This window comes from Vitis riparia, chromosome 14 (genome assembly GCF_004353265.1).
Source record: "Vitis riparia cultivar Riparia Gloire de Montpellier isolate 1030 chromosome 14, EGFV_Vit.rip_1.0, whole genome shotgun sequence".
In the NCBI taxonomy this organism is placed as follows: Eukaryota; Viridiplantae; Streptophyta; class Magnoliopsida; order Vitales; family Vitaceae; genus Vitis; species Vitis riparia.
This window is the reverse complement of record NC_048444.1, coordinates 8,576,356-8,720,534: the sequence shown is the minus strand read 5'-3', so window position 1 is coordinate 8,720,534 and position 144,179 is coordinate 8,576,356. Positions and strand designations below refer to the sequence as shown.

General features: G+C 33.2%; 5 protein-coding genes across 9 annotated transcripts; 3 read left to right on the top strand and 2 right to left on the bottom strand.

The window, feature by feature from the left end:
• The first annotated feature begins 37,052 nt into the window (after positions 1-37,052).
• Positions 37,053-38,491, top strand: LOC117931088 (transcription factor CYCLOIDEA-like). The gene is made up of 2 exons (XM_034851950.1): positions 37,053-38,361; positions 38,435-38,491. Exons 1-2 carry the CDS (start codon positions 37,251-37,253, stop codon positions 38,488-38,490), a joined length of 1,167 nt encoding a protein of 388 aa, XP_034707841.1. The 5' UTR covers positions 37,053-37,250; the 3' UTR covers position 38,491.
• Positions 38,492-71,084: 32,593 nt separating this feature from the next.
• Positions 71,085-77,307, top strand: LOC117929593 (cyclin-B1-2-like). Its single transcript, XM_034849919.1, has 4 exons — positions 71,085-71,264; positions 71,499-71,599; positions 76,042-76,139; positions 76,978-77,307. The coding sequence occupies exons 1-4, from the start codon at positions 71,139-71,141 to the stop codon at positions 77,076-77,078; spliced, it is 426 nt and encodes a 141-aa protein (XP_034705810.1). The 5' UTR covers positions 71,085-71,138; the 3' UTR covers positions 77,079-77,307.
• A 1,943-nt stretch (positions 77,308-79,250) lies between these two features.
• On the top strand, positions 79,251-89,718 carry LOC117929592 (translation initiation factor eIF-2B subunit delta). 2 transcript variants are annotated; one of them, XM_034849918.1, is made up of 8 exons: positions 79,251-79,978; positions 82,755-82,889; positions 85,846-86,210; positions 86,552-87,296; positions 87,397-87,493; positions 87,587-87,641; positions 88,867-88,929; positions 89,315-89,718. In XM_034849918.1, exons 1-7 carry the CDS (start codon positions 79,486-79,488, stop codon positions 88,891-88,893), a joined length of 1,917 nt encoding a protein of 638 aa, XP_034705809.1. In that variant the 5' UTR covers positions 79,251-79,485; the 3' UTR covers positions 88,894-88,929; positions 89,315-89,718. The 2 variants fall into 2 exon arrangements, with proteins under 2 accessions (XP_034705809.1, XP_034705808.1); XM_034849917.1 differs by lacking the exon at positions 88,867-88,929 and having other exon boundaries at positions 79,257-79,978.
• Positions 89,719-104,466: 14,748 nt separating this feature from the next.
• LOC117929523 (probable transmembrane ascorbate ferrireductase 2) lies at positions 104,467-115,953 on the bottom strand. The gene is made up of 4 exons (XM_034849829.1): positions 115,614-115,953; positions 107,048-107,096; positions 105,138-105,337; positions 104,467-105,041 (listed from the first exon to the last, which is right to left on the bottom strand). The coding sequence occupies exons 1-4, from the start codon at positions 115,854-115,856 to the stop codon at positions 104,736-104,738; spliced, it is 798 nt and encodes a 265-aa protein (XP_034705720.1). The 5' UTR covers positions 115,857-115,953; the 3' UTR covers positions 104,467-104,735.
• Positions 115,954-128,875: 12,922 nt separating this feature from the next.
• LOC117930979 lies at positions 128,876-142,099 on the bottom strand. Of its 4 annotated transcripts, XR_004653959.1 has the most exons (14): positions 141,620-142,097; positions 141,221-141,318; positions 141,033-141,119; positions 139,806-139,968; positions 139,094-139,669; positions 135,059-135,201; positions 134,768-134,965; positions 134,544-134,634; positions 134,262-134,430; positions 132,698-132,808; positions 132,516-132,609; positions 130,735-130,849; positions 130,133-130,301; positions 129,648-129,727 (listed from the first exon to the last, which is right to left on the bottom strand). XR_004653959.1 is itself a non-coding variant. In XM_034851808.1 (13 exons), exons 1-13 carry the CDS (start codon positions 141,830-141,832, stop codon positions 129,563-129,565), a joined length of 2,223 nt encoding a protein of 740 aa, XP_034707699.1. In that variant the 5' UTR covers positions 141,833-142,097; the 3' UTR covers positions 128,876-129,562. The 4 variants fall into 4 exon arrangements, 3 of the variants coding, with proteins under 3 accessions (XP_034707699.1, XP_034707700.1, XP_034707701.1); XM_034851808.1 differs by lacking the exon at positions 130,133-130,301 and having other exon boundaries at positions 128,876-129,727; XM_034851809.1 differs by lacking the exon at positions 129,648-129,727 and having other exon boundaries at positions 130,128-130,301.
• Between the last annotated feature and the right edge of the window lie 2,080 nt (positions 142,100-144,179).

Sequence of the window (144,179 nt, the reverse complement as noted above, 5' to 3'; positions counted from 1 at the left end):
ATATTTGAGCTTGTAGATCCAACGGCAGCCAACAATGTGAGCAGAGGAAGGTGGAGGAACTAAACTCCAAGTGTTGTTGCGAAGAAGAGCTTGATATTCACGGTTCATGGCCTGAACCCAAGAGTCATTTTTAAAGGCCTGACTGTAAGTGCGAGGTTCTGTTGTGTGCTGCACAATAAAGCTTTGTTTCTTATGAATGCCAAATTTTGCTCAGGTCACCATGGGGTGAGTGTTGAGAGGTACAGGAGGTGGTGAAGGGGCAGCTGGAGAGGAAGTGGCAAAGGGGACCGGAATTAGTGGAGGGATATAATCGGAAGTGATGATAGGGGAGGACACAGCTGGTGATGAAAGAGCAGACAAGCTGGGTGAATTGATTAAGGCATGTGTTGAAGAAGAGAGGTGTGAAGGGGGTGAAGGTGGAGGAGATGAAGACTGAAATGGAAAAGAGGATTCATGGAAGATCACATTTCTGGAAATGTAGATACGATTAGTGGAGACATCAAGACATAAGTAACCTTTATGAGCTGGTGCATATCCAAGAAAGACACAAGCAGTTGAGCGATAGCAGAGTTTATGTTGTGTATAAGGATGTAAGGATGGGAAGCACAGGCAACCGAAGACTCGGAGATGATGATAGTTGGGAAGTTTATGAAAAAGGGCTTGAATGGGAGACTGAAAATGGAGAAGTTTGGCTGGTAGAAGATTAATAAGATACATTGCTGTTTGAAAAGCATATGTCCAATATTTGGAGGGTAAGAAACTTTGAGCCATAAGAGCGAGACCGGTTTCAACAAGATGGCGAATTTTCCTCTCTGCTCTTCCATTTTGCTGGGGTGTATGAGGACATGAAAACTGATGGAGAATACCATGAGCTTCAAGGTAAGGTTTGAAGGCCAAGAATTCTCCACCATTGTCAGATTGAATGCATTTGATGGTGGTATGTAACTGGTTTTCTACCATCTTGCGGAAGGTAATAAAAGAGTGGAGAGCCTAGTCCTTGGTGGAAAGGAAATAAATCCAGGTATGCCTGGAATAGTCATCAATGAAAATAAGAAAGTAGCGGGCTCTTGTTATAGAGATAGAAGGAGCAGTCCCCACAAGTCAGTGTGAATGAGGGTTAAGGGATGAGAGGCATGAGAAAACGACAAAGAATATGGTAAGGAATGAGACTTAGCCAATGGACAAATGATACATGGAGCAATTTTATTAATCTGTAACGTAACAGAAGGATTACAAGAGGCTAAAGCCTTAGAAAGAATAAGAGCTGCTGGGTGTCTAAGACGGGAATGCCAAATTGCACCATCAGAAAAGGAGTTTGTGGTCACAAACGCACGAAGAGGAGATGAGGAGGAGAACTCATACAGACCGTCCCTAAGCCAGCCCTTGAGAAGAATCTTCTTGGTGACCTGATCCTTGACAAAGAAATAAGAGGAATGAAACTAAAAGAAAACAACATTATCCGTGCAGAATTTGGAGACACTGATGAGATTGGTGGAAAGATGAGGTACATGAAGAACTTGATTTAAGGAAAAGGTCTTGGAAGGAAAGAAAAAGGACTTGGTACCTGTGTGAAGAATGGGTAACGAATTGCCATCACCAATTGTGACTTAATCAGTACCTGAATATGGCTGAACACAAGAGAGAGTTTGAGCAGAATGACTAAGGTGGTGAGTTGCACCAGTGTCAAAGAACCAAGAATCTTGATGATCTGGTGCGGCAGCAAGCATGGCATGAGAAAAAGAAGCCTGTGCAGGTGGAACACCATTGTTGCCTTGATAGTTGATGTCAAAACGGTGATAGCATTTGATAACCGTATGACCGAACTTGCCACACAATTGGCATTGAGGACGTGTAGATAGATGATGTGGTTTGTTATGAGCAGAGGGTATTGGGTGATGGTTTCTTGGTTGCTGAGGGTGGAATCTTGTTGGAGGTCTGTTAGAAGAAGATGAGACTTGGTGCTGAGGTCTTGACGGATGATGATAATGATAGGGTTGATGAGGTCCGGATGGAACAGAAGCCATATGGGCAGAGACAAAAGGAAGATCTGTAGGGGACGAAAGCTGGAGATGTAATATTTTCTCATGGGTAAGAAGAATGCTGTGGACGAAATGGAGAGAGAGGTCATCTTTGCGAGCGGTCAAGGAGGCTACAATAGAATTGTAGTCAGGACCTAGGCCTCCAAGAAGTTGAAGAATGTGATCTCTGTCATTAACTGGTTCCCCCACAATAGCAAGATTATCAAAAATGGTCTTCATCTTGAGAATGTAATCTAGCATAGAATCACCACCCTTCTTTGTGGTTTGAAATTCAAGGCGAAGCTGCATAATTCGAGCCTTGGACGAAGCAGAAAAAATCTTGTGTAAAGCCATCCAAGCTTCATGGGAAGTCTGAAACCCAACAATTTGACCCATAATATCTGGGTTTAAGGTAGAATACATCCAACTAAGAACCATGCGATCAAAACAGCGCCATTGCACAAAATCAGGATTGAGATCCCTAGTAGGTAACTCCTTGGGAGGGCAAGATTTAGTGCCTTCGATATACTCTTCAAAGCCATTAGCATAAACTACATTTTCCATCTGAGTTTTCCAGAGAATGTAATTGTTACGGTCAAGTTTGATGGGGAGGGCATGGTTGAGGGAGAGCAAAGAGGCTGAGTTGTGGGTTGAAGGAGAAGTTAACTGGTGTTCAGAAAACTGAGTGGATGACAACATCTCTGTAAAAAAAATCAAGAAGACAAGGGTGGCTCTGATACCATGACAGCTGAGCTTATGCAGCTGAGAAGAAAATATACAGAAGAGAAAAAGGAGAGCTGATTCTCATCATATCAAGATTACATTGGCACAAGTATTTATAGGCTAAGTAAGGTGGTTAGTTAAGGTGGGTTTGGAGAGGTTACACGGTTGCTCAGTTATAACTGTATGAGAGGCAGTTAGGGTAGAATCTGTTTGGTTATCAGATACTTCAAGCTATTATAGTTTTTTTTTTTTTTTTCTTTTTTTAAGTTTTTATTTTATTTTATTAATATCTTTACATAGTACAATTAGTTAAGGGAGGTGGGGTTAATATACATTGAACTTGTCTCGAACAAAATAAAAGAAAAGAGGGGTCATTTTGGCTATGTGACACCTATCATCTCTGAAAGCTTCATCATCATTGACTAATGTGAGAGTTACTATTTTGGAACACTATAAAAATGTTCCATTTCTTACCAAACAAAAGAAGGGAAGATCTTTCTTGCTTGTCTGGTTTCTCTCTTTGATTCCACTATCACTCTGCTCCATTTCTCATCTCTCGCTGTGCTCCACTCTCTCTCCCCATATTGTTGAAATCTCATTATCTCATGTGGTTGGCATCTTATAGATAAAAGCCCTACACAAACAAAATGAAAATGAATAACAAGCTTGGCTATGTAGCTATTTTATATCATATGGTAAGGATCGTCTCTAATGATCTTTTGTTAAAGTGTTTTTCTTCCGCAGAAAAGATAATAGTAAATGAACAGTACACAACTCATACATGCTTTACATATAAGTCACACAAAAGAAGGAAGAGGTTATACAAATCCAACTCATTACATACATAATCTCATATTAATTAGTTAATGCATTATTAATTACTTACTAAATTACCAAAAGAAAATTTTACATTCCCTCTTTAGCCAACTACCCACGTATACAAATGTTGGAAACAAACTTTGTAATTATAATGTGCTTCATCCTTTTATATACTCTATGATTGTGCTCTTTCTAAATAGTTGAAATTAATAATAATTATACTAATAAATCATCCTCCAAACCTTTTTATGCTCCATGTTAATAAGACTATTATGCTAATTAAGAGACGGTTTGGTAGTAATAGTAGGAAACACTTTTAACTTTAAAAATATATATTTTTTTAAAAAAAATTAGGTATTTGGTAAAATTCAGAAAACACTTTTAAAAATCTAAAATTACTAATAGAGTTAAAAAATCATTTATAGTGTTTTATAGAGAAACATGTCCTAAAAATATTTTTAGAAAAACCTTTTTTCATAAAAAAAAACACTTCAAATAGAAATACTATCAAACACAATCTAAGTAAACCATGTATAATCCAATGGAAAAGAACCCATGGTATATTAAACAAAGTGAAAAGCTAAGGAATATTAACGCAATGTGTAAGTATGTACTCTATTGACTTAGAATCTTGTTTGTAAAGACAATATTGATTTAGAATATGTTTAGTGATGATTTTATAAAGTGTTTTTAATTTTTTTAATATTTGAAAATAGTTTTTCTAATGCTTGAAATTTTTTGTTTTTGAAGTATTAGAAAGACTAAAAAACTTATCACAATTACTGTCAAACACACTCTTACCATAAAACTAGTCTCTCTTTATAAGTTCTGATCATTTTCTTCTGGATCACTTCCCACGCCAAATAAAGAAACAAATCTTAAATGATGCCTTTGAACTCTAAATTTTTTAGCTGGAAAAGGGGATGGTTCATACCAGGCTTCTAATAAGAGTAAATTGAGAAAAGATTCTGTTTGAAGTTGTCCACCTTCTAATTATCAAAAAATAAATTATTTAAAAGGATTCAACCCAAAGTGCCTCCTAGTCCAAGAAATTTTTTCTATGTAAAATTGATTTTCATGATTATTAAAAAGTATCTTAAATTCCTTTTGATAAAGAATACTCTATGGAATATTTTTGTGTTAATATGTCCTTATAAATAATAGATTTGCTTGTAGTATAAGCAAAGATGTTGGAAAATTTTCTACTAGTATTCAGAAATATTTCTATTAATATGCAAGGTCATGAGTAAAACTTTTAAGATTGAGAAGAGCTAAAAACTAAGAAATATATGAGATGAGTAGAAGTGAGGATACCCAATGAGGTGAGGATACCCAATGGAGCGTAACTAAAGGTTCATATAGAGATAAGAAGGGGTAGAAAATTTTGTTATGAGATAGGTAGAGATGAGAAGGGTGAGAGATACTAATGAAGCATAATCAAGGGTTCATATAGAGATAAGAGGAAGGGAAGCAAAGAGAAAATTGATATATTATTGTTCGTTTGGCATTCTCTGTCTCTAATCCCAAGATACAATTATATTCACTATTTATAAATTTAAGGGGTTGTTATTCACAACATCCCTTTTTTTAAATATAACACTTTTTTATCACATTTTTTTTTTCACATATACTATTTTTAATAAAGAACTCTCTCTAACTTCCTCTCAATATATTAAACCTAAATTCTAGTTGATTAAGGTTGCGAATCATATACAAAATACAATCTGATGACAATTTTCAAGTAAGATTTATAACTTTCATTTTTTTAAAAAAAGAAATACATATATTAAAAAAATCAAATTTTTTACTTATAATAATTATAAAAATCAAAATTTTTTATTGTTTATAATAGTTACTAAATTACTTTTCATTTATAATAGTTAGAAAATTCTTCATGACATAAATTTTTGCTTATAATAATTATAAAATTCTAATTCTTTTATTTGTTTATAATATTTACTAAATTACTAATTTTTTGTAAGAAAACATTATAGTAGGCACATAAATTTTTAATTTAAACAATTTTTTTTTTTGCCAATTTTCACCAATTTTATTAATTTCAATGTTTTAATTTTTTAAATGCTTTAACTTTGTCATGTACGTTATCATATAATTTGTGTAATGTTATTGTCTTCATGATATAAATAAAATCATTTTACATAATATATTTTTGGTGAAAAAATCATTTTATAATTTATTATTTAAAGAAATTATTTTGTTTTAATATATAAGAAGAATATGAAAAACAATTGAGTGTTAAAAAATAAAAGAAATGAAAAGAAAAAAAAAAAAGTTTACATGGGGTGAGGGGTTGGGTGGGTAGAGATGAAAATGAAGATAAAATAAAAGAAAAAGAATACTAAAATATGGGGTGGGGGTTGGGAAATATATATATATATATATAAAGGTGCAATCGGGACGTGAGGTTGGGGAGAGGAGATAGAGGGGGAAAGAATAAGACAGAGTAGTTTAAGAATGTAAAATATTGCATTAGTAAAAATAATGTTGCGAATAACAATAGGGTAAACTTAAAGTGATTTATGGTATTCATTATTTTTTTTAAAACTTTAATAATTTTAAATATTAGTTATCACAATATATCAAATTAATAACCAAAATGCCGATAATAATGAAAAAGAAGTTTCAAATTTTACAAATAAAATAAAATAAAATTAAAGTATAAGGAACATTTAAAGGAAATTTTCAAAAGATTTAGAAAAATAGCAAATAAAAAAACTCTTTAGATATATATGTTTGACAACCACAATATTTTTTTTCTATTTTCTATTCTTTAAAAACAGAAAATATTATATTTTTAAATAACATCGGTCTTCTGAGAACTATTCTAAAAAATAATTATACAAATATATAGAAGGATAAAAATAAAAAATTAAATATAAAAATGATTTTTAAAATATATTGAAAAGAAGGTATTTTCAAATAACATTTTTAATTGTTTTTAGTTTTTTTTTCTGATAACTATCTTAAAAAATAATTATATAAATGTGAAAAATGATTAAAAATAAAATATTACATATAAAAGTTATTTTTAAAATATGTTTGAAAATATAGAAAACATGTTAAGAACATTTTAAATTTCTAAACAAATTTTTAATTCACAAAACATCATAAAATAATTTTTAAAAATTATTTTAAACTATCATTTTCAAATATACTCCTCAAAAGGGTCTTTGTAGCAACTATATATTTTTAAGAACGGTTTTTTATTTTTTTCAACAAAAAAATAGAAAATTATGTTTGATAATCAGAAAATTGTTTTATATTTTCTATTATTAAAAATAGAAAATATTGTATTTTCAGATAACATCTTGTAGTTGTTTTCACTTGTCTAGAGCTATTTAAAAAAATAATTATACAAGTATATAGAATGATAAAAATAAAAAATAAAACATTAAATATAAAAATGATTTTTAAAATATATTTAAAAATATTAAAAACAAGTTGAAACCATTCCAAGTTTTCAAATAATCTTTTATTTTACAAAATATTAGACAATATTTTTCAAAAACAGTGTTCAAAACTATTTTTCAAAATTATTTTTAAAACAGTTACCAAAAGAATACCCTAAATTTCTTTTAAAACCCTGAAACACATTATCATTAAATGATTGTTGAGAAATTGTAAGAACTTCAAGATTCAAAAGAAAAGCTTCAAATGTTGTCATGGATCATGATTAATATTATGTTCAAACTTGATTGTAATGTTTTGGTCATTGAAGAGTCTAAGGATTTAAATTTTATGATCGATGATCAAAATATGAGATTATTGCAAAGTCCATGAAAAGAGATCAAAAGGGGAAAACCAAGAAAAATTAGAACAAGTATTTCAAACATAATTTATATGAGAAGAAAATAAAGAAAACTTGGTAAAAAAAAAAAAGGTGTCAAAATAGTCATAGGCATGGTCATCAAAAAATGAATTCAAAATTCAAAATTCAAAATCCTCAGGAGGACATGAAAGAGAATACAACTCAAGATAAAACAAAAGAAAAAGGTGTGATAAATATTAAGTTAAAAAATTTAGTCACATGCATATGAATGTTGAAGAACTACTATATGAAAGGGAAAGCCAATCATGAATTGAAAAAATAAAATAAAAAAAACAAAAAGAATTTGCTTTATTATTGATATATAAAAAAGAAAGTAAAGAGAAAAACACACAATCCTGATACCAGCATAAGCAACCATGTTTGTAGATTCAAAAATATGTTTGTGGAGTTTAATGAATTGGAAAGTGATTGTATTACTTTTAGAGGTGCATCCAAAATTTCAATAAAAAGGTTGGGATAAAATCTCCATTTGCTTAAAAAAAATGGAAAAGATTGATTTTATTTCAAATGTTTACCATGTGCTTAACATGAAAATAACATATTAACTTGGAGATAATTAGACAGAATTAATTATTGTGTGCATGAACTGTTGTATGTCCTAGGTGCAAATGGTATCAGAGCCATTTTCTGCTTGAGAACCGAGTGGTGTTACAAGTTGGAATAGTAATTAATCGCAGATTTCGTCCTGACTTAGTTCGGGTTGAATTTCCCGTGAACGGTTGGTCAGCCCGTGATAAGCGGTGTTTAAGGGCAGAAGGAGCGTAAGTCCCATGTTGATCCGCTTGTGGTGGTCTCTGTTCAGGAAATTATCTGAATTGATTAAGGATAAAATTGTGATTATTTTCTATGACAATGAGTAATATTATTAGGGAATTAAGTAGAAATAGTTCTTCCAGATCTCTTAGGTCCCATGATAGTTCTGCATCTGCATTAAATAATTCTGCATATGATTTAGAAAGATCTTCATATAAGATAATCAGCTTTACTGCATTATCAGCTGCATCATTAGCTGCATCATCACCTGCTGCATCATAATCTGCATCATTCTATAGTCATCACATAGAACTTAATATTTCAAAATTAGATGAAGAAATGAGTCAAATAGAAAATCAACTAAAAAATATGTCAAACTTTGTTCCAGAAATTCCCCTTTTTAAAGAAGAGTCTGAGTCAATTATTTTCTCTCATGAAAAACCTCATTCAAACATAAATATCATTAGAAAAAGAAACATTAAGAGAAATCCTTTTGTTCCTAAAGTAGAATTGATCAAAGCAAATTATTTTTCTCCTGAAAATACTACAAAAAGAAATTATTTTCAACAACTACCTCCTCAAGTTAGAAATGCTTTAAGAAAACAATATGAAAAATATATGCAACAAGTTAGGATTACTATTCCTTTTTTCCTTTGGTTTTTCAAATATAGGAAACCCCTTAAAAGAATTGCAACATTAACTTCAAGAAAAACAATAGAAAATTTTCCACATAATAAAAAACTGTTCGAAAAACAAAACTCAAATCAAGAAGAGTCAAGTAAATAATCAAAAGAAGAATCAAGTGAAACAAAATTTAATCAAATTTTGTTTTCTTCTGCCCCGGGAGAGGTGGAGGAAGCAAAGATAGAAGAAAAAACAATAAAAGAAATTAATGAAATACAAAAAATAGAAAATAAAGAAAAAACAAAAACAATAAATGTAATATCTTCAAAAGTAGATAAACAAATATTTTTTGATGTAGTAGATAAAATTCAAGATGAAGAAACACAAAGAAATTATTTAAAAATTTTGAAAAATTTAATTCTCAATGAAGATTCAAATAAAATTCAAATTAAACCTACACAATATTCAATGGATGAAATCTATAATAGATTCAAAAAGACTCAAAGGCCAATAACCATTAAAGACTTGGAAGAAGAAATAAAAGAAATAAAAATTCATATAAATCAATTAAAATTAGAAAATGAACAAATAAAAATAGAAAACGAAATAATAAAACAAGAAAATGAACAAATTAGAAATGTAATACAATATAAACAAGATTTTGCTGAAACCTCTGATAATCAAGAACCAGGAATAATTATATCTAATAAACAAACTCCTATAGAATCATTTATAAATACAATAACAAAAATAGATTTTCAAAGATGGTATACAAATATAAAACTCATAGTAGAAGATTTTGAAATGGAAATAGTAACATTAATAGACTCAAGAGCTGATATGAATTGTATTCAAGAATGATTAATTTCTGTTAAATATTATGAACAAACCGGACAAGAACTTTTTGCTGCAAATAAAGAAAAATTAGAAATAGAATTTAAACTTTAAAATGTTCATATATGTCAAGATAATTATTGCTTTAGAACTCAATTTATATTAGTACAAAATATGAACGAACCTTTAATCTTAGGAACTCCTTTTATTACATTAATTTACCATTTTCAAGTAAATGATGAAGGTCTCAAAACTACAATATTAGGAAATACCATATTCTTCCCTTTTATATATCCCTTAACTAAAAAAGAAATACATCAAGTCCAAAGTGATTCAATAAATAAAAGAATAAATTTAATTTAAAGAAAACAAGCTCATATAAATTACCTATATAAAGAAATTCAATATAAAAAGATAGAAGAACAACTTGTAGAAGAAAAGGTTCAAAAGAGAATAAAAGAGATTCAAGATCTTTTTCAAAAAGAAATTTGTTCTGATATTCCAAATGCTTTTTGGTCTAGAAAGAAACATGAGATAAGTCTGCCTTACGTTCAAAACTTTGATGAATCTAAAATTCCTACTAAGGCTAGACCTATTCAAATGAATGAAAAACTTTTAGAATATTGTAAACAAGAAATTGATTCATTATTAAAGAAGAAATTAATCAGACCCTCAAAATCTCCTTGGAGTTGTACCGCTTTTTATGTACAAAATGCTGCTGAAATAGAAAAAGGAGCACCAAGATTAGTCATTAATTATAAACCTTTAAATAAAGTATTACAATGGATAAGATACCCCATTCCTAATAAGCAAGATTTACTCAAAATATTACATAGTTCTGTAATTTATTCAAAATTTGATATGAAATCTGGATTTTGGCAAGTTCAAATTAAAGATGAAGATAGGTACAAAACTGTTTTTACTGTCCCTTTTGGTCATTATGAATGGAATGTCATGCCTTTTGGTCTCAAAAATGCCCCTTCTGAATTTCAAAATATTATGAATGATATTTTCAATCCTCATTTTCGATTCATAATTGTATACATTGATGATGTTTTAGTATTTTCTGATTCATTAGAAAAACATTTTGTTCATCTAAAAAAGTTTTTCAATGTCATTAAAGCAAATGGAATGACTTGTTCTGCTCCAAAAATGAAATTATTTCAAACAAAAATTAGATTTTTAGGACATGAAATTTTTCAAGGAAAAACAAAACCGATTCAAAGGTCAATAGAATTTGCTGACAAATTTCCTGATGAAATAAAAGATAAAAAACAATTGCAAAGATTTCTAGGATGTTTAAATTATGTTTCTGATTACTTCAAAGATTTGAGAATTATTTGTGAACCCTTATACAAAAGACTTAGAAAAAATGCACCTACTTGGACTGAGCAGCATACTACTTTGGTTAAAGAAATTAAACAAAGAGTCAAACGTTTACCATGCATCAGCATCCCTCATCCAAATGCATTGCTCATTGTAGAATCAGATGCATCTAATTTAGGTTATGGAGGCATACTAAAACAAGAATATAACAATCAAGTGCATATAGTTAGATATCATTCAGGGATCTGGTTGGGCGCTCAAATAAATTATTCAACTGTCAAAAAGGAAGTTTTATCAATAGTTTTATGTATTTCAAAATATCAAAGTGATTTGATAAACAAAAAATTTCTTTTGAAAATTGATTGCAAAGCTGCAAAAGATATTTTACAAAAAGATGTTAAAAATTTGGTTTCAAAACAAATTTTTGCAAGATGGCAAGCTTTACTTTCAAATTTTGATTTTGAAATCGAATTTATCAAAGGAGAGTTGAATTCCCTTCCTGACTTCCTTACTCGGGAGTTTTTGCAGGGTAAGGATCCTTCTCCATCCTAATGGGTACTCCCGTTAGGCCTCAACTCCCTTCATCATCCAAGAAAACCAAAGCTTCATATGCTATGATTTCAAACTTTTCAAATGTTCGTCCTACTTTTCCATTACAAACATCAAATTCCTTTCAAGTTTTGATTCCAGATTTTCCTCATCTTCAACCTTCAAAAAGTTTTATTCAAGCTTCTAAATCTACCCCTAAAAATATTGTTGTTCAGAGACAATCTAGCCCCAACACCATTTCAACATTACCTTCTCCTTCTCAGTCTCATTCTCATTCATTTTCTTATAGTCAATATGTCAAAAAACCCAAAACCTTAGAAATTGCTTTCATTGAGCCAGAGTTCAATTATGAAGAGATTCCTAAAATTCATCCTTACATATTTCCCCAAGGAGTCAACTTCAATTCAAATGATCCTTTGAAAACTCGTCAATTCTATGAGTTCATCTTGGTGGACACCGATTCAGTTGAAATTACTCATAACACTGACAAAAACAATCCTCAGAGGATTGCTTTTTCCAAATGTCAAATTCTCAGAGTCATGACCATTGCTGATTGGAATCAAAAGCCCTTCACCTGCAAGGCCTTTAGCCAACCTTTTCATCCCATGAGCTACAACTACATAGATTATATGGATGCTTGGTATAATATGTTTTATTTACAGAGCTACCAGCATTCTTGGTTCATCCAATTTTCAAGAAATTGCAATACCCGATTTCCTGCTTGGTTTCAAAAATGGTGGACTTTCTTTGGTCTACTTGACTCCTTATTTCCTCTTGAAATTCAAGAAAAATTCAACTTCTACAAGAGCAAGACTTCATCTCAGGCTATCACGCAGCCCAAACTCCTGACTTTCTGTTCGAGACTAAGGATTCCATGGATTCTCTCATGGAATATTATCAAGAAGTAAGAGCAACCTCCTCCATTTCCATTATCGCTTTCAAGAGAATTTAACATCAAATGGTGGGACAAATTCAATCATGATTTTGTATGTCAACAGAAGGTTTTGCAATTAATTACATCAAGGCCAGGATCATCAAATTCAAAAGATTCAACTACTTCTCAAGGACCGACTCAAGAAGAATTCCTAACCTTGAAAAGCAAATGTCAAGCTTCATTAGCAGCCGCTACTGATTTAGAGCAATATCGTCAAGGACTTATTCAAACCCTCAAGCAGTTTGGAGATCATGAAAATGAAGAAACTGAAGATGCAGTTTTATCAGATGACTCATACGTGGACCCTGAGTTTATCCTTTACGGAGGACCTATGGGTCAATCCAGATAAAAGATTTCAAGAATCTTTTGTACATCTGTATCTTTGTAAATTTGCTCCCTTGTGATTATCCAGTATAAAAAAAAAAGAAAAAAAAAAGAAGCAAAGTATGTAAAGTCTGAAGGTGTGAAAAGTTTGTAAAAAAAAAAAAAAATCTACATCAAAAGTTATGAATAGTAGTGAATAGTAGAATTTGTCTACTTTCTACTACTTTGCAAGCAACGTGGAGAATGGGAAAGCAAAGAGAAATTTTCTTTTTTCAAGTCTCTGACAAAGAAAAGAAAAAATATTCTCCCTCTGCAGACTTCTTTTCCCCAGTTGTCTCTACACGTGATGAATTTCAACAAGATTCAATAGAATTTCAAGTTCGGAGCCTCGCCTATAAATAAAGCTTCAAAGTTCTTCTTCAAGTAGAGTTCGGAAAAGGTTAGAGAGTTCGGCAAGGGTTCTAGAGTTCTGAAAGAGTTAGTCAAGAACAGAAAAAACATTAGAGAGTTCAAAAATTTTGAGAGTTCAAAAATTTTCTCTTGTAATTTTCTTCTTTGAGTTAGAGTCATCCCTCTGCTGTTAACAACCTGTACTCATCAACTCTCTGTATTAAGGTATATTTTCAATAAACAAAATTTTCAGATTCAAATATTTGTGTTATTATGCTTGAATTTCTGCAATAAATTAGACAGCATTAAACATTAAATATTTCTGTTTTTATGCTTGAAGATAATTAGACAGAATTAATTATTGTGTGCATGAACTGTTGTTATTGAATATTTAAAATAATATTGTAAAATACCTAAAATTTGATGTCAAGGATTCTTCTTGGATTTAATACTTAAGGTTTGAACATCTTAATTTTGAATAATTGAAACTATTAAGTAAGAAGAAAAAAAAAAGTTGAATAGATCACCATCTATAGATAAAAATGATTAATTATGTGAAAAATATTTACTTGGAAACATGCTTCAAAAAACTTTTCAAAATAAGCAACTACAAGTTGAAAGAACCCCTAAAATCATTCATGCATATATATATATGAACTAATTTATCTAAACTTTTTAGTAAGAATAAAATTTTTTACTCTTTATTATTTTAGTAAAAAAAATTATGAAGTATTTAATGATTTTAAGAAATTTATAATATTTATTGAAAAAAGGCAATGAAATATGATAAAAGAGGTGAATCTACATCAAAAGAATTTGAATAATGCTACAAAAATTATGGGATTCATTAACCTTTAATGATTTCATATCTTTCATAGCAAAATAGAGTTTTTGAGAGAAAAAATAGAAAATTCTTGACATTACCCAAGCTTAAAGAATTTTGGGTTGAAGTCGTTGATTATGTGATTTTTCAAACTATTCTCTTAATCAAAGCATATAGAATAAAACATCAAAATAAACTTAGAAAGGAAGAAATTCAAGTATTTCATGCACATTTGAAAATATTTGGAACCATTGCATATGTTCATACATTGGATTAAAAGTGACCAAAACTAGATAAAAAAGGTTAAAAATATATTTTCATATATAGGCTATGATTCAAGCTCGAAAGATTATAAGTTACATAGTCCAAATAATGAAAATATTATTATTAGTAGAGATGTTAACGAAAGAGAAACATCATATTATAGTGCTTAAGAAGGCAACTAGATGGGTTTCCTCTCTTCAAAGAAGAAAAACAAACAAACAAAAAGACTTGTAAAATATCACTACTCCACGTTATTCTCTCCATCCATTCATGAAGTTCTAATAATATTATATATCTTCCTTGGGAATCTTGGGCAAAAGAGCCCCACATTTTGAGAATCCTAAGAGTTAGATGAAGTAATAGAAAAAAAAAATGTAGCAATTTTTTGTCTTCTTGTGAGTTATGATTCAAAAAGTTTTAAGGAAGATTCTCTTTTTTTTTATATATATATATATATATTTATTTTATAAGAAAATTGTAATTATATAATTATCTTTTATGACTAATTATCTTTTTGTACGTTATCACATAAATTTAATATATATATCATACGGTCTTCTTGAAATTAAAGATTTATTTTTATATAAAAAAAATATTTCCTGCCACACTTGCTTTTGATTGGAGCCAGATACAACTCACTTGAAATACGGTGGTTACTCAGGGGGTCCTTTGTCCGTAGTTGTGACTTCACACACTGACCTCATCGTTTGTCCTTCTTGTCACCTATCATTGCCACATTACATTTTCTTTTTGATGTGAAAAATAAAGGCCCCCTGCGGAACTGTTTCAGCTCGTCCATGTCTCGTTGAAGTTATTAGTGTCGACAATCAAAACCCACTGTTTATGGGACGTAGTTTCAAAGTTCTACAGTGGCTCCAACAGTTACATTAGTCAAATCAACAAGACAACTGCATGGAGGATATAGAAACTTTTTACTTTATATGTCAAAAGGCAAATTTCATAAATAAACTTCTTAAAAATTAATGCGCTAGCAATTAGGGTTTATTTCCTTGTTACACTTATCCTGTGAGAATGCAGTCCTGCAGCCCAAAACGGAACGACTTGATGAAGTGTAAGCATCCTCCTATTGAGCGGGCCCTTCTTCTGTCTCAAGTTCGCTTCCATCACATGTGTTGGCTTCGAGGCATTCTCCACAGTAGTTTATCTATTGCATTAACAGGTATCTAATTAATGTTATCGATATCAGACTATTATTTTTCAACCACGTGACTATCATTTAAATTTTCACAATTTCTTTTGAGTAGAGTTACAATCACCAATTCTATTGATAAAAAAATAATTAGAGATCCTATTTAATTCTTTTATATTCAAACTTTCAAATTCTCTTCCAACAACACTTGTAGATAAACTTTTCTTATTTTATCAACTTTTTTATTTGTGTTTTATAATATTGCTCAAGTTTCCTTAACAATGGTTGGATTTTAAATTTTCTCAAATGTGTCTTGATCAATCATCATTAGACAAATAAGAGTAAAAGTTTTCTTGTCTTTCTTCTTCTTATATTTTAAAAAAAATCATTGTGATTTTGGGATACATTATTCTATTTTGTGATTTCTTGTAACTATTCTCTATACTCTCATGTTTCTTATGAACCAATCAAAATATTGATTTTAATATTCTAATTGTCATATTTTTCTTTATTGAATTGAGGGATTTGAAATGGATACATCCCACTTGCCTTTGTATTTTTATTTTTTATGATTCTCATATCAATTTGTTAGGGTAATAAGACTAAAAACACACAAATAATTATATAAAGAGCAATGACTAACTAAAAAAAATAATAAAAAAATTAACATATTATTTCCATCCTTTTTTCAACTATCACCCTAATTCATTATCTTTAAATAGTCATATTTAAAAAAATAAAAAAATCCTTAATAATAAAAAATATAGAAAACTTATAGGATTTAATTACTTAAATATGAAAACTAAATCGACTATTTGAACTAAAAATATTCTAATTGACTTTTAGAGATCAAATTAAGCTAATTTTTGGAAGCTTATCAAATTCAAGTTTACTTTCCAAAATTTTTTATGTAATAAGTAGTATTACCATAAATTTATGTAGGTATTTGAAAAATAGTCATTTCTAGAAACAAAAATATTTTGAAAATTGGGGAAATACACCATTTATTATGTACCAAAGAAATAGAAAGATCTTGAAAATAGGTTAACGACAAAGATCCACTTTAATTTAGCAAACTTTGTTGTAACTTTTCTTAATCCCAAAAATTATACCAAAGCCACTTGTGAAAGTTTGTTCTCAATGCATGAAACTACTTGGAAGGGAGGTGAACAAGTAGTCCAAAGAACTTGGTCCAATCATACACACTCTTCTAAAACTTTAACAACCACAATTATTACTTATCTTGCCTATCTTAAAACTAAGTTGCATACTTTCCTTACCATGCTTCTCTTTCTTCAATCTTCAACTCTGTCCTAAAGCTAATAAATCCCATTGGAAATACATAGTATAAGATCAATGCTTTTTTGAACAAAACTATCAATTTCATCTAGTTATATTTGCATACTAACAATTTGAATACTTATACCCAACAAAGATCTTGAAAGGAAAGGAAACTCAAATTTTAGAAAGCTTCAACATTACAACCTTCTTTTAAAATATAATTTACAATTTTGTAAAGTAAGATTTACTAGGGAAACTTGCAAGCATCATGTTGTTTTAAAGAGTACTTTCATTAAGGCTCCTTGAAGTTACAAAGCCTTGTAATTGATCTTTGAAATTGTATTTCTTTAAGTAACACAAAGGAAGATAATTTTCCCTAAAATTTGTAGAGTTTACAAACATAAAATTGCATGAAAAATGAAAGACATCAATAAATAGTAAATACCTTTCACCACATTTCTTTTTAACTATTTAGTTGCATTCTTTTATTTAACACAGTTCCTAATGAGCTCCTGCACTAACCTAACATCTTTGTATGTTTAATGTTTTGTATAGTGTTAATAGAAATTTTATAAGATATTTTGTAGCCATGTTGCTTTGGGAGTGATGTTTAAGGTTGAAAGACTTAGGTGTCAAATCTATAGATAGCCACCAGCCTGCTAAGCACGACAAATTGGCTAACCCATTAAGTTGCATACCAAGTAAGCACTCCGCCTAAGGTGGAGATGACCACTTCCTACTTTGCTATTCTTTATAGAACACCCCATATTCAAGGTTTTAGTCATAATTTAACTTTCAAGAAGTTGGATGTCATACATACGGAACACATTATTGGTATAGAGGGTGAATAGGGAGGTTACATGGTGAATTAGATTTCAATAAGAAAGTAGTTTTCTTTTTTAATTTTTGTTTAAAACTTTGCTTGAGATAAAATAGGCTAAAATCCCCTATAATTTTTAGAAAACTTGCTTTAAAATTTAATGGAAATTAAAGTGTTTAGGGAGCTCAAGATTTGGGGTCTAATTGTTATGATAGAACCCTTAAAAGCATAACCTGATGTAATAATAAATTATTTCATTAATATTTATATTATAAGTTTGGTTTCACTTTACTATACTGGCTATGCATTACTATTGATTTCAACATTCAAACTTGTATCTCTTGCATTGTACATGATTTGGATGCATTGTACAAAAGATTCAATTCATGTGTTCCTTGCAAGTTGATGAGTAGTTCATAATTAGTTCATAATATTAAACGATCCATTTGAGGTAATAGTGCACTACTTTCTATTTAGAGGAATGATTTGTCTTGGTTATTGGGATAAGTCTCTCAGGTAAGTACACTGATGTATATGGCCACACATTGGATATAACCTATAGTGAATCATGATATTGGCTATTAGATAATAGTGATTTCACTAAGCTATTATGTTGTATGAATTTTTAACCTTGAGAGAATATTGAGTTGATGCTAAAGTCTTCAGTGACTTTGACCTATAGGTGTGACCTTAAAGTAGTCATATATTTCCTATAGACTTGAACTATATGTATTCTCAAGATAAGCACCATGATATCTCATGGGTTTATGAGAATGACTCATTTTAAGTGATCCTAAGGACTTGTGATCATGAAGTAGTAGTGAATTACTTTCTAATTGAAAAGATGACTTGTCTTGGTCATTAGCATGAGTTTTTTATGGTGAGTACACTAGTATATATGATTACATATTGAAGAAGACCTATAGTGAATCATGATATTGACTATCAAGTAATAATGATTTCACCAAGGTACTATGTTGTATAAACTCTTAACCTTGAGAGAATATTGTGCTAAAACTAAGGTCTTGAATGGCTTTGACCTATGGGTAAGACCCTAAGGTAGTCATATGTTTTTTATGGAATTGAATTACATGTAAAATAGGCACCATGATATTTCATGTGTTTAAGATAGTATGTCCTCTTGGATGATCCTAAAGACTTGTGATCATGAAATTTGTGGTTGTACTTCAATGGAATTTGACATATGTTCTTTATGATCTATAATATATTATTTGATCACATAATAGGAGAATCTAAGACTCAAGAATTGTAAAGGTAATCTTGAGAGTTTAATGACTTTTATCCTATTAGATTATATGCACTAGTTCATAGGGTGCCTTCATGCAATGGTTAATAGGTCACAGACTTGGATATTATAAGAAAGCTAGTATTTTCCTATGAATCCTGGTAGTCCTCACTCGAGCACACACTCTTTGGTGATATATTATTATGAGGATTTATAGGTTTTATTCATATATGTGCATAAAGGTGTTTTGATAAATACAATATTGCACATAAGTTTATGGATTATCTTTTAAGATTGAGCTAACTAATTAATTAGGGTTTAATGAGGCTAATTAATTAATTAGAATCCAATGATCTAAATTAGGTTATCCAATCTCAAGATAAACTTAAGTTATTTATGCCCACAAGGAAATCTATTTAAACCTTATTAAGGTTTAGGGTTAGGTACTCTAATTTTCACTATTATCATCTAAAGAGAAAAACCCCTCTATTTCTCAAGGGAGAGATTCACTCTTCTCTATTGCCAAGGTCCAAAAGAGAGAGCTATTTGGTAGAAGATACCTAGGACTTTGAGGCCATTCATCATCTAAGGTATGACATCCAAATATGAGGTATGACTTCTCCTTTGTTTATCACCCTAGAATAAATGTTTTAATAGTTTTTGCTACATCTAGTATCTAGAGTTTCATGCACTCATTATAGATCCAAGGCTTGGATTGGATTTATTAGGGTATTCTAACAATTGGTATTAGAGCCCTAAGCTAGGTATAACATGATTATATCCATTTTAGGGATTGTTCACATTTTTTTTTGTAACATTTTTATTTTTCTCATGACCTAAGAGATGAATGCATTTTTTTTTTTTTGAATATTTGATTACTTTAGATTGGATGTAAGCTTTGTTCTAGGAGCATAAGAAATTTGATCTTAGATAAGATTTTTTTTTTTTTTTTAAAAAAAAGTTTTATTATTATTATTCTATGGTTGCATTAGATCAAATCCTATTTTAGGATCCTTATCAAGGTAAGGATCAATATTCAGAGATTCTAGAAGGCTTTCAAGTATAAAATGACAGGTTTTTTCCTGACTAAATTTGATCAAATCAATGGTGGCACACGAGTTACAACAACCATGCTTGAATACCATCTTCAAGTGCTCAAGCAATTCTTAAGGATAATCAAGCGACTTGTAGTCAACAGGTCACAATAGCATGGGTTTCAATCAAGGTTTGTATGATTTAAGCGCATTTTCGGGTTTATCTTTGGGCTTCTTGTTGGTAGTATATTGGATGAGGATTTTTAGCAAATTTTAGGTGTTTGATTTCAAAAGGAATCTACAAAAAACATTTTTCACAAGTAGAGCCAATTTTATATTATTTCAACATTTGTTTTATTTCCTTATATTTGCTTGTTTATATATGGATGAAAATATAAATGCATGTTAATAAAATGGAAAATTTTGGTTATCCTCATGGATAATAATATTTCATGAAATTACTTTCTAAATAAATATATTTATTAAAGTTAGAAGATGCATGAAATAAGGAAAGTTTTTTTTTTCCTCACTATCATTTACATAGGGTACTATAGTGCAATTGATTCTCTATAGTGGGATGTTAAATCAACTTCAGAATTGGATTTTAAGGGAGCCAATATTATCTTATGGTCCCAATGATCCTCACTCGAGCTTATATACCTTATTAACACGATTTATAAGGGTTAGATTGGTTTGGTTCACTTTTGTGCATGAAGGTGTTTTGGTAATTACGCATGGTTACACAAGGGTTAGTGAACACTATTTCTGGATTACACTAATTGATTACTTAAATAGCCTTATTAGATTAATTAATCAATTAAGACCCATTTTGGGTTAAATTGAGTGATCCAAACCCATATCGGCTTCATTGGCTTAAGCTTAGATAGGGAACCTTATAAATACCTCCTTAGGGGTTGGGGTTTCAAGTTAGTTGTCTTCCACTATCTAAAAAGAAGTGAAAGCCCTAACCTCTACTCTTTTAAACCTTCCCACCATTTGAGTGATAAAAGATAAGGAAAAGTCATTAAACAAAAGATCTTGGGAGTTCGAGACATTCAGAGACTTCAAGTTTTATCTTTATTGAAAGGAATTGATTTGGGAATGTCTAAATCAAAGGTAAGCACATTAATCTTAATATCTAGATCCTAGAATAGTTTTTAAGTGCATGTTTCCATTGTGCTTAGGATTTAGAAAAGCCTAGGAAAATTCACATGCACCTAACCTGATCTTCAAATAGGGAACAAAATGATCCAAGATTTCCTACAAAAAAAATCTAGGATAAGCATATTATTGGAATTAAGGTTCTTAACAACCACAAGAATAAGAGGATTGTGCCATCTCAAGTCACCTACATTGATGATATTTTGGTCAAGTATGTGATGCAAGACTTTAAGAAAGACTTGTTATCTTTTAAACATGGAGTTCTTATTTCTTTGGATTAGTGTCCTAAGGTATACTTGAGAAAAAAAAAGCACATGAAGGCAATATCTTATTCCTCTATAGTGGGTAGGGTTATGTATGAGATGTTATGTACTAAACTAGATATCTGCTTTATTGTAAAGATGATAAGTAGATACCAATCCAATCCAAGACCGAAACATTGGATAATAGTTAAACATATACTCAAATATCTTAGAAAAACCAGGAATTATATGCTTGTGTACCATAGTGATGAGTTGGTACTCATCAAGTATATAGATTCAAACTTTTAGCTTAATAAGGATTCTCATAGGTTTACGTTTGGCTTTATGTTCACTCTAGGTGGTGTAATTGTTAGTTGGAGAAATGTGAAACAATCTTACATTACTAACTTCACTACTAAAACTAAGTTTGTTGCAAATTTTGAAGCTACCAAGGAAACCATTTAGATCAAAAAGTTCCTCATGAGACTTAGGGTAGTTCCTTTTACTGTACTATGCTCATAGTATTTTGTGATAATAGTGGGGTAATGGCATAGTTTAAAGAACAAAAGAACCACAAGAAGGGTAAACACATAGAAAGAAAATACCATCTTATTCATGAGATAGTAAAGAGAGGCAATGTTGTTGTGGAGAAGATACCTTGTATGAAGAACCTACAAAATCATTTCATCAAAACCTTATCGAGCAAAGTCTTTAATAGTCATAAGAAGAGTATAGGTGTTAGATATATGCCAAGCATGCTTTGAGTGCTAGTAGGAGATTGTTAAGATAAAGGCCTTAAAAGCATGACATGTAACAATCAATGATTTCACTAATATTTATATTATGATTTTTATTTTACTTTACTATCCCAATTATGCATTATTATTGATATGAGTATTCAAGCATGTATCTCTTACATTATATATGACCTAAGTGCATTAGGAGTTTCATAGAAGATCTAAGTTATGGATTCCTTACAAGTTAATGAGTTGTTTATAGCTAATTTAGAAACTTAAGTTATCTATTTAAGGATGTAATGCATTACCTCCTAATTATAGGGATGAATTGTCTTGGTCATTGAGATGAGTTTTTTCATGGGTGAATGCACTAGTGTACAATATTACACATTAGATAAGATCTATGGTGAATCATGATATTGGCTATTAGGTAATCATGATTTCACTAAGCTACTATGTTGTATGGAACCTTAATTTTTATATAACATTGAACTAATGTTGAGATCTTTAGTGATTTTGACTTGTGGGTGAAACCCTAAGGTGATTATATATTTCTTATGGATTAGGTCACAATTGATTAAGGCAGATGGCATAGGCATTCTCAAGATAGGTACTATGACATCTCGTAGGTGATCTTAAGGGCTTATGATCATGAAATCTACAACTAAAGTAATTCCTTTAACAAAATTTAACATGCTCTTTGTAGTTGATTACATAATAGGAGGATCTAAGACTCAAGGATTGTAGAGAAAATCTTGAGAGGGTTGATAATTTCTATCCTATTAGATTACAAACATTGGTTCATGGAGATACTTCATGCAATGGTTAGTAGTTCACGAATTCAAGTTTTATATCTTAATCTAATATAAGGATACTAGACTGCAATTGACTCTCTATAATGAAATTTTAAGTTAACTTTAGAATTGGATTATAAGAAAGTCAATATTTTCCTATTGGTCCTAGAGGTCCTGCTCGAGCTCATGCTCTTTGATGGCATGCTATCATGAAGGATTTGTGGATTTTATCCATATGCATACATAAGAGTTTATAAATTGTCTTTCTAGATTAGGATAATTAATTAATTAGGGCCCAATAAGACAAATTAATTAATTATGATCCAATAAGCTAAATTAGGTGACCTAAGCCTAAGATGAACTAAAGTCATTTGTACCCGCAAGGAAGTCTATATAAACCCTCTTAAGGTTTAAGACTAGGTATTTTATTTCTCTCTCTCCATCCCTTAAGAGAGAACTCTACCTTTCTCCATTGCCAAGATTTATGAGACAGAACAATTAGATGGATGATTCCTAAGTCTTTAAAACTATTCTTCATCATATGAAAAGGATTTGGCAATGATGAGAACTCAAATATAACATTAGGATGATTTTAAAAAGCTTATTTTAGTGTATTTAAGGCACTCATAATTAGCTTGGTTTTTCAGATTGTTGTTAATGCCTTAGAAAATTCATTTCGATGTGTTTTGTGAGATTTTTGTAAAATTAAGGCTTCTTTGGTGCATTTCCAACACTTCATGAAGAATAGAGTACCTACGTAAGGGGACATTATCACTAATAGCACATTACATTCTGAGCATGGCTCCTAATAGTGCACTAGTAGAGCCCACTATAGATAACGCACCCTAGGAGCACTAATCCAAATTACACACTTAGAGAAACACATGTGAAATAACACACTTTTAAGTGGTGGTTTCGATTGCACACTCAGGGATTTGATCTACATTTCATACTTTAGATAGCATATTGAAGAGGTTTCACTTAGATTGCACACTTCTTAAATGTACTCAGATGAGTAGTAAACTTCCCTTAAGCACTTCAACAATTGCACACTATGTAAGTATGCTAAGAAGGAAGTACACTACACTACCCCATCTTGCACAAGTTCTCACAAAGCTCGCCTCAACAACCATAAGTGTCAGTTTTGTGACAAAAGACCAAGGGTGTAAGTTGCATAAACCCATTTATGGATTAAATCATAGAACAAGTGTTTTGATCAGATTATCAAGACTCTTGATTTTGATCAAAATAAATATGAGCCTTGTGTGTACAAGAAGACATAGGAAAACATGGTGATGTTTTAATCTTGTATGACATTCTACTCATTAGGAAATATATAGGGTTATTATTGTTGGGAACCTCAGATTACTTCACTCTCATGCCTTAGATGTCATAGGGTGCATGCATTTATCCTTAGGCATCTCTAAATCTATCACAACATAATTAAATGACAATAAAAACCATTATTAACTATAGATCTAGGGATATAGTACTCATACATGTGATCTAGATGTTCCCAAAGAAAAATTCATCTGATGAATATGAAGCCTAAAGAGTCTAGAGGTCTTATACATCCAAGATCTTCTGCTTGATGATTCGAACCATAATCTTAGCACTTCAAAATGTGAGCTTTAGAAGAGAGAAATCCTAAGTTTTCTCTCTTTAGAAGTGGAAGACGACTCTTACACCAAAAAAATGATGAAAACCCTAACCCGTAAAAGGTATTATAAGGTTCCCCTACTGGACTTAAATGACTTGAGTGCATCAAGGCTTGAGTCACTTAATCTAGCCCAAAATAGGTCCCAATTGATTAATTAGACACGCAGTGTCATTTAATTAGTCAATTAACCCAATCCAAAGAACTTGTTCACTATCCCCTATGCAACCTTGTGTACTTACCAAAATGCCCTTATGCAAAAAAATGAACTAAAAGCTAATCCAACCCTCATAAACCATGTCATCATGGTATATGAGCTAAAAGCAAGGACTATTAGGACTAATAGGAGTACTAGGACCCTTAAAATCCAATTTTAAAGTTGATTCAATATTCTACTAAAGAAAATCAATTGTACTCTAATATCCTATGTAAATAACATCGAGACAAAGCTTGAGTTCATAACTTACTATCTACTACACTCAAACTCCTTATGAACTAGTGTATATAATCTAACAAGTTAGTGTCATCACCTATTAAGATTAACTCTCCAATCCTTGAGTTATAGATCTTACTTATTATGTGATCAATTGATATATACTAGCTCCAAGGAGTATATATCAAATTTTACTAAAGGAATTATTGTGACTATAAATTTCATGATCGCATATCCTTTAGATCAACCAAGATGACACATTGTTTCAACTTCATAAGATATCATGATATCTCTATTGAGAACATCTGTTGTTATCATTCTTTATCAATAGTGATCCAATGTATAGGGATATATGACCACTTTAGGATATCACTCATAGGTCAAATCCTCATGTTGATTTCAATACAGACTCAATATCCTCCCAAGGTTAAGAATCCATACAGTATAGTAGCTTGGTGAATCATGACAATTGATAACCTTAAGTCATGATTCATTATAGGTCCTGTTTATTATGCATCACATTCACTAGTGCACTCACCATGGGAAACTCATCCTAACATTCAAGACAAATCATTCGTCTGATTAGGAGGTAATACACTATAGTGTCTACTAGATTGCCTAAATCCATGAACTGATTATGGAAAACTTATCTACTCACAAGGAACTCATGATTTGTATCATTTGTGCAACTTCTAATACACTCAAGTCATGCACAATATAAGAGATATGAGTTGAATGCTTAAATCAATTTCAATGCATAAAAGAGATAACAAGGGGATAGTCAAGTCTAACTTTGTTATATCATGTCTTACTTTTAAGGGTCTAATCCCAATAAACTCCTAATAGCCCCAAAAGTAAACTAGGCATTATAAAAAGAATCTGTTCCATAGTCACATCCCATCTTTGTACTATTTCACCAAGTTTAGTAGTACTTCTTCTCTATGTGTTTTTTCTGCTAGTGGTACTTTAGTTCTTTAGACTATGTCATTACTCTGTTGTTATCACATTACAACATCTTGGACGATACAACTAAGGGAATTACCCTAAATCCAAAAGGCTTCCTTTGTTGTTTCAGAGGCAATAAAAACCACGCAGACTATACACATACTTCAAGGTGGACCTATAAGAGTTTTCATCAAACTGAAAGTCTAATTCCCAGCACCCAAGGAGTACCAATTCAATGCAAAAACTCACAAGCATACAATATTTCATTCTCCAAGGACACTTAAGTATATATTTGACATCCACCTAAGACTTTAATCATGGATTAGACTGATATCTACTCATTATTCCGCAACAAAGAAAATATCTAGTCTAGCACATAGTATCGCTTACTTTAAACTGCTCACTACAGAGGCATAGGATACCACCTTAATGTGATCCCTCTTATCAAATGTTCAAGTACATTTATCCCGAGAAAGACAACTTTAAACCCAAAGGGTAGCAAACCCTTCTTGAAGTTCTACATCATGCACTTGACCAAATGCTTATCAATGTAGGTGATTTAATGCAATTTTCCTATTTTTATTGTCTCGAAAGGCCTTAAACCCAAGAAAATATTTCACCCCTTCTAGAATTTCATCTAGAACTAAGTAAACAAACAAATCTTGATTGATGAGAATATCCCTGCATCATTCAAAATGACTAGATTGTCATCTACCTACAAGATCTAAGAGCACTACCATGCTTCTTTGTGCCTTCTTATGCACACAAGGCTCTTTGTTATGAAAATGTTTGGTTGTTGCATCTCATAAATGAGATGCACCACAATGGATAAGAGTATTATGATGGATTTAAGTATGACCACTATGGAAAAGGTTTTCTATAATTAAAACAAAGTTTTAAACTATAACCTTTAGCTACAGATTGGCCACATAAAACTCAAGTTTTCCATTAATTCATTTGTTCATCTTATAGGCCAACTTATACCTATGGGTTTTATTCTTGCAGGTGCTTCTATAGGAACATAAACTATGTTAGAATAAAAGGATTCTAATTATCCTTTCATAACTCTTTACTAAGAATGAGCACAAAAAATGCTTACTACTTCATCATAATTCATTGGATATAAACTTCTCACTATGATAAGTATTGGTGTACTATAAATCATAAAAATGATGTCTTTAACCCTCTAAATCCATAGCATCTTGTACAAAAGTGGGACTATCTTCTAATGTATGCTCTAATCTATACCGCTCTTTGTTTTATTCCTTATCATATAATCTTCATTAGAAATCTTATATTCATGCCAACAAATATCTTCTGATGATCCTAACTATAAAGGTAATAACCCAAAAATCCTTTTAAATGTCCTATTAATTTATATAGTTTTTAAAGTAAAGAAGGTATAACACAATCGTTAAGACATATCTCCAAAAGAATATGTGAAGTTGAAAAATGATAAAATACTTTATACTACTTGAAAAACTACCGAAAGTCCAATAGAGAACACCTAGAGAGAGGGTGAATGGGTGATTTAAAATTTTAAATAAAGATTTTTGTGTTATATTCAATTTTTCTTATCCCAAGATATTACAAGGATATTCAAGATATCTAAAAAGGAGTTCACCCCAAACCTTTATTGATAAAAACTTGATTCTTATGTTTAATAGATACCCTATGATTTGTTAGGGATATGTAACTATAATATTTGAAATATATATTGAGATATGTTAGGGATAATAATAATCACCAAAATAACTACCCTAACAAACTCAATAACAATCTCAACAAATTAAATAAAATATATCATGACGAGAGTTATGAAAACAATAATAATTATAGGTATAACCAACCCAACAACCTCAATAACCAACTAACCAATCAATCATAAGGTTATCAATATCATCAATCAAAATATAAGTAGTAGTAAAAATATATGCAATGAGGCACAAGATTTTTACGTGGAAAACCCCCACAAACTATGGAGATAAAAAAAAAAAAAAAACCTTGAGGTCTAAGGCCTACCAATTTAAATCCATTATTTGAAATCAAGTTACACAAATTTAACTGGTCGTTTTACCCTAAAGACTTACTTTCTAGCACCTACAATTTGATTCATATCCCAATACAACAACTCTCTATTGCTTCTTAGTAGATCCTTCGGCCACTTTGAAAGAATTAAGGTCTTCAACCCATGATTCAAATATTCAAATCATTGAATGAGAGATCAGGAATGATGTGACAATTAGGCTTTCTCTCAAGGAATCCCTCTCTTAAGAATGAGAGGTCTCTCAAACAATATATCTCCAATCTCCCAAAATCTCTATGATCTCTAACCCTTAAGGGGTTATTAGAGAGGTATTTATAGGAAAAACCCCAAAGAGACTCGGTATGTTAAGTTTCCAAAATAGAGTGTGAGTGAAATTCATCTAAAATCTATTTCTAAACTCAGTAGGACTATCATGACCACTTGAATAGACTTGTATTGCTTGAGCAGCCACTTGAGAGATCTGCTTGAGTGGTTCACTTGAACGAGCTGACCATCCCTTAATTTTTTTGAAAAATCATTTTAGAACATTTTAAGTATAAAATGATATTGAAATTTTTTATACCTCAAAGAAACCTAATATGCCACAAGCCAAATTTTTTAGACATACCTGTGACTTCTCGATTATACAAATAATAACCTTTAATCTTCAATGGAGAGCAATTCACTATCTAAAAAGACTTATATGGTCGAACATAAAAATAAACAAAATTGTCAATATATAAACAAGACTCAATATCCTAACAGAAGTGATGAGAAACCAATCATCGATCTCACTATGTCTATCCAAGTTTAATATCTTCTTTCCACTTCTCCATTTTGCAATGGAGTCCTTGGTGCACATAACAAGGATATAATCTCGTGCTCCAATGGAAAGAATCAAACTTACTAAACATACATCCATGATCTAATCGAAGGAACTTGGTATGTATACCTAATAAGATATTTAATCCCACCTTAAATTCAAAGAATTTATCCGAGGCATCAAATTTCTTATACACATATCCAAACCTAGTGTGATCATCACTAAAAGTGATGAAATACTCATACCCTTCCCATGAATGGATACTAAAAGTTCTATACATGTTAGTATGCATTAACTCCAAATATTCCTTGGTTTTAGGTCCTCTTAGTCATTTTACCATCTATATAGGATTCGTAGGCTAGAAGATCCTCTAGAATCAAAGAGTTCAAACTTGACCTGTCTTTGGATCTTATTTAGATTAAGAGGACCTAGGTCTAGATACTAAATATTTAATTCGTGTTAGGTTCAATCCTAAGATCTAGCTATTCTCATCACTTGGCAAAAGGATAATGGAATACATATATAATAAATAAATGAATATTAAAAGATAAAAGATAGAGCCCCACATAAAACAAGATTTGTTAATAAAAGATTTTCTATTTTTCCTTTTTTTATTTTTTAGGAATTTGAAGTTGATATGTTATCATCCTCCTCCCTCCAACTGGTGTAAAGAATTTTGTGCATACCTAGCTTATAGTCAAATGTAAGGAATAGGTCCCTAGGACCCTTGGTAAAAACACTTATAATTTATAATATAGATGGAAAGAAGAAAGTGAATAAGGCTGTAATAGCAACTTTTTTTTTGAATAAAATGATAATCGAGTACTCTATGTTTAAAGAGACTATGGAAGACAATGTTTACAATCATATGTAAAGAGACCAACACTTAATTCATTCCCCTTATTGGGTATTCGACGAGGTTAATTTAAACTTAATAGAAGTTGCATCTTCTAATGGTACTGCTTCGACAACATTGAAAGGAGCTGCATGAGTTGATAGCTTATTGCTATGCATGGGAGCACAAGACATAAAATGAGAAGGTGGGATAGGTGTAATTCATAGAGACTATTGCGACAATTATTAAGAGACCGTCGTCTATTATTGGATGACGTAGCATCAATGGGAAGTCGTTCAAATGTAGCCTTGTTAGATTTGTTAGACCAGGTGTTAGGATCAAGAAAAGAAACTATTTCAGGAATTACCTACAAACCACTACTATTACCGAATGGGTTAGTATAAGCACTCTCATGACGAGAGATATGTTTGGAAGAAGACAGTGATACCCTTTGTTAATAGGACTATATGCAATAAAAACACAAGGATATGTTTTCTTTGAAAATTTGTTTTTCCTATGTTCACGCAAACAAGGAAAACAACGACACTCAGAGCTTCTCAGCTTTTATACTCGGGATCTCTTTTGTAAAGCTTGTGAAATGGGGTTTCCATTTTCAATGTAGAGGAGGGCAACTGACTTATGAGACATGTGGCTATCAGAAAGGCATCAACCCACATATTCCATGACATTTTGTAGAGGAGAATCCTCAAGATAGAGTTCTACGCCCAAGGCAAGATTTGTTAACAGAAAGGCTTTCTTCGACTATTCTAACTTCTCCCTCTCTGTTCTCATGCTTCAAGCATCACACGAGGATCCAAGAAGTCTCCTTGTTTGCTAAAATGTTGCTACAATATCACAAACTAAAAGAAAACATTAAAAGGTCGGGCATTTGCAGGGTACCATAAAATTGGGTAATTAGAGAGTGTGTCTTATGTCAACATTTCCCCGAGTAAGTGATTTCTGCTCTAATTTTCAAACAATATTTGGCATCAATCAATGGCGCCTCACACTGGGCAGCCCAGACCATTTTCCACGCACAAATGAAAATGATTGCCCACCCCTATCCGCCTCTGTGTTGGGCACCCTCTTGCTGGGAGGCTCAAGTCAAGCCTTAAAGAGGCAATTAGTCACCCTCTTGTCTGCCAACATGCCAAGAGCACCACCAAGCCTTGCATTGCCATAGCCACTCATCTTTGACGCTTAGCAGTTGGGCACCCGTCTTGGGCAGCCAATATTTGCGCCACTTTATCATGCCGTCATTGGATGAATTTTGGAGCATTGGAGAGCAATTTTCTAGTGCAGCGATTGTGGAATAATAAAGCCTTTTTCCCAATCGCAAGAGGAACGCTTCTTCTTTTAGCTTAGGAAATTGGGTACTGTTTGCAATGTTATTTAGAGCAGTCTTAAGGTAGATCATATTTTGGGTATTTAAGAACTCTATGTGGGAAGCTGATTTTTAAGTAGACTATTTGTTAAGTATTTACTTTTTTTCTTCATGCATTTCCATTTTATTTCTCTTCAATTTTTGTGGGCAAGGGGAAGAACCTTTTTTGAGGTAACTCCTGTGGCAATGGATACAATTATTTTTAGCTTCATATTTAATGCTCCACAAGAAGTAGTTATGGACCCTATGGTTAGATGTTTTTGAGTATATAGTTATTATTAAGACTTAGTTGTTGCTTATGTGGAATTAAGGGCACTTGAGTGACCCTTTTGACCTTTAATCTCTTTTATTTGAGTGGCTAATGTTGAGATATTAACTAGTGTATTCAGGTATGGTCTCCCATAATCTCACTTCTACTTAAGCTAGGAGTAGGTAAAACTACTCTCAAAAGCTCCTGTATCTTCCACCCATTGTTCCTCTAATGATGGGTCTTGGGTATGTAGTTGTGATGTCGAAAGTCGCACTAGGGGCTCCAAAATTGGAAGTTATCACCTTGACCCTTCTAAGCCGTTGCACTTAATTAGGTTTTAAGTAAAAACTCAACCTCCATCTTGGGACAGCCTCCTACCAAAAACAATTTGAGGTCTACCATCATCTCCAATATCCATTTCCAAAACCCCTCCCATAGTCAATGATGATTTGAGAGCAATTATATATATGCTGCACATGATAATAATAGAGACTAACACAACTATGCATATACACTCTATTCCCAAAATGAAGTTAAGTCAATAAATAAGCAGATTAGATGTATTGAAAATCTCAGATTAGTTTTAAAAGGTCCTGTTTCTCCCATTATCATCTAATACATGTGCTCTTGAATGTCTCTTCATAGCTCACTTTTATAGTGCAACGAACACCCAAATCAACAGCAATGTGCATGAATCTAATAAAGTGACATGGTGAGCACCATGGCATCATGTCATTGGCATTTTGAAATTTAGGAGAAAAATCATTGAGATTTGATCATCTAGGTACCTCAAAAAGGTGTAACTCGATGAAAGTTGTTCTAAAAATGAGTGGCTTTAATTGCGTTTAATTAGAATTTAGTGCTTATAGTTATTGATCTACTCTAACAATTTTTTAAATTTGCCTAACAAGTCGACACCTGCAATATAGAATGAATGAGGAAAAGGCATCGATTATGTTTTATTTTCTTATTGATTTTCTCTTGAACCCTCGTTTCCTATAAACTCTTAATGAGTGTTTGGTAAACCAACTTAATAATTTAAAGTGACTTAATAACTTAATTTAAATTATTAAATATATTTGATAAAATAACTTAATAATATGACTTAAAGTAAAATAACAACATTAAATAGTAAGTAAAAATAAATTTATTCTTAAGTTCATATTTTCATTGCCCTTTTACTCATATTTGCTCTAATCACCTTCACAATCTTCTTTCCTATTATACAACTTCTATTGGTACTCAACCTTTTTTGCTCTAACGATTATTTATAAATATAAATATGTCAATTTAATGATTTAGAATAAGACTTATATTAATTTTATCAAATAATTTTAATACTTAAAATAAGAATTAAATAATAAATTTTAAGTTAATAATATAATAACTTAATAATAATTAAACTTAAAAAGATATCTTAATTATTACGTTTTATCAAACACTCCTTTAGAGTAATAATAGTATGCATGGCTTCAATTTTTATTTGAGTGTGTTTTGCAACCTAAAATGATCACCAAAATTTAAAAATAATGATTATAGTAAGGCCATTTCTTGTCTCCATTTCAAGACATTAATTTTGGAGCTGGTGGATATGTGAAGTATATTTTGGCACGATGGTGCATGATATGCCACAAGCTGAGTATTTAAAAATAATATTAGAAAACAACAGCAACGACCTTTTTCGTAATATATAGCCTTTGATTAGGATATATGAGGCTTCCTTCCTTACCCAGTGTCAAATCTACAAGCCTGTTGCAGGACAGGATCATGGTGGTGTATTTTCAAGAACAGTTTCCGACCTGTAGTTCGATTACGATCGTGATGAGGGTTTTTGAATGAAATGCACACACGCACACGCGCGCCAATCATTCATACAATATTGTTCCTTCGGTCCCCAATTGATACCGTACCATGCATCAAAGAAACAATCCAAAGAAGAGAAAATTTATCTGCTGTATTCAACGATGCCACCAAAGAAAACAATGTGAAGAGAAAAAAGTTAAAGATGATGAAAAGGACTATGTGCTTGGTTCTTTGTGACCCCCAAAGTATTGCAGACCTCTCATCCAATAAATATCTAAGCCTACACATACAACTAACAGGCAAGGCAAATCATTATACCATATTTTACCACCAAATAAAACAAATTAATGGGAAGAAAAAACCATAATTAAAAAGACTCCATGTTCGTTTAGCCTTCTTGAAGAGAAACATTGAATGACCCATCAGCTTTTGTAATCTAAAAATGACTTCTTCCCTGCAACAAATTAGTGTAGCTGTTTCTTACTCTGCAAAAACTAGCAAAAATTTTTAGTTCCTTACCCAAATCATCTGCAATTCACCTGGCATACATAGGCAAAAGGTAGGTTGTTGTCAAATAGAATGGAAATTGTATAAGGTTTGTGTTCCTATCATGCTTTGGATTGTGCAACCAAACATATATAAATCAGATTGCATGACAGCAATCCCACTGATTAAATAGTGATACATACACAAAATAGTTATAGCCAATCAAAATAACTTGCTTCTGCTTAAGGAGGGTGAAGCAGGTATATCATGATAACCAAGTCAGCTCTCCAATTGAGTTGAATATTTACCGGTTCTGAAAGTTTTATATATATTGGCGTCAGAAATCACATTAAGAAGTTACTCAGAAAGCACAAAGAGAATTATTCTGTGCCCTAATTATGTTTATTTCAAGTAATGTAGCGCTGCATCCCAGACCTCTCATTAGGTTAATCCACACAGAGGATTGCTATTTCCTACAGTGATGTTTATTTGCAGAAAAGCAGACTATCATTAAAGTACCTGTGCCCTAATTAAGTTTACTTCAAGTGAAGCAGTGCTGTATCCCAGACCTCTCATTAGATTAATCCACCCAGAGGATTGCTATTTCTTCCAGTGATGTTTATTTGCAGAAAAACAGACTATTATTATAGTACCCGTGCCCTAATTAAGTTTATTTGAAGTGAAGCAGTGCCGTATCCAAGACCTGTCATTAGGTTAATCCACCCAGAGGATTGCTATTTCTTACAGTGATGTTTATTTGCAGAAAAACAGACTATTATTACTGTACCCGTGCCCTAATTAAGTTTATTTGAAGTGAAGCAGTGCTGTATCCAAGACCTGTCATTAGGTTAATCCACCCAGAGGATTGCTGCTTTCTACAGTGATATCTATTTGCAGAGAAAAACAGACTATTTTAACTCATTACATCAACTTTTGCTGATGTTTTCCAGGACAATGTAAATAATACGGCATTGTCGTAAATGAATCTCTTCAAAATGGTAAGAGGATGGTGAAAAAGCGAAAATGAATCTGCTTCTGTAATTTCCTCTGATGGAAGGAAAACTCAGATACTAATTACAAAAAAGACAGTTAAGGAATAATTTTGACATTGTGGGCAGTTCTCCAAATCCAAATTAATGTCTTCTTCCTCAATAATGCAACAGCAATTTTATTTATGATCTGTTTCTTACATTTTGCTTCTTCTTGTCTCCATTAGGTCAACATATCATTTTAGCTCAAATCACTCATCATATCATTGAAGCTCAAAGCAAATATTCTCATAAATTCTTGTTCCTTCTCAGTTATCATATATGTATGGGTAACTGACTGTGAGCATGCATGTAGGCATTTAATTCAGACATCACCCTTTAATAAATTCCCTTATCACAGACCATGTGCAGTGTCGGAAGCTGCTAAGTGAATCTTGAGTGATTGCAAATAGTCCTACCCTAATGCTCTACCAAATGACGACACTGGCCAAGAAAGTACCAACAGTCCAACGCATAGGTCTATTTTCATTCCATATTTGCATTCATCATTAATTAGAATTGTTAGTTGTGACAAAAATGGAGTAAATAGGCCTAATTCTCCATCAAATAATTCTACTGTCTGTTTTTTTTTACTCCAAACATCCTCAAATTCTAATAATCACTTACCATGTAGATGATGCAGTGCCCACTGATTGCAGTCTCATATATGTATGACTTCGATTGTTACAGGATTTTACAGATGATATGACCATGGCAATTACAAGCCACTCTTTTTACTTAAGAAAATGGAAGCAATATTGTTTTATGCGCAATGTCCTCACTTTCACCCACCATGTGCTATCTTCACCTTTCTGCAGTTACCCATAGACATCCTGTCCTTTGAAAACAACATCAGAACCACCCACTGCTATTAATGTCATGGACTCCTTGTAGCTATGCTCCATCAAGGAAAGAGGAAGATAGGAAGCACATGTACTACCTGAAAGGATATATAATGCAAGAAGAGGGCTTCTCTAGAATTATTAGTGGGGGCGAAATAAGGATGGATGAATGGAAACATAAATCTAGGTTACAGAAGTATAGAATTAGCATATAACATGTGGTCAGTATTACGCTGACATGGTTGGTGGGGAAACCTAGGGTTTGGGAGATGAGCTCTTGAATGGCAGAGAGATACCACTATACCAGTACAAGCAACAACAGTAGCTCGGATAATTAAGAGTGACCTTGCTGCTGTGTTGAGTATTGGAATAAAAAAACCTAGAAATCCAAACCCTAATCAGAACCAAGTGTTTATAGGGATTCGACTAGAGATGTACTTTCAAGAACTGAAATAAAATAAAAAGAATCTAGACACAATTTAAGACCTAAGTCACCCTAAACAACCAAAAATAAAATAGAAGAACAAAAATGAAAGTTCTTAAAAATAATTGGACCTCCTCCTTCAGCATTTGAATCAAACCAGAGGGATGCATTGATGAAACCAAACATCTACAATAAGGAACTGAAATCAAAAGAGACCTTATAAAGGTGCCATGGCTTCACCATGGGTTTTGAGGAGGCAAATGTTTAAAGAAAGCATTGTAGAATGATCCCAGACTACAAACAGAAGAAAACTGAGATGCATTTCAATGGGCTAACAAGGAGATGGGCCTTCTCTTTTTACTGTACTCCTTGAATTGAGAGAGAGAGAGAGAGAGAGGAGAGAGAGAGGAGAGAGGTTTTAAGTGAAAGTGACGGCCAGAGATGGGTGTTCTTTTAAGTGAAAGCGACGGCACTGATAAGTTCAGTCAAGGAGGTGTGGAAGAAAGGGTTGATCACCAATTTACATGGTGTTACGGGCGGCCCAAGCAGTAAGAATTGTGTCCTTTTTAGACAGGAGAACGTGTAGCCTCTACAATATCTGTGTCTACGTGCACGGACAAGAGACACCACATAAAGGCCACGGCCTTTAGAAACCCTAAACGTTCTTTATTTGTTCTCATCCTAGACGTAGAAATATTAATTGAAAATATTGGAAATGAAAACCCTAGATGTACCCGTTTATCATTCTTCAGAATTCTTCGATTCAAATGAAGGGTGAGCCTAAGCTTAGCTCATTGCATTCCCCTTTCTTGGAAAAAGCTACATAAGTATGTCATATCATGTATAAGTGACCTAGACCGGTCAAATACATTTATTTAAAAAATATTAAATATAAATATAAATATGCCAAAATAAAATCTTAGATAAAAAATACAATTTTAAACTAATTTAAAAAATAAATAAATAAAAGACTACTTTAAATGATGGTTTGGCAATATGCCAATAAGCTACGTTTTATTTGGCAAAAATTCCTCAGATCCACAAACAAATAACGGGCCTAAAAGTGATAGGGTTACATCAATCCCTGTCGAGAGGCTTTTGTCATCACTCTCTATTTGCTGCCCTAAAATTTAGTGGCATAAACTATTTATTTCATTGAATTAGGTCATGCACCCAGTACCCACTTCCATTCCCTCTCCTGTGCACGACTGTAGTTAACGTCTCTCTCTCTCTCTCTCTCTCTCTCTCTCTGTATTTTTTTTTTTTAAGCTAAATTTAACCTAAAGAAGGGGTTAGAATTCGCAGGAAAACCAAGGCTTTTTGTCTTCACTTAACAGTGAGGTTTCCTAGTCAAATTCTTCTCACACTCTCTCTATATATCCGAGTACATGGGTGTCCTTCTCAAGGCGCCCACCCCACTCTCTCTCTCTCTCTCCCTCCTTCCCACTCTCTGTCTCTCTGAGTACATGGATGTCTTTCTCAAAGCTAATCCTTCCTTAGCTGAGTGGTGAATCTGAAAAAGATGGAATAGCTCTATCAAGAGCCGGTACCCAGTAGTTGTCTTTGGAGACATTATCAGATTAAGCTGAGGTGTCTCCGGTGCAATTGTTAGCCACAAATGTTCTCTTCCAGCAACAGTGGCAACCCATTTCAACATCTTCCCTCTCTCTTCCACCAATCTCCTCCCTTCGTTGGCCATGAAAGCGATGACATTTTTCTTCACCACCATAACGATTTGCTTGTGGGTCACTTCCCTCCAGCAAACGCTTCTTTGGCCGAAGCAGTAATTAACATGGCTGTTTCAAACAATCCTATAATGACAAACCAGGATGTTGGTAGAATAAACCAAGACTATTATGGTCCTTCGAATTTTCTCCCTGGTAAGAGAGCTGTCAAGAAAGATCGGCACAGTAAGATTACCACCGCAAAAGGCCCAAGAGAAAGAAGAGTGAGATTGTCCATCAAAATTGCGCGCAAGTTCTTTGATCTCCAAGACATGCTAGGTTTCGACAAAGCAAGTAGAACCCTAGAATGGCTGCTCATGAAGTCCAAAACCGCCATTAAGGAAGTAGTACGGATGAAGCATAGCTGCAACGAAGAAGCCAAGAGTTTGTCTTCCGCTTCTGAATGCGAAGTAGTGTCCGAGATGAACGACGCCGCTGAGAGTGGAGATCCACAGGAAATACTGTTCAGGAGGAAGTCACCAGGATGGGTTTCCAAAGAGAAAAAGATGAAAGAATCAAACAAAGCTGCATTTCATCTTCTTGCAAGGGAGTCAAGGGCAAAGGCCAGAGCAAGGGCAAGGGAAAGGACAAGAGAAAAAATGTGCACCAGAAGGCTTGATGAGCTGAAAAAATTTCCTGATGCTAACCACCCTATCTTAAGCCAATTAAGGTCTTCCAGTCAATTTCAAACTCATGAGAAATTGGGTTCCCATACCCACAACATGGCATCCTCCTTGAAGCTGGTTGGTCAAGTGGAAGAATCAAGCTCTCGCCCGCTAGCTAATCACACCCAAAGAGAAGACATCATTGAGGAATCCATTGTCATCAAAAGGAAGCTGAAGCCGTCTCCAATATTTGCTTGTCCGCAAAACCTCCTATTTTCTAAAGATTTAAGCCTCGGAAACAGCAACAGCTATTTTCCCCACCCACCTCAAAATTGGGACATTAATACTCCCAGCGCACGCTCTAGCTTTTGTGCTATGACCAACATGAATCTATCAACAGGTATTCCCTGAGAACAAAACCTAGCTCATTTTTCTGTATTCTGTTTTGATATAATTTCACCCTCAATTTGCAGAATTCCAAGTGTTTGGCAAACCCTGGGAGGCTTACAACAATCTCAGTCTCCGGTAAAGAAAACCAAAAAACCAAAAAAAAAAAAAAAAATTGTTGTAAGAGCGTTAATGATGCAAGCTATTGTTCTCACTGTGTTTTCTATTTCAAGTTAATATATCACAAGGTACTGATGCATGCTTGAAGGTTTATACTCAACTTTAAAGCACTCACCAACTGCTTTATAGTTGTAACTATAATGAATATGTTTTTGTCTACTATTTCCTTTTGTTTCCTCTTCATCTTTCTTTCCTTTTGCTATTATTCTTATTTCTGTTGAAGAAGATAAATACTTCAATTAATCATGAGCAAATTGAATGTCCAGAGTTGGCAGAGGGATTTATATAATAAGCCACTCATAAGCATCAATGCATCATATTGGTTTCTAAAATTCTCTTTCTGAAAAATTAAATTGCACCAAACTAATGAACATTAATTCCCTTACATTTTTTATGGCATGCCTACATTTCTTTCTTTCAATATATTTACCAAAACCAGAAGCTTTTTCCTTCCATTACTCATCTTTGTCCAGAAATTCCCAATTATGAAATATCCGGCCATGCATGGAAAATATCTGTTACTTTTCAACTGTGGACTCCCTAGAGATATGAAGCTATACATTTAAGTTTCTTCAGATGATTAATTTCATAGCAAAGCCTATGATCAAAATGAATATATAAAGTTGAGAAAATTTTTACTTCCCCTGTCAACCTGTCATAAGTAGAAATATTAACTGAAAGAGAAAAAATCATTAGTGAACCGACATAAAAGCAGGGTAATTCTCAAGGAATCATTTCTCTTTTTGTGATCCGACAGGAACAGGAAATTTAAAACAAGTTGAAAGGATTTTCTTGGTTTTTGGTGAAGAAATATGTTGTTGAGATGTCTCATGAATGATTGTGCTTGTATAGGGTGCAATGACAAGGAGTAAAAAATGAGTACTGTAGGTCTACAACTGATCAGAATATCCTACTTCTAAAGTCTCAAGTAATCAAGAAACAACTGATCGGAATATCCTACTTCTAGAGTCTCAAGTAATCAAGAAATCTAAGATAGCTAGAAATGATATCCAGGATATATAGAGAAAGATTATTGGTAAAACACATCATGAGAATAGTAGAGAACTCAACAAAGTGTCTTTACACACCAATATTTCAGTTACAATTAAAATAAAGGCCAGATACAATAGACGGTTGGAGAGACTTTTCCTTTGCTTTCTCATTGCTATCAAATTGTAGGATCCATTTCTATTCCTTGCTGAAAGCTGTTAATATTTCACTTTTGAGTAGACTTAATTATTTCAAAGACAGTTTAAGCATGAATTGACCTTATCAAATCCTACTGATTTGTTGTCTGCAGTTTTTGTAATAAATGATGAAATTATATATTCTTTTAAGTTCAATCCTTGGCCATGCCTGTTGAGATATTTTGATATGATCTACATGGATGAACATGTATTTGACTCTTTTTTTTTAAAAAGTAAAAGCAATTGTATTAAGAAAGCTTGAAGTACACCTGAAAGTATACACGAAGTATACAAGGCAACAAGGCCAAAGGGAGAAGAAAAAAGCAATAAAATCCCTTACTTACAACCCAACCAATCAATGAAATCGAAAATGGACCATGAAGTACAATCTACATGCAGCCTAACCCAATATGAAAACATGTACAAAAAAAACCGTAAAATAGCTTGATCCACTAATTCAGTATCTTCGATTTGACCGTAAAATAACCCAACCCGAAAACATGTACACTTTGACTCTTATCTAGAGAATTCATGTTAGCTAGGCAGTACTCTTGTTTTAGTCTTACATGCTAAATAAATCAGCAGTTATATACACTATTTCAAAGAGTCAATTCATGTATTTGACTCTTGTTTTAGAGAATTCATGTTATATACACTACTTATCTGTAATAACACATGAAAGTTTAATTAACCATATATAGTAGTTAATCATGCATGAAGAGGCCCAAAAAAAAAAAAAAAAAATCATTTTCTCTTAGAAAAGTAGACTCGAAAGTGTTGTATGCTTGAAGTCATTCATGACCCCCAAAACAGATGCTTTTCTGTATCCATATATGCAAGAATAGTATGACGAGCTGGAATTCTCATTTACCTTGTTGTTTTCTGGCATTGCAATCAGACAAAATTCCTTCTTTGTTTTTTTTTCTTGTTGTTGTTTTCTGATATTGCAGTCAGAAAAAATCCTTCTTTTCTTTCCTTTTCTTCTTCTTTTTTGGGTTGTTGAACTACTTCCTAGATCGATGTATTTCTGTCTCCCTGCAATAACACACTTTCTTGATGAGAAAATTCCAGTCTAAAAAGCCAGTTAGAGAAGTACTTTAAGGAGCAATGCAACAACATTAGTCTTTCTTAGATACAAAGTATATGTGTAGACAGATGAATGAACATGCCCATGTCCATATAAATAATTTTTTCATTACAAGAACTGCAACATGTGTGGTATATATATTTGCTTCATTTGTGGAAAGTTATACGGCAAAGGAAACAATGGTTGAAGAAAATATTGCTTCTGAATTTGAATATATAATATTTTCCACTATAGAAGCTGGATTCTGATACTTTCATGTTAGTTCTTAAACGCTCTACAGAGACTTGTTTTAGGAGTTCATATATGGTTGTATAGTTCCATTGTGGAGTTAGCAAATAAGAATTTCTTACTTTATTTTGATATTTTGCTATTTCAGGTTTAACATGCCTTGAATTTTTTATGTCATCTTAGATAACTATTTTACTGATCAAGTATAAATTTTCTTGTATTTTCCTTCTGGATTAAAGTTTTTCCTTGATGGAGGAAGATGGTGTGTTTCTTCCTCCCGTTTCAGTCTGTCATTTTCTTTTAGGTCACCCTAAATTAAAGCAAAAATCTGAGAACTTACTAGGCTAGTTGGATCTCAAGTAGTGAATGTTGAGAGGGATATGGGGATGATATATCAGTGCCACTGAGATTTCTAGTAAATAAAGAAATTTCCTTTCGAATATAATCATATATGCGGTAAAATGCTTAGAAAGGAAGGAAATTAACAGGATCATGCCAATAGGCGAAGGACCTCCATTGAGTTTTCCCGGTTTTATTGGACAAATATATAGATTTAAATGACAAGGTCAAGCTTAGTTTTCTTCTGGTCTTCTAGATAATCAAGAAATCATGGAGGCTAACTAGAATAAAAATATTAAAAACAAAATTCCAAATTATGTAGGGAGATTTAAAAATTGACAGCCAAACCAATAGCAATTCATCAGTAATATTACTGTGATTTGTCAATCCTTCCATCAGGTGCATATTCTCCCAGCTGAACAGGCCTTTAGGATATTTAGACTGGTCATATGTCACCATTAATCCCATTGAATAATGAAATCAAACGTGGCATTTCTGAGTCATGTCAATATGAAATTAATTATTAGTCACCATAATAGTAAAATAACATCATTAAGTTGGAGGTAGTGTCCTCAGTCTCCCCTGCGCAGAATAGATTCATAAAATAGTATAGAAGTTCATCTGGATCCTTTGATTAGGGCAAGGTCGACTAGGGTAGCTAGCAGAAAGATTTAAAGCTGAAGACAGAATAGAAGTTTAAGACACTTGATCCCTGTATAACTAATAGGAAGGACTAGGATATTAGTATTAAAATAGAAGTTTAAGACACTCAGAATCATCGAATGGAAGAACTCAAAAATAATAAGCAAACATAAAAAAAAATAAAAACAACTCTTCCATTTCAAAACAATAAAGCTGTGACTCGGGAGTGCAAGTCCACTAAAATACCAACTAAGCCACTACATTTCGTAGCTCTCAAATTTCCTTATATTCTCATTTTTTTTCCTCCAAACAATACCATCCCTAGAAATGGGCTTTATAAGATTTTGTCATCTCATACGAGCACTTTTTGAAATGGAAGAAATGGCTTGATGAACCATTTCTTGTCGCCACAGACTGGTCCGATTCACTTATTATAGAGTGAGTTAGTACACACCTGAGGCAACCCAAAATACTGAATATGATAGTCTAGTGCTAGTCAATTTAGATTTGATCAGATTCTCATATATAAGATTGAAATTAAAAATGCAGTCGACAGGACCACTCATATATTATCTATTCTAATTCAAGAAAAAATGGGTGGTCACAAACTGACTCCAAGTCAAGTCAATTTACACTGTTAGTAATTGGAAATAAATACATTTTAAATGAGAGTATCAGATACTTTGAAGAATTATATAGTATTTGCATTAAAGTGAAGGAGTGTTCTGTAGATTCTACTGACAACCCTCACCCAGTATCCGAGATCTCAGAGAGTGTGGGATATAAAGTGGGCGACTTGGTTGGTATGGTCCTAACTGGCGAAGTCTTCTTCTTCTTTTTTTTTTTTTTAAAGACATATAGACATTAATTTATATTTTATTAATATAAAGGATCTCATTAGATCAAAGAGACCTCTAATAAATTAATAATCTTATCCATTGACCACTGGGTTAGAAAAACTTTTGGCAATGATAATTGTTCATTGTATTGTGTTATGGCCTAATCCCATATATAGGAATAGAATGGTGTCCAGATCTTGTTGTTGTGGAAGTATTTGAATTGAAGCATCTTCTTCATCTATCATACTTTCATCTATTCTATTCATTTGTCAGTCATTATTTGTTTCATCGACATTTGTTAGATGAATTGATGTAATCTCAAATTCCACCTGTTCTAAATTACTAATGATCTTCTCTTGAGACCAATTCTTTTAACATGTTTTAATAGTATAGATTCATCAAAAGTAGTCTTATCCATTCTCAGAATTATTTTCTTCGAATGTGGACACCAAAGACGATATCCCTTCACACTTAAATGTGGACACCATAAATAATGCTCTCTTGGCTCTCAAATCTAATTTGGATTCCTTCACATGAAAAAGGCAATGGAATAAAAAATGTGTGAGGAATCATAATCATTTGCGAGTTTTCTAGACCATACTTAAATAAAACTTTTTCCTTAATTGCAGTCAATGGTATATAATTGATGAGATAACATGCATAAACGAACTTCCTCAACCCTACTTTGTTTAGTCCCTAAACAACCAAATGGATATAATCTAAGATAGTCTAGTGGATTGATGTCTCAAATTTCACTCTTGTTTGCTCGTCAAAAACACAAAGCTCTTAAAATCCTAGTTTGTAACCCTTCAATAATTCTTCACCAAATTATAAAGCCTTTTTACCAGCATGTCCCAAACACATATGTCATAGCCTTGTAGTTTCTAATTCTTTATCATTGTCATTAATTTTAGCAATTAATCTAACAATTGTACTCCCCTTGAAAGTAGTACAAATTATTCTTACTTGTTCCTTTCATCATCACCACTAGTGCACGTAACTTTCAAAAACCCATCTTTCATAGTAATAAAGAACCTAATGGATTATAGTATTCCTAATGAAATGAGACATTTCTTCAAACTTGGGATGTATCAAACATCAACAAAGTAGTACAAATTATTCTTACTTGTTCCTTTCATCATCACCACTAGTGCACGTAACTTTCAAAAACCCATCTTTCATAGTAATAAAGAACCTAATGGATTATAGTATTCCTAATGAAATGAGACATTTCTTCAAACTTGGGATGTATCAAACATCAACCAAAGTGTTAATTGATCCATCATAAGTCTTCAACAACTAGATTGTACCCATTCCCGTTGTCCTACAAGTATTATAATTGTCCATGAAAACAACTCCATTAATGCTCATGCTAACATATTCTTTTTAACCTTTTAGCCCATCGTGCATTTAGAGCTTGGCAAAGCAATATGCACAAATCAAAAGTTACCATCCCCTTACCATCAAGTAAAATGTTGGTGAGGTGTTCATATTCATTAGGAAGAAAATTCAACAACATTAAAGTTTTACTCTAATTGTCAATATTCTTATCTAAATTCAACAAATTTGTTGTGATTTTGTTAAATTCAACAAGTTTTACTCTATGAATGCCTATGTGATCATTCATAGGCATGTTTAACTGATAGTATAAGAAAAAGAGTTTTTTCCTAAATAGAGTCAATTTTTCAAATTCTTTGTCATATACTTGTCCTCCAATGTCTTCTATAAGATTTTTGCCGATATCTCTTTCATAACAGTATATGTCTAAGATTTGATAAGATATAAAAATAGATCTACATGTTTGACAATTGTTCCTTGCACATTCTTTATTTCATGTCTTCAGGTTTTTCTTCAAGAGCAATATGCAAATCCTATTAATACAAGATCTCTAATACCTCATATTGTCACATCTCAAAATTGTTAGTCCCATCAAATTTCTCTACCTTAAATTTTGCATTGGTAAACATAGTTTTAATTAACAAAGCCTCAACCTTTTTCTTTTAGTTAGCCAAATACAAATTGCCTTAGATAGAACCAACCTTAGTAAAACCAAGCTCAAATACAAATTGTTATGTTATGGCCTAATCCCATAGGATTAAAATAGCACCAAATATTGATACCTCTAATTGATGTTCTAAGGCCTGGTCCCATATGACTAGAATGACACCAAATATATGTAATAGAATAAAAAATAAAGTAGCCCAAAATGTATTTTTTTAAAAAAGCAAGAATAGTAAAGATAAAAAAAAATAGGACATAATATTTACAAGATTTAGTTAGAATGTATTACCTAAATTCTCATGTGATGACAATCAACCCATTAATCTTTCAAATAAAAAATATATAAAATTGGAAGAATATCAAACTATGAGGCTCTCACTTGATAAAGAGCTTTCTACACAAATATTAGCGACAGCCACTAAGATTGACTCTCTACAAGTTAAAGTGATTGATAGAGTTGGTTGAACAACTACAATAGGAGATATTTGTCTCTATCATCAACACCGAGTTTAATCCCAAATGTACTTCCATGTATGGGAGGATAGTCATTGAGCTAGAATAGTCACCGAGTTTCCATTTTGCCTCTAGTGTAGTATTTGTCCCATTCTCCTTTGTCATTTCTACAACAAAAAGAGTGATGTGGACTGATTTTGGGTTATCCATTCATTACTTTTCTTTCTTTTCCTTTTTCCTTTTTTTTTTTTTTTTTTTTTTTTTTTAACTTGGTTATGAGTTCTAGACTTGGTACAAGTGATTTTTCATGTACTCTTTCACACATTTTGCTCCTCGCAAGTAGTGTTATTGATTGTGTGAGGTTTTCATGCTAGTAGTAATATGGAATTTAGAGATTTAAACATTTACATTACCTATTCAAACCACCCCTATCCCCCTTAAGTAGTTTCACAAATTAAGAATAACAAACTTTCATATGAAATTAAGAGCCCTTCCATGATAAACTATCAAAAAAAGACTGTCCTACAAAATGAAGTAACTTCATCTCTTACAACAAATAAGACCTTTTTTCACAAGCATTATCATAGTAAAAAGTTGGACCTGGATATTATTCTAATTTAAAGAAGAAAATACTCAAAATTTTAAGAAAAAAAATTAAAAGAAAAATGAGATTCAAAGTAAATAAAATCTTTAGAAAAAATTATTTCTTACATAAAATAGAATATAAGAAAATTATCTATATCAAGAATGGAAACAAATTTAATTTTTTTTTTAAGTTTTCTCGTTTGATTTTCTTTTATTTCTCATTATAATATTTTAATTAATAAACAAAACTCTTTAGATTTAATATAACACCCATGCTTCGAATTTTATAAGTCTTTATCTGATATTCATAAACTCCATTCATCTCTTTAAAATTTAATTATTAAATTTGTAAGGAAAAAAAAAAGATCAAATACTTGATTTTATTCATTAGTTTTTCATCAACATTAAATTCTTTTTGAACTTTAAATGAAAAAGGCTATGTTTTATTTATTTATTTTTTATTTATATCTAATTATTACTTTATATATAATATATTTATGAATGATTAAATATTAATTAACAATTTTTTTAATTATGCTTTAATTTATTATACTTTTTTCTCACAAATATGTTTGTTCCTAGTAGGATGTTATTTTTTGTGATAACATATAATTTAATTAAAATGTAATCTTTAGCCACAACTAAGAGGTTTAAAAAAAACATCTGCTTATACCTCTTGTCACATATTTCATGAAAAAATGAAGCAAAAATTAAAATTTTTAAGTTTTTCTTAGTACAATTTAAAAAAAAAAAAATTAAAAACAATAGCCTACATTGAATCAGTAAAATACCTACTTTAAAATTTTATCAAATTTTTTTATTAAATTTATGAAATATCATACCTTCAACGTTAAAGTATTTTAATCTAATGAATAAAAACATATTTTTATATTGAATTGAGACATTTATATATATATATTGTATTGAAATAACCAAACAAATACTTTCTTTTGTTTTTACAACAAATGTAAAATTTATTATATCAATATTTTTTTTATCATAAACAGATTTTGGTATAGGATTGTGGACTTGTATTTTGCTTAATGTGTTCTACTCGATGGCACGACTCGCTTTTCGTTTATTTGTGAAAAATCTTGATTTTTAGAAAAAAAAATTGAAGTTGCCACTTATTTTTGTTTTATTTTTTTAAGAGAAAACAAAATAAGAAAGAAAATTCTAAATATGACTCCTTATTTGGAAAAAACGGTCTGTGAAAAACCAAACCTAAGTTTGGGGATTGGGTTACTTATTGGGAAGGTACGATAAAAATTGTAACACCCCTCTAAGCCCCTAAAAATGAATCTTTACTAAATAAGGTGAAGCAAACATATCAATTAACTAAGAAATTAATGGATACCAAAAATATTATACATCAAAAGCAAGTTATGATAACAAATAAATAAACAAAGTAAGAGTGAGAGCGTACCTTAGCAGTGGGTAATAAAACCCTATCATAAAATAGAGTTAGTGCACAATGATAAGTGTAAAATATCTTACACAAAACCAATCAAAATCAAACAATATCAATCATGCAATTCAATTAAATTATTTTCAAAAGAAATGTTATGAATGTCGAGCCTTCCAAAACCCAATTTATTTTGCATGAATTAATCCCACAAATTCCAAGGATATTATTTATGGCAATAATATGTTAGTTTTGTGGCAAATAAACTAGTTTATAATTTTTACAATAAGTAAATTTGCAACTAAAATATAATTAGCTACTACTTTATAATATTTGACAATATGTTGAACATTGTGTTGGAAACCTTTTGTCACAAAAAATATGTTCATTATAAAAAAAGTAATTTGATCACTACATAACCATGACAAACAACAAAAATTTGTGGGGAAAGGTAATGACGGACAATATTTGAATTTTTCTGACAAAGAATAAAAATTAAAAAAAATCTTTTGTTACAAATAGTGTCAATAACAAAAAGTTAGAGAGACAAACACAATATTTTGCATCACAACAATTCTCACCATATTATTAGCATGAATAAAAAAGGATGTTGTGTCGTTTAAAAATACATTTTACCATGAAATTTAATTTATAGAAAAAAAAAATGAAATTTATTGTAATTTATTTAAGAAAGATGTTTCTAGTGGTAACAAGGTGATTCATTATGCATCATATCTTATATGTCAAAATTGTATTGGGTTAAGTTTCAGTGTTGATCGAGAAGTAAACCTACATACATATATAACTACAATCATATGTCTATTGCCTATCAGATGTTGCAAATGTAAAACAACGGCCTCATGCAAAGATATGATGCTTACAAAAAAAACTACGCTACATAGCTTAATATGGCTTCTCATTAAGCAAACCAATCTTCACATGATAAATCTAAAATTCTTAAAAATTATATATTTATCTTCCAAGTAATGTAAGTCGTTTTTATGAAATTTCATCATAATTTGTGATTATCTATACGACAAGTAACATACTTATATGATAAGTAACAAGTATAAATACATTAAAAAGTATTTAATATTAATGAAGTATAAAAATTTTAAGATTATGATAAATAAGGTACCCATCGAATATCGTATCTTGGTAGAATTTACGTCATTGAATGAGAATGCATATATCGAAACCAAGATACAAAAAAGATTGGATTAAAAGTACGTACATGACACAAATCTATGGTCATATTTTCAATACTTATTGATTCAGTAGTGTAGTGTGACACTAGAGTTTAGCATGCATTTACCACTTTTATACGAGAATGCCGCAAAAAAACATATATGTATATACATGTAGAGTAAAACTGTGAAGTGATGGAAAGATAGCCCATAGATGGTAGAAAGGTGGCAGAAAAGTTAGTGTTGCTTTGTTGGTAAGTTTGATGCGTGGAGAAGTGTATTAGAACATACTCATGATATAAAAACATATTTATGATTCAAAAATTTTGGAAGAGACTTAAAAGGGTAGTGAATGAAAAAGAGAAAAATGCGATTTGATTTAGGTTTCGAATAAAATCTATGAAGCAATAAGGAATAATAATTGGGATTTCATCAGTTGAAGGATGATTTATTCTCTGCACACAGAGGAAACAAAAGGCTAGTGTGATAAAGCAAAGAGAGAGCTAAGAATGTCAGGTATTTTAGGCCCTGACAACTTCCATTACTCTATATTTAGGGTTGGGTCGTCACATCTGTTCAAAATTATTAATTACTGACAAAGGACAAGTCACATCTTCCTCAACATTCAAGACTTTTAGTCACACTCTCCATACCCATACATATATTTGGAAATTATAGGTTTGATATATTAATGGTCACAAGGGCCCTTTAAATCCGGACTGAATTAAAAAAATGTCCATATATATTATGAATTCTAAATGCAGTCTACGTTTGGAAGCTAATTAATTGTTCAAATTGTTACTATCCAATTACTTAAATTTAATTGAATTAAATTGAATTTAGCATGCTAAATTTAACCACCTTTGAGATTTTAATCAAATAAAAAATCACACTTCTAAAGCATACCATATAATGGCCATAAGCCACAACATTTAATCGAAAATTAAGCAATATCAAACTCAAAAATTTTGAACCAAAACTAACAATGAAATAAAATATTTGATATCTTCTTAGAGATTTTTTAACTATTATTTGTATGGGCTAATTTTGTAATGAATGTATAAATTTAAGAATTCATTTATAGTAATTTTAAGACGCGTTTTTAATATTTCTAATATTTAAAAATTTAATCTTTTAAATATTAAAAATATTAAAAATATTTTTAAAAATTACCGTTAAAAACACTTTAATTTTTATTTATTTTATTTTTATATATATCTCTTCTACCATTTATAGTATGTTTCTGTTTCATATATATAATTAAGATAAATTGAAAAAATAAATAAATAAAGGTTTCCAAGGATATTAGGCAGCTTAGTTTACTCTATCCAAGAGCCATCATGATCACAAGAATAGTATACATAGAGAATCTTAATTAAAAAAAAAAAGACATTAAGGCTTGATAAATAGTAAGGCCATCGTATTCGTACCAGACGTGTACCGGATTCTATCATCATCTCTGTGAGGTACAACTAAGCTGCATAAAAATAGGAGACTTGGGTTAGATCATAAACAAGAGACAAAAATAATGATTATGCACAGTATTCCATTCACATTAAGGCACGATAAAGATGAAAAGGCCCAAATGTCAGAAACCAAAAGCCTTGATTACTTTTTAGAACTAACGAAAGGTCAAAACTTACAAAAAAAAAGAAAAAAAAAAAAAAGGTGGGGGTTGTGGGGTGGGGAAATGATGAAGTGGATCGAGGCAGGAAACCTTTACATGGATATGCGAATCAAATGGCAAGAATCTGGAAAGTGAGCACCACATGGCCTGTACCAATGCTATTCCATAAGACCTATAAACTATAGTCTATTTTCCCAAACCAAAAAATGTTGACTCTCGATGCATTTGACCCGCTTCCCATGCATTCAAAGTGATTAAGATAATATATAGGGCTACTCAATTACCTGTACTATGTAAGTCAGAGAAAGGCTCTCGTCATGCCTATGTATTATATTAATATAAGGGAAGATTGTGTCTGTCGTTTACCAATTTTGCTTGGCAGAACCTTTGATATGACTGCAACATCCAGCTAGGGAGTGCTCTTGCTGGTCAATTATGTTGGGTTGAAGTAATAAGAACTGAGGTTTTCCGATCAGTGGAACGGCTCTATTGAAAAGAATGCTATTCATCCATGTTTTTCCAGGTCTTTTTTTCAATACATTCAGGCATAGGATGTGATCCTATGCCTTTTTTCACTAAGATAAAGGGTCAATGATCAGCTGAAAGCTTCTGGCCCAAGACCCAGATGGCCTTTGAACTGTATCAAGTGTTCATACTAATTATATTCATAATATTTGCTTTAGAATTTAAATAGTACTGATAAAGTTGAAGAACTCAAACAAAACCTTCCAAAGTGGAAGCCCATTTGAGGGTGAAAAACACCCTCATGTTGCTCATAATACAAACTTGGTGTCAACTTTCATTATGATGGAGCTGTCTAGACATATAACAATCAGTATGTATAAGAAGCATGTGCGGAAGTACAGTTTTCTTCTCATCTGGAATTCAAAATGGAGGTCCCTATAAGGAAATGAAACCATCTTAATTCATGAAAAAGAAGGAACAAGCATAAAAATAGTGAAGGATAAGCAAAAGATTTTGACTAGGAAGATGGTGTTTGCCTCGTTTGGAAACCTAGAAAAACAATGGAAAAGAAGGAAAATGAATAAATAAATAAACTGAGATTACATTCTTTTGGCTTCTGTATATATATTCCCACTCTTTTGGTTGGCTTAAAAAATAGAAAAGCCTAGTAGTACTCCATCCCTTCTCAACTTCACCGAACTCGACTGGGTCCAACTTTTTCAAAAGCCGATGGAAAATCTAAAGCCTACCAGCTTTTCTTTCCTTTAACCTTTCCTTTCCCTTCTTTTTCCACCATTTTCTCAGAAACCAAACTCGACAAGTACATGCCAATGAATTCTAAGAGGTTATCGTTTGTTTCATGTAATACCATGTAGTGACATAGAACTGAATCTTCAAACCAAAGGCAATTACACCAACATCAACACAAGACAATCAAGAAAAAAAGGAAAAAGTAGAACCCTACAGTACTGAGAAGAAAAGAACTAAGACCATGAAGGTGATGACAACCCTTTTAGAGAAATTAAAGAGAGAAGCTCATGGATAACACACCTTCATCTTGAATAGCAACTGAAAAAATTGAAGGAATGAACCACGTACAGGAGTTGCAACGGGGTTAGTTAAATGAGCAGAAGTGAAAGCGACTGGTGCGGGTATGGTATGGTGTTGCAGTTGTAGGGTGGTGGGTAGTACACTAGTGTGCTGGTACGGAGGTCAAATTACTGGGTGTTTTGTGATTCCATATCCATTTTTAAATTCCTGCCCACAAGGACTATCTTTCTGAGAACATAATTGCTAATACAGACCTATAAAGAATATCTTGGATGGGTAGCCATGGTTTCAGAGTACTTTTTTACCCTTTTTGCACCTTTTTTTAATTGCCTGATCATGACACCTTTCATTTCGATCATCAATTCTCGAGTGATTGAATATGTATCTTCCCACAGAGGGCAGTCTCTCGTGGCTCAATACTTGCTTGTATCATATATTTTTGGTACTAGGCTGAGTGATTAACAACGTTGAATATGTATCTTCCCACAGAGGGCAGTCTCTCGTGGCTCAATACTTGCTTGCATCATATATTTTTGGTACTAGGCTGAATGATTCACAGTTTGTTAATTAGTGCGTACGTAAATTGATTTTACAACTAGGTCTAATTTGGTTGATTCGAGAGATTCAGAAATATCAAAATGTTTAAATACTTAGAATATAAATTTAAAATGTTTAAGGTTTAGATCATCACATAGATTATATAAACAAATTTAAGATGGGTCAAATGGAGGGTTTTTCAGCTTTATTTTTAGTTATTTTATTTACTCGGTTGCCTGGTTGGGCTTAAAGCAATCAAAAGGTTAATAAAATAAATTTTAAAAAATATATGCTTTTATTGTAGAATAAGGAAATTAGAAACATAAGAAATAGGAATGAAAATATAAAATTGAATATTATTTCATTAACATATCTCATTTGAGTTTTAAAAAAAAATACTTATATTAATATGGATAATCATTCACAAATTCAAATTTCACGTCTCCTTTTGTTTGAAAGTAAGAAAGAATGTGTTTCATTACAATATTACTATGAAAAATCTAGTAGAAAAAACTTTAGTGGAGAAAAAAGAGTATAATATTTTTTAAATAAGTGACCATTGAAAATATTTAATTAAAAACCTTATAAGTAAAATACAATAATTTTTTACAATATATTCATATCAATATTTTTTTCATCATGTAGACATAATTATATAGTTTTTTTTCAACACTTCAATGGATAGATCTCTCAATCTCTACATTCCAATATTATATCATAATGTTTCCAAGGTAATTGATGGAAACATTTTTATAAATAGATATGCTAGATCATCATACAATCAAATTTATTGAATATCAATTTCATTGTTATCTTAAAGTTCATGAGTATAAAAGAACTTGAGGGAGATATATTTAGTTTTATTACCTTTTATAAATCCTCTTTTAACTTATAAAATACAAGTAGCATTATCTTTATATAACTTGTCTATATTATTTTTGATGGAGAATAGTTTACATGATTCTCAAATATGTTGAATTATTTGACCTTATTCATATACATTCATGACTTGCATCACAAATTGTGAATATTTTTTAATGATTTGAAGAGGTGGTTACCATTGTTTGTTTCACTCAACTTCATGATATTGAAGCACTACCATAGGTAAATACATACCTTATTTGAGATTAAGCTTTATTGGGGGGTGGGGGTATTAAAACTTACATCAGTTGACGAAGATGTGATAGTTAATCTCAATATGTTTAGTTCTTTCATAAAAGACAAAGATGTAAGCAATCTAAATAGAATTCTTGTTGTCACAATACATCGAAGTGGAATAAGAAAGAGAAACACTCATATCAACAAGTAACCAACATAACCAAACTATCTCACTAGTGGTAGACGTCATAGTACCATACTCAACTTCTATGGAAGATCAAGAAACAATAATTTGTTTCTTGTTTTTCCAAGAAATAAGATAATCTCCCTAAAATATATAAAATCCAATGGTAAACTTGCAATCTTCCGATCACTGACCTAGCTAGTCAGCATCAGAATAGGCAAGCTGCTTTAAAGAAAGAGAGAATGAAAATAAAAAACTCTTAAATATAGTAATCTTGAGATACTGTAAAATACAAAGAAAAGCAGCCCAAATGAACTATAATAAGAAAAACAACAAACTAACTAACAATGTGAATAATATAAGCAATGTTCGAACATGTAATAGTGAGATAAACCAAGCTACCAATAATAGTACGATATAAAATAGGGTCTAGCAAGGGGTTACCATTAGAAGAAGAATAGAGAACATTAGCCTCAAGAGAAGTATCAACAATATTAGTATTAGTAAGGTGAGTTCAATCGAGAATATCAACTGTGTACTTAAACTATGAGAGTAGATAACCTTTTAGAGAGAAGGTCACCTTAATACCCAACAAGTATCGTAAAACACCTAAATTTTTCATTTCAAAATGGAAAGTCAAATCATATTTCAACACTGCAATCCCATCAACATCATCATCATCATCTATAATAATAATATCATTAATATATAAATAAAAAAGAATAAGACTAGTAAAGGCACACTTTAGAAAAAGTGCAGGATCATGACAACTAGGATGAAAGTCAAGAGAATTAAGCACATCAGAGAACTTCACAAACTAAGCACGAAGTGCTTGTTAGAGATTGTATAAAGCTTTCTTAAGCCTACAAACTTCTCTAGGGCAAGAAGGAAAATGTCGGGATATATCGACGATATATCGCCAATATATCGTGTATCGGGAGGGGTCGACATGATATTTCATGAAGAAAAATCAGAGAGGAGATATTTCCGTAAATATCGCCAAAATATCGGCGATATATCGGTTCGAAGAGATATATCGGAGATATTTTGAAAAAATCGCCTCTGGTGACAAAATATCGGTGATATATCGGCGATATATCGGAGATATATCGGAAATATATCGCTGATTTTTTGGTGATATTTCCCCTCCTTCATGCAACGTGATCTGACGGCTCAGATCACATCCGTGTTGATCCGACGGCCTAGATGTGATTCCAATGGTAATATGGCAATCCAACAGCCAGATTGCTCCCAGTTTTTTATCCAACGGCCAAAATTGATTTTCAATGGTAAATTAATGTTCCAACGGCTATTTTGGCCCAAATTTCTTCTATAAATAGACCAAATTTCATCTATTTCATCCATTTTTTCTTTCATTCTTCATTTGCTCTCTCATTACTCCAATTTTTATTAAGGTTGCTCAATTATTTAATCATTTTAAGGTATATTTAATTTAAATTGTAATTAATTTTGTTTGCAATTGTAATTAGCTCATGTATTTTCAATTAATTAGTATGTTTGCAATATGGATGATTTAATGCTATTTTTACATTCAATTGTAATTAATTTTTATATTTTTATTGAATTAACTTAGGTTAATTTGATTATTTAATTATAAATTGATATGTTTATTTTAGATGATTATTTGTGATTTATTTTCACATTTAGAATTAAATTAAACTAGTTAACTTAGCTAAATTATTTAATTAATTTAATTAACATGCTAAATTATTTAATTAATTTAATTAACATGAACTAGTATATTTTGAATATGAAATATGTTTATTTAATGAATTTAATGTGTACAAATTATTGATATTTAATGAAATAAAATATTTTATGTAACTTTATAACGAGAACAATTACAAAATTAACATTTTTTTATAGATCGACATGATATAATTATATCTAATATCGCAAATTATATCATATATATATATATATATCAAAATTTTCAATAAAACAACTTTAAAATGTCCATTATACTTCTAATTATATTATTATGAGATTTTCCTTGCATTTCTATGAGTTTTTAATAATTTTAAGTCTACCGATATTTTTTTCCAAAGTATCCGTCGATATATCTCCGATATATCCAATATATCCATAAAATCGAAGCACCGATATATCCGTGATTACCAATATTTTCATCCTTGCTCTAGGGTTATGAAAAACACCAAAGGAAAGGATCATATAGACCTCTTCTTGAAAATCACCAATCAAGAAGACATTTTTAACACCCAACTAAGATATATGCCACTAATGAACATAAGCAACTACAATAAGAGTACGAAAGGTAGTCATCTTTATTTGTAACAAGAGCAAAAGTCTTCTCATAATCCATACCATACTGTTGAGAAAACCCCTTAGTAACCAATCGGGTCGTATATTGCTCAATCAATTCATCAAACTTAGTTTTGATTTTATAGACTCGTCGAGAATCAATGACACTCTTACCAAGTGGTAAAGGTACCAAATCCCAAGTATTAGTTTTATGTAAAGTAGAAAGTTCATCAAACATAGCCTGTATCCAAAGTGGATTAAAAACTACTTCTCTATATGATAGAGGCTTAAAAAGGTTATGAATAGAAACTAAAAATGATGTAAAAGAATTTAAATAAGAGAACTAAACAAAATTTGGGAATTGAATAGACTTACAAAGATGCTAAGGAGAATATAGGGGAAAAGGATCTATAGTCTCAAAATCTACTAAAGTAGTCGTAAGAAGAGAAAAATGAGCATGATAATCAAAAACTAAAGTACCGATCTCTGTAGAAAAACTATATGTATCCTCTAAGAAAGAATCAATGCGAACAAATTCTTAATTAGTGGTCTTATGAGACTCAACAAGAATAAAAAAGAAAGGTATATGCTCAAGGAAGAAAACATGATGAGAAACATATAATTTATGGCTAATCGGATCAAAGCAATGATATCTCTTTGACCTTCACCATATCCTAGAAAAACACAAATGACAAAGTGAACATTTTACTTGCTATGCTCTGTATGAGGACGAAAAACAAAACAAGTACAATCAAAGACTCTTAAGGAAGAATAATCAAAAGCATAGTTATACAACTTTTCAAACGATAACAAATTAGAGGTATGAAATGAAAGGATTTTATTAATTAAGTGAATTGCAATAAGAACTGCTTCCCCCCAAAATTTTGTAAGAACAACTGTAAATAATAAAAGAGAGTGAGCAGTTTCAACAATGTGCTTACATTTCCTTTCAGCAACACCATTTTGTTTTATACAACGTTTCAAACGATGACAAACAAAAGGTGTGGGATGAAGGGATTTTATTAATTAAGTGAATTTCAATAAGAACTACTTATCCCCAAAATTCAATAAGAATAAACATAAGTAATAAAAGAGAACAAACGGTTTCAACAATATGCCTATATTTCCTTTCAAAAATGCCATTTTGCTTTAAAGTGTCAGTACAAGACATGTGATGAATAATTCCATGTGAAACAAGTAATTCACGAAATGCATTGGAAGTATATTCCCCACCTAAATCACACCTAAGCACTTGATAACAACTGAATGTTAAGTTTTGGTATAGGCTTGAAATGCATTATAAATATTCAAAAAAATCAAAACGATGTTTCATAAGATAAACCTAACAATAACAAGTATAATCATCAATGAAGGAAACATTATATCAAAATCCTCATTTTGTAGAAAGTAAAGAAGGTACCCACACATTAAAATGAACCAAATCAAATGGAATGGAAGAAAATGAAACAATTCTATTAAAATGTAAGGTAGAAAGTTTTGTCAATTTACAACTACTGCAATCAAAACATCTTATGTTTGCAAATTTCCTAATGCTCCTGTACAAACTAAATATTTTAAACAAGAAAGTTGAAGTGTGTATTAAACGAGAATGCCATAAATAAAAACTAGATGAAGAAGGATTCAAATGAAAAGAAGATAAATCAAGATTGAAAGCTACAATTGTTGGTACTTTTAACTTGTCCAAAATATATAATCCCCTTCACCTACGACCTATCCCAATTAGCTTATGGAATTGAGGATCCTGCACAAAACAAGAAGTAAAAGATAAAAAAATTGAGTAACCAGAGTCACATAATTGACCAACAAAAACAAGATTCAATGTATGATTGGGAAAATGATAAACATGAGGAAGAGACAAATGAGGGGTAATAATAGAACCAATACCAACAAAGGGTAAAGAAGTGTCATTGACAATCATGATAGACATAGAAAATGTACAAAATAAAGAAGCAAAAGATAAGGAATTAGAGGATATATAGTGAGAAGCTTCGGAGTCCAAGACTCATATAGAGGAAGACATACCTGAAAAACTAGTAGCTGACAAACCTGAAGAGGTAAACATAGCATGTGATTGTGTGGCAAGAAACTTCTAGAACTATTTAGTTTGGGAAGCGACTGTGGGATTAGAGGATAATGTGGGTCCAAATTCAAACAGGTCAAATAGAGAACAACTGCAGTAGTATTAGATTGTGGAGATTTGTAAAAACATTGTTAGCCCATATTAAACTGATTCTTGTGAGACTATTGGCAATGTTGGTTTTGCATTATTCTAGAAGGGATCATTAGACATTAAGCCTTCTAATGACCCTTCTGCTTATAGTAGCTACATTCATCCACAATAACCCTTTAATAAGGCTTATTCCAATTGTTGAAAGGTGGACTAGAATGTGGCTTGGAAGGGACTACCAAAACAAATGTAGAAAGTGTAGAGACAATACATTTTCTTGCTTGAGACTTATGACATATTTCTTCAGCCAATAGTTCACTAACTATTGAATCAACAAAAGGAAGTGGGTTGTGATGCAAAATAATCCCACATAATGCTTCTAAATCACTACGAATGGTTATAAAAAATTGAACTAGATGTTATTCCTCTCTACGAGCAATATAAGGTGCAAAGGCTCGAAGCTCTACTGATTTTGTGAAAGCCAACTAGTCCCAAAAATTAGTCATAATAGAATAAAAATCTTGAATACTCATGTATTTCTATTTAAGGGCTCATATCAGTCTTTATCTAGTACTATTTGGCAAAATTATATTGTGTATACAATATTTCCAAATGGTCCTAGATATCCATAGCAATTTCATACTTTGCTAACTGTATACCTATCAAATTATCAACAAAGTTATTGATCTAAGTGATAATTTTTTAATTGCTTATTTCCCAAATATCTAACTGTTTTGCATATTTTTCATCATTTTCATTCATAAGTTTGCATAGAGTGCCAATAATATAACCCCAAATCTTTTTACCCTTTAGAAATTTTTTCATCATATAACTCCAATATGAATGCTTTTTTCCATCCAATCTCACACTAATAGATTGAAGGAAATCATCTCGTTCACTAGCTATGATGAATAAACAAAAAATAAAATAAAGTAGATATGAATTGGGAAAAAAACGAATACAAAATCAAATACTAGGATCAAACATGAAAAGAACGATGTGATTACCCACTATGATATCTCATGATTAAATACAACAAAAAAAAAAAAAGAATTTCATTAACGAAAAAAAAATGTATGAGATTAAACTTTCTTCCATGAGATCACAAATCAAAGGTCTCATTAAAGATCAATTTTGCTATGATACCATGATGAACACTCTTCTAAAAAAATACAACACCATTAGAGTTTAAATAAACCTAATAAAAGGAAATAAAAACTAACTTACCCTTTTTTCTAAAAAGAAATAGAATAATTCTAATATAATAAGTAAACAAAACTAAATAAATAAATAACTCTAACATCTACAACAATCAAAGCATCCGCATATGCTACAATTATTGCAAATCTAGTTTTTGATTTCATGGATATATAAGGTTATTTACATAACCTTGTTTTAGTAGGTATTTGCTAAGGTGTTATACCACAAGTGTTTAGATTGTTTTAATCTATATGAGGATTATTGTAGCTTGATTAAGTACATACTACGAGGGTTTGTACTATTTGTTTTAAGCAATTTAAATTTTCAGGGACTTTCATGCATATATTATAATCTATAGATCCATATAAATATGTCATAACAACATTTATGAGACGCATATCTAATCCTTTTAAGACTAACAAATTAATTGAAATATGAAATAGGATTACGTCCATGAGAGAAAGTGTGTTTATTTATAGTTAATATCAGGTTTTTACACGAAACTTTGTACTACTAATCACTCTTAATATCTAATTATTTCATTTTTCTCATTGCACTTTCCTATAAATATCTATTTATGCTAAGAGGCTTTACTTCTTTAAGTCTAAAAACTTCTCATTTTATTAATGAGTTTAACTATGTTATATGGCTTCTTTTTATTTTGGACAATCATTTTTGTGTTAACATTCTTCCACATTTTGTAGTTTAGGATTCTTATCATATTTTATGATATCAAAGGTCACTTAGAAATAAAATATTATTGTTGATAACAATATTATTTTGATCCAATTTTTCTCCTATTTTTCTATTTTAGACAATTTGTATATTTTCAAGGGCTACATTTTTAATGTGTATTTTCAAGGAATATTTTTTTATTTGTGCTTCTTTAGGGAGTTATAGGTTCATCAATTTTAAACTGATCAATCATTTTTGTAGTCTCCTTGAGAGTGCCACTTTTTCCTTGTGTTATTTTCTTTAAAAGAATTACATCCTTTTAGTAAATAGGTTTACCACAATTCAGTTGTATTATAAATTCATTTATTAACCGTCCTATTGGGATATCAATCCACATTTGAGTATTGAAATTGGAATATATGACCTTTTCATTTTTTTTTATATCAATAAATACATCTATTATGGTTTGCAAAATTTTGGAAGTGAATGATTATTTGAATTTTTAGTTCACATTCATTCATTTGAAGATCAAGATAAGATAAAGTTGATGCATTCCAAGAAATTTTTTGTTATTCTTTATGAATTGAGTATTCTCCTCTTAATTGTGGGAAAAAAATTCGTCAAGGTAATTCATAAGGCGTGATATAAAAACAACACATATTAAAGGTTCAATATACCTTATGATAGACGAAGAACCAAAACCTATATAAATCTCAAATCTTTAGTGCATTGTGTGGGTGCAATACACAACTAAAGATTCTTAAGTGAAAGAAATTTGGTTGTTTTCCAAGTTTTGAAGAGGAGTATTTATGGTAAGTTATAGGTCAAATGCAAACTAGGGTTGTAGCATGCATAATAGTACATCCCTAGCCAGAAGTAGGTAATTTTGGTTTTTATTGATAAGCTTTGAACAATTAGTTAAAAGCTTTAATGAGGGATTCTACTGAACCATTCAAGGTATGAGTGTGAGCAATAGAATTCTCAATATCAATCCCAACTAACATACAATAATAAATAAATGTTTGACAAGTAAATTCACAAGCATTATCAAGATGCATTATCATGATTGGATAATCAAGAAATTGTGCACTTGATTAGATTATTTATGCAAGAAGTCTAGAAAAGGCATCATTATGTGTAAAAAAAAAATGTGTGAACACCTAGTAGAAGCATCTATTAAGATCATAAAATAATCAAATGATCCATATGGTGGGTGGATAAACCCATATATGTTTGTTGAGATAGAACCATTAAAAGCAAGATACGATATAACAAAGTTATACTTGAATTTTTATTATTTCATCCATTAATTGCATTAAGATTTATTTAACTATTCAAGTCTACATCACTTGTCTTGTACATGACTTGGGTGCAATCCACCATTGAAATCATTTCTCAGTTAGGCTTAAAGCAATCGAAAGGTTTCGTGACCCTTTTTGAAGGTTTACTTATCAAACATAATTTTAATATTATGACATGCAATTTTTAATAAAATAAATTAAAAAAATTATAATTTTATTCTAGAATAAATAAATTACAAAGAGAAGAAATTGGAATGAAAAAAAATGTTAATAGATAATTGAATGTTATTTCATTAGTGTATCTCCTTTTTACAAAGAGTTAGGAAGAGATTTATATTAATATATATAATCATCCACAAGTACCCATAAATGGTTTATCTAAATTGTACAAAAGATTAATTGGAACCTAATAGGACTAATTAATTAACTAATAAGAACTCAACTAGTTGGATTAAGTGACCTAAGCTGAAGATAGGTTTAAGTCACTTAAGCCCATAGGTAATCCTATATAAAATCCCTTAAGGTATTCAAGATCAATACCAACTTCACCATCAACTAGAATTGATATGAGAACATCTTGATCACGAGTATTATTTTCATACTCCTAGATCTACAATTCTTTATACCTTTATGTTTCTATTACATAGATTTAGAGATCACTAGGATAGTTTTGTGTGCATCCTAATGATTTAGGTCCTAGAATAATCTTTCCTAGTGATTCCAACAACTAGTATCAAAGCCTTAGGTTAGGGAAAATGCATATTAAATCCATTTTCAAGTATGCTAACCTTTATTTTGTAGGGTTTCTTGTTCATCCCATGACCCTAAGGACGAATGCATGGATGTTGTCTTTTTTTTTTTTCTTTTTTTTTCTTTTCTTTTGAAATATGAAATGAATTAATGATTAATGCCAGATTTTTGGAAGTAGATTATATGATAAATAATAAGTCTATTAGTGATGTCAACCAAAGAGCTTTAAAAGATAGTCATACAATAGCACAAAACATTATGGATCCATTGTTACCTACATTGGCCATTCTAGACAATTCTAGTACACAAGTACCTTGTTGTAGTTGGAGGTTTGTTTCACAATCAGATCAATGCATGTATTTGGGAGAGTCTTTTGACCTAATTCCAAAGGAATATGAGATCAATCCCACAAATTATGATGAAACTATGAGTGATGTGGATGTTTATCTCTAACAAGGAGCCTTAAAGATAGAGTTAGAATCGATAAATTCTAACAAAGTTTGGGAACTTATAAAAGCACATGAAATGATAGAACCTATAAGGTGCAAGTGGGTCTACAAAAGGAATAGATGAGTAAATGGAAAGGTTTAAATATATAAGGCTAGGCTTGCAACAAAAGATTATAGTAAAAGACTTGGTTTTGACTCTGAAGAGACCTTCTTGCCTTGTAGTTATGCTCAGGGGTATTAGAATACTTACATCCATTATAGCACATATCAATTATGAGATATAGTAAATAGATGCCAAGATTTCATTTTTGAATAGCTATCTTGATGAACACATCTATGTTGCAACCAAATGATTTCATAGTAAAGGGCTAAAAGCATTTGGCATGTAAGTTGCATAAATCCATCTATAGATTAAAGCAAGCATCTTGTTCATGGAACAAGTGTTTTGATCATACATTCAAAACTTTTGAATTTAATCAAAACAAGGATAAGCCTTGTGTGCACAAGAAAGCACAAGTAAACATGATGGTGTTCATGATCTTACCTATTGATGATATTCTACTCATTCAGAATGATGTAAGGTAATTCTCATCAGTCAAAATTTAGTTGTCTACTCAATTCTAGATGACAGATTAGGCAGAAGTGTAGTATATTCTTAGGATTAAGCTTCTTAAGGACCATAAGAATAGAAAGCTTGCACTATCTTAAGTCACCTACATTGAAAAGTTTTAGTCAAGTATGTGATGCAAGACTTAAAGAAGGATTTGTTGTCCTTCAGGCATGGAGTTTCTTTTTTTCAAGATCAATGCCTTAAGACACTTGAGAAGAAGGAGTGCATGCAAGTAATACCCTATGCCTCAACAAAAGGTAACCTTATGTATGTGATATTATGTACTAGATGAAACATTTGCTTTATTATAGGGATGATGAGTAGATATTGGTTTAACCCGGGACCAAAGCATTAGACAACAATCAATTATAAAGTCAAGTATCTTAGGAAAATAATGGGTTATATGTTTATGTTTCATGGCAATGAGTTAGTACCCTTTGGTTACATAAATTTGGACTTTTTGTTTGATAAGGGCTTTCGTAGTTCTACCTCTAGCTTTGTATTCACTTTAAGTGGTGTGGTTGTTAATTAGAGAAGTGGGAATCAATCTTGCATCACTAACTCTACTATGGAAGTCGAGTATGTTATAACCTCTAAAGCTACAGAGAAAGTCGTTTGGCTTTGGAAGTTCCTCATAGGACTTAGAGTAATTCTCTTAGTTGTACTGCACATGACATTGTTTTATGATAACAATGAGGCAATGACACAGTTTGAAGAACCAAGGAACCATTGGAAAATTAAACAAATTGAGAAAAAGTACCACCCAAAGAAGTAATGTAGCAATGGAAAAGATACCTTTTATGGAGAACTTAGCAAATCTTTTTACTTAGACATTGTCGAATAAAGTTTTTGATGGTCATGGGAATAACAAAGGTGTCAGGCTTCACAAAAGTAGTATTTCCACTTATAAGAGTGTTAAAATTAGGCTATGTATGTTGATCTCCAAATGTCTTGCCTTTAAGAATCATTTCATACAATATTTTATAACTAGGATGAAACATTTTATTTTGACTTCTTAAGTTCTTTTCTAGTTGATCACTTTCAAAAAATAACGATTTGTTAGACATAATCACTTAATGGTGTTTCAATTCAAGAAATGTAATTTTGTTAACTATATTATTATTTTTATTATTAAGTTTTTTTTTTATCTTATTAACCAATTCAATTTTTTGAGACTTGAAAGATTTAATTTATCATTCAAATCATGTTTCTTAAATCCAATTGATTTAATGTGAGGATTCTTTTTGTTAATAATCTTTTTAAATTTCATATTTTTTTTTCAAAAGTACAATAAATTTAAACACAAGAATTACAAATATAAAGAGATAAGGTTAGAGAAAGCAAACTCAAGTTTTATAGTGGTTCGACACTTCTTTGCCTACGTCCGCTCTCATCAAGCTCCTAATCGAGTGAGGATTCCACTATACTTGAAGTTTCAACCAAACGTCTATCAACCTTTACACTTTGATTCTAGCTCGACTGAGTTCTTACACAATTCTCTTCAAATCTCTACTTACTTGAAGGTTCTAACACTCAAATAACAAGTTTGAAACTCTCAACCTAGCTCAACAAGAGCGCAAATACAATTTAAATGTTAGGAAGAATCACAAGGGTGCACTAAAGAATATGCAAATGGAGATTTAATACACCAAGAAAAGAATGAGAGCTTTTAAGGCAAGAACAAGTAAGTAAACAAATAAATCCAGGTGTTTTTTTCCTCATAAATAAAGTGGACCTCTCAATTTATAGGTTTCTGGCCTCGAGAGCCAAAATTTCAAAAAGACAACCTTGATCGATCAAGCATGGGGTTGACCGATTCACTAGTTGTTGGGCATTAAATGCATGACAGGTGACCATTAGGCCTCGATTGGGAAAGGTCAATCGGTCGACCGATGCCTTAATAGGTTGAGCCAGTTCACTAGTGGCTTAATCAATTCACTATTTTTGGCCTGAAAACCTATATTTTTCTGGTCTTTTTGCTTCTAACACTTATGCAAGGTATTTAGGTAAATTAATATGCTAATTTTGAAACGATTTGCTTATGGTTCATTTGATAAAACTTGGGTTTAGATAAAAATATTACTTAAATGCATAAACTGAGTTTTTAAAAATGCATGAAAATATATAAAAATCCTAAGTGCACTCATGCATTCATCTTACATATGTTTCCTATTATTAAAGGGTCTTCCAATTGTCTTGATCTTGCATCCATTGGATCCTTTGATGAATTTTCAAATTAACACCTGAAATTCTTTATAATTCAAACCAATTAACAACTTAACCATGGTTTTTTTATCATCAAAACGCAATTAGGAGAACCCTTGGGCTAACAACTTTTCATTTATTAAAAAGCATTATATACATATCGTAGATCACCAAATTCCTTTTCTTCTTTATTATTGGATTCAACTTGATTTTTAGATTCGATTTTAGTGATAGAGTTGATGAAGTAGCAAATAAAACAAAGTTAAGGCATCATTACTCTCTTTAGAATCCTCATATTCATTTCCATTGAACTTAAAATCACCACAAGTCACTTGTAAAGCCTTTTGATTTTTTTCAAGACTAGACCGTTAGAAGCAAAGTGCCATTCCCCACTGCAACTAAAGCATTCTACTTGATCAAACTTAGTTCAACCATTCTCATTGGTTTTATTCTTGGAAAGATTTTTCTTTCTTTCTTTAAGTCTTTGCTATTATTTTTCTTTTCTTTTCTTTTGAGTTTTATATAAGTCTTAAACTTTTTAGCAAACATGGATATTTCATATTGAGCGAGGATTGGTTCATTCTTATTATTAAACTCAATGTATTCTTTTGTTGAGACCTTCAAAGTTAAATCAGTCAATCTCTTTGATGAGATTTGAGTGAGAATTAATTCATTTTTATCATCAAACTTAATTTTTTCTTTTGAAGAGACCTTCAATGCTAACCCTTTGAATCTCTTTGATGAGAGAAAAGTCATCTCATAAGTTTATAAGGAACCTACTAACTCATTTACCCTCAATGCATTGACATTCTTCTATAATAATTACTATAAGCTTAAATCCGTCAAGGAGATATCTTAAAATTTTTCTAACTACCCTAAAATTAGGAATTTTATCACACTAATTAAAACAAGAATTAGCAATATCCCTCAACTTGATGCAAAATTCAAAAAATGTCTCACCCTTAAGCCTTCAAATTGGGTAGTCAAAATTTGTAATTTGGGCAACTTGACAATATAAGCACACTCCCTCATCAATGCCATAATGTCTTAGGTTGTTTTTTTTTTTCTTTTTTAACATATTTACATGTTGCTATCCTTTTGAAGTCATTAGGACTAATACTATTAAAAATATAATAAAAAACCTTGGCATTGGCTCTATTATCCTAATTCTCAAGAATGGAAGATCAATATTCTTTGTGGTTCCATAACTCAAAAATCAATTTATAGGAGTTGAAAATTTTTAATTTTTAAAATCTTAACTTTTTCTAATACCACTTATGAGTTCTTGTCCTTGATTATGGAACTACCTAAAGAGGAGGTGAATATGTAGGCAAGGGAGTTGTACAAAATTTTTATTTTTATGTTTGAAATTATATTGATAAATAGTTTAATCAACTTATAAGAATAAGAAAACAATCACACATAGATGACACTGGATATACATGGAAAAATGGCCTTAATAGTTAATACTTTTCTAAAATCTTAGTCGATCTAAAAACCTATAGGTAACATAACTACAAATAATTTCATTAAATATAAAAGAAGTGCATACAATTTTACTTTATCTAAATGCACATACTCTTGAAGGTCTTATACTAGTTGCCAACTATATTATTTTTTCATGTATGTGACATAGCACCTTGTACTCCTTTGTGGATTACCTTAACTTTGTGTTGCAACCAGTGGATTGATGCACCTTGACTTTTTGTTGAAAGGTTTGAGAGTTAAGGTGTTACGGTGAAGAGATACTAAGAATTCACATCCCTCATTTTCATTTTTAATCAAAACCATAAGTGAATATTTGGAGTAGATATTCAAATTTAAATTTACCATACTAAGAGTTGAAAGGTTTATAATTTTTAGTATTACTTTTTTTTTTTTAATGAAGAATCTACAAGAGTTTTCGAGGTTTAATTTCATTGAAAATTAGATGCATAAGTTATGAGACAAAAATAATAATTGCGATGGTTGAATCTCAATTTTGGTTTTAAAACTTTGTTGATTTATTTTAAATTTGTTCTTTATCCAAATTAAGTGATTCATATGTTGTTGGTTTGGTTTTTTTTAATGATGATCCTTTAGAAAATAGTAAAATATAGAGTTTATTTCAACATAATAATTTTTTTTAATTTATGGTAACTCAATTCTCAATCAAGTTTGTATAAAATAGTGTGTAATTTGATTTATTTATAATTTTTATAATAATTTGTGAATTTGATCTTATTTTTAATAAAAAAAAAAATCATGTTTTTCATTTGGATACAATTCTTGTTTTTTTTTTTTAAATAATAATAATAATTAGAAAATAGTATGAACTTTCATATAAAATATAGTAATTCTTATATAAAAAGTATGGGCTTACCTTAAAATTTATTTTTAAATTTAACGAAGTAAAATATTTTTTTAATATCTCAAATTTTATTAAGTAATTTTTAAAAATTATTATAATTAATTTTAAGATAATCTCTAAGAGTTCTTGCATTTTATATATGAATTATTATTTTTTTATTTTAAAAATAGAAAACAAAAAGTGTATCCAACCAACATTTAAGTTACAATGTTATAGAAACAAAAGGTTGAAAATAGAAAAAGGAAAATTTGACTTTTTAATAAGACAAAAGTTCAAAAACTATTTTTCAATTAAAATAAGATTTTTGTTTTTTTTATAAGAAAACCAATAAATTGAAAAAAAAAACAACTATACATGAATTTGCTTTAAGACATAAGTCAAATTATCTTTTATTTACTTGGAAGGTAATTAAAAAAAAAAAAACAAAAAACAAAAAAACAAAAAAACTATTATTATTTAAAAGTTCCTCTCTTAATTAATGGAACTACCTAAAGGATGGTGGCTATGCAACACAAGCTAGATATTCCTAAATTTTAATCTTTTTATCTGGATTTTTTATTATTATTTCAAGATATATATTAATCATGATTAAACATCTATTAATCCCATGTGCAAATGTAATATGTCACATAGATGAATACAAAATTTAATATGACAAAACCACATACTGAGTTTTCTAGACACTCTATAGATATAAAAAAACCATGAAAAGTTAAACGATTGTCAAAATTTTACGAACTTTGAAAAAAAGGTACATAGTTTAGTTGATTCAAATATGTCTCCTTTCCGGGGTCTTATACAAGTTAGAGCCTATACTCTTTTATCATGTTCTTTAATAACACCTTGTATTTATTAGTGTTTGTTTTTTTAGTTTTTTTTTTTTTTTTTACTAAAAACAATTTATTTCAAACTTTAAGTTGTTTGTTTTTTTAGTTTTTCAAAACTTATTATAAATTTTTAGCTAAATAGAAAAAACCAAAATATTTAACTTTTTAATAGAAAAAATAATTATACATATTAAATTTTTTAGTGAAATAAATTATAATTAAATTGGTCTTCAAAAAATGTGACTCTACAATTCAACAAAATTTGGGATCAACGAGCTATTGGTACTACACACGTTTGACGCATGCCATATATTAAAAAAGTAACATGTGATGAAATTTGGAACACTACAAAATTTAGTCTTCCAAATAAAATTAAATATTTAAAAATTAAAAAAAATTCTCTTGTTGACAAATTCTTAAAGAAAACAAATATTTCAATTAAAGTCAAAAGATAATAAAGAATAAATAAATATCCTCTTGTTGACAAATTTCCTTAATGAAGAAGACAAGTTGTTAAAATCAAACAACTAAACTTAGAGAATTGCAAAATTTAATTCTCTAATTTCACCTATAAATAGGGATGACTTCCTTCAATGAAAGGACTTCTTTGGATCGACAAAAACAACTTTACGCAAGAAAAGAAGTTTCATAAAGAAGAAACAACTTCGCAAAATTTCCCTGCAAATCCAAAAAATGATAGAAATTCTATACATCAATTCATTCAGGAATAAGCTACTTGTGACCCTCGATTAATATTTGAAATCAAGAAAACTCATCTTCCAAATTGTGATTAAGGTGAAAGAACAAGAGAGATATATTCTTTTGTAAAGAATATTACTACAAAGATTGTACCCTAATTTATCAATTTTAATAAAAATATTGTTCCATATTTTTTTCCTATTGTTTTGCTAATTTTACAAGGAATTTTGCGAAATTAATAATATGTTGATTTGTCTTTATTTTTTAATACTTAATAGAAAAAAATATTATAAAAACAAACAACTTAATACTTAACATTATTTAGTTTTAGTTCTATTTAAAATTAGGTTAAAAAACCTAAAAGATCTTTCTAGATTGTTTTTGAAATGTTTAGAAATAAAGTAATAAACTTAAGGGAGACTATTTTTTGGGTTATGTATATTCAATGAGAAGAAATCAAATATTTGTACTAAAAACCTATAATCATATTTTATAAAATAATTCCAATTTTTATTCTATAAGATTACATCTTTTGTCTCGTTTCTAATATAATGGGTTTGGAAAAAATGTAAACATGTTTGGGGTATGTTTAGGTTTAATTTTATCCCACCATCTGCCCGATTATATATAATATTAAATAAAAAATTATTTTAAATTATAAATATTTACAATATTTATTAATTTATAAATTATATTTATTTTTAATACCATTCAAAAAATAATAATAATAAAAAAGGTTAAACAGACATGGTGAGAAAACGAGACAAGTGTGAGAATTTCTTACACTTATTTTACCCCATTTAAATTATTTTTTGGATGAGGGTGAGAATAAATAAAAATTAACAAGATGAAGTTGAAATGAGGTAACTTGTCTCGAGACCATCCCTTTGCCATCTCTACTATTATAAGAGACTGATGAATGTTGAGTGGACATTTCAGCGTTTCCTAGGTATTGGGTGAATGTTATCGGGGCATTTGAACTCACCCTTCAAACATTCAAATATTTAACCCACTTTTATAACTTTCAACTTTATTTTGGTCATGATGTCCAAAAATATATACCTTATAATGAAGGTATAACCATTTCTTCTTTTAATACCAAATACATACATATGTAAAAAAAAGAAAAAAATAAGTAATTATGGACTAAAAATCCATAAAGCTCATGAAAGTAGGACGACTCAATAATAGAAAGAAGAAAATTACCAACTCAATAAAAAATAAAATAAAAGAAAATTACCAACCTACCCCGGACATTAGCACCATTTGTAAAAATTTGGCGATTGTCATACGAGCGAGAAGAAGAAATTTGGTCAAATGATTGTGCGACCTCCTTCGTCATAATGGCAATTTGAATTTATGATGGTACTTCACTTTACCGATTGAAAACATAACCTCGAAAAATTAAATTTATGATGTATACTATATAATAGCTCATTTTAATGAAAAAAATAAGGTACCATTTTCTGATTAAAAAAGATTGATATCTTAAGGATATTTTGGTAATTATTTAAAAAAATCAATTCTAAAAAATAGTTTTTAAAATTTATTATTTAATTTTTATAAAATAAAATTCAATTTGAAAATCTAAATTATTTTTAACCCATTGTTAGTATTTTAAAATATGTTTTAAAAATAATTTTTATATCTAATATTTTATTTTTAATTAATTAATCTTTAAACCAACCCTCAAAAATAAGTAAAAATAATTAAAAAATAATTTTTAATTATCAAACATGTTTTTTATATTTTTTTATTCCAAACAATAGAAAACTGTTTTAAAATATAGTTCCAAATAATTTTAATTTTAATTTTTTTATTATCTCAAACTCCAAATAGACATAATTTTTGGTAAAATTGTCCATCCAATGTTCCAAATAGCCTTCTTTTATTTGTATTTTTAAAATTAATTTAAAATAAAAATAAGATTTTCAAATATGTATTAAAATTTAAAACTATAATTTCAAAATATGATTTTTAAATTTGTAATAAAATCTGTAATTTTAAAATGTGATTCTTTAATAAAATTAGTATCCTAAAACGACACCGTTTTCCAAACCCCAAGAAACAAAACTCTATTTATGCTGAAGCCCCCTCAAGCCTTCGTACCTCTAATTCGATTGCTTGTCCCCAAAGTCTGCAAATTCCAGTCTCAGAAAATGGAAGCTCCGAAGACGATAGCTCATGAAATCGGAGGTGTCCGAAACGATGCGCTGCGTTTCGGTTTGCAAGGTGTCAAGAGCGATATCGTTGGATCTCATCCTCTCGAATCCGCCTATCAATCCGTAATCTCTCTCTCTTTTTTATTAATTTTTTTAATGCTTTGTTTGGTTGCCGAGAAACTGTACGTAATAAAGAAGAAATTGAACTTATAAGGTTCTGATTTTTCACTAATTGGGTCTCTAGCAAACCTAATGTTATGTTTTCCTCTGTTTTCCCCGAAACCAAACGGAGACTTAGTCATTATAGCTTGCATAAAATCTCCGTTGGAATTTATCTATGTGTTGATTATGGATCAGCAAAGGGAGATACAGGAGGGGATGAAGCGAAGAATCCTTGCTAACACGTACGGAACTGCATTTCCTTTGAAGATGGATCTTGATGCTCAGATCCTATCTAGGTATGAGTTCGAAATACCTGTTTCTTGACGTGTATTTTTATTTGTTTTAATTCTTGAAAAAGACCTGTGGTTTGGCTGTAAATGGGGTTCTTGTTTTAGGATTCTATTATAACTATTAGTGGTTTTTATTTATCATTTACATTTGTGACTCTATAAACTTAGGTTTCAGTTGAAAACCCTAGTCCACTCTATAAACTTAGGTTTCAGTTGAAAACCCTGGTCCTTGGAGCTATATGCAATAGAGGGGGGCTTTCGGAAGCCTTTCTATTTTACTTTCAGTTGTTGAATGGTGATGGTCTCTTGTGCTTGTTTTCATGATAAGGTAGATAGGCTCCTTTCTGCACAAAAACCTCCATTGCAAGCACCCACCTGGTATTTCAGGTGGGTATGAGTCCTACCATGTGTGCACATGATGGTTGCATTCACTAAGCACAGAAGTTGGAATCTCAAAGGCTAAAAGCATGATAAGGATTGGTGAGGAGTAATGGGCCCTTGAGATGCCTAAACTACTTGATATAAATTTGAAATGAGCTGTAATGCCTGATTAAGCAATGAAGTTCTCATTTCAGAAGCCTGTAGCTCCTTGTCATGGAGTCCATGGGTTTCTTTCTCTTGTTTCTCATACTGAACTCATTTAATTATTTTATTATGTTGAGAAGTGATATCAAAAGTAGGAGTTAGGTTTTATTCTTTAAGGGTCATATATTTGGTAGCTTACATGCATATTGAGACTTTGATTGATTGTCATAATTCATTAAATGTGGAGGGATACTCATTCACATGTAGTTGAAGTAAATGGATAATATTTATGGTTAATAAAATTTAATTTGGCATGTATAAAACTTGAAAAATAAGTACTACCTTGAATTGTTTGATGCATAAATTGATAGCAGTAACTGAGTGATTAAGTCTGGATATATGGATTAACTAGGTTAGCTAAGCTCCAAGGTTTTGATTTAATATAAACCAAAAGTTACAAGTTGGTCTCAATTCTACTGTGAACTGCATAGAATCATGTAAAAAATTTCCCCAGGTGATTAATGTTCATTGATGTTGGTTATGGGTTGCTACTATGTATTCAATGCTGCTGCAGAAGTTGTAAGTGATTCTGGTTAGTTTTTCTGTATTGCAAAACCATCTTTCCTCTCTTGGCTCAATTAGGATTTATGTATTATGTCAAGGATGGTATTTCAGTTTTCTCTTGATGATTGAAAGTAAATAGTACCTGATCAGGGAGTTATAGTGTCTTGGGAGAGGCACATTCTAATGGTTGTTTGGTGTCTCAAGCAATTTCAATAAGTTCAACTTCAGGTTTGACTTCCTAACTAATTGAATGTAAATTCATGTTTTTTAAACAACTATTAGTATGTTATGAATAGGATAAGATGGAAAAATTTACTAAGTTCAATTATGTGATCACTCTTGTGATTGAAAAGTTAGGGAAATAAAGGAATCTTGATACTTAAGAAGATGGGAGGTAAATATAGTAATATGCTTGGGAATTGTTCTTGAAAATTGTTTTATATTCTTTAGAATAGAAAACTGTTTTCTAATTTAGAAAACACATTTAACAATTTTTTTACTGAAAAATAGTTTTTTGAAAATAGGTTGTTATATTAGACAATATAGAGATTTTTTAAGTATTTTTTGTAGAGTATTTGAAGAAACAATTGAAAATACGGAGGATGTTTTGGGAACATTTTCATTATACATATGTTAAATAAACTGTGAAAAACTGTTTTTCATATTTGGGCCATGAAAACTGTTTTTAATATTTGGGTTCCCAAATAAAATTTTGTTTCTCTTCAAGAATTGTTCTCAAAAAATTGTTTTTGTAAGCATTGTGAAACAGACCCTAGTTTTTTCTTTTTCTTTTTCTTTTTTTTTTTTTGGGTTTTTGGAGGTTGCTTTTGAAGAGTTGCTTGAGGAGCTATATGTCTACAAGACCATGGGTTGCTATTACTTCCAATGCAGTTAATTTGTTAAGTTCCATATGTCAAGAGAAGCTAAGACTTTATATATGAAATGGCAAGACATGCTTTCCCTTTAACAACTATTGAGAATTTCTTTATAAACAGGTGCAAGGTTGGGGATGGAGCTTCTTAATGCCCAGTGGGGCACTTGTCCCCTTTGAGAATTTATTTGAATCCCTAACACAAAGTGACTAAGTAAAAAATTACCACTAATTTAAATTGAGAAGTTTGTTTTTTTTCTTTTATTTTTTTGTTTGGTTTGAAATAAATTGCTGAAACCTTGCAGCCCTAATGAGATTCCCAGCTTTGCCACTTTGCAAGGTTGCGTTGAAGAAAAAGGATGAAAAAGAAAAGGCTGCACATCCTCAAGTTTCCCAGGAAAAAGCCAAAAATTTAAAAACCTTGGGGAATCTTATGAGGAACTCCATTGCATAAATTTATGGATGATCACTTTTAAGATAACATAGTTGCTATTCCATAATTTTAAACTCCAATTGATCCACTCCCAAAAACTTCTCCTGTATCTTACCTTTAAAGTCAACTGAATGACTGCCAAACCAGAAATTTTCCTCATAATTAAGTCCTTGGAGCTGCATTTGTTGCTCATCCGGTCTAGATCTAGTGCTAGTGATGAGAAAGGATTTTTCATTGTGGAAGGTGTTTAACAGAGGGGTGTTTTTTGTAAATTTTTTTTCTAAGGTGCATTCAATGGTTTCTTCCCATTCCTTTATAGCATCCTTACTATGGAGCTCTTGTCCCCATACAATGCAGATTTTTTTCATGTGGAAGCTGGAAGTTTTGCAGGGAAAAGATTCTTATTACTGATCAATTGATGCAAAGGCAATGTTGTATGGTCGATTGGTGTTTTCTCTGCAAGCTTGGCAGGGAGTTTGCCAATCATAATCTGTTTCATTTTATGGTGGCCAGATGGCTTTGGGTGATTGTCTTCTCAATTTTTTGAATTGCTTGGGGTGCTTCCTTGTTCTATGGACACTCTAGTTTGCTATAGGGTTAGTTTTGTGCAAAAAAGACATGGGTGAATATGGAGAACTGTACCGTTTCCCTGTTTTAGTGCTTTGAAAAGGAGCAAAATAAGTGAATTTTAGAAGGATCAGAGCAATTGGTTAAAAGGAGAAAAATTCATCATTGAAGTCTCAATTATCATGGTCCCTAGGAGTGGATGGGTTATTTTTTTGTTGATTTCATTGGTAGATTGTGATTGCCTTGAGGCTTGTGCTAGTTCTCCTATCATGGGCCTCCTCTTCTTCTTTCTTTTGCATATCAATTATATTCCTTGTACTGACGTTAGCCTCCCCCTTTGTGCTGTTCAATGAAACATCGTTTACCTATCAAAAGGATGGAAAAATTATTAGACATCCAGCCTTCCATGAGGTCTTGTAAATGGCATGCTATTTAGATTGTGATATCCTGAATAAGAATGCTTTTCTCAAAAATTTAGATTAATAGGAAGCGTGTCACTCTTTTTTCCTTTTAGTTTTGAAAAAACAATCAACTTCCATGAAACAGGTTAGAATTGATCTATATTTCAATACCTTTATACTTAATTCTCTTGGTTTGTTTTCTTTGATTTCCTGGGAAGATGGCCTTTTCAGGGAAAACAAAGGAAATGACAGATGCGATTTAATTTTAATACAGTGCAAGCATGCAAGGCAGAAAGAATCAAGTGTATGTTTGTGTCAATAAAGGACTCTTGTTGTTGCTGCCTTTGAAAATAATTCAGTTTAGGAATATTTATCAAGGATGGACATCCTTATTACAATATTCGTGTTCATATTAAAATCTGTGTCATTTTTTATTATTTCTCAACTTTATCTTTTGGAATGAAGAAGTCCTTGTATGTTGTCTATGTCATATTTGTTCATATTAAGTAGCAAGTTGATTGTATGTGCATGGGTGCATGTGTTGTGTCAATTTGTTCATTCTAGTATATGGAATACTGAATATATGATATCTGGCACATGAAATATATGAACTATAATTTGTACTTAACATTCAGACCTTGCAACTAAAAAAGAATTTCAAATTTCAAGGAATCAGAAATTGTAAACTGAAAGGCTTTGCTTCTTTCAAACTCCTGTTTATGCTTATTTTGACTAGAGGTGCTCGTGCCTTTATTATTGTAGTGGGCACACAGTTGTATTAACATGCGGCTAGTTTTATTGCATACCTTCAATGAGCACAAATAATTATAATTGTTGCATAGACACAAATTAGTTGTATACAATATGCACTGTGATGGGTCTACTTTTCTACTTTTGCCTCGTATTTTGATCTAGACTCTCTACTTTTGTATTTATACACCATCCTGATCTCACAATATGAAAAGGATGTGCGCAAGTGGAGTGGATTGTGACCTGTCTGATGGATAACTGTTTGTCTTGCTTAGTTTTACATAAGTTGGACTGGGCACTAAATTCCTTTCATATTGTTTGCTTAAAAAATTTTCAGATTTCAGAGGCCTCCAGGAGCAATACCATCTTCCATGCTAGGGTTGGAGGCACTAACAGGAAGTTTGGATAACTTCGGTTTTGAAGATTATCTCAATGGTAACAAAATATCATCCAAACACCTGTCTGAAGTTATCTTTAATAGTTTCTTCTTTCTTGAAAAATTTTGCATGATTCCTTTGCTTGATTGGAATTGTCACATAAAATCTCCAACTGCATCACTTCATCTATGGTGAGTATCAATTTTGATGAAGGTCGATCATTTCTAGCTAGGCTTTGTCCTGTTTGCTTACCCAAAAAAAGACAGGAGGTTGCAAAAACTTGGTATCATTGTGTTGGAATTGATGTTTTATGATTCTGCATTCCACATGATTCCATGTGACTGCTCAGCTACATGATGCAATAATTAGGGATTGAGGATTTAACATTGGTTAGTCTTTTGGTTCATGGAGAGATCAAAACAAAAAGAAAGCATGAAAATTTTCTGCCGCTGGTTCTTCAAATTTCATTACAAACTGGTTAGACAATTTTGTACGAATTCAAGTTTGAGCACCAGGCAATGGTGTGGAAATATTTTTATAAAAATAAATGATATGGAATATCCAAGTTTTTGAAGATGATCTATATCCAGAGATTTTCTCACTCCCACTCGGACCAACCCTATAATGTAAGGTTGGTGATTTGAAGTAATGCCTTACGAAAAACAACGGAAAGGACTTTTAGAATCGGGAATGGGGGTCTGAGGTTTGAGTCCCAAGCTTAGCTGATATAAATTGCTTGGGAAAAATTTGTATCTGTGGTTTTTCCTGCTTCAATGGAGTCTGCCAGTAGGTTTTCGCATTGTTAAAATAAATAAAATAACTCTTCATTTCTATTCTGGTTCATGGTAGCTTGTGCTGGGTTTTTAAGTTTGCATATTCTTGTGTGTTGCTTGCAGACCCATGTGACTCAGAAACATTCCGGCCAGCTGACATGCATCATGGAATGGAGGTGCGACATGGCATTTCGAAGGGACCAATCTGTCCAAGTTTCATCTAAAAGCGAAGCATGTTCCATTGTTAATGTGACAAAAGGGGATGATGGTTTATTTTGTGATTGTGGATCATGGATGCCCATGTTTCTTTGCATGTCATTAAACTAAAATTTCTTAGACCCTGTGAGATTAAACAGCCGTCTGAGGTGCATATGCACTCGTTCTACTTGTTTCTTAGATATCACATTCACCATCCCACCACATCAGTGGTATCTTCCCTTTTTTCTTTTTTCCGATGGTTGTGAGGCATTCTGCAGGGCATGTGATCTTGGCCCATTCGTTTCTTAGCTGCATAATCAGATTCTGCGGCATCATGGGGGGCCTTTTCTTTGGTTTGTTGTAAGGCCATTATAATTTGTGAGTGAAGTGCTTGATAGCTGCTAGAATCACATTCTAATTGAGATTACAATCTACATCATGGGTCAATATCTGGTATTGTGTGGGGGAATAAATGAATGGAGGAGAATAGTTACTACCGTTAAAGACTTCATTTGTCTTCCTCGTAAGTCGTAACTAAACCTAGGCTCTTTGCTAAATGCTACTACTATATATTAAAGAATGAAGAAGAACAGGGAAGGAAAGGAGTAGGGGTGAGATAATGAAATCCCAGCAAAAAAAAAAAAAAAAAAAAAAGTAAAAACTCTCAAATGGAGGTAATTTTAATTTTTAAATTTTTTAACTGTGACGTTGACGTTGTGAAAATGTTACCGAGAAAGTGGGTGTAGGAACCTGTATCTAATTTATATGTTAATAATAAATTGACATTATCTTCCCAGAATTCCACCAAAAAGACAGAATTAACATTAAAAAAAAGCAATAAACTCCTATTATTCATGACTTAGCTCACTTAAAAGTTCATGATTTCTGGATCCACGGCTGTAAGGAGTGGGATGTGGAATTACTTGGGGAGATATTCTCACCTAGGGATGCTCAAGCCATTGCTAGTATTCCTTTGAGCTTGAAGTCTCCACCTGATTCGCTCATTTGGCATTGGGACAATCATGGAAACTACACGGTGAAATCAGGGTATCGTATAGCGAGATGGCTTTCCTTGCATGGTAATTTGCCTTCACGGCCTGTAGCATGGAATATGCTATGGGATTTGTCTATCCCACCAAAGATAAAATTATGTCTATGGCGTGCTTGCAAAGGATGTCTACCTACCAGGTCTGCTCTATGTGCACGAGGTATGCCTGTGACTGATACGTGTGTACTCTGTGGAGGACATGAAGAGGATTTAATGCATCTTTTTCTCTCCTGTCCGTTTGCTCTTTCATGTTGGTCACAAGTTGACTTGATTCCCTCAGTTAATGGTGTCTCTTCTTTTCTTGACTGGTTTTTCATGTTCCTCACTAATGTTGATAAAGAAGTGGTGGGGCGTGTTGGGTCTATCATTTGGGGTATATGGAGGCAAAGAAACTCATTGTTATGGAATAATAGTGCCTCATCTCCTACTCAAACAGTCTCTGCTAGCTTATCGTTCCTAAAAGACTGGTTAGATGTAAGATTGGGTTCTGATCAAAAGTTTTCTAATGGAAATGCCAACACTCAAGTCAAATGGAGTAAACCTTCCCCGGGAATGTTGAAATGTAATGTGGATGCAGCGATTTTCTCAGAACATCAAACCATCGGGCTGGGTGTGATTCTACGAAATGAATTCGGCTCTGTTGTTGGTTGCTACTCTAAGGTTGTTAATGGTGTGAGTTCTCCTATGGAGGCTGAAGCTTTGGGGTTACGTGAAGCTGCAAGATGGCTATTGGAGCTGCGTGCTTCAAATGTTATAGTAGAATTGGACGCTAAAGGTGTTTATGATGCATTTTACTCTAAAGCTCTTGATAGGTCTGAATTTGGCATGCTTATTCAAGACTGTAGATCTCTATTTTTAGATCAAAGTTTTACTCTATGTCATGTGAAAAGGCAAGCTAATGCTGCTGCTGATGCTCTTGCAAAAGCAGCAAGCTCTTTTGCTAGTCCAAGTTTTTGGCGGGATGCTCCACCTCTATTAGGAGCTATCTTAGCCTCTGATGTTTCTATTTCTTCTCATTAATAAGATCTATCATTATTTCAAAAAAAAAAAAAAAAAAAAAAAAAAAAAAAAAAAACATTAAAAAAAAGCAATAAACGTGGATTAAGTCTCCAAATTTCTCCATTTGGCTGCGCACTTTAAAACCATATCTTCTCTTTTTAGCCTTTTCTCCCTTTTAATGATAATTATGATTCTCTTTTCAATGCCTCTGTGTTGTGCTCATTATGAGTCGAAAACCCCTATACTTTCCCTCGAACCCTTAAAATTTTCTTTCAATCCAAACACCACCCCTTCCCTGTCTATCTTTTCATGGAATTAAAACCGCTGCTTCTCTTCCAATCTCCACTCTCAAAACCCTAACGCACATTCACGAAACCCCTCTCCATATGGACCCTCGCCGCGGCGCACGTGTGGTCATCGACCCTAAAGTGCGCCAGGTGGGATTCTTCGCTCCCGGTGCTTCCCCCGGGCGTACTCAATCTGGTCCATCGGAATCGTCCTCCCCTCCCGTCGCCGACAACTCTCCTACCGGGAACTCTCTCTCCCCTGTCATGATCCCTCCCCCCCGCCACGCCTCCGACAACCTCCTCTCCGCCCGTCCGGCTCTCAACCGTCCTCTTCGCCGTCCCGGTGACGCCATTCCCGTCGGAAGCTACAATCCCTCCGAGTTCTTTCATGGCACCTCGCCAACGGCGTCGTTTTATAGCAAGGTTGGCGACGGGGAGTTCTCCGAGGACGCCTCAGGGGCGGGTTGGACGCATAGGGGTAATTCGGGAAAAGTTGCGTCGTCATTTCCTGGCGGTGGGTTTGATCTGACGGCGGTGAAGCCGAGTAATTTGACTACCGTGTCAGTAGTGAATATGCCTCCCGGAATTTCTGGTAAGCAAGAACTTGATCCTCTCATGTGTAATATTATCTGTGAATAGAGATTTAGTGGAAGTAAACAATGAAATTGGATATCCGTTTTGGTGAGTGTCCGAGTATCTATTGTGATTCTGACACATGGGAAAACCGGAGTTCTAAAATTTATACCTGATCGCGTACTTCTCGTTTCTTTATGTTTTAAGTTTTCAAATTATTTGTCCTAGTTTTATTTTATAACAATTGAAATGACATGGACTTATTCAATTGTGGGTCATTTCTTTGACTGTTCACAGAGTTTTTGGTTTAACCTCTGTTCAATTCAGGAAACCGGTATTTTGAAACCAGTCGTGTTGATGGGTCATGTTATATTCAGGTTCATTTTAGTTGAAAAACAATGGAGGGTTTTTAGGTGGAGTTCTTGGGCGCTGACTTCAAACTGGATGGGTTGAATGCCCATCCAGTTGGATGGCCAGAATCTGTATGTTGGAGTATATTATTCAACCATGCTGAGCTTGGATTTCCTTGCTCCTTGAATGGTGTCCATTATGTAATGAGAGACCATATCTTGTGTGGGAAGAGGACATTAGGTGAATGATTGGGAGATATCTCTCGATTTATGACCTTCTAATTTTTTGATGGGTAATTGTGCTGGTGTAATGGAAGCTTTTTAAATTGACATAAGTGGAAGCTTTTTAAATTAGTTTTAAATTAAGGGGCCAATTGTGCTGGTGTAATGCTTGTTCTGTCGTCATGCATTCAACTATTTCTTTTTTTCTATGAAATCAGGTGAAAGTTAACCATTGATATATCTATAGAATTATATGAGATACTACAAAAGAGATGTTCAACATAGTTTTGGGGGAAAGGTGGTCCAATCAAGGTGTTTATACGATTCTTAGGGAATTTAGTGATTCTTAGGGAGTTGTGATGAGAAGTTGGCGGAGGGGATGGTCGTCATAAGCTAGTAGATGGTTGCGTAGCTTCCTCTTATCTGTCTTGCTATTGTTGTACTTTTACAAATTAACATAAAACATATTTTCATCCCTCTTTTATATGTAGAAAAACTATTTTGTGTTCCCAAAAAAATTGCAAGTAAAATGTGTAAAGAAGTTCTCTTTATGATTAATTGATATTTTTTGTTAGACAAAGGCATGTATTAAGAAATGCCAACAAGAGGGGGCACACCCTACATATACAGACAATATACATGAAAATTCCAAAACAAGCACTAGTTAAGATAGAAAAAACTTAGAAAAGTGCAAGCCTAGCAACAATAGAGAGCATCTAAGAAATTCAAAATAGACGGGTTTTCCAAATCCAAAAACTGCTAAGACCACTCTAAAAATGATTAGATAAAGAGATCCTTCAAACTTTGATTTAACAATTCTTCATTTTCGAAAGTCCTTCATTGCGCTCTCTCCAAATACACCAAAATAGACAAATTAGAGCCAATAGTCAAACTGCTCTTTTGTTCATCCCTAACCCATTGAGTTTCCATTCAAGGAGAAGATTTCTCATTGAAGCTGGGAACACCCAAACCAAATCAAATGTTGCTAACAACAAGGTCCAAAACTCCCTTGTCTTATCACAATGAATCAAAATGTGATAAACCGATTCTTCACCAATTTTACAAATGCTACATCTGTTAACCATGGGTCATCCCCTCTTTATCAACATGTCTACAATTAAGATCTTCCCCCAAACAACTTCCTAAGCAAAAAAACGAGTTGTAAGAGGAGCATAGGATCCTCAAATCTCTTTCGTTGGAAATATTAAATTGTTCTCAACCCTTAAGAGTATTATAATAAGACTTGACACTGTATTTTCCCCTCCTATATCATCTTTCCATATTAAAGTGTTCTCTCCTTCTTGCACTTTTAACGAAGAAATGTGTTCCAAAAAGTGAGTCATCTCCTCTAACTCCCAATCTTGAAAGCAAGGGCGGATCTAGTGCATGGTCAAGGGAGGCATATGTGCCCCCCCTCCCCAATTTTTTTTTTTTTTTTTTTTTAAATTGTCTTCAAGAGGATTTGAACCCCTTCTCATAGATAAAAGGGGAATTTCTTTGTTACAGCTAGGTTACAAAAGCTTTTTGTCCAATTTTTGTCCCCTCTTGAAATAAAAAATGACATGTTGCCCCCTCTCAAGCCATTTGCTGGCTCCACCACTGCATGAAAGGGTCTTTTAGATTGAACCTCCCAACAACCACCTCCACCCCTTTCCCTTCCCCATAAGTTTGCAATTGTAGTATTTTTGTGGGATGCTAGCCTAAAAAGTGTAGGTTTAACGTTTTTCAATTTAGACCCCCTAACCCAACTGTCCCACTAAAATCTTGTTAGTCTACCATTTCCTATACGGATACTAGTTTTAAGAATGAACTCTTCCCACTTTTTTCTAATGTCTTTCCAAAGGCTTATCCCCTCTACACTCTAGTAGTCCAACCCCCCCTCCACCTCCCCAAATTTTCCAAGAATGACTTGGATTTGTAGTAGTTTTTTGCCTAGTATGTAAAGTTGGTGTTCCTAAATGCAATCTATTGTTTGGGGTCTGGGTCGCTTGGGTTGGAGTTGGACGAGTAATTAGGTTGAGTATATTGCATAGAAATTGTGACTTAACCACTGATGACTTCTTGATCTTTTCTGGAAATGAGACCTTTGATCATCTGAATATAAGTATTTTATCTACTACTTATAATATATGTATTGAACAATTGGAAGTTCAATTGCCATTGAAGTTTCTGGATTTAATCTCTCTTAGGAACGGTAGGATTTAATGGGAAAATATTTTGCAGTAAAAAGTGGAGGAGCATCAATTGAAGTGCAAAATGAACAACCAGCAAGTTCAAGGTCACTGAAGGAGAAAACATCAAAAGCTGAAAGGCGTGCACTTCAGGAGGCTCAGAGAGCTGCAAAAGCTGCGGCAAAAGGTGGAGATGGTTCTTCTTTGTTTTAATGAATTAATGAAAATGAGTGCATATATGACACTGGAGCTGATTTGTGCAGGTGTTTATGTTTTATCCTTTTTGTTCCTGAGTAGGAAGTAGAGGTTTTTATTTCATACCACAACAAATGTGGCTTATTAAACTTCTTAATTCATGATTGCTAACTCGTAGCAGATAAACTTCATTTGAGATTTGTTTTCTTGTTAGTGTTGGGTCCAAGCTTTGCATTTTTTAGGAAATTCCATGATTCCTTTTTTAAATTATAGGTGATCTAAAAGTTTTCAGAAATTCTTCTCCTCTTTGGGAAAATATCATCATTTAAACTTCTTATCAGTTTGGGTTTCCAAAATTCAAAGTTTTTAATTATTTTGATGAATATTTTTTTTGAAATTTATCTTCTATTTGAAAAAAATGCTCCATGAAGAAGCAAAGAAATGATGGGATACTTAAGTTAAGTAGTATGCAGGAATATATATTGTTTTGATGAATATTTTTGGGATTTCATTTTACTTTTGATCAAAATGGCCTATGAAGAAATGAAGGGACACTTAGTTTCAGTAGCATGCTAAAAGTTGAAATCATGTTTACATACACACACACATACATTCAAATATTGTATGTATGATTGTGGCTTCATGGTTGATTATGACACTCTTGGCTTAAATATGCAAGTAGCATAAGAAAGCAGTCCTGTAATTGTAACTAAGTAGCTAACTACTAGAACTAATTCTATTAATATTCACATGTTGGTCATACACATTGGTCTTACATATTTAATCCTACTAATATTTACATTTCAAGTTGTTAAGCAATATTAGACTTTTTTTTCCTTTAATGGCTGTAGAAATCATCTATTTTTACCTTGTAAAACTTCTCTAGTCTAATCAAGTGAGAAATCATTTTTTCTATCTTCCTTCTTCCGCTCACATGGTGTTAGAGGCTGGAAAGATATTCTAATCCTTTCCTGGAAATTTTCTTTTAGCCTTCATTGCCACAATCCTTTCATTACCATTATTTTCCTTCTCAATCTCCTCTTTCTACCTATTTGTTTTTTCAATGGCAGAAATTTCTAAAAAAACTCCTGCTGAAACAACCCAACAGCCTATCCATCACCCATTATGATAGTCCAACCCTCCAAATTACTCCTGAAAAACATAATGTTAGGAATTTTCTTGGGTGTTCACAAGCTATGCAACTTTTCCTTAAGAGTTGAGGAAAGATAAGGTATTTGCGTGGTACCATTAAGGAACAAAAAATCTCAGATCCTTCTTTTAAATTATGGGAAGCTGAAAATTCTTAGGCCACCTCATGGTTGATGCTATGTGCAACTTGAGATCAATAAACCTTTTCTATTCCTTTCTACCGCCAAAGAAGTGTGGGATGCGGAATCTCGGATATATTCCAAGAATGGAAATGTTACTCATATGTTTGAATTGAAGACAATAATTCACCATACAAAGCATAGAGATCTCGTTGTGGCTACCTACTATAACACTGGCAGTTTTATGGCAGGAATTGGATTTGCATCAACATTTACAGATGAAAGCACCAGAGGATGCGGTGACGCTGGCAGAGATGTTGGAATGAGATTGAGCCTTTGGATTTTTAGTCTAGCTCAATCATGAGTTTGATGAGTTTCATGAGCATGGCAGGTTTGTAAGAAGCTTGAATGCTACTTTTTTTGTGTTTATCCCAAGGAAGAGAAGAGTAGAAGATCTTAAGGATGCCGTGGTGTGGGGACACTTTGTGTGACTCTTTCCCCTCGTTGTATGCCTTGGCGGCTTCAAAAGTTGTTGTGGAAATCTCAACAAAAGTTGTTGTTGGCGGCTTCAAAAGTAATAGCAAATGAGATTGTTGATTCAAAGTTGAAAAAAAGGGAATGTGGGTTGTTGTGGAAGCTCAACATTGAGAAGGCTTATTTTTGAATTGGGGCTTTTTGTTAGCAATTCTTTCCAAGATGGGATTCAAGCAAAAATGGCTAGATTGGATTAAGTGGTGCATCTCTATGGCCAGTGTCTCTATTTTAGAAGTTTTAGGGGGTTGAGACAGGGGGGCCCTCTCTCCCTCTACCTATTTGTGATTGCTATGGAGGCCCTTAGTAGTTTGCTTTTGAAAACCCGGGATGTAGGTTTTCTTACGGGTTTTAAGGTAGGGGGAAGAGAGAGTGAGCTTGAGGAAATCTCTCATCTTCTTTTCACTTAGTAGGGAGTAGATCATAGAGTAATTTTGGGAATTGATTAGTTGTATATTAGACTTTTTTCCCTTTAATAGCTGTACAAATCATGTATTTATACCCAGTAAAACTTCTCCAGTCTAATCAAGGAATCATTTTCCTTCTCTCTTCCTTTCTTCAACTCACACAAATCTCTAATATGGCTATGTTGCTAGTGATAATATAAACAATAGAATAAAAATATCGAAAGCTTTATGTATCCACATGTTACTCGTTTTAAGAGTATTCTTTTGATAGGCATTACTGGTTTTGAGAATATATAATTTGCATGTTACAATGAAATTGTATAGGAGAATTCTTTGGTGTGGCTCAAATGCCCTGTCATTGGGCTCAGACCTCAAAAGTGTGACTATCACAAGAGATGCTTCATACCTTGAGGGTTCTTTTGGCACCTTTCATGCAATTACTTTTCTTCAAGTGCTTCTATACAGTTTAGACTAATCAATTCATTTTCTAGCTTCTATGTTCAGTGCAATTGCCATTGATTTTTTTCTTTGCTTTTTTTATTTTTATTTTTTACTTTTTATGTTCTTCAAATGAACTGTAGCCTGTTTAAATTTTAGGTGCAGTATGTTATTTAGCATTCCTTGGAGATACTAGTGGTGGTTTTGATTATGTCCACCAGTTTTATTTTTAATGGGATATGGTGTTTTTTTATCAGCATTATCAAGTTGTAATAATTAATCTTTATGTACTCAATCATGATAGCTGAAGTAAGTAAGGCACCCATTGCTGCTTCTGGGGTTGCAACTTCAGTTAATGCAAAACCAGCTAAGGTTTCAAAGCTTTCTTCACAGAAGAAAGATAGTGCTTCAGTCACAGCTTCTGAGAAAAAGGGTGTTGACCGTCCATCAGAGAAGGATAGAAAGAAAGATGTACCTCATCCACGCATGCAATTTGATGATAAGAGTCGAGTGGAGAAGGCAAAAAGGCGTGCAGTAGTAAGGCGAATTGAAGTTAGGAACAGAGTTGAGTTATTTAGACATTTACCTCAGTATGAACGTGGAACTCTGCTTCCTGATCTTGAGTCAAAGTTTTTCCTACTTGATCCAATGCATCCTGCTGTTTACAAGGTATTTCATAGGATTTTCTGTTTTATTCTTGAGCCTGTGATAGTGATATGCTCACAAGGTTAAATTCAATGAAAAATACAAAGCAATCAGTTTCTGGAAAAGCCGAACTCAAGTAAAAATGTCTCATTGCTTATCAACAAAAATAAGTCTTATCCAATCCATATGATGTTAGATGCCTAAATTTAGAGCCACTGTTCCATTATATGTTGGACTCATATGATTGTTGACCCCAGATGTCCAAAATCAGATATGGATGGTTATTGAGCCCTTAGCTTTAGATCCACTCTGTAAACAAGGTCAAACATGTACTCTGTCTAATTATGAATTTTAATTTTCATTAGGTTGGCTTACAATATTTAGCAGGAGACGTATCTGGTGGCAATGCTCGTTGTATTGCAATGCTTCACGCATTCCAAGAGGCCATCAAAGACTATTCCACTCCACCTGAAAAAACTCTTGTCAGAGACTTAACTGCTAGAATAAGCAGTTATGTTTCATTTCTAATTGAGTGCAGACCCCTTTCAATAAGCATGGGAAATGCAATTAGGTTTTTAAAAAGTCGAATTACCAAGTTACCTTTATCTTTGTCTGAGTCTGAAGCAAAAGCAAGTCTTCAGTCAGATATCAATCGGTTTATAAATGAGAAGATAGTACTCGCGGACAAAGTAATAGTCAGGCATGCTGTAACAAAAATCAGGGATGGGGATGTCCTACTTACATATGGGTCTTCCTCTGCTGTTGAGATGATACTATTGTATGCCCATGAGCTCGGCAAACAGTTTCGTGTTGTTGTAGTGGACTCCCGTCCAAAGCTTGAAGGGCAACTCTTACTGCGGAGATTGGTGGGAAAAGGCCTTAGCTGCACATACACTCATATAAATGCTGTTTCATATATCATGCATGAAGTTACTCGAGTTTTCCTTGGGGCTTCATCTGTGTTGTCCAATGGAACAGTTTACTCAAGGGTTGGGACTGCATGTGTTTCTATGGTTGCTCATGCATTCCGAGTTCCAGTGTTAGTATGTTGTGAAGCATATAAATTTCATGAGAGAGTACAGCTTGATTCGATTTGCTCTAATGAACTTGGTATGCGTTTCCAGCTCTAGTTGATATTGGTGTTATTTTATGATTGGCATCATGTTCTCCATTGCTTTATAGTTCAGATATTTTGATTGACTCCTTGTAGGTGATCCTGATGCAATTTCAAAAGTTCCTGGTAGGGAGGAAATTAACTATTTGGATGATTGGGCGAAGAGTGAAAATTTGCAGCTTTTGAATCTGATGTAAGTGTTTAGGGTTTAAACGATAGGGGATCCACATTTATTTGTTCACCCCCACTTACCATACAAGCGCCTTTTTTGGATTTTTGTTGACAGATATGATGCAACACCTTCAGATTATGTTTCGATGATTATAACAGATTATGGCATGGTAAGTCATTAATATTAAAATTTTATGTTTCATACTTTTGAGAAAACACGCTTTATTTATCCTTAGTTTTCCAAGAGTAACCTCATCTCTCAGTTATTTACTAGTCCTAAAGTGTGCATGAATCAATACCCCTTTGGACCGGGGCTCTCTGGTCCAACATTAACCTTTTCTTTCCTTTGACAGCTTAAGTTATTTATATTTTGCTTGATAATTGGTGTTCCGATATTAAAATGAAGATTAGATTTGGATCTTTAATAGTTTCATTCAGGGTTGCGAAAATGTTTTAGTGTTTTTGTAGTTTAGGAGGAAATAAAACACAAGTATCGAGATACTTATGCAGAACCCCTTTTTTGATTTTTCCTCTTTAGTTATGGGGCAGGAGGATAGTACTATCCTTTCAAGAATGGTGGTTGTTAGTCTCTTTATTCATATGATTGTCTGCCATTGAAAAATAGAAAGGAAAAAGAATATAAAGTTCTGTGCTCTCCTTGATTGTGGAAGTACTAGCTTCTGGCAGCTTTCCTGTCTGCAATATGAGAATTTTAGGATCTAAACCTTTTTGTGTTCAGAGGATCTACCCCATTTTCAGCGTCTTTTCTCTTTTCTATAGCTTTTGTTGCATGCATGGTTATTAGATAGGTCATGGGACAGTGGCTGTAAGTTTAAATTTGCTCTATTTCCATGATGTAACTCAATATCTATGGTACTTGGACTCTCCCAACATACCCATGTCTACACAACATGGTATGAGTGTGGCTGTGGGATCCTTGTTGGATGCTCCGACTTTGCTTCAAATATGACTATTTGATTTTAATTTACTTATTGATTTTATTTTCAACTTCCTTAGGACATTATTACATTGAAAGAAGAGAGAATTTAAGAATATTTAGAAAAAAATAAAATAAAATAAAAATATAAAAGATAGGAAGTTCGTATCAAAAATATTTTTATTTCTAATTGATTTCCTATTATTTTTTCAGCTTATCCCTGTATCCATTTCATATCTAAATTTTGAATCCTGTTTAACAGGTTTGTTGTATCCTAAAATTTGGAGTCAAAAGAATCTAACTCCTAGATATATATATATACCCACATCTGACACTGTTCAAGCAAAGATAACTCGAGTACTTAAATAATACCTTCTGAGGATAGTATAGTTTTAAGAGAGAATCCTCATGCTTGTATTCTATGCCTTGCTTCTTTGTTTTGTTTTTGCATTTCGTAGTTTGGAAAGGTGGAAGGCACAACCTAAGGCATGCCCCTAAGCCCAAGTGAGGAGCAACTAAAGGTGCATGTGAATTTTTTAAATACTTTAAATTTGTACATGCAAGCATTAAGCATCCCCCCGTATATCATGCCAAATATAATTTAGAATTCTAATCCAAGTAAAAAAATAAAATAATAATAATAATAATCATCAAGATTTCAAACATTTAAAAAAACATTGAATAAAAAATTAGTGTGATTATATAAAATTTCAATATACAATTAAAAATTGCAAGAATAAAATATAAAATGATAAGTAGAAAATATATGAGGATACCTATCTAACAAGGTAATTGCTCCTCTTACAGCTGGGGAGTTGTTGTGCCTTGAGCCTTGGCTTGGCTATACAAGTATGATGGATTTGTTTTTCGGTTTAAACCATTTTAGGTTTTTTGTGCTTCTTACAGGTCCCACCTACAAGTGTGCCTGTGATTGTGCGAGAATACCGGAGAGAGCACTTATGGATATAGATGGGTCAAATGATTCATGAGGCGTTTCAATTTTTTGTTCCCATGCTGAGATCCATCTTCCCAGCTGTTGCAGAGAGGACAATAAGTGTGGAAGAATTTTCTTGTTATGTCATTTCTTCTTAGATCTCCTTCCCTTTGGAATAATTCGTTCTGGTTTTGGAATTTTCCTTTTCACCTGACTCAGTGAAGAGTGCGATTCCTTCGCCTCTCCGGGCAGTTTTAGGGATGCTACTATCGTATGTTGTAACGAGTTTTTCCTTGGGTTGTAGACAATGGTTTCATATCACATGCAAGAATTTTCTTGCAGGGAAAAAAAAATTGTGTTTTTAGGTTCTAAAATCTACCTTTTGGAACATCTGGATTCTGGCAAGTGCCTTGTTTAGCTGATTCTAAAACAAAATCCTCAGTTCCAAATCCACATGTTACCAAAATATCCATACACGCCACAACCCATGAACCCGATCCCTGATCCCTGAACAGAAACGCCAAAGGTCTTGACTTCTAATGCCCATTTAAAAAACATGTTTTAGCAAGCTGTACTTGTGGAAAAAAGCCTCGGAACTGGCACAGACTCTCAAGGAATCAATCACATTTTCTTGCACAATGTTAAGTAATCTCTAGTTAGAGATCCCGTATCCTAATCATAAATGTCTAGTTAGCGACTGGAGCAGGGGTTTAAAATTTTGTCATTGTTCTTCATTCTTGTTTCATGTCTGCTATCATCTTATATTGGTCTCCACTAAAGCTCCAATTTCCCTCTTTCTTCCCTTCAGCTTTATCCATTAGCCTACGATAGAAGTTAGAGGGGGCAAAACGAAGTGTCACATTTTAATTGAGTGTTAAAATTTGCTTCCTTGTCCGCCTCCTTCCCGTTTATGTTATGCCCCTTATATCTATTGTGGGCGTGATCTGTTATGCAGCAGTCTTTAGTAGTTGCCTTTGTGAAGCTCAGCACTTTAGGGACAGGGTAGGTGTTTCACAATGCTCTAGTTTAAAGAAACAGGTTAAGAGTTTTATTCCCAAATGTCGGATTGTGGAAAAGAGATGTATATGGAATGGGAAGCAAAAGAAATTTCTAATCTGCCAAGAACAAAACAGCATTTTGAGGATATGGTTCAGAAGTGGTTGCAAATAAATGAAATGAGATTGGTGATGCTGAAGAGATAAGGTTTCTGAGGTTTCAAATGTGTTTTGATGGATTGAGTTGGCAAAAATAGTTGTAGAAGTGAAAATAAAAGGAAAATATATGTTTAGCAATCAAAATTTTTTTATTTTAAAAACAGAAAACAATGTGACCCATTTATTTTTTCAAGCAATTTTCTATTCTTAAAACAATAATAATAATAATAAATAAGGTATTTTCAAGAGATATTTTTAGTTATTTTCACTTGTTTTATGAGTTTAGAAAATATCTTTTAGTTGTTTTCGATTGTTTTCACTTTGTTTTCTAAGTAACAAATGCTCTATTTCATATCATCCCATCCAAACATATTCGTTATTTCATCAATGATCGTTTAATTCTTTGGGCGTTTTTAAAAAATAATTATAAAAATATAGAAAATGATTAAAAATAAAACATTATGAATAAAAATTATTTTTAAAACGTATTTAAAAACATAGAAAATAAGTTAAAAACATTTTATATTCTCAAATAAACTTTTGTTCTATAAAACATCATAAAACAATTTCCAAAAACTGTTTTCAAAATCTATTTTTTAGATTTGTTTTTAAAACACTTGCCAAACAAGGCTAGTGTTTTATGAGAACATCTTTTAATTGTTTTCACTTGTTTTCAAAAATTTATTTAAAAAAATAGTCATACAAATTCAGAAAATGATTAAAAATAAGGTATTATAAATGAAAATCATTTTTTAAAAATTACTTAAAAACACAGAAAATAAATCAAGTGTTGGTGCTCAACCCTTCTTGATGTGATGGTCCATTAATTATCCAGGCCGCTAGCCAATTTTCTAAGTGTCAACTCTTCTGTTGATGGGTGCCTTGGCTAAAAAGGGTCTTTCCCATCTGTTGTTCTTTTTCTTCCTTTATAGGTTTCCCAAACCAAATATTGATTGGCCAAATGAGTCAACTTTCTCCTTGGGAAATGATGTCGAGAATCAAACGTTGGAGGTTTCATGATGCTTATCGTTATCCTAAGGGTTCTCCTAATTGCGTTTTGATGATAATAAATCATAGTTAAGTTGCTAATTGGTTTGAATTATAAAGAATTTCAAGTGTTAGTTTGGAAATTCATCAAAGGACCTAATGGATGCAAGATCAAGACAATTGGAAGACCTTTCAATCATATGAAACATATATAAGATGAATGCATGGGTGCACTTAAGATCTTTCATATCTTTTCATGCATATTTAAAAACTCGGTTTATGCATTAAAACTACATTTCCATCTAAACTCAAGTTTTAATGAACCTTAGACAAATCATTTCAAAATCGGCATATTAATTTACCTAAAGACCTTGTTTAAGTGTTAGAAAGGAAAAAAAAAAAACTGAAAAATATAGGTTTTCGGGTTAAAAATGGTGAACTGGTCAAGGCACTAGTCAACCAGCTCAATCAGCTAGGGCATTGGTCGAGGTTCGGTTAAGAGATGCAAAAAATCTTATTTCTCTTCTAGTAGCCTTGCATTCCCGATTGAGGGACATGCCTTCTCGGTCGAGGTCCGGTCAAGGCTAACAGTCACCTATCAAGCATTAAATGCTCCAATAACTAGTCAACCGGTCGACCCCCAACTCAACTGATCGAGACTATTTTTTGGCATTTGGGCTCATGAGGCTAGAAACCTATAAATTAAGAGCTCCCTTCATTTATGAGAAAGAGAACACTTGTATTTATTTGTTTACCTACTTGTTCTTACCTTAAAAGCTCTCATTCTTTCATTGGTGCATTGAATCTTCATTTGCATATTATTTAGTGCACCTTTGTGATTCATCCTAACTTTAAGTTGTATTTGAGTCATTGTTGAGCTAGGTTGAGAGATTTGAACTTGTCATTTGAGTGTTAAAAGTTTCAAGTGAGTAGAGACTTGAAGGGATTATGTAAGAGCCCATTGGAGCCGAAATCCAAGTGTAAATGTATTGGAAGCTTGGTTGAAACTTCAGGTATAGTGGAACCCTCATTCGATTAGGAACTTGAGGAGAGTGGACGTGGGCAAAGGGTTTCGAACCATTATAAAATCTGAGTTTGCTTCCTCTAACCTTATCTCTTTATATTTGTGCTTCATTTGCTTGAATTTGTTGTGTTTGAAAAAAAAAAATTAAAAACCTAATTCATCATCTCCACTCCTCCCTCTTGGGTGTTTTCTCTATTAAGATTAACATTTATTTTCTCAATTGGTATTAGAGTTAGACATCTTGTTTAAAATTTAATCGTCTAAGAGGAAATGGTTAATCCATCAAGCTCATCTCACATTGAAAGTTTTGCAACCAATAAACCTCCATTTTTTATGGGAACCGATTATCTCTATTGGAAAACTAAATTGAGTTGGTTTTACAATAAACCAATTTAGACTTATGGGAAATCATTGAAGGTGACCCAACTTTTCCTTCAAAACTAATTGATGGAGTCATGGTTCCAAAACCCAAGCAAGAATGAGATGAGTGCGATAAAAGAAATTTCCAATTAAATGCTAAGGCTTTTTATACTTTACAATGTGTTATGGATAGAAATGAATATAATAGAATTTTCAATGCAAATCAACTAAAGAAATTTGGAGATTACTTGAAATAACTCCTGAATGAACAAATTAAGTTAAATAGTAAAAAATCAATGTACTCTTTCATAGTTATGAATTATTTTTCATGAAAGATAATGAAACTATTGTTGAGATGATCACTAGGTTCACAGACATTGTCAATGGTCTTGAAGTTTTGGGAAAAACCTACAAGGAATCGGAGAAGGTGATGAAGATCTTGAGGTCACTTCCATTAAAGTAGGATATAAAGGTCATTGCAATTCAAGAAGCCAAAGACTTGACCAAGCTACCTTTGGAGGAGCTTATAGGGTCATTGATGACCTATGAGATCAATTTGGCAAAGAAACAACAAAAATGGGAAGACAAAAAGAGGAAAAGCATAGCTCTTAAATCTACAACTAAGGAAGAGGAAGAAGTTGAAGAAGAAAAACAAAAGTAAAGAAGATGAAGACTTAGCCTTAATCACAAGAAATTTCAACAAGTTCATGAGGAGTGAAAAGTTTAAAGGAAGAAGGTTCACTTTTAGAAGAGACTTCTTTAAAAATGAATCTTCATCCCATGGTGACAATGAGAGATGGGAGGAGAAAAGGGACTTGGTGTGCCTCAAGTACAAGAAACCAGGACACATTAAATATGATTGTCCTCTCTACAAAACTGAAACCAAGAGAAGAAAGAAGAAGATAATGATGGTCACTTGGAGTGAAAGTGAAGATGAATCATTCGAAGAAGAAAATGAGAAAGAAGTGGAAAACATGTGTTTCATGGCAATAGACGAACTTGATGAGGCAAACTCTAACATTAGCGATGAAGATATATATGATGTTTTCAAGAATTGTATGAGGATTTTGAAAAACTTGGTTTGAAAAATATTTTTCTCAAAAAGAAAGTTCAACAACTTGAAAAAGAACTTGGAAAAGTAAAAGAAAAATTTTCAAATGTTGATGATTTTAAAACTTATATTGAAAAAGAGAATGAGTTTTTAAGAAAGAAAAATGAATGGTTGACCTCCTTTCTTTCAATCTTCTCTCGTGGACAAATTTTTTTTAAAATGATCCTAGCTAGCCAAAAATATATTTTTGACAAAAAATGGCTAGGATTCAAATATTCAAATAATCAAAAGTATTTTAAGAACTATTTTGTAAACGAATCCACAAGTGCAAGTCCTTTCACTACTTGCAATTTTTGTGGAAAAAGATGACACATTAGTAGCACATGCCTTTTAAGAAATGCTTTTCAAAAGAATTTAAATGTAAAAGCTAAAAAGATTTGGGTTGAAAAATCCAAGGTCGCCAACTCTGAAAGACCCAAGAAGATATGAGTACTTAAATCAACTTGAGTTATGTATCGTAGGGTTCAAAGAAGGATAAATGGTTCTTAAATAGTGGATGCTCAACACACATGACCGAAGATGAATCCAAGTTTGCTTTTCTTACAAAGAAAAATGAAGGATATGTTACCTTTAGAGACAATGCAAAAAGAAAAATCATTGGTTAAGGCAACATTGGTAATGACACATCTTCTCTCATTGAAAATGTTTTATTAGTAGATGATTTAAAACATAATCTTTTAAGCATTAGCCAACTTTGTGACAAATGTTTTAAAGTGATTTTTGAAACATCTCATTGCATTATCAAGGACATTCAAAATGACAAAACCATCTTCATGGACCATAGATGTGATAATGTTTGTACTATAAATATTTCAAAATATGATGGTCACGATAAATGATTTTCAAGCATGCATGATCAAAGTTAGTTGTGACATAGGAGGTTGGGACATGCTAACATAGACCTCATTTCCCAACTCAACAAAGATGAACTTGTTAGAGGTCTTTCCAAAATAAATTTTCAAAAAGATAAAGTTTGTGAAGCTTGTCAAGTGGGAAAGCAAATCAAAAACTCTTTTAAAAACAAAAACTTTATTTCCACAACTAGGTCACTTGAGTTATTGCATATGAGTTTATTTGGTCTCTCTAGAACACCAAATCTTGGAGGAAAGTCTTATGCTTATGTTGTTATGGATGACTTATCTAGGTACACACGTGTTTTGTTTTTAAATAAAAAAAATGAAACCTTTTATGATTTTTCAAAGTTTTGCAATAAGGTTCAAAATGAAAAAGGTTTTGGAATTATTTGTATAAGAAGTGATCATGGAAGAGAATTTGAAAATGTTGATTTTGAAAATTATTGCAATAAGTATGAAATTGACCACAATTTTTCAGTTCGTAGAACTCCTCAACAAAATAGGGTAGTTGAAAGGAAAAATATAACCATTTAAGATATGGTAAGAATCATGCTAAATAAAAACAACCTACCAAAATATTTTTAGGTTGAAGCGATTAACACATCTTGTTATGTTTTAAATAGAGTTTTATTAAGGCTATACTTAAAAAAAACTCTCTATGAGATTTGGAAAAACAAGAAACCCAACATTAGCTATTTCAAAGTCTTGGATGCCGATTAATAGCATGAACTTTGATTTATTTGTTGCTACTCTTTTAGGAGATTCTATTGTGGTAAAATACTTAGAGATTGTTGTGTGATGATTGGGTATAGAGAGATGATAGTTTTCTTAGTATTTCTTGATCTCTAGGATTTTGCTGTGATTTTAAGAATGGATTGGTTAACTTCATACCATGCATCTGTTAATTGTTTTGGGAAAAGAGTGACATTGAGCATTCCTGGTTAGCCTAATTTTAGTTTTGAGGGAAAGCATGTGGACAAACCACTACGTATGATCTCAACCTTGCAAGCTAGTTCTTTACTTAGGAAATGTTGTCAAGGCTTTTTGGCTTATGTTGTGAATGAGGAAAATGATTTAAAGTTGGAAAACATACCCATTGTAAGAGACTATCCTGATGTCTTTCCAGATGATCTACCTGGTTTGCCACCAGAAAGGGAAGTGGAGTTCACCATTGATTTGGCACCAAGGACAACTCTTATCTTTAAGGTCCCTTACAGGATGGCACCTATGGAGCAGTTGAAGATTCAACTTCAGGAGTTGTTAGATAAGGGCATCATTAAGCCTAGTGTTTCACCTTGGGGAGTTCCTGTTTTATTTGTAAAGAAGAAATATGGATATATGAGACTTTACATTGATTATAGAGAGTTGAATAAGGTGACGATGAGGAACAAGTATCCCCTTCCTCGGATTGATGATTTATTTGATCAACTTCAGGGTGCATGTGTGTTCTTTAAGATTGATCTTCGGTCTGGTTATCACCAGTTAAGGGTTGGAAGTGAAGATGTACCTAAGATTGTTTTTCAAACTAGATATGAGCATTATGAGTTTTTGGTTATGCCTTTTGGTTTGACTAATGCACCTGTTGCTTTTATGGACTTAATGAATAGAGTATTCAAGCCCTATTTAGATCAATTTGTGGTGGTTTTTATAGATAATATTTTGGTGTACTCAAAGAGTAGGGAGGAGCATGAGCGTCATTTGAGTATTGTATTGTAGACTCTCAGAGATAAGCAATTGTATGTTAAACTAAAGAAGTGTGAGTTCTGGTTAGACAAAGTCTCTTTCCTTAGGCATGTGGTGACCAAGGATGACATCTTTGTTGACCCTGGAAAGGTAGATGTTGTGTCAAATTGGAGGAGACCTAATTCTGTGACCGAGATTCGAAGTTTCTTAGGACTGGCTGGTTATTATAAGTGATTTATTGAGGGGTTCTCTAAGATTGCCCTACCTCTGACCAGGTTGACTCAGAAAGGGGTTAAGTTTGAGTGGTTTAATGATTATGAATGTAGTTTCCAAGAGTTAAAGAACATATTGGTGACAACTCCTATTTTGACTATCCCTTCAGGCTCAGGAGGGTTTGTAATGTATAGTGATGCCTCTCATCAGGGTTTGGGTTGTATTCTTATGCAACATAGGAAAGTTGTAGCTTATGTTTCTAGACAGTTAAAGTCTTATGAACAAAATTATCCTACTTATGATTTGGAGTTAGCTGTAGTGGTTTTTTGCATTTAAGATCTAGAAACATTTTCTTTTTGGTGAAACTTGTGAGATATTCACAGATCATAAGAGTTTGAAGTATTTATTTTCCCAAAAGGAATTGAACATGAGACAGAGGAGGTGGATTGAACTACTTAAATACTATGATTGCATTATTCAGTATCACCGAGGGAAGACGAATGTTGTGGCTGACGCCTTGAACATGAATTTTTTTTGTTCTTTAGTAGCTATTAGAGGTTGTTATAGTCAATTATTAGAAGATTTGAGGAGTCTACATGTCCATATAAGAGTTTTGGACTCGGGAGCTCTTGTAGCGAACTTTAGAGTGCAACCAAACTTGGTTGGGAGAATTAAGACCCTACAAAAGAATGATATGCAATTAGTGTAGCTTATGGAGAAAGTTAAGAGGAGTAGTAAGCCTAAATTTGTCTTATCAAATGATGGGATTTTGAGATTTGAGACTAGATTTGGTGTCCCAAATGATGGAGGTTTAAGAAGAGATTTATTGGAGGAAACTCATTATTCTAAGTTTGCGATCCACCCAGGAGGGACGAAGATGTATAGAGATTTGAAGCAAAATTATTGGTGGCCAGGTATGAAGCGAGATATTGCAAGATTTGTGGCTTAGTGTTTGGTGTGCCAACATGTGAAAGTTGAGCATCAACGACCAGCAGGATCATTACAACCACTTTCTATTCCTGAATGGAAATGGGAGCATATTACCATGAACTTTGTGACAGGGTTGCCAAGAACTTTAGAGGATAATAATGTTATTTGGGTAATTGTGGATCGATTGACAAAGTCTGCTCATTTTCTGCCTATAACAGTCAAATTTTATATGGATCATTTGGCTTCTCTATATATTAAGGAAATTGTGAGAATGCATGGTGTACCTGTTTCTATACTATCTGATAGAGATCCTCGTTTCACTTCTAGATTTTGGCATAGTTTACAAAAAACATTAGGTACGAAGTTGAATTTTAGTACTGCTTTTCATCTGTAGACTGATGGTTAATTAGAGAGGGTAATTCAGGTCTTAGAAGATTTTTTGAGAGCTTGTGCTTTGGACCTAAAAGGTAATTGGGATGATTATTTGCCCCTAGTGGAGTTTGTCTATAATAATAGCTTTCAAGCTAGTATTGGGATGACACCTTTTGAAGCGTTATATGGTAGGAGATGTCGATCTCCTGTTTGTTGGGATGATGTTGGAGATAATAAACTTTTGAGGCTTGAACTTGTGCAATTGACTATTGCAAAGGTCTCTTTAATTAAAGAAAGATTGAAAACAACACAAATTAGACAAAAGAATTATGCTGATAATCGCATACGAGATTTGGAGTTTAAGGTGAGTGATCATGTTTTCTTAAAAGTTTCACCTATGAAGTCTATAATGAGATTTGGAAGAAAATGGAAACTTAGTCTTCGTTTTGTGGGGCCATTTGAGGTATTAGAAAGAGTAAACACTTTGGCTTATAAAGTGGCATTGCCCCCAAGTCTATCTAAGATTCATAATGTATTCCATGTTTCAACTTTGAGGAAATATATTTATGATCCCTCTCATGTTGTGGAGTTGGAGCCTATTCAAATTTCTAAGGACTTGACCTATGAAGATGTAATGACTTGCTCCCAACCGTGTAGATATTATCCGTTTTGGACCCAAAGGGGCTCTCACAGCTTTAAAACGCGTCTACTTGATTAAGAGAATGGGCCTTCACAGCTTTAAAACGCGTCTACTTGGTTAAGAGGAGCCTTTACATATATAGCGCTAAGAACTTTCTCCTATATCCGATGTGAGATATCACAAACACCTCCTCTCCCCCCTAATGCAAATACAACATCCTCGTTGTGTCTCATGAGATTGTGGGGCCAAACAGACGAACACTCCTATGGAACCAAACAAACCCTCACACCAAGGTCGGAGATCGGCTCTGATACCATTTGTAATGGTCCGTTCCTAACCTTGTAGATATTGTTTGCTTTGGACCCAAAGGGATCCTCACGACTTTAAAACGTGTCTACAAGGCTGCGATGAGTCCATACTTATATAGCGTCATAAACTTTCTCTCCTATCCGATGTGGTATGTCACAAACACCCCCTCATGCAAACATAACGTCCTCGTTGTGTCCCACGAGATTATGGGGCAAAATAGACAAACACCCTTATGGGGCCAAAAAAATCCCTCACCGAGGTTGAGATCAACTCTGATACCATTTGTAACAACCCGCTCCCAACCATGTAGATATTGTCTGTTTTAAACCTAAAAGGGGCCCTCACGGCTTTAAAACACGTCTGCGGGGTTACGAAGAGCCTCTATAAATATAACGCCAAGAACTTCCCCCCTCACAGGATTGTGGAGTCAAACAAACACCCTTATAGGACCAAACAAACCCCACACCAAGGTTAGTGATCAGCTCTGATACCAATTGTAACGACCCGCTCCCAACCATGTAGATATTGTCCGTTTTGGACCCAAAGGGGCCCTCACGGCTTTAAAATACGTCTACAGGGTTACGATGAGTTCATACTTATATAGCGTCAGAAACTTTCCCTCCTATCCGATGTGGGATGTCACAAACACCCCTTATACAGACACAATGTCCTCGTTGTGTCCCACGGGATTATAGGGTCAAACAGACAAACACCTTTACAAGGCCAAACAAATCTCACACCGAGGTCGGGGATCGACTTTGATACCATTTGTAACAACCCACTCCCAACCATGTAGATATTGTCCGCTTTGGACTCAAAAGGGTTCTCATGGCTTTAAAACGCATATATAGGATTACAAGGACCCTCTATATATATAGCGCCATGAATTTTCCCTTCTATCCAATGTGGGATGTCACACAACTACCAAGCATTAAATGCTCCAACAACTAGTCAACCGGTCAACCCCCAACTCAACCGGTTGAGGCTACTTTTTGGCATTTTGGCTCTTGAGATTAGAAACCTATAAGTTGAGAACTCTACTTCTTTTATGAGTAAGAGAACGTCTGCATTTATTTTTTTACCTACTTATTCTTACCTTAAAGGCTCTTATTCTTTCCCCGGTGCATTGAATCTCCATTTGCATATTCTTTAGTACACCTTTGTGATTCATCCTAACTTTAAGTTGTATTTGAGCCATTGTTGAGCTAGGTTGAGATATTTGAACTTGTTATTTGAGTGTTGGAAGCTTCAAGTGAGTAGAGACTTAAAGAGATTGTGTAAGAGTTCATTAGAGCCAGAATCCAAGGTCTAAAGGTGTTGGAAGCTTGGTTGAAGCTGCAAGTATAATAGAACCCTCACTCGATTAGGAGTTTGAGGATAGTGGACGTAGGCAAGAGGTGCAAAACCATTATAAAATATGAGTTTGCTTCATTTAAGCTTATCTCTTTATATTTGTGTTTCCTTTGCTTGAATTTGTTTTGTTTGAAAAAAAAAATTAAAAACCCAATTCACCTTCCCCCCTCTTAGGTGTTTTCTATATTAAGATTAGCCTTTATTTTCTCACTTATGATTAGTTGGGCAGATTTGCATTAAGTGGCTCATGGCTAACCTTCATGACGTTTCTTGCTGATGTGACAAAACAAGGTTTTCCTTTGGGATTTGTTCCTTGTACACGTCTCATCGTCGCCCTCGATATCTATGCCATATGATTCGTGTTGGCGACCCGATAGATTCTTCTCGTTTATCCATTTTTGAGTTTTTCTAGGAGTGGTTAGGACAAACTCTCAAATCACTATATGTTTAAATGGAGCTATGAGGACTTCGTGATGGAGAGACAATATTTAGCTGATATAATATCAAGGTACCTCTTCCTGACAAAATCTAACACCCCCTTAAGAGGCAACTGTTGTAGCAAAATCTGTCACTCGACCTTAGCAGGTGGGCAGACTCACAGGTTGGCGATCATCTATGGCCAATACTTCCATTAAAAATATTTCAAATTCCCAAATAGACTTTTGTTCTATAGAATATCATAGAACGATTTCAAAAACAATTTCCTAGAACAGTTTTTAAAAACACTTCCCAAAGCTAGAATATCCTTCTTCAAACCATTTACTGATTCATTAGATGATATATTAGTATATTTTATTAAGCCTATTTTGTCAATCTGACTTTTTGATCGAGTTGATTATTGGGGGAATCCAACAATTCCTCACCCAAATGCTACCTGATGGCCACATGAATGTTCATTTACTTCAAGACAAATGGCTACAAACAAAGATAGTTGGGCATTTTCAACTATTCCATTCTAACACTTAGTTAGTGAAGGTGTTCCAAGAGAAAGAAAAAGATAGAGAAAATTGATTGGCTCAAGGCTCAATGTATAGAAATGAAAAGGCTTACCTTTCTTATAAGTCATGAGTATCTTTTATAGGTAACCCTAACCTTGGTTGTCTAACCTTAGTTAGATTGATGGTTAGTATGTTATACGCAAGGGCATCTCTTGGAGGCACCACTAGTTAGAGATTTCAAGTGGCACCCAAACATGTCAGGCCTTATTGGTTGATCAAGATTGTCCCAATAGGTAGTTAGGAATGGTTAGGCTTATCCTTAGTAGAATGAGATAACCCTAACTTGTTGCAATTGTGGATAGCTCTTTTTGATCCAAGAAGAAGATGCAAATTGAGAATGAATTTTGAGTTTTTCTTATTAAGATTCTTCTTCATGTCTTTCCCCATTGCATTCTCCTTATTTTATATAGGTTACTTGCCTTATAGAGGATATATGAGACAAAGAAACTAAACTAAATAGAAACTAAATTAAAATAAAGAAACTAGATGAAATAGAAACTAAAGAAAGAAACTAAACCTTGTAAAAACTAAATTCAAATAAAGAAACTAGATGTAGAAACTAAATAAAGCAAAGATGTTAATTATAGAAAACAAATATACTAAGGGATTCTAAGAATCCTTTATTTTGGCTATAACATTCCCCTCCCCATCAAAAGAAGCCTTGTCCTCAAGGCTGAAATTATGGAAACTTTTGTTGAATCTTGTAAGCATCTTCCTATGCTACATCTTCTCAAAGCAAGTTAGACTAATATATGAGCCATTGAGCAACTGCCTTGTTGTTCCTCTTAACCATGCACCTATCAAGCACCACTATTGGTTTTAGTTGCATTTTACCATCTTCTTGGATTGAAGGTAACTCGGTTTGCTATAAATTTGCTACTCCCAACTCCCTTTTTAGGAATGAAACATGGAAAACCGAATGGATCTTAGAATTTGCTGGAAATTCTGACTTACAAGTTGCATATCCCATCTTTTAAGCACCTTATAAAGACCATAAAACTGAGATTTGAGCTTCCTAGTAGTTCATAAAGCCACTATGGGATCAAGGAAGTTATGGGTGCTTCCTGAGTCAATTAGTATGGTGATGGCTTTCTTCTTAATGTTGCCATAGATCCTTATATTCTGGTGAGATGTTGAACTAGATATTGCATTGATTGAAACCATAGGATCATCCTCCTTAATATCATTTTCAATTTCACATGTTGTTTTCCCTTCACTTTCATCGCCATCTAACAAAAAAATATGCTTCCTCTTACATTTATGGTCGGACTCATATTTCTCATCACAATAAAAAAAAAAATTAAAAAACCTTTTTTCTCATATCTCTTGCATCTCTACAACTAAAATCCTCTTAATGGGTGGTAACTGACCACTTTGATTCATTTTGATTCCCATAGAGTTCCTTGTCCTTCCCCCATCTCTATTAGAACCCTTGACTTCCCTGAGAATTATCTCAATTGTCCCTTGTTGTAACAAGGCTAGCCCCATGGCTTAGGCTAGTGTGCTCAATCGAAACATGGTAACTTGATTTTTTTTTTTTATGGCCTTTTTCAAGCCACTAATAAAACACTAAACCAAAAACTCCTTTGGCAACCTACTAGTTCTAGTCATCAACATCTTAAATTGCTCTTGATATGCCCTAATCATAGCAACTTGTTGCAATTTGCTTATTTGCCCTATAAGATTGTCATAAGCACTAGGGCTAAACCTAGAAACAACATCTATAGAAAACTGTCCCCAATTGATCTCCTTGTTACTAGCCTCATACTCTTGAAACCATTCCAAGATCCTTCCTTCTAAATGTAAGGAAGCCAATCTTACCTTTTCATGATCCTTGATTCCATTAATTTTAAAAAATCTCACATTTGTAAATCCACCTATTTGGATTCCTACTTTCAAAATTTGGAAAACCAAGTTTGGAAAACTTGGTTTGAAGGGATTTTGTAACATATGAGTGATAGCTTGTCCCGCTTCTATTAATTAAAGCACTGTTCCTATTACCTAACTCCTCTACTCTAGAAGTCAAGTGTTCAAATTTTTAGTTTATAGTTGCAACCATCTTCGATAGTTCTGATAAGGTGACTGCTTGTTTATATGATGAATCCTTCAATTCTTTAATAGTATCTTCAAGTCTAAGTTGTTCTTGCGCTCTAGTCTCTTCTACCATGATTGATGTCAAGACACTGCTCTAATACCAAATCTTATGGCCTAAGGAAAAAATGTAGATTGAGAGAACAACTTTTAGGTTTTTCTTATTGAGATTTTTTTCATGTCTTCTTATTTTACATAGGCTAAAGGATGGAAGAGACGAGGAAACCAAACTAAATAGAAACTAAATTAAAATAAAGAGACTAGATGAAATATAAACTAAAAAAAACAAAGATACTAAAGTAAAAAAAGCAAATATATCGAGGGATCCTTTCAGCTGTAACACTAGCTTTTCGGGTCATACCTTTTTCTTATTAAGATGTCAGGTGATACCTTTTTCTTATAAAGATGACGGGACAGCTTTGTGGGACGATCAATCTGGCCAACCTTTGTATTGACCAATCCCCTTTCACCTCTGTGGCGTTGTCGGTTCCGCAGGAGTGGCCACTCTAATTGGGCAGCTATGTTTGAATGTGAGGGCTCAAATATCTTCTGTGGTTCTTTATTCTACGATGCGTCTTCGGCTTGTCTTACTCGAGGTCGCTCATCTGCCCGGCCATAAGAGTTTTAAGAATGAGGTCCCGATTCAGCCTTTAACATAACGGGTCAGTCGCATGCAGTCGTCTGCGATGGGCCTATGTTATGGGGTCCGGCACCCAGCAGGGCCCAGCCCAGGCACATTCTTTAAATGTGAATTTATAGTTCATATGAAACATCACTCTCAAATGCCATGGACACCTACCATAAATATCACTGCTATACATATGGAAGTGTTCTTCTTGTTTTTCTTTTTTCTCTTTTTCTTCTAAGAAAACAAAATATTTATTTTAGAATCCTAAAGCAATTTAAGACACGTCATGCATTAACGCCACATGCAGAACTTTTTGAAACGGCTGCAACCTGTGAAGTCAGATTGATTTATTTTGGGGACGCTAGAAAAGTCATATGGTTTCATCAGCGGAGCTAAAACTTGCATCATATCCCACAGTTGCAAAGGAAGCTCAACTTCATTTATTTAAGTGCACGAGAATGTACAGGAATGAAGTTAGGGTTTTTAGCGCAGTTTTTGAGGCTTCTGGCCAAGGCAAAAATCTCACTCTTAATTTATGAAATCAATATATTCATGTTCCCGTGTTAAATTTTGGAAACAGCATACACTCTTTGAGATGACTTGGGTTCGTAGAAGTAATGAGAAATTCAGGATCAAAGATCCCAATTTTCAGGACACAAGCAACAATCAAGAGAGACCAATCATGCCTACTCCATGGATCCTCTAGGGATATCACCTTTGCCATTCGCGGGTGTAACAACTGCAAGAATGACAAAACCACCCAAAACAACTATCAAGATACCCAAAGAGTTTACTAACAGTGCCTCCATGGAATATCGCGATATCACCTTATTGCTTTGAAGGAACGTGGCCTTTTCTAAAATCCCGGTTGTAGCAGTAGCAACGGCAAGGGCATAAATGTATACTCCAAAGAAAACATGCCAAGGAAGAAGGCTAGCTCTACTGTTTCTCGACCCACCTGGGTACCAGAAGGTCGCAAATCCAGTAGCCCACTGTGCAAATGAAACGGTAAACATATGCAATTATACAAGTTTATTATAGAAATAAAATACATAGAAGTAAAAAGGGAAAGGAATTAAGAAAAAGACCTGGATGCCAAACAGGAAAAGGCATGCTAATCCCAACCACGAATGCAGGCTGTAGAAGTTGTCTATGCCTCTCTCATTGTGGAATTTCACAGCAGCCCACACACCAACAAGGCTCAAACAGAATGCAAGGAACTGTAAACTAAGATGAACCAACTTTTTGTAGTTTTTCGTTCCTGAAACTGTCTTGTATGCTAACATTGCTGCAACAACCCATTCCAAGCATTTAAAAGAACAATTTTGAAGGTGCCAGTGTGGCAGGAAAGATAGCTTGAAGTGAATTTCATAGATTAATTTCAGAAAACTACAGATTGATCATTCCAGATTCCAGTATTTGCTATAGTAAGGGAGGATTCATCACAACTTGCAGAAATAAAAACTTTTAACCAACATGGACTAAATCTAGACTTTCAGAAGTCTGCTGTAGATATTAGTGCAGTGCAGTCTTGGTCACCAAGTCTACATATAAGTGGAAGAGGTAGAAAGGATTAAATTGGAATGTTTATTTAGAAATGCAACCATTTGGGGATTTGACAAACAGTAAAAATTTAGTGATGATTGAGATTGTTTTGACATGGTCAAAGAAGACCAATAATGTTGCTCAGAAAAAGATGTAAATAGGTTCTGATGATCTGGAGGGGTAGAAAATGAAATGGCACAATATGAAAGCAATTTAATGTCTGACAAAAAATTACTTCCCTTATTTCTATAAATGACTTCCAGCAGGATAGAAGGTGGAGCAGGCTCCCACAGATGGTTTCTGAATGGCAATGGCATTTGGCATTTGGCATTTATCCTTCCAAAACCAAATAAATTTGCACTTCATTTTTTTTCTTTTTCAAAACTCTAAGAGAGGCACAAAGCAAAAACTCTTAAATGATTTTAAGGCTAAAGGAACAACTCAACCAACAAGACATCTACTCCATTACCTGAATAAAGTACTTTGTACAAATCAAACAGCACTACATTCCAAACAGCAATACTTTCCAAAGGGTTAATTTGTGCTTCATTGCACAATGTGTCCTCTTGCAAACAATACCAGTGATCAATTTTTGAGCAAACAACATGAAGTGAATATCTTCAAATTTGAAGGGACCAGATTCTTCTAAATTTCCTTAACTGGATGCAGTTCCACTCTAAAACCTGGTCAACTATCATGGGAGGATGATCTAGAGAATGTTCCTTTTGCATCCCTCCTACACATGCATTAATCTCCACTATTCTACAGAAGAAAAAAACCCTTCTAGACAATGAAAAGGTGAAGCAAGCTCTTACATTTACTACAAGCAATAGAATTTCTTTTTTCTCTTTTGGGCCACCCAATTTCTGCTACTTTTCACAACAACCTCTTTTTTCATTGTCTTTTGAACATCATAAAAGTAACACCAGTTTTGTTTGTGTATGAATTATGAAATATTGATCAAAACTGAATAAAAGCAAATCCTTTATCTACAATGAAAATGTTGATGAACGCTTAAGATAAGTTTTCTGTGCAACAAGTGCTTAAAAGACAAGCATTAGTCTGCTCTGAAGCATACAGCAATGAGAAACAAGCAAGAACATCACCATCAAACCAATCTAACACAAAAATCAACAAAGCAAACCTCATAATTTCAAAGCCTTAAGAAAACCTCAGAAGATCACAAACAATTCATGACAAAAAACTAAAGTCTGCCTAAGATCATCTTCATTACCATAATCTAGCTCTATATAGGGTCATGTCCTCTTTTAAATTAAAGATATCATGTCAATAATCTCAAATTGCAGTTGATACATTTAACTTCATGCCACATAGAATTACCATATAAAAATGAAACTGGTCATGAACTTTCTATGCAATATTGAGATCAAAATAGCCAAGGAACGCTTTCTACTATGGCACAGATGCACCAAATAAAGGATTTTTACTTTACCTTCACCATTCAGAAGTATGAGGCCAATCACCATTAAAACAGGGTGGACCTGCAAGGGATACAACAAAAATAAGCTCACTAACAGAGTGAAAGAAACCTGCACTGTTACAAGTAAGGAAATACTCAAAATACTAAAATCAAGAAAAATGAGCCAATAATATAAAATTTTTATTTCCACTTTCAAGAGAAGGACAGCACCACCAAAGTTGTTCTGTCTTAAGGAACTGTCAAGATTTCGATTCTTCACTAATAAAACAATAACATTTCAGCTTAATCACTAGAAAAAATATAAGAACTGTTGAATATAATGTATTTATAGTGTATAACCTTTCCTTGTTAATATAGGACACATGTATGGTAGTTAGGACTCCTAGCCTTGTATATATATATATATTTCTCAATTGTAAGTAGATCATTACATTAATGAGAATTAAGGTCTTTCTTCTTTCTCTCTCTCTCAACATGGTATCAGAGCCAAGGAAGAAAACCTAATTCTTTCCTGTTTCCCGTGTCATCAACTCCGGGAAACCTTCCGGTGACCGTGTTTCATTCCGATCACCTTCCCCATCTTCCAATACTTTCCGGTCATTCGGATCGTCGACAGAAACTACTCACCGCCGGCGAACTTTTCCGGCGAACTTTTCCGGCGACGTATTTTTCCGACACCGACTATACCAGAAGGAGCGCCTGGAGGAGATCTACAACTTTTGTGAAGGCACCGGCACCAAAATCCCATCCACGCGCCGTCCACGCGCAAATTTCCGGCCGGCGGCTGAATCTCACGCGCCGGCGCGTGAGGGCGCGTGAGACCTTTTCCGGCGACGCGCCTCCTCCTCCAGCTTCGCCTGACGCCGACCAGCCTCCCTACCTCCCTGGTTCTCCCATCCGAGCCCTGCACATACCTCTTTTGGGGATTTTTGTCTCCGTCGGCCCTCCAAACAGTCTTTCCGGCGAAGCTCCGACTACTTTTTCTCCACTCCAATCCCTGCACGTGCCTTGGGAAGTGTTCTTCTACCTTTCTGGTGGTACCACGCCGCGATCTGAGGCCGTCTCCCTTTTTCGGTGGTGCCACGCCGCAATCTGAAGTCGTATTAGGGCTCTCTTCGATCCAAACATACTTCATTCTCCAGATAAGTAGATATGACTACTAAAAATTCCATTTTTTCCGCTGTTATATCTGGATCTCCTATGATTACTTCGGAGAAATTGGTTGGTAGTGACAATTATCTTTCCTGGTCTGCGTCTGTTGAACTTTGGTTTATGGGTCAAGGATATGAGGATCACTTGATTACACAGGAGGCAGATATCCCTGAGGTTGACCGCGTACAGTGGAGGAAGATAGATGCACAGTTATGTAGTGTATTATGGCAATCGGTTGATCCCAAGATTCTTCTTCATCTTCGGGCCTACAAAACTTGTTTTAAATTTTGGACTCAGGCCAAAGGATTATATACAAATGATATCCAGCGTCTTTATAAGGTGGCTTCTGCTATTGTCCATCTCAGCCAACAGGACTTGGATCTATCTACTTATATTGGTCAGATTGCCTCTCTTAAGGAAGAGTTCTTGACGGTGATGCCTCTTACTCCTGATGTTGGGGCTCAACAAACACAGCTTGACAAGTTCTTCATGGGTCTTACTCTTATTGGCCTCCGTCCGGATCTTGAGCCTGTCCGCGATCAGATTCTTGGTAGTTCATCAGTTCCGTCCTTGGATGATGTGTTTGCTCGCCTCCTCCGTATCTCCTCCACTCAGACTTTGCCATTTGATAGCACTTCAGATTCTTCTGTGTTAGTTTCTCAAACTAACTCTCGAGGAGGCCGTAGTGGTACCCGAGGTAGAGGTCAACGTCCTCATTGCACCTATTGCAATAAACTTGGCCACACTCGCGATCGTTGCTATCAGTTACATGGACGACCTCCTCGCACTGCCCATGTGGCCCAGTCCTCTGATTCTCCGCTGCCTCAGCCTCCGAGCTCTTCCGCATCTCAGGCTTCTGTTGCCTCTGTTGCCCAGCCTGGTAATGCCTCTGCCTGCCTTACCCACACATCTTCTCTTGGACCCTGGATTCTAGATTCTGGAGCTTCTGATCACTTATCTGGTAATAAGGATCTTTTCTCCTCTATTACTACTACCTCTACTTTACCTAATGTTACCTTAGCTAATGGTTCTCAAACTGTGGCTAAAGGTATTGGTTTGGCCCTTCCTCTGCCTTCTCTACCTCTCACTTCTGTCCTTTATACTCCTGAATGTCCTTTTAATCTTATTTCCATCAGCAAAATCACTCGTACTCTTAATTGCTCTATTACCTTTTCTGATAAATTTGTGACCTTGCAGGACCGGAGTACGGGGAAGACGATTGGCATAGGACGTGAGTCTCAAGGCCTCTATCACCTCACCTCGGATTCATCTCCTGCAGTTTGCATTTCCACTGATGCTCCTCTCCTCATTCACAATCGTCTGGGCCACCCTAGTCTCTCCAAGTTCCAGAAGATGGTTCCTCGTTTTTCCACTTTATCGTCGCTTCCGTGTGAGTCGTGTCAGCTTGGGAAACATACTCGTGTCTCGTTCCCAAAGCGTTTGAATAATCGGGCAAAGTCTCCTTTTGAGCTTGTCCACACTGATGTTTGGGGTCCTTGTCGGACTGCGTCTACTTTAGGATTTCAGTATTTTGTCACTTTCATTGATGATTATTCTCGATGTACTTGGTTATTTTTAATGAAAAATCGAGCTGAGTTATTCTCTATTTTCCAGAAATTTTATGCTGAAATCCAAACCCAGTTCAATATTTCTATTTGTGTGTTACGCAGTGACAATGCCAGGGAATATTTTTCAGCCCCATTTACTTTGTTTATGTCTCATCATGGGATTCTTCATCAGTCTTCTTGTGCTCATACTCCTCAACAAAATGGGGTAGCTGAACGCAAGAATCGACATCTTGTTGAGACAGCTCGTACTCTCCTCCTCCATAGTAATGTTCCTTTTCGTTTTTGGGGGACGCTGTTCTTACCGCTTGTTATTTGATTAATCGTATGCCCTCCTCTGTCTTACATGATCAGATTCCTCACTCCCTTCTCTTCCCTGACCAACCACTTTATTTCCTTCCTCCTCGTGTCTTTGGTTGTACTTGCTTTGTTCATATTCTCACTCCTGGACAGGACAAGCTTTCCGCCAAAGCCATGAAGTGTCTCTTCTTGGGATACTCCAGACTTCAGAAGGGTTATCGTTGTTATTCCCTTGAGACTCATCGATACTTTATCTCCGCTGATGTCACCTTCTTTGAGGACTCACCATTCTTTTCCACCACTTCTGAGTCTCTTCCTGTTTCTGAAGTCTTGCCTATTCCCATTGTCTCCCCACCTGATGCTATGCCTCCTCGACCACTTCAGGTTTATCATCGTCGCCCTCGTGTCGTTGCTCCTCTCCCTTTTGCTGAGGCACCTGCTGACTCACTTCCTATCCCTTCGGCTTCACCTACCCCGGCTCTGCCTTCTCCTAATGACTTACCCATTGCTGTTCGGAAAGGTACTCGCTCTACTCGTAATCCTCATCCTATTTACAATTTTTTGAGTTATCATCGATTATCTTCACCCTATTCTGCTTTTGTTTCTGCTATATCCTCTGTTTCTCTTCCCAAGAGCACCCATGAAGCTCTTTCCCATCCAGGCTGGCGACAGGCAATGGTGGATGAAATGGCTGCTCTGCACTCTAATGGCACTTGGGATCTTGTTGTTTTACCCTCGGGTAAATCTACCGTTGGCTGTCGTTGGGTCTACGCAGTTAAGGTTGGTCCTGATGGTCAGGTTGATCGCCTTAAGGCCCGCTTAGTTGCTAAAGGCTATACTCAGGTTTATGGTTCTGATTATGGTGACACATTCTCTCCGGTTGCCAAGATTGCTTCTGTCCGTCTGCTTCTCTCCATGGCTGCCATGTGTTCTTGGCCTCTTTATCAATTGGATATTAAAAATGCCTTTCTTCATGGTGATCTTGCCGAAGAAGTTTATATGGAGCAACCTCCTGGTTTTGTTGCTCAGGGGGAGTCTGGTTTAGTATGCAGGTTACGCCGTTCTCTATATGGCTTGAAACAATCTCCTCGAGCATGGTTTGGCCGTTTTAGTTCTGTTGTTCAAGAGTTTGGCATGCTTCGCAGTACAGCAGACCATTCAGTTTTCTATCATCATAACTCTTTGGGGCAGTGTATTTATCTGGTTGTTTATGTGGACGACATCGTCATTACAGGCAGTGATCAGGATGGTATTCAGAAACTAAAGCAACACCTTTTTACCCACTTTCAGACCAAAGACTTGGGGAAACTCAAGTATTTCTTGGGAATTGAGATAGCTCAATCCAGTTCTGCTGTGGTCCTTTCCCAAAGGAAGTATGCTTTAGACATCCTGGAAGAAACCGGTATGTTAGACTGTAAACCGGTAGACACACCTATGGATCCGAATGTCAAACTTGTACCAGGACAGGGGGAGCCTTTAGGAGACCCCGGGAGATATCGACGGCTCGTAGGTAAATTGAACTATCTCACCATTACTCGTTCAGACATTTCTTTTCCTGTGAGTGTTGTTAGTCAATTCCTACAGTCACCATGTGATAGCCATTGGGATGCTGTAATCCGCATTCTTCGATATATCAAAAGTACACCAGGCCAAGGTGTGTTGTACGAGAACAGAGGTCATACTCAAGTTGTTGGTTACACAGATGCAGATTGGGCTGGCTCACCCACAGATAGACGTTCCACTTCAGGGTACTGTGTTTTTATTGGAGGTAATCTAATATCTTGGAAGAGTAAGAAACAAGATGTAGTGGCCAGATCTAGCGCTGAAGCCGAGTATCGAGCTATGGCTTTGGCAACATGTGAACTCATATGGTTGAGACATCTTCTTCGAGAGTTGAGATTTGGAAAGGATGAACAGATGAAACTCATATGTGATAACCAGGCCGCATTACATATTGCATCCAATCCAGTCTTTCATGAAAGAACCAAACATATTGAAGTTGACTGTCATTTCATTAGAGAGAAGATCGCATCAGGATGTGTTGCTACAAGTTTTGTTAATTCAAATGATCAACTAGCTGACATCTTCACTAAATCTCTCAGAGGTCCTAGGATTAAATATATTTGTAACAAGCTTGGTGCATATGACGTATATGCTCCAGCTTGAGGGGGAGTGTTGAATATAATGTATTTATAGTGTATAACCTTTCCTTGTTAATATAGGACACATGTATGGTAGTTAGGACTCCTAGCCTTGTATATATATATATATTTCTCAATTGTAAGTAGATCATTACATTAATGAGAATTAAGGTCTTTCTTCTTTCTCTCTCTCTCAACAAGAACAATGCAATCATTCAGTGAAGTGATACTCATAGTTATCAGCATAGGAGGTGAACATTGGTGAAGACATGAGAAACAAAAATGGGAAATGTAATCTTAAAAGAAATCTGAGAAGTGTGATAAGGGAAATTTTCCAAGTATGATAGGGAAATTCGTTTTGAGACAACCAAGAATCTTTATAAATAACTTTATCAAAAACCACAGCTTTGCTGTTGTGGAAAGACTAGTAAAAATGTCAAGGCAGTGTTCAGTCAAACAGAAAAATTTGGTATCAGTAATTGTTAGTGCTGAATTCATATTTCACAGTACTAAAAATTTTAAGTTACTTAAAAGGTTAATTTGTCATTAGACTAATAACATGAGGAAAAGTTCATGAATTTGATTTGGTAATTCAAAATCACACATGGAAAATGCATTAAGTGTTAGTAATGTTAGAAGAACACAGGTTTACTTTTTACTAACACATGCTGAAAATTAGATAATAGAAAAAATTTAATCAACCTTAGGCTATGTTTGGTTCCTGGAAAATGCTAAGGAAAGGAAAAAAAATCAGGTGGAAAATTATTTTCTTTAGTTTGGGTGACATGGAAAATATGATGGAAAAAAAATATAAAGGAAAATATTAAAGAAAATATCATAATATTTTCCCTATTATTTTCCTTAAAAAATAACGAGGAAAATAAGAGAAAAAGAGAAGGGAAAAGGTGGAGGAAATTTTATCAGGCTTGTGGTATCGTCTTCATCGAGTCTCTTGTTCACCTCTAACTTCCTTTTCACCGGTCGCTATGGCTTCTCACCGTTATCATGGCTTCTCACCATCGTCGACCCTTTCAACGACCACCACTATCACTTCGACCACCTTCCAGTACCTCTGAAAACATACCTTTTTCAGGCACCCGAGTTCCCATGGATGAATACAAGGTCTCTATATATCGGATACACAGGAATTTCTTCATGGTTCACAAACATGGCCTCCGCAATTACCAGCCCTATAAACCATAACAGTAAAATAGAATTTGGAAAAATCACAACACAAATTGATGTCAAAAACTGAGCTCCAAGCATACCAGGCTTAGCAACATGACAATTAGTGAGAATGATTCCGCGGCGTTTATCAACCACAAACCTAGTGGCATAGCTGGCACAGGCGGCCTCGGTATCAAAGGCTCGACAAGCGGTGGTCCGGAGCACCACCACCGTCGGAACCACTGTGTTGAGTGCCTTTCTCCAATCCTCAGCAGTGGCGACATTTTCTCGGAAAGGCGGATCGATCTCCATGTAGAGCTCCTCCTTCATACAGGATTCCATTCTGATGACCTCCTCCGATCCCAATCTCTCCAAGGGATCACTCATTAGGAAACCCTAAATCTTGGGGTTCTTGGACTTTGATCAGAGAGAAACTGGGAGAAGCGAAAGGAGAATTGGGGGGACTAGAGTTTCACAATGGGGTACAATCTTGGGGAACAGGGTGAGAGTGAAGAAGGGTTTTGTTGAATCGAGTGAGAGAGTCAATGAATGGGGCTATAAGAACGTGCAAGCAGCCGCTTTGTCTCTTTGGTTCAAGTCCACTCTCTGTGCTGACGAGGTTCAATCTCAGCTCGACACCAAAACGATTTCCCATGGATCCGAATACATTCATTGTGCAATGTTAATTTGCAGTACAAGAGCATAAATGCAGTGTTAATTTGCTGAAAATTTGGTTGCTTGCGTATGATATCTAGGATTATTGAATTTGGTTTATCTAAGAATTGATTTTCACATAAATTCCTATGAGTAAGGAGCAATGTTTTGAGTTAGGATGTGGGTTGGTTATATGTTTCTGCAATAGTTTTGCAAAACTGATTTTTAGAAAATAAGAGCACAAAAGTTATTTTATTATTCAACAAATTGATAATCATCTAAGACAAATTGTTGATTTTGTTTTCCTTCCATTTTTTCTTGACTTTTTTTCGTGGTTAACCAAACAAAAGAAAATGAATTCTTTTTTTTTTTTTTCCCTTGAATTTTCCATGGATAACCAAACAAGTGAAAAAAATTATATTCCTTAGCTTTTTCTTTCCTTCCATTTTTCCTCCCAATTTTCTTTCTCTCACATTTTCCGGGAACCAAAAGGTTTCACTCCTAGTTAGGGAAATATTTCTATTGAAAGTGGGTTCTCTAAGATTCCAAGAAGGTTTGCCTTAGGTCTAAGAGGCAAGTGTGTGTGTATGTGCATGCAGAAGAAGATTCAGTACATGAAAGAGAATTCACTGCAGATATGAACTACCTAATGCATTGATGTAGACACCGAAGTGCTATTATATGGCTAAATATTGTTTTTTATTCTAGCTTCCAAATGACAGTCAGCTTCATTCATTGGATTTGAGCTAATGCACGGCACAAGTTCCAATCACCCCTTCCCTTTGGCTTGTTTCAACCTCTAAACCATCATGATCTGATGATATTGATCTCAGCACACTGGCAGAGCTTGCAATCGTTTCCGATATAAAATAGAGCCATAACTTATAGGAGAAAGCTCCCATACACAAGTACACTTCTAATCTCAATCTAGTGCATAAAATTTCACATCAATGACAAAATCATCATATCTATCAAGAGGTACATTGTTAAGGCTTTGAAAACAACTCACATGCAAACCTTCTTATGCTGATCTACCTAAACATTTTTTTTTTTCGATAGGTGCTGATCTACCTAAACATCCTGAGGATCTCATTCGTAAGGCTTCAAAAAATGTTTCACAATGCAGAGAATTCTTATGATGAACTACCTAAACAAACTGTTCTGAGGATCTATATCCGCAAGGCCTTGACAATGATTCACAATGCAAACAAGTTTCATGCTGAACTATCTAACATCCTGACCTGAGGATCTACATGATTCACAATGCAAACAATTCTCAACACATTAGTGAAACAAAAAACTTAATATCCAAGAAACAAGCAGTCGCATTTGATTTGCAAAAATCGCATCCAAGCATAGAAAATCAAACCCTAGGTCCGGCAGCTACGCAAGCAGAGGAAAAAATTTAAAATGACGAACGAGTTAAATCTCGCATCTTATATTTTAAGTTGTCATAGCTCCAATTAAACTAAGCCAAATTCCATCCACAAACAAAGAGAAGAAATGTTAATATGGCAATCACAGTTCCTTCTCTTTCCTACATTTTCCCTGTAATCAGCGCATACAAGTCAGAACAAAGAACAAAAATGAGAAAATTACGTTGAAGATAAGATCTTTGTTTTCAGAAATGAGCGCCATTCCTCCTCTGTAATGAACCGCCCATGTGAGAACGAAAGCAGTGACCACAACTCCGATGAACCGCACCAGACGAATGATGGGGAATCGAACAACTGGAACTGCCATCGTTGAATCTAGAGAGAGAACCTTAGAAACAGGAAGTAGAGAGAGAGAGTCTTCTTGAACAGGAATTGGCGTGTGAGACTGTGACGTGCTAGGGTTCATCAATCGTGAGGGTTTTCGGATTCTGATCTCTGCGTGTACTTTTTCAAAGCTCAACCGCGGCCAAAGTCCAGAGGAGCCGCCACGTCATTGGCTGCAGTCCACGATACTTCTCTGATTGGTCAAGTTTGGGATCTAGTTGGCCTTTTTGAAAAGAATACACAGTTTAGGGACCGTTTGGGCCCACCAGTGTGAAATTAATAATACTAATAATCTTAAAATGTTATGAATATATGATAAGATTTTTAAAAAAAATTTAATTTTAATAAAAAATTAAGATTAATTAAAGTTATGATTTGAAAGAAGAGTTTTAATTAAGCATAACATAGTTCCATCAATAAGATAACATTGTCTTTTTTATTAGAAAAGAGGTACATCCTCTTTCGAACATTAAAATTTAATTGAATTAATTTAGCTAATTTGATAACGGCGCTAGTTGCAATTGTGGATCTAGCGTTTCTCACCCTAACGTTGTTGCTTGTTGCCTTTAGCTACTATTGCTCATCCATAACAAGGTCTCAAGGCGCTTAAAGAACTAGAAAAGAATAACTTTGATGAAAGGAGGAAGAAGATGGTTTGTTGTTGAATCCAAATCCTTCGAAATCACTTTGGAGAGGTGAGAGGTAAGCTAATAGGGAGTATCTATGAAATAAGTAAAGGTTTCTCTTCTTGGATAAAGTTTGGGGATTCTAGTCTTGGGCTTTTGTTAGCTGGAGTGAAAGCCTGCTATAAAATTGATGAAAGGAAGTTGTGCACCAAGTCTTGGGTGGAAAATGGCAGAGAGTTCAAGTTGGAGTATTGTTCTAATAAGGCAGACATATTCATTTTCTGTATGGTGAAATCAGTGGAGGGAAAAAGATTTACTTTGTGCTTCCTTAAAGGAAAAGGGTTACCTGGTGGGTGGCTTGTGCTTGCTAAGAAGCTACGTTCATTGGGAGTGGGTTCTTCGGGCTCGATAGGGTCGACTCTTGGGTCAGTTTTTCCTAGTCCTGTGGAAAGTGGAGATGTCTTGAAGAAGGCAACAACTGTTTCATACGTCGAGGCTACTAAGAAATCCATTATAAGAGTTAGTGATGCAGTTTGGCTGCAGGTGGGGGCAGAAGAGGCTCAACAAAGAAAAGAGCGGTTGAAGCGTTGTCTAGTTGGATGGTGGGAAAAAGGACCATCTCCTTGTCTAGGTTTAAACTCTTTAAAGAGTTGGATTCACTTCAGTTGGCTTATGTAAGGGGGAATGAAGATTTGCTAGTTGGGAGGAGCCCTTATGTTGTTTGAGTTTGAGACTTTCTCTGATGCTAAGAGAGTTCTTTCAATGGGGACTTGAAGGTTTTAGAAATCAGTATTAGTGTTAGAGGTGGAACCTGAAGATAGGTTGTTGTTGGAAGGAGAAGCAAACAAAACAGGTATGAGTAAGGGTGGTGGGACTCTCTCTTCATCTCTAGAGCGATGAGATGTTTAAAAAAAATAGATGATGGGTGTGAAGGCTTTGTGGCTGTAGATGAAGACATTTCTAGTTCCAGGCATTTGCAGTGGGTTAGGGTGATGGTGCGATTAGTTGAGAGAGAAAAACCAATATCCCTACAGGTGGTAGAAGGTACAATAGTGTATGTTGTCCAATTTTTGTGGGAAATTCCTCCATGAATCTCCTATGTGGAGCCAGTGCGTTATTGCACAGAGAGTGTGGCAGAAGAGAGGGGAGAGGGGAGGAGGTAATTCATGCGTTGTCGAGGGAGTGGGAAAAATGAGACTATGGAAGGAAAATGGAGTTTTGGGCGCGTCTATCTTTGATTGTTTGGGTAAGAAAGATGGTATGGTGTTTGAAAAGGGAGTTGTAGAGGAGGCAGGGGGTGTCGTTAACTTGGAAGAAATGATAGCAGAATAACGTGGTGGCTTAGATTTGACTAAAGAGAGTTTTGGGCTTGTGAGCAAGTTGGTTCCTAAAACCTAGCCCAATGGGCCTTTAATGTTATCAGGTGGGTTGGTGAAGGTTCTTTAAATTTGCCTTTAGTGTTAACAAGTAAGTCGATTGGAAAAAGCTCTTTAAATTTAGGTCATGGACCCTAAGAGCCTAAGTTGCTTAAGTGAGGGAAATTGAAGTCTTCAAGGGCTTGTGGTGGGGGTGGATGGAGCGACGAGGGTAGTTGGGGGTTGTTTTAAAGCTGTCTGGGTTTTTCGACGTCGTTGGTTGGGTGTTTGCCCACCAAAAAAGCTTTGATAGAAGAGGGTGATAGATTACCAAGTAAGTCTCTTTTTTCGACTCTTTTTTTAGGTCGAGGTTGGAGGGAGGGGGAGAGAGAGAAAAAAAAAACTATTTTTCTTCTACTCCTTAAACATGTGGGATTGAAAGATGATCGAAGACGGAAGGGTCGTCTTCTTGCTTATAGTTAGTGAAGGCTGAGGATAACATTAGGATGGCCTTCGAACCCCTTCGGATGGTTTTGGTCGATGGAAGTTTGGTGGATTGCATGGGTTTTAAGGGTAAAGAGATTATGGTAAAGGAAGTTATTGCTGGCAGTGAGAAGAGAAGTTCCTGGTTTACAGGCAAAGAGGACGAGGGATGGGAGAAGAAAGAGTTTTATGACAAGTTGGCTGCATTTAGTAGGTTTTTAGGAATGCCAACCGAGGTTTATGAGGAGGAAATTCTGGTGATACTAAAGCATATAAAGGCTTGTAAGGGTCTTAATGGGCAGAAGTGTGATAGAAAGAAAGACAAATTTGTATCTTCTCCATCTGAAAGAGAGCTGAAGAAACTAGAATGGTTGGTAAGCTATAAGGGCACAAACTCAGATAGTGGTAGGGTTAATGTTTGAGAAGCAATTTCTATTAAAGACTCATGAAGTTAAGAATTTTGTCTTGGAATGTAAGAAGGACCAATGATCGTAACAAAAGAATGGTGTTGAAGTCTTTCATTAAAATGGAGAAGGTAGATTTGGTTTGTATCCAGAAGACCAAAATCCAAGATATGTCCTTAAGGTTGGTCCGAAGTCTAAGGACAAGGAAATTCATTGAATGGGGTGCGATCAATGCGATGGGTGCTTTTAGGGGGATTGTAGTGTTCTGGGATAAAAGAGTTCTTGAGTTAGAATGGTATGAAGGTTAGGGTTTACTCAATTTCTTATTGATTTAAGAATTTTGATGATGGTTTTGTTTGGTTTTTTTTACTAGGGTGTATGGCTCTGTACAAAAAGGTGTTGGAGAGGATTTCTAGGTGAAATTGGGGGCTATAAGAGGAATATGGAATGACCTGTGGTATATTGGGGATGACTTCAATGTTGCAAGATTCTCTCAGGAGCGTTCTGGTGGCAACTAGAGGTTGTCTACAATAATGAGAAGATCTTCAAAGTCATAAATGAGCTTCAACTAAGAGATCTTCACTTAATAGGAGACCCTTTTATGTCGTGGTGGTTTGAATAATCAAGTCCTTGCACGGTTATACAACTTCTTGGTGTCTAGTGATCGAGAAGGCCACTTCCATGGAATGTTATAGTACTTGTTGTTTAGACTTGTTTCAGACCATGCTCCAATTCTATTGGATGGGAGGAGAGAGGGAAAGGGTGTAAAGACCCTTCTTCTTTCAAGTTTGAGAATATGTGGCTCAAGGATGAAGGTTTTAAGGAGTTAATGAAGTCTTAGAGGATGAACCTTAATTTCAAGGAGTCCCTGAGCTTTGTTTTGTTAGAAAAATTGAAAAGCCTTAAAAAGTTTTTTGAAGAGGTGGAACATTGAAGTTTTCAAGAATGTGGCTGTTAAGAAATTAGAGGTCTTGTCTCAAGTGGAATTATGGGATTCTAAAGAGGTGCAAGGTACCTTATCATTTAAGGAGGAGTCTATAAGGGAGAGCTTAAGGGCAAATTTTAAGAAATGGACTCTAATGGAATAAACAAGTTTGAGGTAGAAATCTAGGCAGTTTTGGTTGAAAGAAGGGACGATTACACCAGTTTCTTCCACAAAATGGCAAATGCTCATAAGAGGAGGAATACTATGGATAATGTAAAGATTAACAGGGTTTCTCTCACAAAGGAGGCTGATATGAGGGAAAGGGTTGTTCAAGCTTTTTAGTCATTTCTATCAGAACCACCAGGAAAGTGGTGCCTTAGTGTAAGGGACATGTAGTTTACTATTCTTCACAGTCAAGATGCAGCAAATTTGGAGGAACTGTTTCGTGAGAAAGAGGTGTTCATTGCCTTGTCAAATTTAAATAGGAATAAAGCTCCAAGGTCGGATGGTTTTTCTCTAGCTTTCTGACAACATTGTTGGGAAGTAGTCAAGGTTGAGGTCTTGAGTTTCTTTAAGGAATTTCATGAACATGGGTGCTTTGTAAAAAGCCTCAATGCAACATTTCTAGTGTTGGTTCCAAAGAGAGGAGGGGTTGAAAAATTGAAAGATTTTAGGCCGATAAATATGGTGGACAACATATATAAACTTTTGGCTAAGGTGTTGGCTAATAGGCTGAAGAAAATGATGGGTAAAGTGATCTCAAAATATTAGAATGTGTTTATGGGAATAAGACAAATTCTTGATGCGGTACTTATAGCTAATGAAGCAATTGACTCAATGTTGAGAAATAATAGAGTAGGGGTGCTTTGTAAACTTGATATTGAAAAAACTTATGATCATATAAGTTGAAATTTTTTTTGCTTGAGGTGTTAGGAGAAATGGGTTTTGGAAAAAAAATGGATCAATTGAATTAGTCAGTGAATCTCAACTTTAAGGTTCTCAGTGTTAGTGAATGGTACTCCCTCATGGTTTTTCCAGAACTCTAGGGGCTTAAGGCAAGGGGATCCGTTATCCCCGTACTTGTTTGTTCTAATTATGGAAGCGCTTAGTTGCCTTTTTGGAATGGCAAGAGATGGTGGCTTCTTATTTGGCTTCAAAGTGTTAGAGAGAAATGATGAGGGCTTGGAGATTTTCCATTTGTTATTCACAAATGATACTTTAGTTTTTTGTGAGGCCATGTCTTCTTAAATGACTTATTTGAGTTGGTTACTCATGTGGTTTGAGGCCATTTCGGGTTTGAAAATCAATTTAAATAAAAATGAGCTTATTCCGGTTGGGAGGGTGTCGAATGTAATGGAGTTGGCTGCTATTTTTGGTTGTAAAGTGGGTGCACTCCCAACCACTTATTAAGAGCTCCCTCTTGGAGTTGCCCATAACTCGATAGTGGTTCGGGATGAGGTTGAAGAAAGGTTCAAAAAGATATTAGCAATGTGGAAAATGTAATATATTTCTAAAGAGGGAAGATTAACACTGATCAAGAGCACGCTAGCTAGCCTGCCAATCTATTTTATGTCTTTTTTCTAGATGCCAAGGAGGATTCACTTAAGGTTGGAAAAGATTCAAAAGGACTTTTTGTGGGGAGGTGGGGCTTTATAGAAAAAACATCATTTAGTGAAATGGGATAATGTTTGTTTAAACAAAAGAAAAGGAGGCCTTAGAGTTAGACATCTTAACTCTCTTAATAAGGCTCTCATTTGCAAATAGATTTGGTGCTTTGCTAAGGAAATGGATTTTTTTTAGAGAAGGTATTTGTGGTAAATTTGGGGAATTGGAAGGGGTTGGTGCTCTAAGGAAGTGAACAACAACTATGGTGTTGGTCTATGAAAGGCTATAAGGCTTTTGTGGGAGTTAGTCTCTTCCAGAACTCTCTTTGTAGTAGGCAATGGGAGAAAGGTCAAGTTTTGGAGAAATAGATGGTGCGGGGGATGAGCCTTTATGTGTGTCATTTCCTTCCTTGTTTGCTTTAGCTAGCTCAAAAGAGGCTTGGGTGACGGATTTGTGGTGCACTCTTCTGTAGGGGGTGGATGGAACCCAAGCTTTTCTAGACCACTTAATGACTGGGAGGTTGAGACAGTGGAATGCTTCTTGTCAAGGATTCAAGACAAGGTAGTGGTTGAGGAGAGGGAGGATGACGTGTTTTGGGTGGTTACAAAGAGTGGTTCCTTTTTTGTTAAGTCCCTCCTTTCTATCCTTGAGGAAGTAAGGGTATGCCCTTTCCCTACTAGTATTGCGTGGAGTGCTTGGGCCCCTCCTAAGGTTTGTTTTTTTTTTTTTTGCTTGGAAGGCAACATGGGGGAAAGTTTTGACTTTAGACCAATTGCAAAGGAGAGAGTGGTCTTTAGCCAATAGATGTTCCATTTGTTATGCTCATGAGGAGTTAATTGACCATATTTCGTTGCATTGTGGGAAGGCAAGACTGTTGTAGGAGCTCTTGTTCTCTTTGTTCTGGGTGTGTTGGGTGATTTAAGCTTCCGTTAGAGAGACCTTTTTAAGGTGGCAAGACTCATTCATTGGAAGAAAAAAAAAAGTGTGGAGAACGGCACCTTTGTGCCTTTTTCGGATAATTTGGAAGGAGAAAAATAAAAAATCTTTTGAGAATATGGAGCCTTCTATTCAAAGGTTGAAGTTATTGTTTTTGTGTAGTTTATTATCTTGGACAAACATACTTCTATGTCCTTAGTTGATTTTTTGATTGGTTGGGGGCGGATTGAGGGAAATAGTATTTTTGTTTTCCCTTTCCTTTTTGGTGCTTTTAGGCAACCGTTGTGTACTTTGATGTGCCCCCTTTTGGTGTTTTTATACAATTTGTACTTATAAAAAAATTAAAAAAGAAATAGCCAATTTGATACATTGAAAACCGAACCAACCATCTAAATGGGTGAATAATGGGTCAAAATAGCCTTCCGCTGAAACATAATGTTCAGAATGGCCTACTTTTCAAACAATTGTTCAAAATAGCCCTTTTGAGTCCACATCAACATACAAAGTAATTTTTTATTCTTTTTATTTTTTACTTTCCCAAACTTTAGCTGCATTTTTTCTTTCCCAATCCCAAACTTCCATCCGAGCTGCTCTCTTCCCCCGTGCTCTGCATGTGGTTTTTTCGTTAAAAACCCTAGCCCCACCAATGGGCCCCTGAGGGAGACATTAGAGCTACAACTTCCATCCGAGCTGCTCTCTATTCCCAGCCCGTGCTCATTTTTCCTTAAAAATCCTAGCCCCACCAGTGGGCCACTGAGGAAGACGTTGGAGGTTGAGGTTAGTGTTAATTTTTTTTCAAATCTGAGCTTTTTTTATCATGTGTTGTTAGTATTTTTATTTTTCCCGTTGGATGCTGAGAAAAGTGGGAAACGAGAATGAAAACAGAAAGAAAAAAATTCTTGATTTTTCCCGTTTCTCGGTTTTGATTTAAGGTTCTTGAAATTTAAATCCAATGGCACAACAGCAAAGAGACCCCTAAAACAGATCCAGAAAACACAGAGAGCAAAAGAAAAGCAATTTTTTTGGTTTTCCTTGGGGGTTTTGCATGGATTTTCTCGGAAATCAAACGAGAATGAATTTTCGCGGAAATCGAATGGGGCATGGATTTTCTCGAAAATCAAACAAGGATGAATTTTCCCGGAAATCGAATGAGACATGGATTTTATTGGGAATCAAAGGGGGGTTGCAAAAAAAAATAATAATAACATGATTAGATTAGTACCTGCAAGGATTGAGAGTGGCAGAGTGAGAGAAGGGTTTTTTTAGGGATTTTCCCGACTGTAGGGCAACTTCAGAAAAGGGGTTCTTCATGCCCGAGTGAGAGAAGTGGGTAGCCTTTTGATTTTTAGATTTAATAGAGTTAAAAAAAAAATCATGAGAACAATTTTATCTCATCTTAATAGAATATATTATAATTTTTAATAAAATTAAAGATTAAATAAAAAAGATATTAATAAAAATAATTTTATCATATTATTATTATGAAATTTTCCTGTGGAATTATTATTATGGGTTTGCTTTGGTATTGGTACATCAGCTTATCACTTTTCCTATGGAATTAACTGAATTTACTAAATTTATATTAATATTACTAAATTTTCCTATTGATATTAAATAAATTACTAAATTTATAAAATATTTATATATTTGAATATTTAAATGAATAAATGAATATAAGAATTAAAGTTTGAAGGTGTAGTAGAGTCATTTTTATAAATATATCATATTTAAATACTTCACTTTTAAATAAATTTTATAAAATATAGTGTTATTTATTTTTATTTTCATATTTTCAATTGCTAATTTACTTAATATCTTGTTTTTGTTAAAAAATATTATTTAATTTCATAACAAGTCAACATAATACCACAGTTATGCGTGATGTTCATTAATCAATTATCAAATTTCAATTAGAAAAATTTCTCTTTATTTATATAAAAAAAAAATCAATTAGATAATTGCTGGCTTTTGAATAAGACAAGGGGACCCACCCTAGTAGTTAATTATTCAAATCAAAAGGGTAGTTGGTTGGTTTGAAATTTGAAACTTTGGAATTGGAATAGTTGTTTTATTGTTTGTTTTTTATATTGATTGGAAAAGTCAAAGTAAATACTTAATAATGGATGATAATAATATAACTATTGAAACCTTGGAACATCTTGATTCACTTGAGGTAAGCTAAGTTGCTAACTAGTCATGGTTTCACTTTTTATTTATTTTTCATCCTGCTTAGAACTCTTTGAGAGTGTTAAGTTCATCAAGAAACTTATTGTATCATCATGATCATTATGAGTCATTCAAAAGATGAAAATACGTACTTTCATTGACATTAAATTTCATTTGTGATTTGGTTGGTGATCTTTTGAATGTTGTGATTACATTTTGTGTGTAATTGATTGCTTGATATTTGACAACACTAGGATGGTTTTCTATAATCAAACAGGCGGACTAGGACTTCAATCTTTTGAGATTTAAGGAGAAGAAAGATAAAATTATAATAGTAGGGAAAAAATAAAATAAAAAATAGGAAAAAAAAAAGATAAAGAAGCAATCTTACAAACTTACATAGGCCCTAGGAGTCTCACTTAGAAGTAAAATAATTAAGTCCTACCATGAAAATTGCAAAATTTGCACCCATAAAAAATTAAAAATAAAAATCTTTGGATCATCAATCATCATCCCCTTTTACATTCATTAGCCTTATTTATAAAGTTTTAAAACCCTTAAAACTAAAAAAAAATTATGGAAAGCAAACCTAACCTATGTAGCAACTTGTTAGGACTATTGTTCATTTTTGAGAACTCCTAATCTTTGAAAAATAAAATCAAAAAAAAAAAAAAACAAAAACTCCCTTTTTAGAATTAACATCCTACTTTATAGAAACACCTTCAAATAAAATTTCTAATAACAAAGACTTCAAAATTCTGAAGACTCAAACTAGAAACTTAAGAGAAAATAGATTAATTTATAAAATAGAAAGTTTAGAAATATTGACACTTCTTTTAAGAAGAAAGTTTCAATAAAAAAACTTTTCAAATTATGAATACAATTCAAGTACCAATTTTTGACTAATAACATTAAAAAACGCCAAATCTGCAAAATTACCTAAATGCACTTTATAGAGTAATTTAGGATTTCATTTAATTCCTTTCTTTAGTAGGTATTGTCAATTCATCCACGTCACTGTTTCACTTTCTTTGTATTATTTCTTATCCTCAACCTAAATTTCAGAATATTTGTATCTTCATCTTAGGTAGTTCTCGTATTGGTTGATTTTTTTTCTCATTACACATTTGATTTTGTGGGGATCCTAATCTATGGTTGATTGTGTGGTTAGGAGGTACTAGAGTTCACTATTCAAAATCTGTATATTCTAAAAATTATTCCTTAGCTTGTGGACTAGGGTGGATTTCTTGCAATTACTAAAATCTCATTTTTATTTAAAATAACATATTTAACATATATTTATTTTAAAAAATATATTTAACAGATAATTTTGAGTTGTAAAAGAATTAACATAATTAACACATATTTATTTTACCGCCAGTCATTCCGAGGGGTAGGCGGGGCTTACGTCGAGCTAGATTGCTACCTCCACCACCACCTCTATTTCCAACTCTAGCCCCATCACAGACAGATGTTCTTTATGTGTCACATGCAGTACCTTCTACAGTTAGAGAGGGACGTCCAAAAAGGAAGAGAGTACCAGTTACACATAGGTTCTCTCCTTGTGGAGGCATGTAAGATTATATATGTTTTTTATTTTCCACTATATTAATGTTTAGTGGATAATTTTTGTGACTTTAATTAAACTATTAAAAATTACATTTTGTAGTAGACTTTTTGTAATTAATTTCATTAACTAATTTGTAAAAAAATCTATATATGACAACTACGGCTTAAGAGTATGTTATTATTTTGTTAAAGATAAATTTGTCATAATACAAATAAATTAATATCTTAAAAATTAAAAAATTAAATATCTTAAATTAATAAATTATACAATTTTATATATTATTTATATGTTATATAAATTTATTATTTTAAGATTATTAATTTATTAATAAATCAAATATTCATTTATAATATCTTCTATTTATCAATTTATGTTTGTTGAAATAATCTAGATTTTTAATTTTAAATATAAATAATTTTTTATTTAAGTATATTTTTAAATTTTCAATCATAAATTGTAATTTAATAGTTTTTAATTAAATTTGAAAGTAAAAAAAAATATTATAATTGAAATCTCAGTTATTAACTACTATACTATTATTTCGATAAAGATAAATTTATCATAATATAAATAAATTAATATCTTAAAAATTAACAAATTAAATGTCTTAAATTAATAAATTATACAATTTTATATATTATTTATATGTTATATAAATTTATTATTTTAAGATTATTAATTTATTAATAAATAAAACATTCATTTATAATATCTTCTATTTATTAATTTATGTTTGTTGAAGTAATACTAGATTTTTAAGTTCAAATATAAATAATTTTTTATTTAAGTATATTTTTTAAATTTCAATCATAAATTGTGATTTAATAGTTTTTAATTAAATTGGAAAGTAAAAAAAAATATTATAATTGAAATCTCAGTTATTAACTACTATACTATTATTTCGATAAAGATAAATTTATCATAATATAAATAAATTAATATCTTAAAAATTAACAAATTAAATATCTTAAATTAATAAATTATACAATTTTATATATTATTTATATGTTATATAAATTTATTATTTTAAGATTATTAATTTATTAATAAATAAAACATTCATTTATAATATCTTCTATTTATTAATTTATGTTTGTTGAAGTAATACTAGATTTTTAAGTTTAAATATAAATAATTTTTTATTTAAGTATATTTTTAAAATTTCAATCATAAATTGTGATTTAATAGTTTTTAATTAAATTTGAAAGTAAAAAAAAAATATTATAATTGAAATATCAGTTGTTAACTACTATACTATTATTTCGATAAAGATAAATTTATCATAATATAAATAAATTAATATCTTAAAAACTAACAAATTAAATATCTTAAATTAATAAATTATACAATTTTATATATTATTTATATGTTATATAAATTTATTATTTTAAGATTATTAATTTATTAATAAATAAAACATTCATTTATAATATCTTCTATTTATTAATTTATGTTTGTTGAAGTAATACTAGAATTTTAAATTTAAATATAAATAATTTTTATTTAAGTATATTTTTTAAATTTCAATCATAAATTGTGATTTAATAGTTTTTAATTAAATTGGAAAGTAAAAAAAATATTATAATTGAAATCTCAGTTATTAACTACTATACTATTATTTCGATAAAGATAAATTTATCATAATATAAATAAATTAATATCTTAAAAATTAACAAATTAAATATCTTAAATTAATAAATTATACAATTTTATATATTATTTATATGTTATATAAATTTATTATTTTAAGATTATTAATTTATTAATAAATAAAACATTCATTTATAATATCTTCTATTTATTAATTTATGTTTGTTGAAGTAATACTAGAATTTTAAATTTAAATATAAATAATTTATTATTTAAGTATATTTTTAAATTTCATTCATAAATTGTAATTTAATAATTTTTTAATTAAATTTTAAATTTAAATAAAAATGAACTAAAGTCGCAGTTGCCAACCGCGACTTTAGTTAAAAAATGAAGCCGTGTTTGGCAAAATGCGGCTTTAGTGCAAAAATGAAGCCGCGTTTGCCAACTGCGGCTTTAGTGCAAAAATGAAGCCGCATTTCTCAACTGTGGCTTTAATACAAAAATGAAGCCGCGTTTGCCAACTGTGGCTTTAATGCAAAAATGAAGTCGCGTTTCCCAACTGCAGCTTTAGTGCAAAAATGAAGCCGCGTTTCCGAACTGCGGCTTTCACTATAATGACGAAAAAAAATATTTTTTAATGATGTGGCGCCTACGTGGCATCAAAGAGGCCATTTTGAACAATAGTTTCAAAATGTGCCCGTTTTCAACATTAAGTTTAAAAAATGGGTCATTTTGACCCAAAACTCTAAATGGGTTCTATTTGATTTGATTGAAAAGCTAATTATTATTATTATTATTTATCAATTTAAGATAATTCACTTAAAGTACGAAAAATCGAGCCTACAAGCAAAACAAATCATTATTATTCTAGTGCAACATGGTAAAAGGATCATTCTACCACAGCTGAAATTAGTGACAACTATGTTTTAAAGTTACAATAATACACAAATCCAATTTGTTCAAGAGTATATTATGAAGAAGTCAATATAAGAAGATATATTCATTTGTGCATATAAATAATTGTTGAATTGGCTTGATTTATTTTTAATTTTTGGAATATTGAACATATATATATATAACTCAATCTCTAATTTAAGAAGTTCTTTGGGGATAGTGAGTTTTTTATTTATCTATTACTTGTTTGTTGAAATTACACAAATTCCATGATGTTTTGTCTAATTTAAATTCAATTTAGTTATACTGATTAATATTAATAAATTACTTTGAATTGAAAAAAATAAACACCAATTTAAGGTTTGAAGAGGTTGAGGGAAAGAGCAGAATAGTGTGGATGGCAAGGAGAAGTTCAGAGTTTTAAGGGGAAAGTGGAAGAGAGTGAAAAGTGAGAGAGAGGCACCTCCTTGATACCCATCAAAAGATGTTCTTGCAGATAAATAGCATCCAGAGTCCAAATGTAGCACTGTGATAGAAGTAGAAGGGGCATGAGAAAGGGTCTAAACCTACTTATGCATTATTCCCTGGAGTTTGAGACGATGTATCGGTATCATATTAGTCTACAACTGTCTTGAACATGTGACAGCCCGACACTAAACGGCGATGTGGCACTCAATAATTGGTTTGTATCAATTGAGCTCACACATTCAACCTATGACATGCAATGACTGATGCACGTGGACTCTTTGTAAATAAGACAGCTACTAATGCTCTGGACATATTCGAATTATTTCCACCATTTACAATGTGGGTCATACAAACACATCCAGAAGTCTCATACAGAATCTCAAATAAGAAAACATCTGTGGCTACTACAATCACATCAAAGTCATTCAACTCCTGTCATGATGCCAATCTCTATCTTTAGGAAGAATTTTCATAACTGCCTAAGCCATAATTATGTGGTTTAGACTGGCTGTGTGGGCATGAGTACGGTAAAGAACTATATGAACCGTGACCTAATGAAACTTCTTGCACCAAAGGACTCCACCTATCCCTACCATATAGATCTTCTACTACAGACAGACTTTCCATGGCTGGGGATCCTCTGTCTCAGGGTATATTCCGTCAGAAGAGTAACTAGAATAACGACCACGACATCTTGGAAGGTAACAGCACATCAAGGGGCCAACTTCCAGGTCACTCATGGAAATGCCTTTGGTTGCAGGGTTCAGATGAATGGTTCAATCTGGCTCAGCTGCCTAGATTCTTTATCTGCAAATTTTGGGATCCAGGGCTCAGCATAGTCTGTTTCATGAATTTCTTCATCTTCTTGTTCCTTCTTAGCATCTTTATTGGCATACATCATAATCCCTGATGTAGGTCTCTTTCTGATCTGAGAAAATATCCAACAAAGTGATTAGAACATAAATAAAATTTGCACTGAACCAAGCAGAGCTGCTGATACAACAACAATCAAATCCCCTGCCTGTCAGAATTTGAGAAAAGGTTCAGGGTCCCCTCTCTCTGACCACTATTAGACAACCCCAGACATTCATGAACATCGGCACTTAACTGCCAATATCATGAAAATTTATGCATTGCCCCAAACTTTATGTGAAAATTAGCTGCAGATTATGTCACAAAAATTCAAACCCACAGCCCATATGCTATGACCCTCATCTTTGCCAAAGAAATAGGTGTTATTTTCCAATGGTGTTAATCCCCATAACTGAAATGCAAATTAGATTCTACTTGTTTGTTCCGAAGGTATAAACTAACACACCTCAGGCAAACTGACCTTGTAGCTAAGCAACTTTTTCTGTGGGTATCCAGAAAATGCAACTTGAACAATGATGCAGGTGTGATCAATTTACATTTACATATTTGAATCATCAAAAAATGAAGCTAAGCAGCACATTGGAAGTAATTCATATACAACCAAGTCTCTAGCTCATTGCATTAGCTGTCTGCTTCACAAGAAAGAAACATGGAGTTAGTTTCTTTCCAAAATAAAATATAACATATAGTTCTAATGTAGAGCATTTCTTAAAAAAGGCTCAAAGTATAGAGTTGAACTTAATCTAGAAAATCACTTTTGTTTGTGACTTAGAGTGCGTTTGATAGTAATTCTAAGAAGTGTTTCTAGTCTTTCTAATACTTGAAAAATAAAAATTTTCAAGTGTTAAAAAGACCAGAAACACTTTTTAGAATTACTACCAAACGCACTCTAATATTTGGTAGTGATTTTAGGAAGTGTTTTTAGCCTTTATAACAATTGGAAATTTTCATCCTTCTAGTATTAAAAATGCTAGAAACACTTTCTACAATTACTGTCATATGCACTCTTAAGATTTAACATACTTTGCAGTAACTAGCAATCAAGGAATAATAGAGCAGTACCTCAATTTTACTAGTTGGACATTGCAGCTCATCCATAGAATCATGCAAAAACTCTTCCTTCGCACTTTCTAGGGGAAGCTTTTCAGTAACTGTGTGAAGCCTAAGCTTCTTCTCCCTGCATCAGAGCAAAAATTGTTCTGAAAGTGTCAAGCATATCAACAACCAAGTAAACATGAAAGTTGAAACCATAGGTCATAAATAAAACAAGAATCAGTTCAGGAACTTCCTTCCTGTAAAAAAGTAAAATGATTCTCATGTAATAGTAAAATATAAGACGCTTTTCATTTCTCATTAGCACATGAGTTTGTATATTAAGCTAGACTGTAAGTTTAGAAATGAGAATCAACACAATAGAATATTTATGATTTGAAAGTATACTCCTTGATTTGCTCTCTTGAGGAATGGAACTGCATCAGCACAAAGCGCTTTCTTTGCTTTAGTTGTTTCATACTTTTACTTATCTCAAATAATTGGTATAAGGACAAAGAGATCAAATTACAGCTAGGCAGGTGGTGGTGTTAAATTCCACATTGACATGCTGATCTATGAGCATCAACCATCTGTTCTTGAGATGGAAAGTTCAATGGCACATCATACATAAACTCAATTCCAGGTGCCAACTCACCAGCAGCTGCACTCCACATAAAACCATTGACAAAAAATCATGCCTAACCCTATTTCCATGCGGATTGTGTAACCATGACCTTCCCCATCTTCCTGCCAGTGCTAAATCAATCCAAAGGCATGGTGGCATCTCAGTGCAGATGCCCATTAGATGAGGCTAGCTACATGTGATGAATATTGAAGAAGGTTCTCCTATGGATCATAAAATCAAAGAAACAACATTGCAAGCACACTCTGTACTAACGTCCCAAACAAGAATCGACTCCAACACTACTTAAGGTAAAATGGCACACCTCCCACATCCAGAAAGAGTTTCCAGAAAAATGTCACATGCTCTTCAAACCACTAAAACTGTCAGATTATTAGAAATTTCACTTTTATTGAACTTCCCCTGCATCCTGGTCCAGACTGAAGATGGGCTACAACTGATTGTCATGATGGAATTCCAAGTAGGAAATTCTAAAGTTCTTAGCCGCCTGCCATTTTCCAAGAGTATTAAAATCATGCAATTCCAATCATATTCAATGCTAACCTTGTAAATTTTGAGACAGGTATACATTATTAGACCATCTAGACTGAATGCTATATACTTCTCTTAATAGCTCAGAATATACAGTTAAAATCATAAGACTCACTTTTCATGTATTTCACTTTCACTTCCATTGCTTCAACCTTGGATGCAGGACAGTTAAATTCAGTGAACAAGATAGATGCTTATATTTTGAGTAACAAAATACCAGAAAAGTTATATGATGAAATAATTATGACATCTATTTTTGTAATCTAAAATATTACCTGAGAAATGAAAATGCAAGAATATACCAAAAAGAGGGTGGCACGTGCTACATACGTCATTGATTCTCAAATATGAGAGACAGGAGAGTGGTTTCCATGTCTAATGGTGGTAACAATGGCTAAAGTGAACATTGTACATGTTAGAGTAGGTTTCCTAATTTCATAAATGAAGGCCTATTCAGGACCTTGGTTGGTTAACATAATGCTGAAGATCAAGGAATTCCGAAACAAATCAAAAAGAAAATGTGAAGTCTGAAGTCCTTAATTAATAATATTAGATGCAAAGCATGAAAAGCCTCAAATGAAACTAAAATGTAGTAAGAATCATTCAAGATAGAGAGGAAACCAATCATTAATCTTACCTAAAAGAAATATACTCTTCAACCGATTTTTTCTGTCCAAGCTCATAGGAAAACCATTTTTCATCATGGATGCCTTCATCCGTTGTTCCCATATCTGAACAATGGAAAAGGAAAAGTAATGGCATCCAAACTCATAAAAATTGGACTTCGTTAACAATCAAAATAATGCATGCAAAACTAACCTTGAAGCAAAATATCTGGTTCACCAGAATAGCCATTTAATCTCCAAAATGAATGACCATTAACATCCAAAAGCAGAGGTTCTGTTCTAACAGCATCAGACCTTTGTTTTCCTATGGACATTGTTTGCAGAGGTCAGAATATATCACTGAAAACATGTATCTCTAACCAGACCCATGAAGATACCAAACCTGAATGATAAAAGCAGAAAAACCAAATGGATATTAACTTAAAAATTCTAATTGTCACACATATTCTTCATGCATTCAACTAAATCAAATGGTGCAATCAGTAAAACCTTTTCCTAAAATATGTTATAAGAGTCAATGAAGAAAAAGATCAGTGCACATGCAACTCAAAAAAATTATTTTGTTAAATTGGTGTAAGATTGAGATAACCTGTACAATGAATATGAGCATATGATTCATTTAGAAGATACAATGTAGTAAATGTTTAACCTACCCATATTTGCCACTTACACATGTATACAATAAATAGCATATTCAATGTTTCTAATAAGGTAAACTGTTTGGGTTGTCCATCTTCAGCATGAAAAGAAATAGAATTTGAGCTTGTGCATCTTCAGAAGATGTTTGAGTCTGATAATGGAATAAAATATACAATGCTAGGACTTCTTCTAAATTGACTAGCCTTAACATCATTCTCTTTTGAACAATAATTTAAGTGCAGATATCAAACTTTTCCTCTTTCCCAGTTACTGTGGTATTAAATTGGTTGATGCACTTCAGGACTACAATAAGCTTAGTTTCAGGAACATGGTTCAGGACACAACATGGAACTAATCAATCAAAGACAACAATTTGAAAAGGTTTTCAGAGAATGGAATAATAATTGAACTTTAATTTGTGAGTAATAGAAAGTTTTCTGAATGAAAAAGAAAGTAATAAATAAAAAATTGATAGATAGATAAAATAAATATAGTTTGGAGAATCCTGATTTTAATTCCATAAAGAGATTCCTGTTGTAATTATAATCTATTGGAATATGGAGCACATCTCAACAATGATACAACCATGCAAACCATAAGGCACAATGAGTCTCCATAAGCAAGCTGCAGAAGAATGTTGCAGCTTCCACACATTTTACCTTTAGAGCAATAGAGACATGAAAACAAAAATCCTTTAATGGTTCAGAAGTCTTCTTCAATGGGTCAATCCATTCATTTAGTTAATATATGCTAAAAGCAGCAAAAGTGCTACATCAATTAAATATATACTTTCTTTTTCTTTCAGAGCAAAAAGCAGTATTTGCATTGCAACATAATTAAGTCAAATATCAAGCTTGGAAGCAGTTTCCAATAATGAAAAAATACCAAGAAAGTAAAAATATGTGTGTGCATGTGCGTGAGAGAGAGAGAGAGAGAAAGAAAGTGAGAGCCCTATACATTAGTTCTAAACCATCAGTATGAACATGAAATAACACAGCACAATACAAAGATAAAGCAATATTCTTTTATTCAAGAGGATAACAACTCATTCAACTGAAAATATATAAGCATGCTCTTTCTTGAACCACATGAACTACAGGTAGGAATCTAGAACATACTCTTGGGTACCATGCTTATTGCCTCCAGCATCTCCGCATGGGCTTGTGCAACTTCAGTTTTTATTTTGGAAACAGTAGGTTCATGCTCCGAAATCAAGATAGGAGCACTATTTTGTGCAATGATGGCTTTGGCTGTCTCATCTTGCAACTTCTGCTTCATGAGCTTCTTCTGTGCAAGATATCTACTTTTAAAACAGAAATAATAATAATAATAATAATAATAATAATAATAATAATAATTATGATCAATCTAAAAAGGCCATTTCTTCTTGGTTGCATTACCTTGTCCTTTGCAGCAAGAACCTTTTCTTTTGCTTCCTTTACTCTTTCAACAAATTTTGAATTTTGACGGTCAGTCCAACTCCTCAATTTTCTACAAAAAAGAGTATTGAACTTGTTCATCATTATGTAAAATGTAAGGAAAAAAAAAAGGATAAAGTTCAAGAAAATGATGCATTAAACCATAATGACAAACAGAAGTACCATATTCAACCATAATCACTCACTCAGTGCAAAGAACTTCATCACATAGAAAATTGAGGAGTCTGATCTTTTTTGAAAAGTCCAACTCGTCATATCCATCACTACCCCTATCAAAACAGTCTGAGGGCAGTTCTTTCGAAGCACACTGGGATTTGGAGACACATTGCCCTAGAGCTTTCAACCATGAATTTTTCCCATTTGCAGAACTTAAGGGTCGAGAGCTAAATAGAAAATGCATGGAGATAATTAAATGTCCCATTAGAAGGAATAAAATTTAATTTTATATACATAATTGCTAAGGTGAAGATGCATACTCTTGTCCTAAATCTTTTAGTATCAGAGACAGCAATTTGATATGAAATCGAACACCTAACGATTGTTGTCCACGGTGCTTGCTACAGCCACTTATCAATTCTTGCATTATAGATTCTGACTGCCCTTTTCTGAGATCAAAAGCCTAGCAGCAGCAACAAGAAATAAGGGGAGGAAAAGAAGAACATGCAATATGATAGGGAACATTTTAGCTATGTAGCATTTGCATAGCATTGGAATATTAAGTAATATACATATTACCAAAATAATCAATAGGAAGAGGGAGGGCAGGGGCAGGGGCAGGAAAGTCAACCCTTACATTCATTATTTATCCCTGGATTATCCATGGTAAATTGAATTAAATGTCCACAAAAGTAGTATAGACATTAAACGCCATAAGTCACACTATCATACCATTTTCAGTTATACATCATTTGTTTCAATTGAACATTTCGGTTTGAGTATACCCATTCTCCTATTAAGAAGAAAAGTGTTTCTAACAAGACCATAGTTGCCCAAAACTTAAAATCGCCTATATGATATATGCAATGTGACACATTTTTCATGTAAAATGCTGTATATCATTGACAGGCATTGCACTACAATTTACTTTACAATATGCAAATATGGGAATTGGAACTCAATTATAATTATTGATGATGAATGCTAATATTTGCCTTCCTTTTTTTACTCTTAATACCTTCTCATGAAATTAAACATATTAACATATTGGCATATTGGCTTATAGCAGTTCATATATGTGTAGTCATGTTTTGCAGCTATTCCCAACATGTTTAAAACAAACATACACCACACAACTCTGAAAAGACAACAGGCAAAACATAACGTAATTTATATGTTCACACCTATTAACAAGACACCAAATCCACCTATTTTGGTTGTTGCATAAAATCAAGCAGCCTTCTAATGCCCTAAGTTTATTCCTATGTGGCTTCAATATCCATCTCAGGGGTGCTATTACCACTCAACAAAGCAGAAACTATGAAAAAAAATAAAGATTGCATACTATGTTACCTTTCCATGGACCAATTATATTGGGAAGTTTAAAGTCTTCACTAAATTCAGGGCCTTCACATGACTCATGGCCAATAAAGAGGTTAAAGTAAATGACTTGGAAAATATTAGGATATCCCACAAGTTATCAGTCCTGAGTACATAGTTTTAAAAGGTGTGCTTAAAGCACGCCTAGGCCCAAGGTGCAATTAATCCCTAGCTATAGCGTCTTGCTGAAGAGGCGCACCTTGTCTACTTTTCTTTTCATTTTTAAACACTTTTATTCTTGAAATTTGTAATTGTATATTAAAATTTATACAATTTTATTACTTTTTTTGTTGAATGCTTCTTTTAAATGTTTGAAATCTTAAATTTTTTAAGGATTTGATTGGATTTTGGATCATATTTTATAAAATTGATATGCACATTAGGTCAGGTTTCACTTCACTCAGATGTGCGCTTTGTGTTGCACCTTGCGCCTAAGCTATAGGATACTTTTGTGCCTTAGGTGCACCTTACGCCTTTTAAAACTATGCCTAAGTAATGTGTTTTTATGTTAGTGAAGAAAACGTGCACCACTTTTTTTTCTTAGTTGTAAAGTTGCCTTGGATTCATGGAAAAGATTACTTGAGTAGGACAATGTCTCTTCAGAAACCAACCCCACTTCCTTCCCCCCACACACACAAGGGTTGTAGACATGATGACTATTACCTTTAAGGCTCTTAGGAGAAATCAAATGAGGAGAATAGTTTAGCAAGGGCCTTTTTTAGTCATTCTCTAGGTTACTTAGCTTGAAAAGAATGTTAAGATTTTCTTTTCTAGAAATTGAGGTTTGTTGAGAACTTGTAGGATATCATTCACTATTGTTGCTAAGAATTTTTGGAGGCATTCCATCTAGCATGATTGTGTTGAAAAGTAGAGAATTGTGAGACAAATGCAGTGTTAATAGAAAAGAAGTTGGTTGGAAGGTATACCCTCATCTTAGGCTGTTTTAAACTTTATTTGAATGGTCACTCAATGGACAACAGAGATCAGTTAAGATTGGTGGTCATTAAATAAAGGGAAAAAAAAATGATGCCAACGTGGTTAGAGCATTCTCCAATCCAGATGGTTATGCTTAGCTATTAATGTTAAAGTCCTAGCTTTAATAGAAGGCTTGACCAAGGTGACTGATTTGTACTTTAGAGAACTGTAAGTGGAGGGGGACTTCAATTGTTATCTCTTGGGTGGCTCAGAGGAAAAGAAAACCTCAGAAATCGGAAGCTTGAATTCATAAGATTTAGCTACCGAAACAAGTTCCCCCTTGGTGATAGTTTCTTGTTGGGGATTTTCCTCCCTCCCAACTTTTTTGTTTCTTAGCGTATATTATTGGATGCTTGATGTACCTATTTTCTGTTCTTCTCTTTAGATTTAGTGCTCATCCCTTCCTCTTTTGCCCATGGCATGAAAGATAGCTCAACCTTATTTTGTATCTTTTTCAATTTAACAAAATATTGTTTCCCTCCAAAAAATATTTTTTTAAATTAAATTTTAACAAACTAATGCTTTATTTTAAGCGTTCCCTTCTATTTTAAGTGAGGTTGCTTATTTCTATATATTTTACCTAATATTTTCTTAGGGTTTGACTGTTTTGACATTTACTATTGTAATATGATACTATTTTTGTCAATTTTCTATTTTATAAAACCTAGCAAACCCCAAATCCTAAAACACATTATTAATCCAATTTAAAATTTCAATTGCTTTTATCATAAAGAATTGTTTCAGTGTAATGAAATAGTAAGTATAAAGAAGGATGAAATCCTTCCAACAGTACACAAATACTATAGAAAACCTAATAAAAGAAAAGGAAAGTAGATGCACACTAGTCCAGCAAAGTAATTCTAACTTAATAGCTTAAGATAGTTACTTATGCTCAATACAAGTTAAGAGGAAAAGAATCTCCTAAAATAGAAACCAAATATTTGGCTTATCAAGGGGTCTACACAAGGGACAAACCAAATATGAGGTAATACCAATTGTTTAGTGCAGCCACCTATCAAATTTCCAAGGGCCTCTCTTTCTTAGCCTTCCAAGAAATTCAAACAGCATAATTTCCTTTCAAAGCTTCAGCCTGCAACAGACTGTCCAAAAGAGCTAGAATCTCAGTCTCAACAGCAAAATCCTTCGCCACAAGTTTAGAGAAGGCCCTTACCACTGTATCAAATTGGCCACTGAGAAATCCTTCATTCCCTTGGTGCCCTAGGTTACCCAAAGACAACCAAAAAGGTTTCAAAATACCCATTAGAGGTCATACAAGAAGTGTCTCCTTAATCAAGCTAATAGTTTTACAGAATAGGTCTCAATGTAATAGTATGAGACTCAAAAGGGGTGCACACAAAGGCTTTACTAATGGAAGCCCAAATAGAAGAAGATAAGTAAAACAAATCTAATCTGCCTCCATAGTCGTCCACCTATGATTAAAAAAATCTCACATTCCTTTCCCACCAAATAGTCCAAATCAAAGTGATCCATAACTTGATTCTAAGTATTTTGGTATGCAGTAAGATTGCAACATAAAAAGGAATGAAGATGATAAAGTATCAATAATAGTCGAAACTCTTGGTGCAAAAGATGATGAAACCTAAATTTCCCTAAAAAGCATATTTTAAGCCATACAAATAACGGTCAAGATGTGAGACTCCTATCTAACATTAATATAAAGTGACCTTACTTGGAAGCTCTATGCTAATAAATATCAAACCAATTACCCAAACAAAACCTTATCCACAAATTTAACTAGAATAACTCCAGACACAGATTTGATTGAATAATCATTATTCTCCTGGCATGAGCAGTTGTAATTAAAATAAGATATCATATAACACAATAACAAATCACAAATATTTGCTCTGAAATTGTTTAGCTTTCTAATGCAAACCATGAACAATTTCTGCAAGATGCAGTGAATGATCAATTTCTGTAAGATGCAATCACATTATTGGTCAAATAGTAAATGCATGGAATCAGAATTTAAATTTAACCTTTCCAAAAGCTGCACAGAATTCTAAGAATTGCAGTGCATCCCCAACATCTTCAGGAGGAAACTCAATGCCAGTTACAGTAGTTAACTTGGTTCCCTGAGGCAATGGAACATCAACATCAAATGCTCTGTTCTGAAATTTCGAAGTGTTCTTAACTGTATGTGATTTGACAACTTTATAGCGCTTGGCTCCTGCATTATCTAAACCTCCCATATTTTGGAAAATTGTGCTATCTCCTTCTCTGTTTTCTCCTATTTCAATGGAATCAGAAGACACTTTCTGAGATGATCCTGTCTCAGAACTCTTCTCTTGCAGGATATCACCATCCTCTTGTTCTGGTTTTGCTTCATTATTAGATAATTCGTTGGTGATACACAGCCCTTTTAGGTTACTCTTCTTTAAACAACTACCATTATCGACATTGTGATCATGCTCCTTTAATTCTTCGCCAGTTGTTTTTTTCGGTTTATTCTCATCAGGGCTTAGTGTTAAATCCTCCAGATGCAAGTTTGGATCATCCTTTCCATCAAATGAGTTTTCCTTCCCTAGCTTTCTAGGGGAAACAACCACAGACTCCTGTCAAAAGTATGAATTAGTGTATATATATAACAGAAAACAAAATTCCACCAACCTAACATCCTAAAACTCAAAATTCTCACATCTCGTCATACATAAGATAAATAAATCAAGAAATAAAACGCCCCTATTACACCTTGCTCGGGGTAGCAGGCTTTCTTGGATAAGCAACCATTTCCTTTACATTCTTAACACTATTGTCAGGATCCATAACTTGCAGCATTTCTGAAACAGAAGAAAATCCAGTTGCCTTGGCTTTGTGCACCAGAATACCAGTAGGTGCACAACCTATTTTCTTCCTGGAAAAAAAAAAAAACAATTTATTTAGATACACTGAAAAAATTAGCAACATCAAATAGCATGGTTCAATTAGTTGGAAATAAAATTTAGAAAAATAAAGAAGCCCCATTCATGTCTTATATTTTTCATTATTTGGATTTTGGAATCCAAGAAACTCAAAACCATATAGGCAACCAAACCTAATACGAGTACTTCACTTAAATTGGGAAGAGTTTTCATTTCACCGTAACCAAAATAATATTAAACATAAAATTCAAAACTTTTTGTCTGGTCCTGATGAGAGTCAACAAGCATTCAAGGATCCATTGCATGTTCCAGTTGGGCCTATTACTAAAGCAAGATCTAAAAAGATCAAAGAAGCACTTAATGGGCTAATTCAAGAGATTTGGGTTGATTCTAACGCATTCCAAACTTGGCCCAAAGGAAGATGAAGGTGTAATAAATTTAATCCAAGCTATTGAGGGCTAATCTGGCTTGATTGAGTGTGATTTATGGCGTGGATTAATGACTAATTGACTTTACAGCTTCATATAACTACCTTAATTTTAGGCTTTTATTATTTAGAATGTTTTTTAGCTATTTTCCTATTTTGGATTTGCTAATTTCAGACCAAATCAACTTTTATTTAAGGTTTTAATATTTAGTAAGTTTTTTTCATGACATATAAATAGCATGCACTCATTGTAATAGGGAATAATTTTTATTGAATAAAACAATAAAAAAAATGTGAGGTTTTGCTCTTCTTTTAGTTCTTCAAGAACTGTGAACTTATCAGGGATTCTTCCTTGTGGCGTTCAAACTTGATACCTTCGGTTCGTGATTCCATTGTAATCATTGGGTCAAGGTCTGTTACTTATACTTTTGGTTCGCGTTTCACTTATAAACATTGGGTCATGTTTCTATCAAAAATCTGTATTTTAGCTTTCTTGGGCAATTATTCAAATACTGTTTGTTGGGTCTCAAATCGTGTCGATTGAGGTTCGCATCAGGTCCTCTGTTTTCTGAGGAATTGAACAGACCATACCAAAGTTGTAGACGATAGGGAAAAGACAAAATCCACTACCTGCAAAAACTGCAATTGCAAATGCCTCTGCACTTAGGGCACTTCCAATCCTCCAACTGTGCCACCTCTTCGGCTTTCTCTCCATATCTAATTCAAGATCACCCAAGTCAATTGGGAAAATATGTAAGTTCCCATCAGACAACAATATATTCAATATATATATAAGAAGTATATAACATATACCAGACCTGTTTAAGAGACATCTCTGGCAGTACTTAATAGGACAAGGCTTGTTTTTCTTCAGGTTCCTGCATAGTGTCCCAGAGTCTCTCGTTTTTTGCCGACACTTCAACATTTAATTCAATCCAAAAGATATCACAACAGAATGCCCAAAGAACAACGAAGAGAACAAAAATTAGAATTTTCATTTACTCTGTTTGGTTTCTGATAAGAGATGGAAGGAATTAATAAGGAAAAAAACGCCCAAAATCTTCCTATCTTTTTTACACAATTGTAGATTTGAAACAAATAAAATAGTTAACGATCAAAGACTGATTTAGCCGATATTCCCACATTTTCCCGGAAACCAAACAGAAAAAAAAAAAAAAAAAAAAGGATATACAATAAAAAAAAAAAAAGAAAAGAACCTGATGACACGTCTTCCGATAAACAGAATCACTTGGATTCTGGACAATTTGAATCCCCGAGGTTTTGTCGGGCTCGGGAGGCGAAGAACAAGAACCTGGCACCAATTGTACTTTCCCAGCATCATCAGAGAGCGCCATGGAATCCTCCATCAAGACGTGATTCTTTTGAGCAGAGAGGTTGGCTTCGGGAGCAGGGCCGCAAGGAAGCGACATGTGCTCAGAGATTTTCAGACGCGTTGCCTTTTGTCAGCGTTGAGAGTTGAGAGACTCAGAAGATACCAAAACTGAAAGATTCGTATTTTGTTTCCGTACTTTTCTGCACTATTTCCCCAAAAGTAGTTTTGAATCTCCCTGCCTCGGCGGGACACGACAGGAGTGCAAATTTTCTATCAGAACTGGTTTTCCCAGATTTGGGAAATGGCCCGCCAATAGGAAAATAGACTCTCAAGCTCTGTGCTCAATGCCCTTTCTAGGTTAATGAAAAGAAATTTGTTTTGTCCAGAGATTATAAATTTTCCGGCTGCTCCCAATCAATTTTTTTAATATTTAGTTGGTTGAATCTAGGGCTGCCACTTCCAAGTGGGCAATTGGGCATTGCGATGGTCAACCGGAGCACAACCCAAGTGTATGCAATTAATTAATCAAAGTCCAATCTCATGGGTTGGGCTCCGATTAATGAAAATATGTTGGAATTGATCATGTGATATTAGTACTTAACCCGAGCCTAACCCAAATATGAAATTAATTTATTAAAATTACATCCAACGAATCAAACTTTGATTAATAAATATATCTTTAGATTGATTAGGTTTAGATGCACTAAACCGACCTAAAATCAAGTAATTCGATTTTACGACTATCTAATAAGAAAACAATTATTAATTAAAATTATACAAAATTTATTCACCATTTTTGATTGAATGTAAAAATGGGTAATTAAAATGTATTTTAATAATATAATAATTAATAAATATTATAATATATTTTTTATTAGTGACGTTTTCTTACTAGTCATGACATCAAATAATTTGATCAATTGAATGATTGATGTGGTCACAATATGTTCAAATCGTGACAATAAAGATAGGATTTTGCTTGGCAACAATAGAATATCATATATTATTTTGTATCCATTAAATATATTTTTATATGTTGTTTTATCATTTATATTATATATTACTCAGTATATACTATGTTTCATATTGCTATTATATGACATATATAATATATAGATTTATTATATGTGAGATATTTGATATATTTATATATAGATATAATAATGTAGTCATAATATCTTGATCAAAAGTTTTATTGTTCTAAATAGTGAGAAAGATTTTTCAAAATTCGATCAAATCGATCAATAATTTCATCATCTGTTGTGATCAATTGATCAACCAAGTTGGATTGGGTGTTCATGTCATATAACCTTTCTCTAGTCAAGAATTTCATTATAGCAAATAAAAAATATATTTTAGCTTTATTTTAATTTTTTTATTTTACCATTATCAATATAAACTTTCATGTTGATTATTTTATATGTTAAAATGAAAATAATGTATTTTAATAATATAGTGGAATTGCTATCTTAAAAAAATGTTAAATTTTAAACACTTAAGAATGAGAAATGATTCTTTTATTTGAGGTGATTCATGCCCTTTTTATATTATATCGAATTTTATTAACAAAATAGTTATTATTTAATAATATATTATTTACAATAATCTATTTTTGTATATTAACATATATAATTTTATTTTCTTGTAATATGTATTATATTTTATACTATATAATATTTTATATGGTATTTATATTCTATTTATATATTAAGTAATAAATTTCATATTAAATTAATTATTAAATATTATATGTTATATGATACATGATATTATAAGCTACATTATAATATATCAGAATGTATTATTATATATTTTATTAAATATTAGTAGTAAAATAATATATTTAGCAATCTATTAATTCTTACAACATATTTCTATATGTTACTATATGTAACTTTATTATCATGACTTGTATTATAATATAATGGTCACATATTATAAAGATATATTATAATAATTCATATCATAAATAGTAAATTTCATATTATACGAAATATAAGTATTGTATTATATAAGATAATATTCATTATAATTTAAACTTTGAAAATGTTCAACTAATGAACATTCATCTCTAATATATTATAATAGTTTCTTATAAGTTCTAGGGACATCCTTTAAAAATAAAATACCTATTATAAATATCTTATGTATTTACAACTAAACATGTGATATGATAAAATAAAATAAAATAAAAATTGAGAAATTTGAGAATTTTTTTTTTGTGCAAATAAGTTATAATAAATAATGTTAAATAAGCATATTGCCTAAGTGAACACAAGCATATTATATGATAAATTAGATATTCATGGTTAAAGTTATTGACATCCTAACTCTAGTTCATAAATTTTTGTTTAGGGAGTCATATCTAACAAAATGCCCTATTAACATAACTACAAAAAGAATATTATTATGGAATTACGAGCATAGTGTGTAGGTTAACACAA

Bases quoted from the DNA above. Each gene is read 5' to 3' on its own strand.
- LOC117931088 (XM_034851950.1), top strand. From the start codon at position 37,251: ATGTTCTCTTCCAGCAACAGTGGCAACCCATTTCAACATCTTCCCTCT. The intron at 38,362-38,434 runs GTATTCCCTGAG...CTCAATTTGCAG, and splicing joins CAACATGAATCTATCAACAG to AATTCCAAGTGTTTGGCAAA.
- LOC117929593 (XM_034849919.1), top strand. From the start codon at position 71,139: ATGGAAGCTCCGAAGACGATAGCTCATGAAATCGGAGGTGTCCGAAAC. The intron at 71,265-71,498 runs GTAATCTCTCTC...ATTATGGATCAG, and splicing joins TCGAATCCGCCTATCAATCC to CAAAGGGAGATACAGGAGGG. The intron at 71,600-76,041 runs GTATGAGTTCGA...AAAAATTTTCAG, and splicing joins GATGCTCAGATCCTATCTAG to ATTTCAGAGGCCTCCAGGAG.
- LOC117929592 (XM_034849917.1), top strand. From the start codon at position 79,486: ATGGACCCTCGCCGCGGCGCACGTGTGGTCATCGACCCTAAAGTGCGC. The intron at 79,979-82,754 runs GTAAGCAAGAAC...AATATTTTGCAG, and splicing joins TATGCCTCCCGGAATTTCTG to TAAAAAGTGGAGGAGCATCA. The intron at 87,494-87,586 runs GTAAGTGTTTAG...TTTTGTTGACAG, and splicing joins TTGCAGCTTTTGAATCTGAT to ATATGATGCAACACCTTCAG.
- LOC117929523 (XM_034849829.1), bottom strand. From the start codon at position 115,856: ATGAACCCTAGCACGTCACAGTCTCACACGCCAATTCCTGTTCAAGAA. The intron at 105,338-107,047 runs GTAAAGTAAAAA...GGGTTGTTGCAG, and splicing joins CATACTTCTGAATGGTGAAG to CAATGTTAGCATACAAGACA. The intron at 105,042-105,137 runs GTCTTTTTCTTA...TCATTTGCACAG, and splicing joins TTTTCCTGTTTGGCATCCAG to TGGGCTACTGGATTTGCGAC.
- LOC117930979 (XM_034851808.1), bottom strand. From the start codon at position 141,832: ATGTCGCTTCCTTGCGGCCCTGCTCCCGAAGCCAACCTCTCTGCTCAA. The intron at 132,610-132,697 runs GTTAGTTTTGCA...TCCATTGTTCAG, and splicing joins ACCAGATATTTTGCTTCAAG to ATATGGGAACAACGGATGAA. The intron at 130,850-132,515 runs GTAAGATTAATG...GCTCTGATGCAG, and splicing joins GAAGAGTATATTTCTTTTAG to GGAGAAGAAGCTTAGGCTTC.